At 37.9% G+C, this 133,971-nt stretch overlaps 6 protein-coding genes and 1 non-coding gene across 9 annotated transcripts; 5 read left to right on the forward strand and 2 right to left on the reverse strand.

Moving 5' to 3' along the window:
* Positions 1–225: 225 nt before the first annotated feature.
* LOC145772078 (uncharacterized) lies at positions 226–3,056 on the forward strand. Its single transcript, XM_082583895.1, has 3 exons — positions 226–358; positions 642–843; positions 1,527–3,056. The coding sequence occupies exons 1-3, from the start codon at positions 314–316 to the stop codon at positions 1,742–1,744; spliced, it is 465 nt and encodes a 154-aa protein (XP_082440021.1). The 5' UTR covers positions 226–313; the 3' UTR covers positions 1,745–3,056.
* An 11-nt stretch (positions 3,057–3,067) lies between these two features.
* On the forward strand, positions 3,068–18,175 carry LOC145772077 (thioredoxin domain-containing protein 16-like). Of its 2 annotated transcripts, none has more exons than XM_082583892.1 (20): positions 3,068–3,237; positions 3,800–3,956; positions 4,365–4,439; positions 5,960–6,081; positions 6,765–6,886; positions 7,191–7,313; positions 8,220–8,401; positions 8,503–8,569; positions 9,189–9,348; positions 9,584–9,748; positions 10,476–10,535; positions 10,805–10,979; positions 11,992–12,089; positions 12,836–12,920; positions 13,195–13,339; positions 14,289–14,458; positions 14,715–14,802; positions 16,497–16,593; positions 17,284–17,419; positions 17,876–18,175. In XM_082583892.1, exons 1-20 carry the CDS (start codon positions 3,090–3,092, stop codon positions 17,937–17,939), a joined length of 2,439 nt encoding a protein of 812 aa, XP_082440018.1. In that variant the 5' UTR covers positions 3,068–3,089; the 3' UTR covers positions 17,940–18,175. The 2 variants fall into 2 exon arrangements, with proteins under 2 accessions (XP_082440018.1, XP_082440019.1); XM_082583893.1 differs by having other exon boundaries at positions 8,506–8,569.
* Positions 18,176–24,099: 5,924 nt separating this feature from the next.
* Positions 24,100–59,886, reverse strand: LOC145771608 (V-type proton ATPase 116 kDa subunit a 1-like). Its single transcript, XM_082583319.1, has 22 exons — positions 59,681–59,886; positions 54,692–54,770; positions 54,478–54,575; positions 52,887–53,015; positions 47,135–47,211; positions 41,832–41,958; positions 41,321–41,403; positions 34,057–34,150; positions 33,345–33,422; positions 32,407–32,541; positions 31,939–32,089; positions 31,473–31,609; positions 31,079–31,224; positions 29,424–29,565; positions 28,873–28,991; positions 27,620–27,749; positions 27,330–27,545; positions 26,964–27,020; positions 25,917–26,051; positions 25,592–25,709; positions 25,172–25,265; positions 24,100–24,537 (listed from the first exon to the last, which is right to left on the reverse strand). Exons 1-22 carry the CDS (start codon positions 59,795–59,797, stop codon positions 24,363–24,365), a joined length of 2,637 nt encoding a protein of 878 aa, XP_082439445.1. The 5' UTR covers positions 59,798–59,886; the 3' UTR covers positions 24,100–24,362.
* LOC145773086 (U6 spliceosomal RNA) lies at positions 38,024–38,125 on the forward strand. The gene has a single exon (XR_014289497.1). It is a non-coding gene; the product is annotated as a U6 spliceosomal RNA (small nuclear RNA).
* Positions 59,887–64,409: 4,523 nt separating the features above from the next.
* Positions 64,410–66,251, forward strand: LOC145772588 (zinc finger BED domain-containing protein 5-like). Its single transcript, XM_082584449.1, has one exon. The coding sequence runs from the start codon at positions 64,410–64,412 to the stop codon at positions 66,249–66,251; it is 1,842 nt and encodes a 613-aa protein (XP_082440575.1).
* Positions 66,252–98,831: 32,580 nt separating this feature from the next.
* Positions 98,832–100,535, forward strand: LOC145772207 (RPA-interacting protein B-like). Its single transcript, XM_082584055.1, has one exon. It carries the CDS (start codon positions 98,846–98,848, stop codon positions 99,476–99,478), a length of 633 nt encoding a protein of 210 aa, XP_082440181.1. The 5' UTR covers positions 98,832–98,845; the 3' UTR covers positions 99,479–100,535.
* Positions 100,536–102,516: 1,981 nt separating this feature from the next.
* On the reverse strand, positions 102,517–117,957 carry LOC145771992 (mitochondrial ribosome-associated GTPase 1-like). 2 transcript variants are annotated; one of them, XM_082583789.1, is made up of 7 exons: positions 117,439–117,957; positions 116,566–116,639; positions 112,613–112,767; positions 111,113–111,244; positions 107,895–108,104; positions 104,855–105,033; positions 102,517–103,239 (listed from the first exon to the last, which is right to left on the reverse strand). In XM_082583789.1, exons 2-7 carry the CDS (start codon positions 116,633–116,635, stop codon positions 103,023–103,025), a joined length of 963 nt encoding a protein of 320 aa, XP_082439915.1. In that variant the 5' UTR covers positions 116,636–116,639; positions 117,439–117,957; the 3' UTR covers positions 102,517–103,022. The 2 variants fall into 2 exon arrangements, with proteins under 2 accessions (XP_082439915.1, XP_082439916.1); XM_082583790.1 differs by lacking the exons at positions 116,566–116,639; positions 117,439–117,957 and adding an exon at positions 115,714–115,845.
* Between the last annotated feature and the right edge of the window lie 16,014 nt (positions 117,958–133,971).

Raw genomic sequence — 133,971 nt, forward strand, 5'->3', positions numbered from 1 at the left:
GTGTGTTGCTCTCAGCACTTCACGAAGCAGAGAGTGTTTAGCAATAATATTGATAAATATCCAAAGTTTTTGATTTTTAGTATTGAAGATCTTCAAAACTAAAAAATAAAACAACTCTGTAAATTTGTGGAACTACAAGATTTAGATTTAAAAAGCGATCTTTGCTTAAGTGGCTTTATTCTTTTATCACCTCATTAATTATATACTACATAATTTTTATACAGTCTAGTTTACACTTTCATTGTTTACTTGTAGCCTATAAGTTATTATACCCGATCACAATAAGTTTGTTCTTTTCTAATTAAGCAGCAAAATGCCAAACAATGTGGATTATGTCTTGGCTGTTTCCAAGATTCAGGTAAATGTTTTGCAAATAGTATGATTTGCCGATTGATGTCAGGCATGTTATGAAAAGTTAATAGGTCAAAATGTGATCTGTGGATCTGGTTTTTGTGGCTTTTCTTGTTGAAAGACTCTCATGTTAATTCAAACATATTATTATCACTTATATAAGCCTATTTAATCAGCCCACACACATATTAGTCTTACTAGGAAAAAGAATCACAATTTACAGTTTTTTATCTTACATTTTGAGTGACTTTTTTTGTTACACTGTAAATCTTATTCTGTTGTTGTTGCAGAGTTTCTGGCGTGCTCATAGAACGTGTAAACAGCTTAATGAGGTACACACATGCTATGCTGATGTTATGGAGTCAATTGATGGGCAGCGCCCAACTTATCCTTCTGCTTCCACCATGAAGCTGTCTGTCTTAAAGCGCCCATCTCTGGTGCAGGCTGATAGATGGTGTACGAATCTTGAAGCAACCTCTAGAAATCTTGAAGGTTGTTGTGTAATAATTTATTTCACTTTTCTAATGTTAGTAATATGTACTGGAAATGTATCGTCCATTATTTTAATGCAATCCTCCAAATGAGAATTATTATGATTTTCTTTGTACCGGTACATTGTGGTTTTTAAAGAATAATTTCCAGCTTACAAATTTGTGGGGAGTTGTTAGTTTTGGAAAAGATGTGCATATGCATCAGCGATCAATTGATCGTGCGTGAGAAATAGGCAAATCATGAATATGTACTTACAAAAGCTGGGTATATATATTGATTATTGACTATAATAAAAACTGATGAAGAAAATGTATTGTGCAACATATAATGGTAATAGTCGGATCAATGATTCTAATTTGCCAATAAACATTAACAAGTATTTTGTAAATTTGATTTAAAGCATGCTTCTGGTTTGATAATCGATATTGCCTAACGTTTTTCTTATCTATAGAGCTACGGTCCAGTTCTTTTCTTTAGCAAATTCATCGCAGTGATTTCTGACTTTGTAGAGAATCAATACATTTCCCTAAAAGTGCGTCCATATTAAAAGTGTATTAAGTGGTGTACTATAATTTCTATTTGTGCACATCACAATTATCATAAAATTACAGTCAATTCCAAGTTTAAATTGTATATGTACTAATGTACCCTTTGTACCAGAATGTAACTTTTTTTTTTTGCAGATGATGTTGAAACGGATACTGCAACATCTATTGAAAGTGAAAAATCACACTGTGAATGTACAATTCCTGAAGAAGATCAGGTGGAATCAGCTGAAACGTTGTTAGATGCTAAACAGCATGTTGCAATGGAATTGCTTTGGATACAAATCGCCATTGAAAGTCGTCGAAATTATCTGCAAGTTAAACAAAAGCTTGCTGACAATGATAATAGCAGCTAGGGTTTCTTTTCAATCTAACTGTTACTAATTTTGATAATCCATTTTTCTTTTCTCATATTTCGGCTTCTCTCCAAAAGTTGGAGACTTAGGTTAAGTGGACAAGAAGGAAAGAAAGCCAAGCTTAGTATTCGTCTTCATCTATTCAAATACAGGATGACATAAATTTCTACAGCCAGGACTATCTTATCAGTGTCATAATGTGGTTTGTATTTGCAGTCTTTACAACTTCTGTATTATTTTGCCACATGTTCGCTACCAGACTTATTGTTGTAGCTGTATTCACGATACTCAATACTCATTGTTACCTTGATTTATCGCCACTAAGCATGCACGACAAAAAATTATAATAAATCGGTTAAGTACCAGACTACTGTACTTTCATACCTTTTGATTCTAGTCGCAGCACTCCAGCCGTCCACTACTTTTAGCGTTTTTATATCTTGAAACTTAAAGTAGAAAACGAGTTGTCGTCACCAGAATGAACCTGGCAGATTGTTTGATCAGTCTTATCGCAACTATCGCTATCTATAAACATGTCTTAGATTTCATGCATGTTTTTAAGTACACGCTTTGTTTTTTTTATGTCTTAAAAGTATTCCATCTTAGCTGTTCTGACCTACTTTATTTCTTGGTTCTTTCAAGGTATATTCAAACAGTTCTTTCAAGATTGTGGTTGTATATAATGTTGCATTTAAAACCGCGCCGACCATCGTGGTTGTTTATCTCAACAAATTTATATCCTCGACTGTCACTTCGTGTCTCATATTATTTCTCATAAATTGCTTGGTCTTTTGGTTTCTTTACATTCGCGTCATTGCGCTAAGTGTCATGAAAATAATTGGGAATGCAATATTTGTCACTTTTTAACAGCTTTATCACGTCGTAGAATCTAAAATTGACTTGTGATTTATCGACTAGCATTGTCTTTGTAACAAGTATTAATGTAAATTAGGTCGGAAATTTTGAGAACGTATTTAATATTTTTAGTCTATAAGTTACTCGATTCGAGTGCTTCCTAACCAGTAAACTGCAAACTATTTGAAAACGCTAAATATATTAATTAGGAATTATCTTCTGTTGTTGAGTAAGTACAATCCTGTTACCCCTCTGTCAGATATGAAGTTGTATACGAAGCACTGTGCATAGGCCTAAACGTTAAATCACCAGAAGTGTATGACTTAGCACTTTTAGGATGAATGACCCGTTGTACCACAGTTGGCTGTTCCTTACCATCAACTTGTTTGTTGCTTGTGCTACCATGTATGATTATTGATTATGCTTTGTTTTCATATTTTATTGAGCCTTTATTTTTGCAGAAGTTAAGTAGGTTTTTCACTTTCTGTTCATGGCTTGTCAAATCTATTTTTGGAATGTTGCGCTGTTTCTCAGTTTCGCCACAGCGGCGTCAAGCTTTTCCTTTGTGACTGATGAAACATTAAGTACAGCAATGGATTCTATTGAAAACCTGATCGTTGTCGCTGTCCCTTCTGAAGGTAAGGTTAGAGTCTTGAGACTCTTGATATAAGATTGCTTTTAATGCTTTTTCTCAGGCCTTGCCTCAACCGGATTTCAGTGTTGTTCTCACTACCCCAGATTTCTCTCGACGCCTGGTAAATGTGAACCGTTGGCCATTCTTTTAAACTCCACTAATGTCCTCACTAAGTATTTGAAAGCTGCATATTTTGGAACTATCGGCATTATTGCCACAGCTATTCGTTGAATTTTAATTTGTTTAGTGTATTGTATCGTGTTAGTTTAACGTAAGATGTATACATAATGATATTTTGTTACTTTGTTAGCCCGAAAAGTTTACTGGATTTTCAATTTGGTTAAAATTTTACTCTTCAGAACGGAACCGTATTAATTGTTTTATAATTTTTCCATATTTTATTAGTGCTACTACTATAGACAATGACATGTATGCAGGCTAATAATTACACCCTAATAATCCCCGTCTTTTGGAGCGTCACACTTTATGTAGAAATACGGCTTTGTATCATTATTGTGCACTAAGCTTCAAAATCGTGATTTATTTCATTATCTTTCACTGTGCAGATGTTTCGCCGGATATCAAAACCGCAGTGACATATCTTACGAAGACTACTTCAGATCTAAGTGGAATTGATGTGAAAATCTATATCGTCAATTGTCAGACTTCTCTCTCGGCTGTTTGCAACCAAACAGTGGAGTCAGATAACGTGCGATTTTATCGGTAAACCTACTTATGTTGTTGGTTTTATAGCAATGAGCTACCTAAAACTACGCTACCACCCTGTTCAACATTATTTTAATTAACTAATAACTATCCATCAAAGTTTTTATAAATCGGCTCTCCTGACAGCAAAATCCGTCATTTTTACATTGATTCAATGTCTGCAAACGTTGAATCAGCGTAAAAATGTCCCATCTCTCTTTGTAAATCAAATGAAAGTGATAAAGTTGAACCACGGTTTGGTGGAAAAAGTGGCAATTGAATCTTTCCTATAATATGATCAAGTTTTAGCCATTGCTAAATGTTTTTGCAAAATGGAATACACTTAGGCTACCTCTAGGCTCTGCCTGTAAACATTTGCTACACAGTAACACATGTCGAAATGTAATGAATATTTTGAATTTGCAGAAACGGAGACAAAGTTGCTGGTCTTTCTGCCTCTTCAATCACTTCTTTTCCCAGTATCGAGGATGTAATTTTGAGGTTGTTGACAAAGTTTCTACATTTGTTTGTTATTGTTTCAGTGTATAGTAAGACCATGTCCGTTTGCTTGAACAAGAATTGTAACATCACATTCCGCTAACTAAGCTGTTAGAAGAATTTGAACTTTTTTGGAAAGGCATTCGTGGATGCCTTTCAAAATGGACAAATGAAGACTTCTTCTCACAACTCCTGATAAAACGCACATTTTCTGTGGCCATTTTGAGTGTTGAAAACAATTCCGGCTGGTTTATTGATCTGAGATGATTTTTTGATCAGGTTGCACAAGAATACTTCCAATCGCCTAGTACTTGACATTTTTGGGGTCAACGACCCTGAAATTATATAAAACGATTTGTCATAAGTCGTTTATTCATGAATATACAATAGGCTGTGTACTCTGAAAAATTCGTCATTTTTGGCGCCATTTTGAAAAAAGTCACGGAACTGGGTCAAAAATTTAATTTTGAGTCAATTATTTCATCATATTCGTGCTCAGTGGACAAAGTGGCCATTGAAAACACTCGTTTTGAAAAAATAAATTAATTTGCCCACTTTTAACAATTGGATTGTGCCTAAATATTTTTCCTGCCAGCCCTGTTGAAATCTCGGTCATCAAAATAACACTATTTTGCAAGCTGAACTGTTCGAATATGTGTTTGCTTTGATTGTGACTGCTTGGCCTTCACATGTTCATTACCACCACTAGATGGTGTTGTAACAATAGGGACGCTCCCAAATTCTGTTCTCGTTAATAGGTCCTTTGAAGATGGCTACAATTCTTCCAGCCAGCAGTATTTACAATTTGAAATTTTCCTCGCTCGTACTTAATCTTTTTTCAAATTGGTTTGTAAACTTTTATTCAAACAGAAATAATCTAATTGAAATAGTTGGGTAGAATAACAATATCAACAACTTTATTACCAAGGAAAAGTTTTTACAATGATGTTTAAACGTTTTTAAATATACGTGGCACATCTCAAATTTTGAGGCCCTAGGCTTTAGCCTTTTTAGTCTAATGGTAAATCTGGCACTGCATGGTTGCTCTCGGCGCTTTACAAAGCAGACAATGTCAGTGCAGCATATAGAGGCACAACGAGTGCATTATTATCCTAAATATAATTCCTTTACTAAATGCCAAGCAGAAATAGACTCGGCATCATTTAAAAAAAGAATCAACCGACAACGTGCCTACTGCCTAACTTAGTAACTTATGCTACCAAGCTACCGGGATGCTTCAAATGATAACGGAATAAGATTAAATGTCGAATTATACTTTTCTGATTCATAATCTCGGTCTTCATTGTCCCTTTTCAACCCTGTTAGTTTTTGTTCCGTGCATTGTATGAAGACTTAAACATGCATGTTTACAGTCACAACGCTTGCTTATCACAAAAATACGCAGGCTAGAGTTAAATAATGAAATTAATTTTCAACATCTTGTTGGCCTACAAGTGATAGGCTACTACGATTGTAAAAATATCTATATTCTACTGCTTTAACCACAAACTTTTTTTGAACAGTTCTTTCAAGCCAAAGCACCTCACTGAGATATTGAGTGTTGAGCATTGGAAGGAGGTCATGCGTTCGTGTGCCGGTGTCAGAAACATCGTGTTGTTTTATCCAAAAAAACTTCATTCAAAACGTGCGTTTTGTTACTTTAATTTGTAATTTTTTTACATAATGGATCGTCAACACATAATTGTGTCTCTTACTTTGTAGAAACCTAATTCCTTATTAGTTTATGAGATATTACAATGACGTTGTATGCCAGCTTGATCAACCATGATTTTTCACATAGGTGACGATCCTCGAAATTTATTATGCGGAGACGCAAAGAATGAACAACTTTTATTTTGTCGGTGCAGTAGGCCAAACTAAGTAGCGGGCCATAGCCCTAAGAATGGCCGTAAGCATTTCTTTCTTGAGCAGCTTACTGTTCATAATCTTGAGAGAAATTAAGGGCTATAGTCGAAGAGGCGCCACTTCGCAATCGACGGCATGTTTTGAGTTTCTTGCCAAAGACACAGCCGCATGCTCTTGAGCGGTATCAAACCGGCGCCTTTTCGAACGTCGTTCCACGGCTCTCACCACTCGGCATTGCAGTTGACAAACCTAAGTTAAAGTAGTGTATTCATGAAATGCAATGAGGGAATGTCATTGAGCATTTTTTTTAAGTGAAAACTTTCCATGTCTGCTAGCTCATACCTTGGCCTTGTTAGTTAAAACCTGTAACGTGGAGGAGCCATGTAAGCATTGTAATGGCTCGTCGTTGTTTATATTCTGCCTGAGTTGACCTTGTACAATCTTGGATCTTTGTTCTTCTAGTTTTCCTCTACGCCGTACGAGCATCGATAGGGTACGAAGGTAGGATAGAATTTGCCTTCTCAACCGATCCGGATGTCATATCCCAAATAGCTTTGTCAGATAACGACTGGAATAGTGGAGGGGTGAGCTTCTTATTCTTGCACTTTGTAACTAGTTGATCGCAGACGTACTTCATTGTTCTTTTTATCAATGAGAATTGAAATACTGTACTACTGCTTGCTAGTGTACAATTCTGACCACGTCAGTTTCAAAACTTCAGGAAACCAGAAGACTGCAGTCAAACTAATGTCCGCTTTTAATGGTTAAAGAAAATCCTGAGATAACCAACAAATTGTTTGAGTATTTATATTATGCCCACTATCACTAAGTCTATCATTGCGTTTATCACCTCACTTAGACCCTATCACAATTGTATAAGTGGTTTAGGTTTGGATGTCGCTGTGTGCAGAAGAACCAACGAGTCAAGAATGTCCGACCTTTCCGTATCTTCATCATCTCTTTGAAGAACACCTCAACCGAACCCTACGCTATCTTCTTTCCTCATCACTGGTAGATAGTGGTGTTGCTCAGCATACTTTATTCTTTTTTGACAAGATCTATCGTTTTAATCGCAGTAATTTCCATGTTTGTATCACTAATCCCACTACTACACTCTTGTGCATATATGCCTAAACCCGTGACGACCTTTATACACATGTCATGTTAACGTGCAGCTTGAAATTTGACTAGAGTCTGATCTGTTAGTAACCAAAATCGCTAGTCTAAGTTGATAGTTTGTAGTTAATAAATAAAGTCTTTGTGTATTTTAAGCTACTTTGTGCAATTGTTTTTATATAAGTACTAGATTTTGGCACTTATCCTGGAAATCTAAAATGCGTCTGGCAACGCTTGTAATAGGGAAATATTTTGTCATTTTTTAACGTAAAATTAGGAGTTTTGCAGTGATTTGAGATTCAGTGATATTTTGGCAATCTAGATTTTCAAAACTATCATTTCAAAGAGATATAAATGAAATTTAGCTTAGAGTTCAAAATTGAAATTACATCGACCTCCAGTCAGTCCTTTTGCTCGCACGTTGGCAGGGCCTGTGTATATTGATTGCTATTAGTATTTTACAGCATGTACTACAGGTCATACTTTAATATGCTTTTCTTTTTTGCAATCAGTGGTAAAGGAAACTTTATGACAATAAAAATCAGAGAATTTGCTCAAAAAATGTTTTATATTGTTTGCAATTGTGAACATAATTTAACACGCTTGGTCCGAAAGAATGTACTGTGTTAGGTTTTTTGCGTAAAGTAATTCAATTTGAAAAATTTCCGCTTGTTGTACGTCTTTGGCAGTACTTGTGACATAACACTCGCAATTGTGACATATTTTGATTGTGATAATAATTGTGATACTTTTGACGTGCAAACAACTTTGAACGTGATGTTGTGATTGACGCACACTCAGGTAATCTCATCCACCGATGACCCTGTTGACGCTCTCGCGACTACTTACCAACGCGCCATGGACGAACAATATGACCTCATATTGTTGATCGCCGGCGCAGAAAAGCGCAAGAAAGTTAAAGCTATTGCTCGGACTGCATGTGGTCTCACAATGGGGAAGGCACGATGCTTCGTCGCTCATGAGTTAGTACAACCACAATTCTGTTGCATTTGTGAAGTAATTTATATCAAACATTTCATCAAGATACTTTCTCCATTACCAAACTTATCTCTTGTTTGCTTAGAAGCTCCAAGACAAAAGAAGCAGCCGTCAAACCTAACCGTATTCATTTGACGGTGCTAGCTTTTGAGGTAAGTTGTTTTAAACCAGTCGATAGCTACCGGTTGAATATCGTCTCTATCCACTAATTGATGCCATGTTTTAAATCTGTTTCCAGCTTACGCCCAATGCATGGCAACCCGGTAGTGGTCAAACACATCTGAAAGTAGATCGTATATTTCCATACGTTACGTATTGCAACTCTCGTTTAGTCTAACTTCGTTCTGTAGGTTTTTTTCATCACAACCCTTTGCAACATTTTGTATATACCTTGGTTTGAAAAAATAGATGACATTAACCTAGGTTTTTGCCAAGTTTTGACTTCTACCAACTTCTCGTGTGGTGAGTAGACCATCGCTTCACAATGATGGCGGTTTTAAAGCAAATGTTCTTGATCACTTTGAGAAAACGAAATCGTCTTCTGTTCGAGAACGTTGGTATCTAAACGTCATGTGATCGCAATTACTACATGCATTTGCTATCTCATTGTCAGTGGCCTCAATTCATAAGCGTTATCGTATCATGATTCAAACTAACATCCCAGATAAGAAAATCCGTCATTTTTATATTGATTCAACGTGCGTACGTTCAAAATACGGCTTTTGCTCTCTTGGTACCCATCAGCCAATCACCTGACGCTCTTGTTCGCAGGGTCATGATAAAGACATTGAAGTTGGCAATCTTGCGTCAGAGTCAGGCATTGAAGTTTATCATCACTGGGAGAGGTTAGTCTCGATGAGGGAGAGGAAGCATGGAAGGTACGACTTTGAGAACCTTTCTGAAGATGATGATTATCAAGAAATCATAGATGGTCAGTTCTGGTTTTTGTTCGAACACTGAACTAACCCAAACAACAAAATCCGTCATTTTTACATTGTCTGCAGACGTTGAATCAGTGTAAAAATGACTGGTTTTGCTATCTTGGGAAGTACAACAAGCGCCAGAAATTATCAACGTCTGCAGACGTTGAGCCAATGCAAAAAAACAACTGATTTGCTGTCTGGGGCAGTCCTGCCAAATGTTTAAAATACTCCACTTGTGCGCAGCGAACGACGTTCAAGACGACCCAGTGGCTTTCGCTGTCCATCACAATAAAGCTCTTCGTGATCTCTGCCTTTTCAACCGCAAGGTCATGACCCACCTCACTGACGTCACGTACGATGACGTCATCAAAGGAGGACGTTATGCTGTCGTACTCTTCACGCTGGAATGTGAGTGCGCTACTTTATTACACTCTGTCTTGGTCTAGAAAGTAGCGTGAGAGTAAAAGCGGGTAGTTGTGTTCATGCCATTATACACTGTCAAATGTGTGCTTAGGATGGGACTCTAAAGTAGGCTATTTGAAACATGTCAGTTTACAGTATGTTGTTTCGTGTTGCTATTGTTGCGCCAAAGTCTAGTTCGGAATGCCATACCGGGAGCGTTTACGGTTTATTCGCCTTCAGAGAAAATACAAACTTTTGTAGTTTCGACAAGAAATTATCCCTTTTCATGCAATAGTTGTATCGTTCACCTGATCCACTCTCTGCAAATGTTGCCAATTTTACATTATTTCAACGATTAACAACGTCGCTAGTCGTTGAAATGATGTAAAATTTACTGACTGGGGCTTTTAATTCGCGACATTAAAGTATCTTGGTATAGTTTCTATTTTGTTTTTTTTGATCTACACTTGAAATTTTTTTCATAAGTTCTTGCTTCCACGACCATTTTTCAGTTAGCTATGGCACCTACCCGAGCAAAGCAAAGCGGGCTGGTTTTATTCTGTTTTATGCTGTTTTATTCTGTAAATCACCGGAACTTGACCTTTCCTGGTACCTGCTTGTTATGTTCGGCACAAAATTTGCTAAAAGCGTTACAAGGTTTATCCTTTTCGCTAAGAGACAGCTTGACAAACTCTCTAGAGTTGGTCGCATATCTAACATACAATCCTTGCAGTTAACGCCAAGTCACTTGCCGTCTACTCGACTTTCGTTCAAATTCATCAAAATCTCAAAGGTAAGGTTTTTTTGGACCCTATCTTTAAGGTATCGCTGAAGTAGGTGCAACCGCATGCTAGTCGTATCAACCATATCCTTTGTGTATCTTGACTTGGAGTGAGACTGCCCATCGGGCAGTCTTCATTGGGCAGTGCCCAACGTGGTCCGTGTGTATCTGTTTATTATTTTGTTTTAGTTTCAGATTTCACTTCTCGTAGGTTTTGATCTTAATGTTGTAAATGTTTTCTCTTCAACGCAGCGATAGTATGAACATTTCTTGTGTTTTAGACAGAGGTAACCCTCTTCCATTGTATCGTGTGGAGTGCTTTGACTGGCCCGACGTGTGCGACAAGGCTGGGTTCACAACCTACCCCCAAATGATGATTTGCGGAGGCGGAAGGGAAACTCCCTTACAATACGATGGGGTATGGAGCGAGGAGATGATGCTGAAGACCATTGTGATGTAAGTTCATGTCTTGTTCGGTGTTTGTACAATTCAAAGCTTGCAGTGTTTTTACTAAATGTTTAAGGAAACTGGGTATAACTCGAGATAGAGCTTCATGTTGGCTTCCACTGTTGGATGATAGTTTAGTTTCCGTTATTTGTGGCTCATGCTTTAGTGCAAATACGTCAATGCGTCTTTGCCAGCGACACTGAACTTATACCCAATCATTGATACGTCAATTCGATTCCAGTGTGGCTTGGAAGCTGAATTCTATGTTTAAAGATTGCGCTACCAACGCCCTATGTTTAAAGATTGCGCTACCAACGCCCTATGTTTAAAGATTGCGCTACCAACGCCCTATGGAAAACTAACGCTTGTCGACGATATATGCGACGGAAAGTTTTAAATAAAAGTTAAAGAAAGTTCCTTGTGTTGAGACGCTCTTTGCAATCTGCTTTCCGTTTAAGGAAAACTTTTGTAAAGAGGAAGAAGCTTTCCATTTAATTTCTAACCCGTCGCTTCATTGTTCGGTTGTGGTAATGTAAAGTGACACCGATGGACGTGCGGTGTCAGTTTGCTGCTTTGTGAACGATTTTATTGCAGCGATCTATGCATTGAAACTCGGTTGGAATGTCGCACGGATTTCCTTCCTCATTGGAAGTCGTAGCATGTTTTGTATCTCAGTTACGCTTCAGGATAAAATTTATAAACTTTAGACATCTATAACAAGGAGTTGGCTTGGCTATAGTTGTTCACATGTTACTTGTATTTTTGTGATTTGTAGATACTTGCAAGGGATAAATTTATAGTTCCTAAACCTCAAAAATTGCCGTTAAATAAAACTTTGTGGAAGTTTGTGCGAGAAAATTTGGAAAAGCATAGCTTCTGCTTCTGGAGTTTTCCAAAAACAACATTTATTACATTTCAAGCTCCTTATTCTGCTTACTTTAAGAACGGTATTGGTGTGGCTTCGTATCTGTTCATTGGTTGATTTTTGGTAGTTTTGCGTCATATTGTGATTACACACCAGGCATTCAGTCACGTGGCCTGTTGTCGTCCAATCAGAAGACGAACTGAAAAGTTTCTCTGGTGTAGACGTCATATACGGAATGGCTCTCAGTGAGGAAGGTTGGTATATTCCTTGTATTTAGTGAGACATCCGTGTTGTCAATAATGGTTCGCTTTTCGAGATGTTTCTTAAATGTACTGGGTCAACGCTTTTAAATCAGTCTAGTACCGGCTCCTGGTGAACAACATAGCCAATTTGATGGGCACTTAGACGCTAAAATATTATAAAAAGCAAATATGTATGCAAGTATTAATTTCACATAGTGATTTTACCTTCTAAATGACGCCACAATGACTTAAACATTTTTTCATAAATTACGGCAGCCTACTGATCATGACATAAATCTACACGTAGTTTTCGTTTCAATGTGATTTGTGTATTTAAGCAGCGATTGGTGATAAACTGAGAAAGTTCAAAAAAGCAAGATTTTTTAGCAAATATTTAGTTCAGTTTTGTATAGAATTTGTTTGTAAGGTTACGAAATTAAATGTTGTTTACATAATTCAGTTTAAGTCAAAGCACTGTCAAAATAGGCCCATTGAACATGCAAAATTGTTGCTGTGTATTGATTGAAGCGTCTTACTTTTTGAGACCGCTGTGCTTGTTGTTTATGATCCATGTGTTCCATCAGCCGCATTAGCTTTGATAGTTTCAGCTTTTTCGTGATTCACAAGAATCACAAACATACGCACTGCTTTAGGTGGTCAGTGCTAGTTTTTTTGGCATTTTTATTGAAGTAATAAAGCCCGTTTCAATGTTGCCAGAAACGCACGGTTTGTGTCAAACGATCAAGTTTTATGTTTAGGAGAAGTGATATTTAGAGAAGCTGCCGCAAAGTTGGAAGGAAAGTTTGCTTTCATCATCACACGTGGTGGTGCCTCTGAAGCCTTGTAAGTTTACACTTATGAAGTTTCTTAAAACTATTTCTCATAATCTGATTGAGTAAAAGAAAGTGATTGACGTAAAAGTGATTGGCCACGTCTGTGATCGATGTGATGAACTGATGATGTGCTTTAAGTTGCAATCTAGAAGCGGACAAGGACAATTTACGAAATTCTAAAGGTTGACAATTTATGCATCAAAGGTTTCCGTTATGTTTCGATGTTTGCATGCTTTGATGTGTGTCGCGTTTCCAGCGTTTTCCATGTGTCTCGTTCCCCGCAGATCTTCTTTAGGGAGAATCGATGTCGATGGCAGCAACATTCTCGTCGCTTTCTGCAAGAATAGTTTCCTGTCACCCAGCGGCCGTTTTTTGACGTTTGATGACGTCATTTCCTTTGTCGACTCTTCCTTTGCTGAAAAACCTGTGGTGAGTGTGATGTTATATTATTTCAAGTGACGTTTGCTCACTGGTGTTGGACGCTATGGTGCAGACATGTTGCGCTGGGGCTTGGCAGAGAGTGCTGCTTGTGAGTGTGGTGAAATGCAGACGGCAGCGCACATTATCAAGGATTGCCGGCTATACAGACCACCTCATGGTACGGAAGGCCTAGTTTCCATCGATGACGACACCAGGCAGTGGCTAACCAACGGATGCCCTGACATATAGCGACAACACGAGAGAAGAAGTGACGTTAGTTCCGCTTTCTCTCTTGCACAGCGATTTCAAACGTATGACCCATACCGCTCGAAGTAGATCATACGTGGACGGTGGACAGTGGACACCATAGCACTAAACTTACCAACAAGACATAGTCTTCGTTTTGATGAACCAATACTTTGGCCAAGAAAAGTCGATCATTTAAGTGGGGCACCTACTGTCGTGTCTTGCACCGACTAGAAGTAGGAATTACAGAAATTATTGTTGGGTGGAATTTGCAGTCAATGATTAGTGACGTTTTATGGCAAAACAATTCCGGGTTGTCATCAACATTCATGGTATTGTTGAGTAACTGTGGAAGAAGTTTGAGAGCCAATCCACAAAAGAACAAGTATTATTTGCAAAGGCAACAGTAGTTCACGTTTGGACAGTGAGGTTATCTGTCTTCATGAGACCTCACCGTATGTTCAGTCGGTGTGTACGCTTCTTTTTGAAATTGTGACAATTTAATTTCAAACTAAAAGTTAAACTCACTTAACCTAGCCCTAGCCTCATCTATAAACGTAAAGTGAGACTCGGTCGAACGGATGGCGATGATTATCACTTACATCATAGATCCCATTGTTATGGAAACATTGTACTTTTCAATCTGCTTCGTCTCTCTTGCTTTGTAACAAGTTGCGTTGGACTAAAATTTTAACTTTTGTTTAACCTCCAGAAGGAACTCACCATCTACAACTTCCACGAAGCCGCTTCCTCCAAGCCTCTCTTCTTACAATTTAAAAACGTCACGAACTCGTCACCGCGTTCTGATGAGCATCTCTATGACGTCATGTCGGCCGTGCAGGCGCGGTACAAAGAGAAAGCCAGCTTCATGTGGATGGATGGGTGAGTGGGTGGATAGGGCGATGGCCGTCAAGAGTTTTAAAACTGTGCAGTGCAGGACTTTCGCAACTTATTTGTCCTGAAGTGTATTTAATTCAACTTCAAATGCAACTATATTTGTGTGTCCAAAATGCCCCGAGCTGCTCCATTTAGGCTAAAAACTTTGTCACTTATTTTAGAGTGACAAGTATTCAGAAAACTAGTTTTTGAAAGTCAATGAATATTTATTAACAGATTACTCATGTTCATAACCTTACAGGTCTGCAAATAGTGCAGGGGAGTATGTCCTGTATTTGCACTCCGGAGAGAACCCGACGCATACATCTGTGTCTTACATGAACGTAAATGTAAGTTGCAACTAATTGTACTGCTCTGGCTCCATGTGTTTAGCCAGTTAAGCTCACCAACAAAGTTTTATGTTGGTGTTAGTGGCGCGTTGAGATGTTAAAGTTGTTTTTGATGGTTTATGGCGTTTTTGAAGTGGCATCTACTTTTGCCTTTACTGTGGGTGGAGTCTGTGGTGCTTTTTGCATTCTGAATTTTTGTACGTATATGATTTTTGTTTTCAGCGCATGGCAAAGCAAATTAACGTGCTAAACGACGATAAAAGATTTTGTATCTTGTGTCGTGAAGCTTTCGAAATACAATGGTTTTGTTTTAAACAGACAACTTTTCATGACGAGCAGGAAAAGTTTTTACAACTTTTCCAATTCCTGTTGTATCACTTTTTTGTTGCCACACAAACGATTTCTTGGCTTGTCACAAGACTACGTCTTCGTTATGACGCACGTCAACGTGAATGAAGATTACAGGCGTAGAGTTTTAGAAATTACTGGGGGTGCAGTTATCTCAGAATATCACACGCATAAACATCAAATAACAGGGGTCCCACTCGACATACAATCATAAAAAATCATAAAATTTCGCTTAATTTGGAAAAATTTTTATCTGGCGAAATGTTTTCTAACATTAAGTCACGGTAATGCCAGTCCTGAAAGAGGTTTCTCCATTAATAAACATTTGATTGATTCACATAGAAGTTCTCTAAAAGAAATCACAATTGTTGCACTGAGAATGGTGAAAGATGAACTAAATCGGTATGATGAGGAGGTAAACTTCCCCATTAACAGAACACTAGTTTCAGAAGTGAAGGGTGCTTGTGCAAAGTATATGACTGACTTTGAGCAGAAAAGAGCTCTGGAAGAAAAATTGAGAAAAGAGAAAGTGCTCAGGCTACTGTTGAAGCCAACAATATGGCAGAAAAACAAAAGGGAATCGAAAAAATTGAAGATGAAATTTAAAAAACTGAAGCAAGCATTGAAGCTGCTCATGAAATTATTGGAGATGGGCATGCAAAGCTTCAGGAGGCATTGTCTTCTATGTGAAACAAAGCGTTGGATCGGAAATTTCTTCAAGCAGCTAAAGCAAGAATTGACATCAGCTAAAGCAAGAATCGAAAATCATAAAAAAAGCATAAAATTTTGATGAAAAATCATAAAAAAATTATAAAATAACCAAAAAAAATCATAAATTTTTTGACTTTTTTGGCATAAAATCATAAAAAAAATAGAAAAATCTTGAGTGGGACCCCTGAAAACAGCGAAACAAACTAACATGCAACATTCAACCACAAAACGTATTTTTTTCGAATTGATGTTTTCGAGATAAATTCTGTGATCAGCTTTTCTCATTGAAGATGATTCTCATCCTCATGCGCTACTGCATGTATACTGGCCACTAGTGGTTGCTGATAACCTTGACGTGTTCTGTCACTTCTCGTTAGTCTTCTGGTAGTTTGACCAACCTTACAAGCCGTTGTTTTATTGCCGAATATAATATCAAAAATAGAATGAGCTTGATCCCAAAATGCTGAAGTTAAACTCCTAAACCACGAGGTTGCCTTCCCTGTTTTCAACTTCGTTATAGTCGTTGAACTCGCAATACTGGGAACAAGAGACGTTAAATCGTATAAATAGATAGATGGCCAAGCGCTTCTACTAGTTGTTTCCACAATCCAGTAATTTTTTCCACTTTTACACAGGGAGAGGTTTCCTTCAAGTCTTTCACACCGGAAGTCGACGAAGCGGAAATGGCGCAGTGGATCGACGATTGCTTAACTGAAAAGTCGCCGATATCGTGTAAGTTGAGACTTATGCCTAGTCTATGACTCTGACCGAAACGGTTACGTCGTTTTGACGCCATATAACCAGGGATTTATATAAGTAAGGGATGTTAACTACCAGACTAGCGAACGGTATTGTATGCAAAAGTGTTGCTGAAGGTTTTTCGAAATTTTGGTGGAATTGGTATTTTACGCAAAGCTGTCACAATAATATGAAGCATTTTTATTATCCACTCATCAAACCATCATAATGTTTTGCAAATTTAACCTCTCCTACGCATAAAAAGTAATCTCCTGAAAAATACTACAAGCTTTAACGCTTAAAACATGAAGCTCTGCATTCCTGAGTTGAATTTTAAGTTTCCTAAGTTGTTTTTTGTTCTAAAATGCTTAGTAAAGATATATTCTAAACCTGTATGTTTTATGCGCTAATTCACAATCTTATTGCAAAGTAACATAATTACAAATTGCTTTAAATCATTTTTTGCAGCTTTAAACTTCAGGTTAGTTTTAAACGGGCAAGCTTTGGGCAACCACTACTCTTTAAAAATGCCAAAAAAATAGTTTTTCTAAAAATAAATTTAAAATATCTGGCAGCACTTTAGCCTTTACGTGTCAGAAACCGTAGCCTAGTCGATCAGCCCGTAATTCTATGAATCCCTGCATATAAAGTAATTTTCCGTCACAATACGTTTTCCTTGGACAGTCACAAAGATCGACATGGACTGGTCGCCTCGGTTGCCAGGGCACGACTATCTGCGCTACATGAAAGAGGATGGGATGCTCAAAGATACGGATCTCCCAAGTAAACGAAAAATCCCTTCAAATGATGCAATTCACAGGTTAGAATAAGATCAACACAAAGTTGCTGTTGAACCACCAAGTCATAAGGTTTCGGGAAATGAACAAAAATTTACTTTTTTCGTTTTCCAGCAGTTCTTGCTGGCATTGTGGTTGCTCTCTAATTCATTCTTCTCCATCGATCTCGATTTCTTTTTTTTAATTCCGCTCATCTCCACAACATTTTTCCGCCTCTAGTTTTGACTCGCAGTCAGCGTACTTTAGTCATCCACTTTTTCACTATATTAACATCTTTCTTCCATTTTCTCAAATCTTGTTAATATATTATGGTTAAAGTCCAATGCTTATAAAGTTTTTCAATATTATCGCATAACTTACCCAATGCGAGTTTTTATTTGTCCAGCCGTATGTCTAATAACTCTTTTGTAGATATGTGATTATTATATGTCCGGTGAAAGTAGGCTACTCATCTGAAGTAATTTCACTCTTATTTATAGGATGGGACTCGCTGACAAAGTTCAAGATCCAAATCCGAGTGAAGTAGTTCACACTGAGTTGTGAGGCCTTTTCGTAACTTGGAGCTGGTATACAAGTCCCCCCCCCCTTGTATACCAGCTCCCGTAATTTTGCTATTGAGATTATTGTCAGAACAAACTACACCACTGCTTTATGATGTTTTTATATATTTATACGAGAATCTCTTCACCTGCTATGAGATAATGTTTTACCGCATGTGATTAGGCGGCTTGAAATAAATCACTGTTTCCGAAGAAATTGTTGTGTGGCAGACAGTAGCGTATTTAGGGGGAGGATAAAGGGCGATGGCCCCTCCTAATGATCAGGTAAAAAAATAAAAATTTTGCAAAAAGAAAAAGTTATGATGCAATTATGAATGTTAAAAGTTGCGCAACTGTGTTGCAAGACCAAAGGGGCGATCTTCTTCTTCATCGTGTGTCAAAGCGGTTGAGGCATCGCCAATACTTCCACGGTTTACGCTTTCCGGGAGGAAAACCCTCCATGGGTATTGGGTATGGGCTCCATATTGGCCAATGTCGGTCCGGCTGCCAGGCCCTCCTATCATAGGGGCGATAATAGGCTTTTTCACCAACTTTTTGGCAAGGCTTTGCTCAGTTTTTGGCGAAGAAATCCGAATGCCCCGGAGAGCACCTAAACAACAACATCGACCTAACATCTTGCGCGAAAGAAAAAAAAAATCTGAAACTGCGGAGATCTAATTCAAACGAACAGTTTTTCTTCCTTTTCTTGACAATTGCATGGCACAAATTCACGAGAGATTCAATGAGCACTGCTCGCTAGCTTTTAAAGTCTGCACACTTCTGCCTTCATTGATTCATGAAGATGAGAACTGCCCGATCGACGCGATTTTCAACTTCTGCCATGAAATGCTGGATGTTGAACCAAGCAATTGCTTTGCAGCTACTATTGAATTGCGAAGATGGAGAGCGAATTGGCTTGCAGTTTCTGTGGATAAACGACCTGCGACTCTTGTGGGTGCGTGTCAAGCTGCAGAACAACTCGGCACTTATCCGATTATCCATAAATTACTTCGAATCTTTGCTACGCTTCCAGTTGCAACTGCCTACAATGAGCGATGTTTCAGTTCACTACAGTAGCCTACCTAAAAAATTATTACCGCACGACCATGACCGAGCCACGTTTGGATGGTTTAGCTCAGATGTGTTTAAACAAGGATATTGTACTCGAGTATGATGCAGTCATTGACATATTTGCCAAGCGCAGCCATCGCATTAAACTGTAAATTGTCATTGCGAATCGTCGAGAATATTCAAAAGTACTCGAGGTCGGAAGGACTAACTTACTGTTTATGTTCTGAAGTGTTTGATATGTTTTGTTGGTTCATTGATTGGAGCAGTAACTTACTTCTGCGGATTCACTCTTGATTTTGGACCCCCTTTCTGTCGGTATTCTGACGGTTTCTGTTAACCCCTCCCCCCGTTCTGACGTATCATATGACATTTTTGTATACCCTCACTATTTAAAGGGTTAAACAAGTCTAATTTTAACCCAAGTAGAAAAAATGTGAACCAATTAACAGCCATTTTCACCAAATTTAAGCTTTCTGTGCACTACCGTTGAGACTACCCCGTGTGTACTACCCCCATTGGCCTCCAGCCGACGAGTCAGCTGCTACGCGGCTGACTGACATAATATCTTGCCCCCCCCCCCCTAACAAACTTTTTAAATACGCCACTGGTGGCAGAGTTTCGGGAGGTACCAGTTAGTCTTGCAGGCGATTGCGCGGCTTACAAGTGAACTGCCCGATGTTGGTATTGTCTGTCACAGATTAAATTCATGGCATTGTGACGTTTGGCTTCGATCACCGCATTCTCGCGACAAACTAAATTAGTCTCGCGCTTGCCTCCCGATGATATCACATTCTTTGTAAGTCACATGATTCATTTTTGACCATGTTGTCAGAAGTTCGATTAAAACCACGGACAGAAAAAAATCAGGCAGCGCGCAGCACCGTCATCCGCGTTTCCTTAACGGTTGTTTTTTTATTTTGGTTGCCGTTTATTAAACTCACGCCACTTTGAAGTCCTTTCTTGCTTGCATAGAGTGGGCACCTTCATATGGTGAGTACAACTGATCAGGAGAGAGAAAAGAAAACCAGGCAATGCGCACAGCACTGTCTACATAAATTTAAGTGAAGTTCAGCTGCAGAAGATAAAGTGCTCTATCGGTTAAAAGAGGTTACTAGGAGGAGGTTTAGTTTGTCAACTTGAGCCACCAGAGGTTCATAGATCTTCCTGCTCAGACTTTTAACTAGATGGTGGTAGTTAGTAAACCGGAGCAAAATTTACGAACAAAATTGCTACTGCTAAACGTCAATAGTAGTCTTGAAATTAATATTGAGTTACAAAGTATTTCATACATTTTCGAAATATTTGGATCGTGTGAATTTGAAACTATTTTTTATCTATGCCCCAACTAACATTTGCGGATTTCCATCTCAAAGCAGGCACTAAACCATTTCTATAAAGAGTCTCATTCTATAAACCGAATTTATCTGTGCAGGAATAAGGTGGAACATTAGGCCATCATTGTCAATGAGTGTGTGGTGAAAACTGAGCTTTTTTACTACTGTTGAACACTCACACGTCAAAATTTTTGCCTAAAACGTAGCCCAGTTGCTTAAGAAAACTTTTAGTGAGAACAGCATCTCTCATTGCCCAGTTAATTCGCCGTTGGTGCACTTGGTTATGTGACCAAAAAAAAACTAACCTCGGCCTATAATTTTTCGTTTTGCAAAATATTCTCGTTCAAACGTAGGCTATTGCTAAAGCCTTGAAGGTGGCAAAGGGTTAGGCTTTTCGGGCTCCCTAAACAGGTGTAATCTTTCTAGGGAGCCCGAAAACTGGATGAACCAGCTCCTATTCTTTTGCTTTAATGCCCCTCCTCTGATCGTTTTTAGAGATATTTCGTGCTTTTTAAAACGAAGTTATCTCGTTTCTCGATGGTTTTTATTCTTCTCCCTTCTGACGTAAGTTGGCATGTGCTAGAGCAAAATGCATGTGCAGATTGGCATGTGCTCACTTTCATTGTAGGCTATGGTATTTTTAATAAAAAACGTGGAAATATTTTTAAAATTTATTTTTAGTGCGTAATCTTTTGCTTTGACACAAAGTAAGTTGTCTTGATTCCATTTCCAGACAAGGGCTGCCCATAAAAGACGTCCGCAGTCAAGGGGAAGAGGTTTGTTTGTTTGTTTATTTGTTTGTTTGTTTGTTTATCTTTATCCTGCATTGCGAGAAAGCGGACTTGAGCGCTATGCATCGGTGTACGCCTTCCGACATACACCTGACCCACGCTGCAGCCGACTGCAATGTCTGTTTCCGGTTGTCTACTATACTTATGACTTAAATTTGGTACTGCCCATTACTCGAAATCGATCACTAGGTAGAGGCAATTATCGTTAAGTTTCTTGCCCAGAGAAACAACAGCAAGTGTGGGTGGCTGGAGTCGAACATGCAGGCTCTCGACTGCGAGCCCAACGCGCTAACCACTCGGCCACGGCTGCCGATGATTTGGGGATTTGCCAATTGCGGACTTTTACAGACAAGGAAGGAGGGGGGTACCTGGGATGCGGACATCTTTTTTTATAGTAATAGTAGTAGGCCTACTACGGTACAAACAAATTTTTGGTTTCAAAACCAGTTACGAGTTTGATTGAGAAGCTGGGAGCAGTTCAGGCACACACGAAAATCCACAATATATCAAGGATGTCCATTTCAAAATAACGGATCCCTTCAAACCGGTTCCAAACCGAAACCAGATCCAAATTATGGAACCTGAATAAAATAGGCTACTTGCCAGATGTTTGGATATGCGGAATGAGAGGATATGGGAAGGCGGAGCAAAATATCATAGATTTATTGCGTTTTTTAATTAATATGTCACTTAACAACAACAACAACTGCCTAGAATATGAAACTTATGTGTTTTATTTTTTTATTTATGTACAAAAAATGATTTTTATTCTGGGTGTCGGTTTTACCTACCCCGGGCGTGGGGCAAAACCGACATAGTAGCCTATATGACGCTTTGCCTCGAAGTTCATTTTGTTAATTATCAAAATCAAGCAATTTTTGTGAACTTGATGGAATGAATATCCATAAATAAACCAGTCCGGTTTAGAAATAGAATCAAGTTCAACCAGGTCTCCAAAACAGACTAGCTGTCTGTTTTCACAGCCATTTTCAGAACAATTTTTACGCTAAAAAAATAATTAATCATTCTTTTAGGCTGTGTTGCAAGTGATATCGATGTGTTCGTTTTTCCCCAATCATCCATTGTACGTTTTTAACCAAACAAACTACATAAAAAAGTCTATAATTATGAGCAAAACTAAAATATGTAGAAAGCTCATTTCTTGGAGGATAGGCCTAGTGATTTATTGTCCACAAATGTTTAAAACTAAAAGTGAAGCAGAAATTTTCAAAAAACACCTAAATGTTATCATATTTTAGCAGACAACTTTTTATAACAAAGTACAGTAGTTAATGAGAAAGCTATTTCGACCTCTTGGCTGCCGGGTGTGGTACGAAAGTTTCAAATTTTTTGGTGTGAAATCTTCATTCAAGTAGGCCTAGCTTTAGAACATGGAGAAAAAAGTGTTGTTTTATCTGTAGTTTTTTTCAAATAAGAAATGTCCGTTTTACTCCGTGTTCCCCCTAATACGGCGTATGAAGGTCACCGAAGCTATAAAATGCGAAGGTCGCATGAGGAAGATCTTTCTTTTTAGCACTCAATGATTCGATCACACGTCGAAAATGTTTCTTACTACAGCCGTATTAAGTTACTATTTGGCAAGAAGAAGAAGTTCCATATGACTTGCTGTTACACTTCACAGATGGACATTAAACACAATTATAAGGAAGAGAGTGAAGTTAAATTGATGAGTAGACCATGATGATATACAAAAACAGTTTGATGCCTTGCAGTGTCCTTAGAGCAAAAATGACCAGATCAGGCCTACGTATTTTGCATGAAGTCGAAAGAGTTTTGTGTGCAGTGCGTAATTGAAAAGTGTGGTATTACAACGCAATTTAGTATGAAGTATTTTAAGCTTTAATAGAACTTCGTAAATACAGTAAAAGCAAGCCTAGTCTATTTGCAGTCTCGCGCAAGCAATAGCTTACAAGAGAACTGCCATGGCCACTTACACTTCAGAGATATCGGTGATGTTGTCTGCACGGACAAAGGGGTGTCATTTTTTTTGCAATTTTATGAGGACGTCTGTTATGGACCGTGCGCGGACATTTTGCCGAAAGGACTGATCTGTTTGTGAATGATATTTAGGTGTTAATGATAATACATTTGTATAATTTCGGCAAAATGTCCGGGTACCGTTATGGACAGCCCATAATCTTCTTGGTAAAGAATTTATTTTCGACCAAAAAAGCTTGTTTGAAACAAACTAAGACTATTTGTTTTTTGACGAGCAGTGAAGTTTTGAATTGACTTCGAGTGGCCCCACCCCATCCTGTTCAATTCATATCTCTACTGCCTCCGAAGTATGTCGATCCGAGGGTTTTAGAAAACTAACTTTTTCCGCCATGTTACTTCAAACCCCTTCGTTATATTTCCTACTGAAAAGGCGCCAACTATCGCGAATAAAGCAAGCAAAAAGTTTTCTAAGTCAGTAAAACCTTTTTTTACTCGGCTCTAAGGGCACTCGTTTCCCTTTATCCAAGTTATCACCACTTTCCTGATTTCAAAACACCCAAACGGACAATTAACTCCAATCACTAAGGTTGAACAATTTCCTTGGGGTAAGTCTATCAGTGCATTTGTTGGTTGCGTGGAGAGAACGCGACACCATTCCAGAGCGGTGCTTTACAAACAGGCATCCAGAAGAAGCACAAACAAACTCAAATTAAAATCAATTGTCTACTAAAACGCGCTAGTTCTTGACTCCCCATCCCCTAGTCTGCTCCCACATCAGTAAGAGGAAATTTGAGACAGGCTTGAGGCAGCCAATAACCATCATTTAAAAAAAATGTTCAGAGCACGCGGCACTTAATGACATGCTAAAATAATAAGAGCAGCTTGCTCGATGACTGTAATCGCGGCGTACTGCACGTTGTTGCAAAGGGCACAAAATAAAACATGATCACTATCATACCTCACCACTCCTACAAGTTACGACTTTGTATGGTCTAATAACAACAGAAAATACATGACTGAAAGATTTATTGCCAATAACCAAGCGCCGAAAGAAAACTACAACATAATTTTCAAGAATTTTTGATACACATATGAAGTGATTCAAACAATAATATTGACCAACTTGTTCGAATAATGGACAAAAATCAATAAAATATCTTACAAACCTATAAACATGGAATTTAACATGAAATTTGACAACAATTAGGCTACACTAATTTAAATTAAATTTGTTTATCTTAAATTTAACAATTGGAATGATAAACAAGGTCATCACTCCTCAGTCTTTCCTTCTACTATAAGCTGGAATGAGAATGGGGCGAAGATGTGACCTTGTCCTCCGTAGAACTTGCTCTGGAACTCCACCCAGTGGAGACGAAGAGCATGCAGGAAAGCAGAGAGTCCTTCCATCATCAACAAGATGCTAACAGTGAGAGTTGAAAATCCCCTGAAAGCAACAACACGATCAACTTAAACAAAGAATCCAAAGTGCCGCAATCTTCTCAAGAATTCATATTTCCCACCAACTTTCAAAGACAATTAATCGCGGCAGACCAACTACAAAACCGAGGATACCTAGCCCATCAAATGTATTTTTCGCACATTGCAATGTGAAATATGTAGCGGCACTATTTAAAGATGGACCACCCATATACAGCTGCAGTAGTGCAACGACATCCCGAGTGCTGCAGTAGTGGGGATAAACAGAGAACGGCGTCTATATTCTTCGTAGTAGTTTATTGCGATTGCACAAGCCAACTTGACACATTGGAACAAAAGAGAGTAAGACCGGTCTGACGAAATTAAGCCTTGATTATAAATAGAATAGAGTACCGGTACAACGATTGGAGACGGTAAATTGATGCAAAAAAAACTGATTTCCTTATAAAAAAAAAAGGGATATTCAGAAAACTGCAGGGGTTAAAGTTAGGTTCGCTTTATAATTGAGTTTTGCTAGGGCTGAGATAGTGATCCAGTTAACACTCTGCAATGATGGCATAGCAATCTTCAGAATTACAAGTGATGTTGATTTCATATAAAAATTGGTGCGAGATTATTTCACTAAGTTAGGATTGGCTAACCAGAATATGATGAAAGCCATGAAAGCTCCCGGAACGCCAGTGAACATGGTCAACCCGCTGTGCATAACCATCGTCCATAGAACTTCTGACAACTCTGCAAGAAAATATTGACTCGGTAAATGTCAAGTTTGAAAATAACATAAATATTTCTGTTGAAATCTGCAATTGTACGTAAGGGACAGTATCAACTAGTTGATTACATGATGAACATTTATAGAAAAAAAACATCAGAAAACATATCAGTAGATCAAATTAAACTCTGACATACTATGCTTTTGAAAACATACAAAATGAATCAAATTGAAAATATTATGCGTGGTTGAAAATCAGACACAACTTTGTTACTTTCACACTGAAACTAAAAACATATAAAGATGACAAGGCAATAGCGAAGAAAAATTTTTCATTGGGCATTCATACCAGAATGAGCAAGGCTGAGAGCCCAGAGACGCAGGTAAGAAGCGGTGTGAGAGATGCAGTTGAGGCAAAACTCGATGGTGTGGATGATTTGATGGATCATGATCTCGCTCAGTAAGAACTAAAATAAAGCAAAAATTCAGTAGTAAAATAAACATGATTATGTGTAGGCTACCTCCTTGCAAATGCACATACGTATCTTTCTCTCTGCAACTTGCAGAAGAAAATCATGTTTTTATGTTATAGAAGACTTAATTCTAGAGCATAAAAAGAAGTCAATTCCGAAAAAAGGCATTTATCTGAGATGCAACAAATGGAAAGGTTTTACCTCCTCTTCCTTTACATCGAGAAGTTCCACATCGTCAGTGGAAGTTGCAGCTTCCAGATGGTCATGGTGAATGATTGCTGAATCATCCGAAACCTCATCCATGGTTGAGTTGATGCCGGCGTATCTTCGCGATCCCTGCAACATCCGGATCATCAGGTCCCAGAAACTGGGCGGTTTTGCGACACAAAAGCTTGACTCAAAGGAAATGCAGTATGGAGTAGATTCATTTGAATCAATCATTTTATTTTTCGTCATTAACGCGTCCGGACGAAAAAGATACTAACTACAAAAATCGATATAGGACTACCCGCATCCTTAATGAACGGGAAACGATGGAAAAACCTTGAAAGGTTTAAAATGTGCCTGAATAATAAATTATGTAGTAGGCTATATTGAGGCTATTTGAGTGTATTTACTTTTTTTAGATCGTTCACCTCGCATCTACGATTGCGAAAAGCAATACAAAGTTACGTAACAAAAACGAAACAGAACCAACAGAGGAATGCATCTGTTTCGGTGACTGTGACGTAACTATGTACTTCGTAGCACAAACACTGGAAGTATCGTGAAGGCTGAACCTACCACTCCATACGCGACGTGGTCACTAAGATAAACACTACATTTTTTGTCTAAGTTTTAAGAAATCTCATATAGCACCTATAGCGTGACGCAACCAAATGCCACGCAAGTTTCAAATGAAGTTCGTGCTGCGCGTCAGTGTTCAAACCACCACCGTGGTAGCCGCCATTCAAAGATGTTTGCTCTGACCATTCTTTGTTGGGTCTCCAAATTCTTTGTTAATGTTATATCGATGTGCAATATATCATTCACCAACTTTAAACTTAATTATAATTGAAACATCAGAAGTAGAGAAAAAACTCAACATTGAATCTTTGGCCCACACAAGTAAACAGTGGAAGAAAAACGTAAATGACTTTCCAATAAAAGATGTTGTAAGTTGCAGACATCCAAGCATGATCAACAAAAATAGGATGGGGATTGGGGATGCAATGATTGCTACACACAATGACTGACGTAGTGACGTACCATGAGAAGCGTCACGGTTGACTGCCCAGGGTTAGAGAGATCAACAAGCAGAATTAACTGGACAAGATGCATGCGACATTACTGCTAAGATTCGACAGTCAACGCGTGCACACTCCCAGATAGCAAATCAGTTCTTTTTTACATTGATTCATCGTATGCAGACGCTGGCTGAGTTACATCACTTGAGCTGTTTCAAAGTATTTTCAACATTGCAAGGATGCTGTCATGTTCGCTAACTGCCGTGCTTCTTGCCGTGAAAAAAACACCACGCAATGGACGATTCGAGAAACTATTGTTACGTCACTTTATCACAGTGTTACGTAACATAGGAATTATTTATCAAGCAGCAACTGAAGAGCATTATACCTGTCGGCTCTTCATCTTGTGTCGCCGGTTCAGAATGTAGGGCTTGGAGAAAAGCATCCATGGAATGCAAATGACGGCAAGCATGACAATGAAGATCTGGACATAAAACTGTGTCTTGGAATATGGCGAACCGTAAAGAGGATAGTTTCCATCGTCTGGGTCCGGAGCAGTGAACATAAACATATTGATGAGGCCGATCAGAAGACTCGGAGCATTCTGAAAATGTTGAACACCATAACGTTTGAGTTGAAGAACATAATTAAGATCTCATTTAAAAAAGATGAACCTACATGGGCGTCATAGACAGTCCAAGTGGACCATTTGAAAATGATGAGGATGCAGAGATATCCGATCACAGCCAGCAGGAACAGAAGTTGAGGAACCCATTCACAGAATAATGCCAAATAATTCCTGAAGTATCTGTAACAATAAATTGATCACTGAATTAATTGCGTTACTGGCGGTACCACAAGCTAGAGAGGTGTTAATAGCAACCGTCCTACCCCTGAATGAAGTGATTGTACAATGCAAAAGTAGAAAAGATTTGACAAGATTTTCTAACAGACTACTATCAACACTTCTTCAAGTTACCATCTAAAAGTCGAATATGGCCACTTTAAATTGGAGTTAGAATTTTGTAACTAAATTCAAAATTTTTGTTTTCTGGGATTTTCGACCTAAAAAAATGTACTCAACTACACATATAAACAGCCATGTCGATTTTGGATTTATAGGCAATATCGCAGATTTGAGAAAGCACGTTCTATCTTTGCTGACTCAGCTTGGATAGTTTGTAATTTCTTGAAGGTTTTAAGTCCAAGTGATTCCGCGTCTCCGTTTTTCCTACCCTAACCCATTGTGGCTTACAAAACTAGATTTAGTGTGCAGGTGAATTGAACTCAAGTTAAAACTTGCAGTTTGCAGAATAACATATCATGACGTCACTGAAAGGCGAATCCTATCTTTAAATTGGGATGACGAAATTTCTTCGTCAAGTGAAAGGTTGTCTAGTGCGGTGTTCAGTAACTTATCGATTAGTAGTGCACTTTAACTCACACAACTGTTTACACATTATATAATTAAAATGACCACTTTTCCGTGCTTTACAACGATTCAAGACCAGAAAAACTGTTTTCGGCTGTCTTGCAACATTATCAAGGTGTTTTGGTAAAGTAGCAAATAATATTTGAACTTTAAATGTCATAAACAAAGTGACGTCAATGCAATACAAGGCAATTTGACGAGAAAAATAATTTTCAGGGTAGGGGGTTCTTGGACGAAAATTTTAATTTTTTTCCAGCGGTCTTAGAATGTCCTGTTGTATCTTAAAATCAGGGCTGAGGTTGAAATTAAAATTACCCCACCACCCCCCCACTATTAATAAAGCATATTGATGAAAATGAGTTCCTGAAAGAAAAAAAAAACTAAAACATATTTCAGCTGCGCTTCCTCTGCAATCAAGCATCGCCTCACAGCGCTGGCATGATCTTTGATACCGATTAACTCAGTGACATGCGCACTGCACAGATTGTCTGCTACTCACATGTGGTTCTGCAAAGCTAGAATAAGCCCGAATACCATCTGACAGAAGCCAATGATGACAGCAGTCTTCATCTTGTAGCTGTTCTGAAAGGTGATCTTGTTCAATGCCGACTGCCAAATCTGCAAGAAACAATGTCAGAAACCTGACAAACTTAACTCGAAATAAAGTCGACTGATTTAGCGTTGAAACAAACTATTTAACTTCAAACCTGACTAAATGTCAAGAGTTCGATTCAGTCACATAAATCCAAGAAGTGTATTTTCAATCATCACGATCTGTTTTCCGATAAAAGACTTATTTTGCTTTCAGTCAGTCAGTAAAAGACAGTCATTTTCAGTAATTTTTCATACTACTGAAAATTTACGACTCTTCCTTAGCCTCTTATGATAGAACCCAACTCATATTTCATGTGACAAAAGAAGTGGGTCGCACCTTCAGCGAGCTGGAGAGGTCAATGGTGACATAAAAGATTATCCAACAGTTAAATGGTTGTGAGGCCGAATAATCAATATTGAAAAAACTAAAAGTGAAACAATATGGGTTCAACCTACCGGGTCCATCCCATAAGGGTAAGGGTTTCCGATATCCCGTGGGTCAAAACTATGGTCAGAGGAATCTTGTGGGTAGCGCCTGTAGACGCCGGAAATGTTGGGATCGATTTGAAGATCAACAGCTTCCCTCAACCTTTCATTACTGCAGGAGGAAAAGAAAATTCAACATGTTGACGAAAGAATTAAGTTGGGAAACAGATTGTGTGTTTCTTGATGCGTTTTTGTTATTAACCAACACTTCATATCGTCAGTGGTGCGAACTCTGTCGCGATGCTTGAAAGAGCAATCGTTTGACACCGCTCTAAAGCATGCGGCTGCGTTTTTCACAGGACACGAAAATTGACTTCAGGTTTACTTTATTTCAATCACAGCGCGTATGCCTGCATACGACAGAAACAAAATTGTATGTTAAACAACGTTGCAATTGGCAGTCAGGGCAAAACACCGCGCTATCTCAATAAACATTCAGCCCTTGAAAAGAGATTTTATTTACCATTATGCCTATTTTTGCGTCGTATTCAACACCTACGGGCAGGGTTGATCTCTAAGTGGTCAAAACTGGGTTTTGACCACTAAGCGGTTTAAACCTGGTTTTAACCGGTCAAAACTAGGTTTAAACCGGTCAAAACCCTGTAATGAGTTGCTTGATCGTGTTCGCCAGAAAATCACTGAAAATGTGAGGGAGATGGTAGAAGGTGACGGAGGAGGGAGAAGGTGAGGGAGAAGGAAAAGATGAAATTGACTGGTAAATGAAGCATTTGAATATACTGAAGAGACTTGTTAATTCCAATTGTTCAATTGAGGTGTTCTAACTTACATAAAGTAGATAGGCATAGGTAGGCTTCAAAGAACGAATCATAAACTATCCTGTCTTTAATTTTTAAAGCATCTTAGAATATGCATTCGCATTGTTTTATTTTAACTGGATAAAATTTGATGGCAAATGTTTTTCATAAAAAAAATTGTTGGAATAAATTCTTGTACTTCAGTTGGCTGTGCAAATTGTTCATCGTTCTACCAAGCATTTTTTGGTTCATCAGAAACTTATTTTTAGAATTTGAATTTTCTCAATAATTAAAATAACCAACTGATTGAAATATCAAAAACAAACAGAGAAGTTGAATATTTTTTGTTCCAAATCCAGCATTTAGGTTATGTTGATCAAAACAAAATATAGTTGAACATCATTACTAAACATGGAGGGTAATATTTTTAATTCAATTGAAAATCAACTTGATTCATACACTAAAGGGGTTTTGACCAGCAATAGGTGGTCAAAACTGCCCGGTTTAAACCAGGTTTTAACCGGGCGGTTTAAACCGCCCCGGTTTAAACCGATCAACCCTGCCTACGGGCAAGCAAAAAAACAGAACTCCACTTCCAAACACTCACTTTCAAGCATATGATACTTATTACTTACATATACAATATAATGTCTTACATATATACATCTCTTTTCTCGTATATATATCTCTCATCATCTTACTTATATATAGTATCTTACATATACAATACACAATACATATAATATCGTATAATATATAATGTCATATCATACTTAGTCTTTTTATGACACAGCCGCATACTCTTGGAAGAGTAGTATCTTCTTGCCACTAACAAAAATTAGAAAATAAATTGAAATTCGCCAAAGATACCTGTAATTCATGGCACTAACATCCCAGGCACTACCAAATATATTGATGGATCGTGAGAAACATTCGTTGTACAAGAAGCCGGTGTACATGGAAAAGAAGCCCATCATTAGAATGAGATACCGACCCCCATATATCATCTCCCATATCTGTGGCAATATTTATAACGGTTATTGAGATAAATTAAAACTGTTGTGAACGAAAAACAAAACCATTTGCAGCAGCTGCATTAGAAAGTAAATTAGGAATTTTTTTTAGAATGACATATTTTTCATAAATTTCCTTCCTTGATGCTATTGCTAAGACAAAAGAAGTTTTGAATAAAAATCTGCCCAACCCAGCGACATGTTTGACGATGCAACTAATTATTAGCAACTCAACACGGCTCCATACACACCTCATTGTCCGATTTCTGGTTAAACTTCTTCTCGTTGAGAACACAATACAAGCCAAAAAGGAACATGATCAAACCGTGACCCAGATCGCCGAACATCACCGCGAAAAGGAACGGGAAAGTGATGATGGTGAAGGGAGCTGAAGATGTACGAGACTGATGGTAACTCTCTATAATACTATGGTAATACAGAGCATGTCTACTACGTTCAAACATGCGCAATGACGCCATTTCTGAACATGCACCTTCGTCTTAAAATCGACATTATTACGTTGGCGTGCTTAAACCATTCTTATTTTGTCCACTGTGCCTACAAGATGCCAATTGCTTTGACGTCACTTGTTCATTAATATAAATTATTAGAACTTAACTACTGAGGCTGATGCAGAGAGAAAAACTATATTGCCGGTTGTGGGATTTAAACTTTCAACGGGTTTCAAGTTTGAAAATTCCAAAGGCGATGGCATACCTGGGTTGATTTCGCGGTAATTGGCGACGCCAAAAGAATCGATGAGAGCTTGGAACCCAGAAGTGAACTTGTCTGTTTTATTGTAGGTCGGGGGTGACTTGTCCGTCTTCATCTGCTGCAAGATGGATGCCACAGACGAGCCGCTCATTTCCTGTCAACCAATCACAGCCACGTCAACCAATCACTATGTGGATCAAACACAGAAGCAGACGGGCTGCGAGACATCGCAGAAGACGTGTAGTTGTGTACTTCCTTTTCAAAATATCTTGTAACATTTCTTTCAAGCTTATACGCTTGAAAAAATGTCCCAAAAGTTTGTCCCATACATTGTCCAAAAAGTAGAATTTCAAACTTTAGTGAATTATCATTGATTGCACCACCCGTGATGAGGTAATCCAATACATGCATTCGCATTATTCGAAAATTCACATAACATTGAAATACATTTCCTGAAAAGTGGCTACTGACCGTGCCGCGTCGTAGAGCGAGTTGTATCTTGTCGAGGTCAGCTACCGGGCACCAGCACTCCCCGATCAAACACTTCTCCGCAATGTTAACATTGAACATGTTGAGAGTGTGATAGATCGCCTTAATCTTCCGAACCTGGCAGACAACATCACAACATCTAACCATGACGTAAGCAAGATTAGTCCTAACTGACAAGAGGCTAGCTTGCCATCCTCACAAAACCTCAAGGAATTTAACCTCAAGTCAAAACTGCAGCAAAAACATGATACAAAAGTATGTTTTTTCAATGAGTCACTAGGTGTTGCACCAAACACCACAGGGGGGACGACTTCAAGAAGTTAGGCCGGCGCACAACAAAATTGAAGATTTTTGACTCTGTGGAATAATGGTGCAACGCAAGGTGGAAGAGGAATACCGCTGCATGACGATATTTAGTTGTTAGATAATCGTGTTTACCAATTTTCCATTAGGACGAACGTATGTCGTACAAGGAAGGCTTTTCTTTTAGGATGCTAATAGTTACTGGATGTTTGCATTAAACATGCCTTGTAGTTAGAATAGGTCAAAGTAAATATGGTGATTATGTTAGTTTGAAACCTTTTCAGACGATAAATTTCAACCCATCATAATCAAAGCAGACCCAACATACTGCAGATTTCACTGAAGCTACCACATGCGGCTGCTCAAACACTCTTGTAATAATAAGTTAAACAACCGATTTCCTGATTACGGAAGGAAGACTTTAAAAGTCTGCAGCATTTCCTTCAGTAACTGAGGTCTTACTTTTCACACGAAGAAGATAAGCAGCCTCACATTGCCCCTTTCTTCGATTTCTCCCGACTTAAATGCGGGCATGCTTTAAGCCTTTAACTATCATCGAAACACCAAAGAACAGTGACCGTCGCAACATCACGCTATAAATAATGCCAAACTCTCACCTTTATGAGCCAAACACGGATATTTTTGGCCACTTGCGAAAGTACCAGACGCCGATGATCCTCGGTTTGATTGAGAACCTGAAGGTTTCGTAAGTTAAATAAGAAGATTGTGTAATGTGTAGGAACGGAAACAATCTAATAGTTGAACAAATTTCAAAATTTGATTAGCACAAAAAAGTCAACAATGCATGCAAAATTATCAATTCAGTACCACAGAGTTTTTATTGTAGAAGAACGAATTTTACAAAACTTAACAAAGGTATATTGAAGAACAGGCTATCATTCCACAGCCACCAGAACAGTGGAAATGAAAAAATATTTTAGCGTTAGGGTGTTGTGAACGACAAGTTCAAAGATTTTTTGTATAAGCAATGACAATTGAAGCATGCAAGTAGAAACATGCAACGACTGAGTAATATTACAAGATGGAGATGATGTTACTCGTTATTTGCCAGTGGTGGTTGCACAAGTTGAATGCTACAAAACCAGTCAGGGAACCAAAAATCATACAACAAATGCATTTCATTGATTTGTCAGCACTTTGTCCACAAGATGAACAGTGAAATTGCAGTGATATTGAAAGGACAAAAGCTAACACCGTTTACGACAACAATGTTTTGGATCTTAAGTGATCACAAAACCAAAAAATGAAACTAAAAATGTTTAGGTCCTCAAAGACGCTCATAGCATGCAAATACTTATGAGTAATTACAGTTTGCAGATCTTCGATTCGAGTCATGACTCCGAAGGCTATTTCACGACGTTCCGCGGGGGTTTCGGGGCATGGGTACAAAGTGGCACGAAACCTGGCAATAAGACAAACCCTGATGAAGTTTTAAGAAATTGCAGTTTTTGACTGAAACCCCAGCTGCCATGAATTGGAGGGATGATATTTATTCAGCCCTACGCCAATAAACCCAACAACATCTCAAACGCGACAAGCGCATACAACACAACCGGGTGATACAAAAAGATACACTTTCCTATTTTTTTTATTTATGTGTTTATTTGTATTTGCATCAGACTCAAGATGGTCTAATCACACATAAAAAGTAATGACATTATCGGCCTGCTCTGACAAAGTGACAAGTAACTGCAGTGGAAGGCGGTTCTACAAACGTAAATTGAAAAACATAACGCTTCCAGACAAAGCAGGACGCTGTGGAGTTATGAACAAACGTCTAAACTAATTTCACAACACGTAAGTTAAATAACACTGTGTCTGAACAATGAACATCGTTCATTCATTACACAAGGGAACACAATTTTTGTTGACTTCGAGATAACAATTGTTTTTGACTAACTTTTGGGCGCTGAATCCAAAAATGACATCAGTTTTTTTCTATCACGTCAAGTTTTTGAGCTAGGCACCAACCACTTTTTCTCATAACCCACAAAAGTACAACATTTAAGATATCTGCGTTTATTGTATAAAACGTTTTAAGAACTACAAGCAACCGAAAGTAAACTCCATGGTTTTCAAATAAACATTTATACAGCAATATTTTGTTTCTTAAAACGGATATTGCTTCTGCAGGACAAATAAAGTGCGAGTTTTAGGGCAAAAATTTACACTTGTAGCTTTTCCTGACATGTTCAAGCTACGTGCAGTCTCGCTTAATACTCAAGCAATAGTCAGCGAGCATATGTAAGTCCCATCGTCCCTGATATCTTTCCTCCCTCACCTTCAGATTTTGGTGGAATCTTTCTCCTTGCTCATCGCTGACCGCACCAAGGTTTTCCGGGAAATTAGCAAGATGGCTATGCAAAAAATGCATCTGGATGCTCATGTTGCAGCCAAGTTATTTGTAGCTTTCCAATGGCTTCTGAACAATTTCGATGTAATTCTGTGTCCGTGTAGGCTATTCCCAAGAAATTCCTTGACAAAGTTTTTAAATGATAACCACGCATTTTCTTCCAATTCTGACATTGAACCACTGAAACGTTCATCTTTGATCAGTTGCCGAATTTGTGGACAATCAAATACTTCAGCCTTAATTTTTTGAATTGACAGGCCAGGAAAAGCCAAAACGAGGTACGGTAATTGAAACAGTGCGTTTAGTTGACAATGCTTTAACGAATTGCTTTATTAGGCCGAGCTTTATATGCAGAAGTGGGAAAATAATTTTCTCTCTGTCAACAAGTGGCTCATGTAGAATATTGGGATCACCAGGTTTAAGGTCAGATCTCGGTCACAAAGCTACTGTCACTTCGAAAGTACGGTAAAAACACACTTTCTTTCGATCGAAAGTATAATAACTTCGCTCCTTTTCCAAGTAAATTTTTCTCATCTAGTCTGGATGCTAAGAGTTCCGAAGCTTTTTTCCTAGTCCCATATCTCGTGCCAAATCATTCAACTCATGTTGATGGAATACTACTCCATGTTCTGAATCATCTTCAATTGCAACATCTTCATCATTAGGCCTACCATCACTAAAACATTCATCATGATCCAAATCTTCAAGTGTAGGTGTTTGAACAAAAACTGGAACTGGGATTTCAGCTGAATGAGGCACTGGACATATAGCTGATGGAAGACTTGGATACTTAACTTTACCTTTGTTTTTCTTTTTATACCCTGAAGTTTGCACCAAGCAAAAGTAATGGTTTGTGTAATGATCTTTAGGCTCTCGCCAAACCATGGGTATACCGAATGCCAATTTGTCACGTGTTCCCTTGGTCTAAATCCGCAAACTCTCGATACACTACATCAATACCTTGTGGGGTGCCCAAGACTTATCTTGATCACCAAGTTTTATTTTAAAATGTACAAAGTAGGCTTGTTTGACAAATGCACTAAAGTCCTTTCTTTGGCCAGCAATAGTAAAATTGCCGCAAATATAATAAAAAACATCCGGGTTATTTAGACACTGACGACGAGCACAGCAGACGCAGACAAGATAGTATTCTAACAAACAAAACATATATAACATATATGGTTGAAAGTGGAAAGCAACTAACTTCAATTTTACCATTCTAATCTAGTTTCGTTGGATGATTACATCCTCCTACCGGTACCAAAAATGGGGGAAGTAGTGTAGCATCGACCTAAATCGATGCCTGTGCCTTTTTTGCTTAATAATTCAGTTGACCCTTCTTGTATATTACTTACTGTATGATTAGCTTGTGTATTCCTATTACGTCTGGAAAAGCAATACGGCTAAAGTCGTGAAAATTTGCATATTTTGGATGTATGCTGTAAAGAAAAAACTTGACGTGATAGAAGAAAACTGGCGGCATTTTTGAAATCAGCACACCGGAATTAGCCTAAATCAAGTGAAAAATCAAAGTCAACAAAAATTTTTGTCGAAATTGTTCCCCAGTGTTATGCATTATGTTCATTAAACCGTGTCATTGTTTTCTATCAGCTCCAACACAGCATTACATGGTGGTAAGTTTACTGACCAGTTATAAACAAGTGAAGACAACTAAGACTTTTTACAGCTTCTTGCGGTTTCAAAAAGGTAGAAAAGTGAACTGATCAAAAGATTGAGTTCGAAAGCCACAAAGCAACCAATAATAATAGAACTAAGCATACAATGCCACATTTTAAACGATAGGATAGATCAGGGGTCACCAACCTTTTTTGCATGCGGGCCACTTTGGCACTAAGGAGAGCTGTGGCGGGCCGCACTAATAAAATTTTAGGTAGGTTGACTCTTATGCTAGAAAATAACGCATTTCGTACCCAGTATGCAGCGTTACATGTTGTTCATATTTATGTTAGAATACCGTAGCAACAAAATTAATCGAACAACGCTACTGCCAGGCCAAGCTCCTTTTACAACACTTTTGACTTTTTTAACAATGCCTAATAAACGAGGCCACTTGTTTTGTGCACTTATAGCGAGGAGAGCGGTTTCATCAGAATATTCATCGCCAAGCAAGAGTGGTGTTGTTACTTCGCTTCGCAAAAGATATCTTGCAATTAACAGTTTCAGTAAACAAGGAAATGTTTGACACATCGCAATACAGGCAACAAATAGTGACCTGCAAACATATCAGCGAAAAATATGCTCCAATAACAGCGAAAAAGAAACCAGGTACCATCTTCTCTCGTGTTGTCGCTATGTCAGGGCATCCGTTGGTTAACCACTGCCTGGTGTCGTCATCGATGGAAACTAGGCCTTCTATACCATGAGGAGGTCTGTATAGCCGGCAATCCTTGATAATGTGTGCTGCCGTCTGCATTTCACCACACTCACAAGCAGCACTCTCTGCCGACGAAAGCAAGTACCTCCACGTGGCCGCCCCCGCAAGTACCGACTTTGGGAAACTAAACTTGCTACAACTGTCGCTATAAAGTTATGCGGAAGAACAATCATCAGAATGGCACCCCCAGACCAAGCACAGCGCCCTTGTCAGGGCGAACAGCACCAGCTGTTGTAGGTCAAGGAGTGACCATTCTGCAACTAAATGTTGAAGGCACCACCAACGCTAAACTAGACATCATCACACCAGGTACAATGAAACAAACGCTTGCGGCCGTGTGACACACGATGAAGAAGAAGACCAAAAAAATCGTAATTTATGAACAGTCTTCCCTCTAAAAAAGCAATGAGTTGGTTTTTCATCCTTTTTGTGAGAATCTATAAAACTGTCTTTCTGTTATTATAGACAACTGTCACTTGCGGTGCTCATCAGCGTGGTAAGAATTTGTTGATTAACAACATTTTGCAGTACTTGCTTCGGCAGTACATATACTATAATTGGAACGATACAGATTAGCATGGCTCCTGCGCAAGGATGACACGCAAAATCGTGAAGCGTTCCATATTTCTTAAAAAAAAAAAAACGTTTTGCAGTAGGCCTACAAAGCTAAATTTTTTCATAATACAATCAAAAAAAGTCTCTAAATTTATATGTAATATATTGCCAATTTATTATAAATTGAGTTGGCACACCGACCCATTTTGCCAACAAAAACTTGCATAAAGAGAACACTGCTCGTGAAACACAATAACGGTGAAACTCGCACTAGTGTTTACATGACATTTGCAAACTTAAAATAAGCAACCCTATGCTCACAGACATTTTCAAAATTCGAAAACAGTTGTTTTAATCAACCACTGGGACAGTGTGGCTGGACATCGCATTGGAATAACTTTAAGCAACCCCCACCTAGAACTATAATCTGATTGGTCGGTCGGTGGAATCGTATGCAATGTAAAAATATGCTTCCAGGAAAGTATTCTTTGCCTTTGTGCTCTTTAACTCCCTCAAGAAAAGTATTTTTGGTTATACTTGTACGCTGATACCTTCCGCGGGCCGCAGCGATACAGCGTGGCGGGCCGCATGCGGCCCGCGGGCCGCCATTTGGTGACCCCTGGGATAGATAGTACAATTTATCTTTCAAAGGACTTGAAAGCAACGACTGAAGAAGCGTTTAGCTTCCAATAAATCTTAATTATGTTTAAAGACTCGGATCAATAAGCGACAAGAAATTCTATCACGCAAACATGAAACCAAACTTTTTCGGCCAACACGGAGCCTAGAATAGGAAGCCTAAATTTGGAACAGAATTTAAAATCAGAGTTTTTTCACGGTTTACAAGAACTTCTAAAGAACACTTCTGAAATTGTAACAGAAATAACAGACGGTAAACCAGACCTTTGGAAATGCATCACGCGAGCTGTAAATAACAGGCAACAGATACAAACAAAACGTAACAATCAGAAAAGTTACAAGAACCGTCAAATTACAATTGCTCATGTTAGTTTAATTTTTAAAGCTTACTGGAGCAATGCATTAGAAATTAAACGTAACAGTTTCTCTTTCTAAGCGATACGCAATGTTTTTTTCGGTTAGTTTTCCAACTTTTGAGTTATATACACCTTGCGTGAACTGATCCATTTCCAAGTTAATATTGTCAAGATGTGATATTTCTATTGTCAGACGTCCATTTGTCCTGATAAGTTTCGGAAGTGTTGTTTACGATTCATCACGGATTTAAAAACAATTTCCAATAGCAACTTTTTCTGCATCTTTTGAATTTCTTGATGTGAGCTCCATGGAAACCAAGAACGTTTGATTCATTTCTGAGTTAAAACTAAAACATTGCTAAAGCCTGAGGTCTGGTTTTGTAGATTTGTGGTACACAAAAAAAAACACTTTGTGAAAGTCCCAATGACATGGTTTCACGACACTTTTTATTTTAAGAAATAAAAATGTCAAAAAAGGCATTACTAACAGCAAACAGAGGTTAACCATTTCGAACTAAAGGTTCTCATAAGCGCAGTGACCTTATAGAGTAAGAATTAGATTTAGATTGCCTCAACGCTTCATTCTTCGGATAAAATGGTTGTTTTAGTAGGGGATCGAAACGTAATTTTATTATAACCGCCAATAAGATAGAATTATTTCTGAAAAGTTATGCAAGAAAATGATTGCAATATGTTGCAAACAAAATTTGAAGAGAAAGCAAGAGCTTGTCACTAAGCTAAGAGAAAACAGTCATCCAAGATGGATTCCAAATACAAGAAACTGGACGCTACAGGCACAAACACTGAAAAAAAATGTATAAAAATGAGAGGTGTAAGCTACGACACGTACATGCACGCGTCTGTCGGATTTGTACATGATGTAAGAAAAGGATCCACAAAGGATACAAGCTGCCTTTTATTAGCCAACAAGTGAAAGTAGCAAAGTAATTTTTGATATACAAACACTAGCGAAACGTAGTTTTATCCACCAATAATAAGGTAAAATCTTTGGAGAAAAGTTGTGCTAAGAAATTACTGAAATATGATGAAAATAAAAATAAAAAAAACTAAAGAAAAGGCATGTCATTTAAAACGATGATTGACCCATGGCTATGTGTCGAGCTACATGTGTTTGAGAGGTTGCTGATTTCTTTTTTGTTCATACTTGTTGACATGTATGTCAGCTTGTATCCTTTGTAGAATTGTAGATCCTTATCTTGAATAAAGGGCCAATACGACAAATGTTTGCATGTGCACTGCGACTTCTTTCTATAACTCTATCACAGCTAATTCAGAATCTTAAAATAAGCGATCACAACAAGAAGCTTCAAACGACGCGAAAGAGATGCCATTTGCTCCATACGTTAATGCTTGATCTGCAAAACCACCACCGACAAATCAACGATAAATCGTACATGCACGGGCGAATGTTGCCCAGACAAGATTGATCATAAACGAATCAAACAACGTCTACAGCACAACCAATGCTATCGGCTGTGGAGGGTCTTGATCACAGTGAATTACTGAAAGCCACTTCATTGAGTTGTATTTACAAAATTGGTTTGATGATAACGTATCTTTCTTTACAAGAACAACGTTGCAATGATAATAAGCTCCACCAATATTAGTCGTGGCTAAATAAAAAAAAAAGTGGCAAGCAGTTGGGGTTTCAGCCAATCGGTTACCGAGGTCATGTCTTCGATGCGGACATTGACTATCCCTATAGATGCTTCACGTTCTTGGCTGGTTTCTGGGCAATCATACAACTTCGCTTGAAATCTACAACAACTCTTCTGGTTTAAAAAATTTCACAAGCAAAGAACTTGCACTAGGTATTGACAATGACTTATAAGCAGCTACATGCATAAATTTACAATAATATGTAATATACTGTACATGAGAAAAATATCCTATATACAAAATCAAAAAAATGTCAACCACTAAAATGCGTCACTGGTATTGGTAAGTTGGTGTTTTTAGAGACACTTTGTAGGAAGAGATATTTGGCTGAGATTTCATGAACACTTAAAAAGAATGAAACATTCCTACATCAGCATGGTACAATTGGTACATTAGTGGATGATTATCACCAGCTGAGCATTATTTTTACTGTTTGTTGATGCCAGTGCCGAGAAAATGCCTTGTTCTTAAACGATTGGCACTTTGAGTAGTTTTCTTTTCCAGTTTATTGCATATATAATTATATATCTGATATGGCTGTCAAAATATGTTATGTAGTAGTAGTAGTAGTACGGTAGTAGTAGTAGTAATTACCCTTCGCAAATCTTCTTCACTCTCAGCTTTAATTGATCCCCTTGAAAGAAGATCACAAAAACGCATTTATTGACACGATCCCCCTGTAATATTGGACATAGTTATTTTGCTTTCATGGGCTTGTGTTCTGAAATATATTTGCACAAATTGAGCACCAACAATTCACTGATGAACTCTTGGATACCACTTAGATTTGCTTTTACATTCGAGGTAACGTCAAATGTTCATTCTTGTTGACTCAATAAAACAACTCGGCTGCATAGCCGAGTGGTGAAAGCCCTGGAACGGCAATCGAAAGGGCGCCGGTTTGACACCGCTCATGAGCACACAGCTGTGTCTTTGGCAGGACACTTAAAGGCATGCCTGAAGGTGGACACGAAGATTGGCTTCCTTGCCTTCCCGTCCACTTAATCTAACTCTTCAACCACCGGGTGTAAGCCTGGATACGACAAACAAACAAATAAAACAAAATGCAAACACAAAAACAGGAAAATTTTCTCTCGATACGTACCGTATGCGGATCTTCAAATGCGACTTCAATCTCAGCATATCGAAGAAAAACATTGCCCCGGCATGCCCTCCACAAAACCCTCTCGAAAGCTGGCACCTTCTCCCGCAAAATCACGCCAGCAACAAATCTGTGATAGACAGACCTTCCTCTGAACACTTGAACAGTTTCATGATTTCACAAAAGCCGAGAGCTTTTAACACACCAAACAATTAGAAGTCTGATTCAGTGATCATTTGTTGAGCAATTAATTGCTTGTGGTTGCGTGTCTGAATGGTGAAAAGTGTATATATAACACTGAAGCAAGGATGTCGTTTTTAACCTCATCGAAACCATGTGTCAGTATCTCTGCAAAACACTTAAGGATGTGTTTAAAGGTGGACAAAGCAATTGGTTCTCTTGTTTCTCGTCCACTAGGTTGAAATCATTCATCACCAACGATTAAGTTCATCAATGCTGTTCACACAACAAATATTTGATTAACAAACATAAAATACAGTGAAACATCTATCGCTGTCAACTTTTAACGCACTTGGCTGACAAGATATATTTTATTGACTGGATGACTAGGGCGAAGGCTACACTGATATGATGAGCGAAATGCAATGGTTGCTGTGCTGGTGACAACATAACCTAGCTAACAGCCGCACAGAACTTTCTCTACTAGGCTACAGCTGGTTGACTGTTTTCTTTTCAAAAAGATGTTTAACTAGTATATGATGGTGGTCACAATGTCAATGTAATGTTGCCAGATAGGGAGTTCTGTCTCCAATTTGCGAAAACTTTCAAAGCGTTCAGACAAAAGGCACATGAGGAATCTTCAGATTTCGGAAACAAAGAAAGGTCGACTGAAAACCTGTTTGGAAAGAACGGAGACATCTTCAGCAGAGATCATCTCAAAGTTGACAGCATCACAATCAAGGATGGTTTAAAATGAAAAACCTCTTGTGAAATGAAATTCCAATCAGAACATTTTTGAAACGGCTCAGGGAAAATTCGTTCGGCCATGTCTGGCAATACCGCTTTGGTGGCATGAATTATTTGGTAAAAAAAGTTATACCAGTCTAATGGCTAAACCTCTAATGTCAATTTCTGCTGCACTCTGCTGCCAAAAAAACAACAGAAACTTATAGCTGGCATAAGTTTTGCACACAGCTTGCTGAACATTTTTAAATATACATTGTTGGTTTGTCGAGAATTTGTAAGAATTAAGCCTGGTCTACACTACAAAATATTTTGAGCTGAGCGTGGCGCATTCTTTGTTTATTCAAGACAAAGCTTCTCTCGGCAACAGCACCGCCGTCGGCCTGAAAATGTCTGGTCATCGCGAGCTTTTTTTACGCTCTGGAGAGATTCGCTTGACCAAGGTTCTGGCTCAAAAATTTAGTTTAAGCTCAGGTCTTGGCATTTTGTGGGACTTTGGTGGAAAGGCAGTTTCAGTTTTCTGGAAAGATGGTACTCTGTTTCAGTTAATAGGTTAGTTGGTGTGTGTAGATAAAAATTAAAAGGTTAGGTTTAAAAAAGTCTTACATTGGCCTACTTAGCTGTTAGTTTGGTTAAGGTGGCACTTCACTAGGCTTTTGGTATGATTAAAGTTGGCCTTCCAGCTAGTATGGTGGTCCTACCTCTTAGACGGATTCAAACTATCTTTAGCTGTTGGTCAGGTTCAGGTAGCACTTCACCAGGCTTTTGGTCAAACTTGGGTTGGCCTACCTGCTAGCCTTGCACTGATTGCAGTGTTCAACTGTACAAGTTAAAGGATAGCTCTAGGTTTACAATACTATTCTAGATTATTTTCAGTTGACCTATTACACTGTGTCAGTACAGCGATGGATGCGTTTGATTGATAAGTAGGGCAACCAAAAGTCAACAAAGTCAAAATTTTTCTGCTCTGTTAAAAGTTTATAAAACGTCCACAAACTAAATTTCAGGCTGACACGAAGAGAGGTTTCAAAGTTATTAAGTAAAAAAAAAGTCAAAATTCATGGTTAGGTCAAAATTTTCTTTTAACGTAGTTTTTCTTCTCTCTATTGATATTTTATTAAAGCTACGCAGATACTGATTTTTTGTTGTTGCAGTTTCTGCTGCTGTTCTGACGTAATAATCCATCTGTTGCAATTTCTGAAGTAATAATCTTGTTGGGGCCACTACTGACGATTGAATATTAGCCAACTACCCTGCTGTTGATGAGTTGGTTGCCAGGGTTAAAGCAGTGACCATTAAAAACAGGTCAAGAAGAGCTAGTTTTACTTCCATTGGCCAACTTCCACAGCCAAATGTAACTAGATGGGCCTTTGGTTGAAAGCTGCTTTCTATTATTCAAGAAGTCTACTAAAAGTAAGAAATATTGTGGAAGGCTTCCATGATGGTGGTGTCTTGCTGCGGCGTGCTCAAGATGCTGTAAAAGCTCCCAATTTAGCTACTCACCTTGTAGAATAGAGGAGCAGTACAGTGCACCGTTTGATTTAATTCAGAAGATGGAAGACAGCCGATGCACCATTCAAGAAGCTTACCAGAAAATGAGGTCCCTTAACTTTGGTGTTGATGGCTGCCTAATTGGAAAATATATTCAAGCAAGAATCTCAAGAAATGACATCAAGTGCATTGTGAAAATGGGACGAGATGATATTTCACCGCATTTTTATAGCTTGTTGAGGAACTCCCTGGCAACTTCTGTATCAGTAGAGAGAAGCTTCTCTATTTTATGAAAAATTTTGGCGAGAGACAGGAACTTCAAAGGCGATAATGTGAAACATTACTTGACGTCGAAGTATAATACTGCAGAACCCTCTCAGCAGGCGCGAATCTAACAGTTTTTTTCGGGGGGGGCCAGAAAATTTGAAAATCAATTAAAAAGAAAGAAAAAGCTAAACAGATATGAACAATATGATACTACGACATATACGATATGCTAGAAAATAGACATTAAAACAACCATTTTCATCAATTGTGATGCCGAGGGACTAATATCAGCTGTTTAGAAGCATATCAAACCATTTGATGCGGAAACATACAATTTTTCACAAAATTTTGGGGGGGGCCCGGGCCCCCTGGGCCCCCCCCATAAATCCGCGCCTGCCTCTCAGTCATTGCGGGATATTTAAAGACACTCCATATTTAGTTTTTGCAGTTGTTCGAGTGACTTTCATTACCTGTTCGTTGGCTGTGGTGTCGTTGAGTCTTCCACATTTTTATTTCATTAGAAAAAGAAGATATCCTTACCTAACGGTTCGATTTCTTGTATGCTTTGTATTTCGCATTCGGGTTGCAAACGCAGAAAGTTATTGGTCAAAATTTGTAAATTATAAAGTCAAAATTTCAAGTTTTTAGGTCAAAAAATTGGTTGCCCTATTGATAAGTATAAATCAATTGAAGGCGAATTTCCAGCCAGTTGACTTAACCAAGCAGAAAGTGACGTTGTTAGCGCTTGAATGCACACGGTCGCAAGATCATAATTGCCAGTGTAGACAGTTTTTATTCAGTGAGGCTTGACAAGGCAGGCGTTTGCGCTTTTCGGGCTTGTAGTGTAGACCAGTGGTCTCCAACCTTTTTAAGAAGCGACCCCAATTTAAGCGAAAACGAAATCAGCATTTACATGAGACCCCATTTTGTTTTCCAATACAGAGAAAAATATTTTAAGTAATGCTGAAACTAAATAGGCCTAATACGAGTAAGTATGCACAATTACAGAGAAATGTGGCTACACAAAAGTATTCCAAATGATTGTTTTTAAGAAGTTTCACATAACACATGAACGTGATTTCACGAACACAAAATTATCAATTTGTTTCAACATTTAATTTGCACTGTACGATGGTTTCAATTTGGTCAAAAACGTCATTGGATATATCTTCAATCCTACGTTATACTGATAGTGAAATTGAATTCAAGAGATTGCAATTTACGTTCAAAAAACTCAGATGGTTTATCCATGCAAGCAACCTGGATGATTTTTTTTTTTCAAAATGACGTTTAAGTTTATTTTTCTTCGTCGATTCTTCTGCGAGAACTTTATGACACTTTGGTTTGCGATTTGAATCAGTAAAACCAAGTTTTAAAAAAGCCTCGGCTCGTCATATGATCTTTTTCTGGTATTTTATGCTGCCATTTTTATATAATATTTAGCTTTTCTTACTAGCTACAAATTAACATTACCGTACTAACTGCAAAGAAAACCAAAAACAGCCGATGAAATGTCTGCACACTACACCTGCATAAATAACTATTCGTTCGTTCTAGAGTCACCATGAATACAAAAAGTTAATCTAAACTAGCATCGTAGTCTTTTTTTTTCGGTAATAAATTGAATATGGTGAGTTTTGGCGACCCCAGAAAAAGTTAAGGCGACCCCACATGGGGTCGCGACCCACAGGTTGGAGACCACTGGTGTAGACTGTAGACCAGGCTTAAAGGAAATTAAACTTATAGCTATCCAGGCAAAAGTGACAGTGCGTCTCCACCACATTAACTGCTGCAATTCTGAATTCTCTGAAATGCCTTATATTGTATGTGAAACGCTATGGAGTAATCAATGCGTGGGTGAGAAACTGAGCAATCATGGAGTGAATTTTTTTCGTGATTGCATGAATTGTTGAATACTAAGAAGAGCGCAAGCTCAAAAGAAATGACAGAATAACATACAGTCATACTTTATTATGAAAGTTATCAAAACTGCATTCAAAGGTTGATGAGATATTATAAAGTCATTCGTAGATGTTGCATGCCAGACTATTATTTAGCTTTCTATATTACAAATGGTGTGACCTTAAAAATTACAAGGTTTAGTTTAAAATTTTTTTACACATGATTTGTTTAATGAATTTGCAAAGCAACAATAATTTAATCTCCACAATATTTTTATTCTATTTAATATTAATATTTTGATTTTAATATTTAATATTATTAATTATTATTGATATCTAATTATTAATATTTATTATTATTAATGCTATTATTATTAATATTATTAATATTTAATATTTTGATTCTATTTGAATAAGAACTTCTGATGATCAGTATAGGTGAAACAGGCTGTTAAGAATTCAGATATAATAACTATATTTAACTTAATTCATTCTGCTTTGCTTTTTTGCTCAGCATTGAGCACTTTTTGTAGTATTAATAGTTTTCATTGTTTTAATCTCCACAATAGATGTATATAGAAATTCATTTTTCGTTTATGAAAAACTCTAGTTTTGTTAACACATACAAATATATCACACGTTCTTGTTAGGAACAATTTCATTTTATTTGGACAACTACGCAGCCCACAGATGCGGCCACAAAACACATTGGCAGCATCTTACCCAAGTTTAAGGGACAAGCGCTGTTGCCTTTCAGTTGGGTCCAGTGCTTCTTCTTCATAAGCGTCGTAATTTTCCATCTGCAGTGACATGGTGTTGTCAACATACAATCTGCATACGATCCCTCTTGGATGATTGTTTTCAACTCATAAACACAGAAACATTCAAGTGCGGTTTGAATCATGACGTGAAGAGAGAATGGTGCTTCACCAAGGTCCCCATGCACACAAGACAGTATGGTTGGTGTTAGTGACAAACTAAACAGCATTGCACAACCATGTGGAGAACATTCAAGACAGTTTTGGAATCAAGGTGATAGCTAAAGCCAACAATCATTCCTTTAACCCTGCAAGCTAAGTAGCTCAAGTGCCCTGTCCTCAACTATATTTTTACTAATTTCTGCAACTGCCTTATATTTTATAAACGCTGGAGGGAGGTGACTGACACCGGATTGTGGGATGACTAACCTTTTGACTTTTGTTTCATAAGCTTAGTTATATGGACTCACCCCAGTTTAGTAAATGGCCCCCGATCACCAGAGAGTAGAGACTGGGCACTTTCCTCTCCTCCTATGGCAAATTCTTGTTGCTGGTCATGGTGCATTGCAGCCTGCGATCATGCAACACACATTATCTACACAACATATTTGCAACAAGTACAATGGAAAGTATGATCTTGATTGCAAATCATGCTGAAACAAAAAGCTACAGTTAGAAAAAGTAACATGAAGAAGATCCAGCTACTTATTAGACATTTGAAGAACGAGGATGTTGAGTAAACAATATTATTACAAACAAGATGTCGCTATTTATGAAAACGCAGCAAGCCAAAGCATTGACAGCAAAACTGGCATCAAGAAAATTACAACAAACTACAATGTGATCGCCAAAATCAATCAATTTAAGTATCTTCACAACAAGTCTGCTCAGAATGCTAGCACGGGACCTTTTGCATTTATTTTTATGTATAAAATGTTTCTCTTAAACAAAATCCATGTTTCTACCATGTTGATTGTTTTCTCTCACTACCGCTAGGACTAGCCATACAGAGTGATTGGCCACAGCATCTGCAATACGGTATTCAGTACCCACCAGCCTCCACAAACATTACATTGTTACAGGAATGCGTATTTGCGCGTACTTGTTGGTATTTTATGCTGTTAATTTGTTTCATTTTTTAGAAGGATCATTATGTTGTCGTAATTATGTATGTATAATGTTTTCTTGTACTTATTTGATGGAGCTTCTGGAGTAGAGGGTCTAGTGTGTTACCACCAAAGCTTTGTTTCTTGAGCGACACTGAAAGGGTACTAGTGAGCACCGAGCAGCTGGTCTTCACTCATTATCAAAAACACCCCTTCATTACGTGCGTGGCTTCCTTGCAACGAACCTCAGCAGGTTGTCTGCTAGAGAGAATGGAAAAATCACACAATGGTGTGGGATGTATGGTATGCATTCTGTCACTGTTCCCAAGAGACTGTAAGTAGTAGTCTCAATATTGTGACCATGAGCATTGTGGCAGCAAACAGGTGCCTATGTGAAAGCACATACAGAACAAGCACCCAAAATGATAGCAACTCAAGAGAACCGGAAGAGCAAGCTATTGACATGACAGTAACGAAGTATAGTACAATTAACAATGTTTAGTTCGAACAAGGTTACGCTTGGAATCCTCACCCATATTTTGCAAATGAGTGTTTAATGTGAGTATTTCGCAATTCTAAATCAATTTGTTGAGCATGCAGCAAGAAAAATGGAAAATGTTGCTAAAGTGTTAAGCATTTTTCATCGTTTGGCAAACAGTTCTGTTAGAATGTTAATAAATCAGGACACAATGATTTTGTGAAAATTCATGCATACTTTGAGTTTGAGTTATAAACGACGGAGTTCTGTAATTTGAAGTCTCGCAATAGGACTCGAATTAATTTACTTTATGCTATGTTTTTGCAGTTTTCAAACCAAATACGCAGAAGCTTTCTTTATATAAGATGAACTCTAAAAGAAAAATATGATACCGATAATAGCAATAATGACAGTGCAATGGCAGGTAGGCAGATTTCTGTGCTCAAAATTATTACATGCTCAAATCTCCACAAAATATTTAGTTTTGTGTGTTTTGGTTTACAGATGTTGTAACTTATATAACTCCATCAACGCAGATTTTTGAGGCACGGTAAAGTCAGTAAGTCACTTTCTAAAACTTTTGACTTTTATCTGATTGTATTTGAATCTTTTGACAAAAAATTATTTTGAGATATCAAAATGTGTGCAGAAAATAAAAATTTAATTTAAAAGTAATCCTAATTTGTCCCAAAATGCTATAATCTTCTGCAAGTCTATTGCTTTCTATGAATTAAGAATCTTGGAGCAGTTTAGCAGAAATTGGATCTCCAAAACTACTTACTGGTACGTCTGTCAATTGCCTTCATAGGGTTATTTTATCAGTTTTATTTTCTACACATATTTTAATATCTCGAAGTAATTTTTTCATGTTAAAAAGTTTTGTTTCATTTTGGCAGAAAAATTTTTCCTTTTTCTTCCATTTAGAAATCGTAGCAATCTGGTGTTGTTGTGCGTTTGAAAAAATAGGAAAATGCAGGAGAATGTTATAACTCAGAAAAAGTTATGAAGCGCAAATTGAGAAGCTTGCATTTTATTTTGTTCAGTGCAAAAAGTAATTTTTACATTTTTACTTGTAAAAAAAAACAAAAATTAAAATTTCCATGACAAAGGAGACTATTACCCTATTCAATTAATTTTAGTACGAAATAATCAAATCTCATTTATGTTTTGCGGCATTCAGGTCTTGCATCATTCGTGCCTTGCAGAATTTGGTCTTGCGTCATTTGGGTCTTGCATCATTTGTGCTACGGGCCGCGGCATAAAGTCGTAGACCCAGTGACCAGTAGTTCATGTATGTCACAACCAGTAATGCTGAACTCAAGAGTAGGTAATACAACTAAACATGATTGCTCTTGCAGCAAGCACAGGTTGTAGTCAATATTTAATTTTTATTATAATTAACAGTATTTTTCACTGTTTTTCTTGCTGGTAATTTTGCAATCAAGCATGCAGATTGCAGAGTAGTACAGTAAAGAGTTGAGCTAGACAAAAGGAATGAGCATGCAATATATTTCATGCAATCAGCAAACAAATCAGTTTCAGAAAAAATTGCCACTTTTGAAAATCAACTTGAGCCAGCAAAAAGTTCATGTAAGTTTTTGAGTCCTTGCGTCTGCTGTACACTACTAGTATTTCTCGCCTCTCCTGGGATGAATTGCTATACTGTATCATCTGACTCGAATAAAACAACAAATATGCCCTAACTACAATATCCCAACAAATTTAAAATATATACTTGATACAATATTGTAATATTCTTGCATGAAAGCACTAACATTGAGTCCACAGATTTTCAATTATGCAACCGGTTCGGTAAGTTACCGGTAATGTGAATTTTTGAAGTTTAAACTTCAGAAACTGAACAGTTTCCATTTCATCAGTGTAAGACTAGTGAATATACCTTGTACACAGTTAGTACGGTAATAAAACAAATCCAGGCTATAAACGTCTCGAAATACTGCACTAAGTAGCTGCAACTTGTATATAATATGTGTTTTCTACTTTTTTAATTCGACCATGAAAGAACAACTCCCTGTAACTGTGCCATGCTGAATTTTTCACCTATCAAAATAGCAGAGGCGAGAAATACTTTCTGATCAGAATCAGAAATTACGATTTGTTGTTACACAAAGAATTACCTCAACTTCAAAAGCTAAATCTATATTCTACTGTGTCCTTCATTAAAACTTATAATAGCAAGATAAAATAAATTATTACCAGGGCAATGATGAATACACTCATTTGTAAGACACTATCCGTAGTGAGCTACAAAACAACTTGGATAGCAAAGCCGCTAACTTCAATTGTTGCGAATTAAACCTATGAGTAATTGAATATATATGATATATATAGTACACAGCAGAAAAACTAACAAACCTGGCTCTCATGTTGACTCTAACCAGAAAATGACCTCTAATTTTAAACTGTTCTATCCATCAAAGCTATTCTTTATTCTAATACAAAACTGAAGGACACAATGACACAAATCTGTTATTAAAGATTGGTAGAAAAATACACCCCCGCACCCGCATACACTTCTTGATTTAAACTCACAACATAGCACAGCCACACCACCACCACTCCACGTTATAATAATTTGCTGATTGTCAATAACATGCAAAAACAAAGCAAGCCACCACAACCAAAAGAAAAATCAACATTCACCAAGCAAAAATAAAAAAAATCCGTTTCAAAGGTACCGTACTAATGCTTTACTGTTATGCAATTCTATTACAGCACACACACAAAAAGTCTGAAACTATGAAATTGTTGATCATTACTTAAACTTAGATGTCATCATGTCACAACCGCATGAAAACAACTATTTGTGTTTATTATTGTATAGATAAATGTGAAATGGAAGTCATGTAGATTAAGTCATTTAGGTGCTGACAGTTTGGTGCCTGCCAAATAGGTGCGGCTGGTGCGCATACTGTGGCATCAGGATATTTAGGTGCAGCGCAGTCATTTAGGTGTTTTCCTAAAATGTCCATTTTGTTAGGTGCTTGATGGTAATCCTGCAAACAGTGGCGTACGCAGGATTTTCTCACGGGGGAGGGCATTTCAAATGCTTTTCAACCAATTTAAAAAAACACCCATCTGCTAATTATAACCAGCGAGTTATATTGTGTAAGATTACCGTAGCGTACCACACTGAGCTTGCATTGAAGATATTTTAATAGTTTCTAAAAGCTAGGTTACTCATTTGGATAGATTTTGTATTTGAAACAAACAATATGATACAATACTTTTGATGTCTCGCATTTAACGATTTATATGTGTAGACGACGTAATTGGCTTACTCAAATCAGTGAACCACGCATATTGAGGGTACGTTAGGTGGCGTACACAGAATTTTGTTACTGGATTCGATTAAATTGGACATTTTTGATCAAGTGTAGCCAAATGTTACTTTACATAGTTTGACCAAAGTTTGAGGTACCGTACCGTACTACGGTACTACCGTAGTCTAAGCTATCTGTTAGTGAAATATGTACTCACGCGCGTTTTTCACTGCATTTACCGTACGCATTGAATTATTAGATACGGTATGTGAATATGAAAAGCATGATAGGGCAATGTCATCAGCTTAATTAAAGCATTAGCACATAAATGACTGGGTGCCACAGTGTGCAGCACGAAATAACCTGACGTCACAGTGCGCACACCTATTTAGAAGGCACCTAACGAACGTGGACTCTGAAAAATTGATCATCCACCATCATCAATTAATGATTTTTATAAAAAAGTGTTTGAAAACAATTTAGCATGATTCACATTTAAGAAAACAAAATGTAAATATTTTAATTATTATGGTATTCCAAGAGATTTAGTAATCCCATAGTTCCTCCAAACAAAAATAACCTTAAGCCAGATGTATATTTGAAACACAATCCAGATATCGCCAAACCCACTTAATTCAGCCAAAGTGTAACTAAACTAAATTGATCTAGGTTAGGAGAAGCTGTCCATCAAACAAGAAAAATCAACTTGAGACCAATGAATAAGGGTTAGTGTTTAAGCAGGTTGTACTGTGGAAATAATTAGCTTGACAAACATACAATGCTGAAGCCAGCGTTTAAAAAAATCATATATACATGTAAAATTGTACAAGATCACTGTTTGCATCTGACCTCTTCAAAAAAGCTTTGAGTTTTGCGCAAGATATGCTTGAGTTCATTCAGTTCAAGAAAGTTCCGCTTGAGTGCTTCTTGGTTGGTGTTAACTTCCTTCATATCATTCTCAAGCTTTTCAAACCTTGCCTGAAAAAATTTGCCATAAAAAAGATGAAAAATAAAGTGAGGAATTTTTGTACCAAGATTAGATGTTTTAAAGATGTGAAATGTATGAGATGTACAAGATAAAACTTTATCAGTATAAAATATTAACTATAAATATTTCACAAATTTAATTTCATGTGCAGTCTTCGAAATTAGCCTCGGCAATTGCCGAGGTGATTGCCGACGTAGATGCATGAATGGCGCATTAGCGTCGGCAATAAAAATGCTGAGGCCACACGAACGCTTGTAAGGTTAGGGTTAGACATTCCTTCCAGTCGTTATGCCACAGCCATAGATTTGTGCCTTAGTCAACACGCTGATATAGTTGAGCTCTGCGACAGAGGCGTGTGGATGGGTATCAAAGCACAAAAGCCGCAAATCGTGGACGCTTCATTGCGAATGGCGAAGACTGTGTAGATTTACAGCCAAGCGATGAGCCTCTTGATGTGTCTGATTCCTGTGATGACGCGACAACCTCATCCTCCGATACAGCATCTGATGATTCTGACAACTCCGTTCTTTATCAAACAGACTTCGTTTTGCTCGCAGTATCCCAATTGTGCCAAAATTATGTTAGTGTGTACGTATATCGAAACAATCTTCTCGCAGAGAACTATTAATTTGTTACTGGTACCTGGTTGAGCAATGAACGTTATTTTATGATAGTTCAATGTCACTAGATGTCGAATTAATGTAAAACAAACGTAAATTTCTTATTGGGCATTGTTATTACGCAAAATAACCCGCCGGGAAAATTAAATCGATTTGTACTGACTCGAACGTTGAATCACCCCAAAATTAACTTTTCCCCTACTGAGTTATTTAAAGTGAATTACCATATCAGGTGCGTATCGCGTTGCTCGCTTTATCACTACTTTTGGTATTATTACAATATTACATCACAACAAATCAAACAGTGTGGCCGTGATAGACTACTCTAGTTACATGTTTTAGTACAATTTTTTCGTATTAAATGTTCAAAGGAGCTTGAAAATGTTTAAGATATGACGTAGTTGATAAATGCTTTCATTAAAAATGCTTTAAAATTTTTTAAAATGCTTAAAAATCTTTTAAATTCATTAAAAATGCTACCCATCAATTAATAAAAAATTCATTAAAAATGCTACCCATCAATTAATAAAAAATTCCTTGTGATCACAGGTGTGCTTGCAGTGATGCAAAATCTGTGATATCACAAAGGACAAAGAGTTAGCCAAACTCAGTTTGAACTAGATTATGTTTACAGGAGGTTGCGGTTTGCCAGTAGGTATATTATTCTTATAAAAAATATGCATGTGTTGTATACTTAGAGTAGGGTACCGTAGAAGTTTAGTAACAAGAAGTAACGAACTTGCTCATCATTTATTTTGATGGGAGTTGAAACTATGTAAAACTTTGGGCATCATATTATTCAGTCATAGTGAACACTTTCTTGAGTTCTTACTTCAAGATCAATCATTTCTCTTGGTAACGGAGCCAATGGGACCTCACCATCATCGTCCATTGGAGTGTTATCTTTTTTTAGCTCTCTCTCCAAAAATCCTGAAAAAATGTAGCTGTTATAATGTTAAATGTTGTGGAGTTGCTAAGCATTGTTTATGGTAAACAAAGCAACCTCTTTACCCAAAATACTTATAAATATTCAAAATTTGACTCACGCAGCTTTCTTTCCATTTCATCACATCTTCTGACTTCATTCACAAACTTCCGTTGGAAAGCATTAACTGTTGGATTCAGCTGTAAATCAGTTACAAACAGAATTAATTTATTATTAACTAATGCCATAACTCTAGAAAAGAACATTCACTACATGTTGTAGCACATTATAATCCAAGCTTATGTATGTAAGTTGCCCAGTTTGTAAGCCGTACCATACATGCAACAGTATTACATGTAAACCACAATTATCAGGGGTCCCACTCAAGATGTTCCTATTTTTTTATGATTTTATGCCAAAAAAGTCAAAAATTTTATGATTTTTTATGAATTTTTTTGGTTATTTTATGATTTTTTTATGATTTTTCATCAAAATTTTATGATTTTTTTATGATTTTACATCAGAGCTCGATGTTTTGTTACATTTAATTTTTTTAAAGTATTTATTTTCACAGTTTAAGGATAAGAAGCGATTACGGAAAAACAATCAATGCAAGTCATTACGTAAAAGCAAACATAGGCTACGGTACAGCTTTTGAGTGGAAGTAGAAAACAGATGTAATATAGCCTACTGTAAGCTTGTTATACTTTACATTATTTAAATGTGGTTAAATTGTTTAGCTCAGTTCAGAGCAAGCTGCACTTTAAAAATCAAATCAACGCAACAACAGACTTGCAAAGACATTGGGAATAACCAGTACTTCTAGGTTCTGCGGAAATCCAATTTATCATAATTCCTTTGGAACAGACCTGTTAATCAGTATTTGTTGTGGCTTGATCTTTCTTGCATGGCTCATATAAACCAACTTTTTAGTAACATTACTCAAATGATGTGAAAGGTAACTTGTAGCAACCACAAAAAAGTTTAGACAGTCTGATTTAAATTTCTTCTTGTCAACTTCACTGAGGACCGCAACATCACTGAGTAAAACTTTTGCTCATGTTCCAGCATCAATCAAGTTCAACGACTTCTGAAGTTCTTTGTTTGTGACATCAACCAAAAGATGTTCTGACTCTGTGGATGATATGTTTTTTGTTTTTTTTTGATGAATTTACTAAGCAAAGCCGTGATCAGATGGCAACTTTCATGTAAACCAACTTTCTAGTAACATTACTCAAACGGTTAATGGGAAAGTTTACCTCATCATCATACCGATTTAGTTCATCTTTCACCATCCTCAGTGAAACAATTGTGATTCCTTTAAGAGAACTTCTATGTGAATCAATCAAATGTGTATTAATGGAGAAACCTCTTTCAGGACTGGCATTACCGTGACTTAATGTTAGAAAACATTTTGCCAGACTAAATAGTTGCGGATATTTTTTATCCCAGCATCATCAAACAGGCCTCCAATTTTTGTCTAATAATAGTCAATTCTCTTGTAGGAAGACACTTTTGGTAGGGGTGTTACTGTTAAACCATACTTGATTTGTGCTTGAGTCCAGTAAGAAGATTGGGAATTGGTGTATACTGTATTTGTTACTTTCAAGATCAGCCTTTTTGTAAAACTCATCTAGAATATCCTTAGATTGATACCGCAACCACTGCAGTCTTGCCTTATCATAAAGTTCTTCTCTTGAAACAGATACATCAATTGCAAAAGCACTTGCACGACACTTTTTAATGCAATTGGAAACTGTCCAATGGATTGACAGTAGAAGTTGTAGTTCCAACATCATTTCTTTTTTCTGGGTGCAAAAATTGTGCCTGCTTAAGAACAGATGAATGCAATGGCAAATGATGTAAAAGGTAACTTGTAGCAACCACAAAAAAGTTTAGACAGTCTTATTTAATTCTTTTCTTGTCGGCTTCAGTAAGGACTGCAATATCACTGAGTAAAATTTTTGCTCATGTTCCAGCATCAATCAAGTTCAAGGGCTTCTGAAGTTCTTAGTTTGTGACATCAAGCACAAGATTTTCTGACTCTGTGGATGATATGTTTTTTTTTTTGATAAATTTACTAAGCAAAGCTGTGATCAGATAGCACATTGCTGAGTAAAAAATGTGAATCAGTGGCTCTTCATATTGGAATAGGACTAAAAACCGTTCAAAGTCACCAGAAGCAAATGATACAAATGAAATATAAGCTTCAATCAAAGGATCCTTTAATGCTTCTTAAATCCTTTTGTATCTTTGGGTAGATGCAATTTTTGACTTGAAGTTTTTTGCTAAGGCAAAAACTACAGGAAGTAATGTCAGAGGTCCCACTCAAGGCTTAAGGCCATGAATTTCGCCTGAGTAACACATTGCTTGCAAATGGCCTCAATAGTTTCCTTGCCTAGCCCTACGCTTTTTCCCAAAACATTGCTGTCAAATTATCCTTTCACCATTCTCCCACAATAACTGCAATGTCTTGAAATCTTGTCAGCGTCTACTTGTCTATGTCTAATGCAAGCCTTAAAGCAGCCGGCGGTCATGGCCTCTAACTAGTGCTTGAATGACCGCCTGTGCTACCTCCTCCGTCGGCCAAATTTGGCCGCCGGTTTCTTCTAGCCAATTATTTAATTTCGCAATAGAATGATCGTGGATTAAATGTCGAAAATATGTAGTATCAAACAGTGACGCAGAATTAGGTGAGCGCATCATAGTCACTACTGTTGTATTGAATATATCCAGCTGCGATCACTAGCCTTGTAAGTCTTGTTTGCAATTCCCGATGTTTATTTTAACGAAGTGTTAATCCGAAGTGCTAATTTACATCGGCTGGCAATATTGTCGTTTTTATATCGATTCAATGTTGTCGGATATTGAATCGTTGTTAAAAAGGAGAACTAGGTTAGTTGACATCCGGGTAAAACACGTGTGGTCATAGTTGAGAACGCTGTGGGTTAGTGACTTCACACCCTCAATGGTGACATCATAACGGAATAAATGGTCAGGTTTTATGAAAGGCGGTACGCAGTTGAAACAATTTACTGAGCTGCGAGCAGTTAAAACAATTTAGGGTCGTTTGATGGTACCGCAATACCAGATTACAATCCCGACGAAGCATTTAATGCGTGGTACAACGATTCTATTGCAGGACGTCGCCCAAACTTCAACAACGCTAAGTGATCATTTTAACATTGTTGCAAGTTTAATGCTATTTACTTGTGCTATTGTTATTGTATTTTGGCCTCCAAGCACGCAGATTTGGCCGCCGAGAAGGAGCTCTCGGTAGGCCACGATGGCTGCCGGAAAAAAAACACGAGTTTTAAGGCCTGCTAATGACGTTTAAAACATGCACTGAAAGTATCTAGTTACGCTCCTTTTCTCATTCCAGCTCCACAGGCAACACTGGACTTGATTACGCATTTACGCAACCACATGTTATCCTAAATCAATGCATTCAACACAATCGTTACACAAATAATTATGCTGTTATCATGGTTGGAATTGTTACACATTACACTATATTAATTTTTTTGATTTTTACATGCTCAGTTCTCCATTACAACTAAATTTTATGATTTTTTATGATTGTGTCTATATTTTATGCTATTTTATGATTTTTTCCAAATCAAGCAAAATTTTATGATTTTTTATGATTTTATGCCGAGTGGGACCCCTGAAATATGAAGTTATGTACATTGTACAAATGTGCAATCAGTATGATATCACTAAAAGGAACTGATTGCGGTATCTGTTGTGTAGTTTATTTTATTCTAGACTTTAAGTATTCCATGATCCTGCATTTAAGTATTCCATAAAGTCACATTTAAATACAAACACAAGCATGTTTCAGGGCCTTGTTTGCGTTGTTCTTATCTGAGTGAATGCAAAACGACAATATTTATTGCCGTAATGGATTTTTAAAATCACAAGTTTTTTTATTTTAGTTGTTTGAAAGAAGCTCTGGTAGGCCATGCTTGATAGCTGAAAATTATAAGAGAGCTTAGAGCCTTGCTGTGGCTGGTATGGCCAGTTTTGGAGAAATCCCAAATCAAACAGAGCCTTTTTCAGAGAAAATTAATTCGGTGATTTCTTCAATCCAGTGACAGCTTCTGTTTATTTAGAGAATTTGTAGGGATCATTTGAGTAAACAGTTTTTGTGTTTACCTTCACATGCCCAAGAAAATGAGAAAGTTATTATTTCATTGAGACAGATGGTAAATTAGCTGATATCTTGTGGGTATAGGCTATAGCGATATCTAGCAACTTTAGTTAAAACATTTTCACTGAGACTTCATTTGATTAACCACTACTGTTAATGACAAAATGCCGCTTTCCATTGAATGAAGAGATGCCACTGTTAGCCTTTAAAAATCTTTGAAAGAGGCTTTCTCCGAAAAAAGCTGTCTCTGAATTGGATTCTCCAAAGAGTGGCAAACCGTGTTGTGGCCATGGTTCTGGAATTGCTTCATCAAGTTTGTGCTCTATACAATTTTGTGTTCAATTTAAAAATGTGCAATCACTTGAGCATATAGTATATTACACGAATTCATTTTTATTGAAGGTTTACAAAAATGTTTTATCAAACCATGGGCGTATTCATATTTAAAATTACAAGCCTTGGCCGCAGCCGGCAGCCGTGGCCGAGTGGTTAGCACGTTGGGCTCGCAGTCGAGAGCCTGCATGTTCGACTCCAGCCACACGCACTTGCTGTTGTTTCTCTGGGCAAGAAACTTTACGATAATTGCCTCTACCTAGTGATCGATTTCGAGTAATGGGTAGTACCAAATTTAAGTCTTAAGTTAAGTAGACAACCGGAAACAGACATTGCTGTCGGCTGCAGCGTGGGTCAGGTGTATGTCGGAAGGCGTACACCGATGCATAGCGCTCAAGTCCGCTTTCCCGCAATGCAGGATAAAGATAAACAAACAAACAAAAACAAAGCCTATGTTCAGTTTTAAATTCAAAGCTGAATAAACCATAAGTAGACTTACGAATTACGTAATCTACAATTTGATGATTCTTCTTGAAACAATTCATATTTAAAAAAACAATCAAGATTATCACCAGAATGTATATATTCATTTAGTTTCAATAAATAAAATAAACAAAGTCTTACATCTCGAAACTGGGCCATTCCAAGTTCTCCCAATTCACTGACACATGCAAATGCTGCTTCACTTTGCAAGTACAACTGTGCTAAGCACATTGCCTCACTCCTGTATAAACTCCCCATCGCGTCAAACAGTTATTATCAAATTTAGCTTTAATTCTTATATATGCAATTGTTCTTGTGGTGCACTAATAAAATAAATTTAAGTGTAAAACCAACTTTTAAGCCTGCTAACCTAAACAAGACTTTATATCAGGAAAATGTGAGACACAAATTTCTACACAACCCAAAGAGCTTTGTGGGCCTGTCTCATCGATGTTATAAATATGTAGTATGTATGTACTGTATAAAAAACTGCTTATAGTGAACTAAAAAGGCAGTGGCTATTTGACCGGCGCCGGTCTTTGAATCTGAAACACTATTTAACCAGTCATGACGTCACTGTATACTGTATAGGCACTTTTTTTCTTTTTCTCTTTCAAAGCAAAAGACGAGAAGCGCCTATATAAGTTCTAAATTCGACAACTTTATTCAACTCAATCCGTGGCGCGTATGATATTTCTCCGGTTGCTATTCCAGAGGGAATGAGTTTGATACTACCCGGAAGCGTTCCATTTTTTTATTTTATTTTTTTAACTAAATTTTGACCCAAAGTGCATTTTTTTAGTCAATTTTTAATTTGAGTTGCCTACAGCCCTATTTTTTATGTCTTTTCAAATGTGAGTAATAAAGTTAGAGTTTTTTTAATTTGCTGGAATTTGAGATTTTCTCTGAGTACGGTAATTTTCTGTTTGTCATAAGAAGATGTGACCGTGTTTGCCGAACGATTGCGGTATTTGTAACTCCACACTCATTTGGGTGCAACCTAGTTCGTACCTTGAACCATTCGTACAGTCAGTTCGTACCCTGAAAAGATCAGGTAAAAATTTAAAAAAAGCCGAATTCGCTGATTGTAGTTTAATAGCACAAAGCCGAAGTTGCTGATCGGAGTTTCCCCAAACAATTTGAAACAAACTCGAGGGTTAACGGGAACTGCGGAAAAATGTATGCAGAAACTGCGAAAGCGAGGGTTAGAGCATACATTAGTCTATGGTTAGAATTAGGGTAAGGGTTAACGGAAACTAAAGAAAAATCTTGCGGAAACTGCGATCAGCAAGGGTAAGGGCATAGATTACTCTAAGGTTAGAGTTAGCGGAAACTGCAGAAAAATGTTTGCGGAAACTGCGATCAGCGGAATTCGGTTTTGAGCTATTTTTTCTCTCGATCTTTTCAAAGGGAAAATTCTAAAATGATTGTGGAAACTGCGATCAGCGACTTCGGCTTTTTTAATTTTTTTTCTCGATCTTTTCAAGGTACGAACTGACGGTCCGAACTGTTCATGGTACGAACTAGGTTGCATTCCACTCATTTAAGGCAGTGGCTATTTGACCAGCGCCGGTCTTTGAATCTGAAACACTATTTGACCGGTCATGACGTCACTATATAGGCATTTCTTTCTTTTACTCTTTCAAAGCAAAAGACGAGAAGAGTGCCTATATAAGTTCTAAATTCAACACCTAAATTCAACTGATTCTGTGGCGCGTAGGATACGTATCGGGCTGGTGCTCCAGAGGGAATGAGTTCGATACTACGCGGAAGCGTTTTTTTTTTTAATTTTTAACTAAATTTTGACCCGCAGTGACTCAATCGTTAGGCTTCTGCATTTTTGTGGTCAATTTTTAATTTGAGTAGCCTACAGCCCAATTTTTTATGTCTTTTCAAATATGAGTAGGCCTAATAAAGTTAGAATTTTTTAATTTTCTTGAATTTAAAAATTTCTCCGGATAATTTTCCGTTTGTCATAAGAGGATGTGACCGCCGTCTTTGCTGAACGACGCAAAAATGTAATGACGAACGGAAAATTATGACAAATGGAAAACTACCCAGAGAAATTCTAAAATTTTAGAAAATTAAAAACTCTAACTTTATTAATTAATTTAATTTTTTAATTTTCTTGAATTTAAGAATTTCTCTGGATAATTTTCCGTTCGTCATAAGAGGATGTAACCGTGTTTGCCGTCTGGTGTGGGATTGTAGCATCGCAACTCGTTCTAGTGATTATTTATCGCGAAGCTGTTGCGGTTTGCATTCAAAAAGTGTTTCCTGCTGCCGATCGCTAGTTCATCTATTGTTTTATGTATCAATACAGCATAAAAAGTTGCGTCCACACAGAAATATGCACAAGCCCGTAGCCAACCGGGGGCCAGGCAGGGCCTCGCCCCCCCCCTTGGCAAAATCTCAACATTCTCGGGCAACAGCTACAATTATAATGATTTTGCCCATTTAAATTTTTTCGGCCCCCCCTAAAAAAAGTTGCCCTCCCTTGCTCTGCGGTCTGGCTACCCCTTGCTCTGCGGTCTGGCTACGGCCCTGACCCACGACTTAGGCGCCTATGGATTCGGTAAAAATGGATAAAACTGCGACAAAGCTCAGCCTACACTTTCTGCTATTGCACAACCTAGCTATCTTCATTCTTGAGAAAAATTTGTGAAATTTGGCATTAAAAAAGCCAACCTGGCATCCCTGGTGCAGGACTGGCCGTTGGACCAGCGAGAGCGTGTGATAGTCACGTGATCGATGATGCGCAATCGTCGAAGTCTTTTTTCGCCTGCAAAATGCGAAAAGACAGATTTCGCGCCACTCGCGTTACTTTCAATTGCGTTCAGCCGAAAGGGCGGCTATAATTTTGAATATGTCCAATAAGAAAAACGAATTTTGAATATCACCTTAATCGAAATCGAATTGAAAATCGAAATTGAACACCCTTAGCTGTAGGCTACTCAAATTAAAAATTAACCGCAAAAATGCAGCAGCCTGACGATTGAGTCAATTTGGGTCAAAATTGAGTTAAAAATTAAACATAAAAGAACGCTTCCGCGTAGTATCGAAATCATTCCCTCTGGAGCACCAGCCGGAGACTTATCCTAAGCGCCACCGAATCAGTTGATCATAACTACCGAATTTAGAACTTATATAGGTACTCTTCTCGTCTTTTGCTTTGAAAGAGAAAAAGAAAAAAATGCCTATATAGTCACGTCATGACCGGTCAAATACCGGTAGTGTTTCAGATTCAAAGACCGGCGCCGGTCAAATAGCCACTGCCCTCATTTAATGTAAGGCAGTGGCTATTTGACCGGCTCCGGTCTTTAAATCTGAAACACTATTTGACCGGTCATGACGTCACTATTTTTTCTTTTTCTCTTTCAGGGCAAAAGACGAGAAGCGCCTATATAAGTTCTAAATTTGACAGATTTATTCAACACGTTCTGTGGCGCGTGCGCTACGTCTGCGGCTCCCACTCTAGAGGGATTGAGTTCGATACTACCCGGAAGCATTCTTTTAACTAAATTTTGACTGGAAGTGCATTTTTGTAGTCAATTTTTAATTTGAGTTGCCTACAGCGCAATTTTTTATGTCTTTTCAAATGTGAGTAATAAAGTTAGAGTTTTTTTAATTTTCTTGAATTTGAGAATTTCTCTGGGTAATTTTCCGTTCGTCATAAGAGGATGTTAATAATGGTAATGGTATGTGGGTGGCGCCGATATCGTCCCTTGCCGATATCGTCCCACCGATATCGTCCCCTCATTTATCGGTATGCGCAATTATTTACGCGGCCAGAAAAAAGCGTCAAATGCGGCAGCTGTTGGATTTCAACTCGAGCGTTAATGCCGATATTGTCTCAACGAGATTTGCAAGTATTTACACCGCCAGATAAAGCTTAATATGCGGCGGGCTGTTGGATTTCAGCTGGAGCGTTAATGCTCATGTGTAAACATGAGTACATTCATTAGTTTTACAAACACAAAACAATCAATACCGCACCATTTTCAAAGTCTCTGATTTTATTCGACTACATTTCCAAAATAAAAGTTGATCACTTAGGCTATTATGATTTTTTTCAGATGCTTGCGAGGCTGGGTTAACCATTTTGTTTGTGATGAGAGCACAGTATAGGCTTACTGAATTTACTGCACCACCAACTATATAAATTTGTTCACTTTCGTTTAATTGTGTGTCTGAAAATACGCTATCGTGTAATAGGTAAGCCAAATACAAAAAAGTATGATTTGAATGATGATCAAGACATAAAAATAGCTCAGCCTAGTCTAAGCCAGTGCTCCGCAACCGGTGTGCCGCGGCACACCGGTGTGCCGCGAGGCGATGCTAGGTGTGCCGCGGGATAACTATCATCAGAACATACTTTTTGAAAAGAAAGGAGTTTTGTGTTTTAAAAATTCGCGCTTTACCACTGCAAGACAACTCAAACTCCAGCTAGACTTCCCACTGTGTATTTATGATGTTTTTATGACTCACAATTAAAGTTTTCGCAATGGGAAGGCTGCCTTAGTTCTGAAAAAGGCTGGTTAACGTGGTTAGTGTGTTTTTAGAAGTCAGGCTAGGTCATTTCGAATTGTCAGTCAGCAGTGTTCAATAAAAATTTTCGTATTTGTTTCCTTGTATTTACAATTAAAGTTTTCGCAATGGGAAGGCAGCCCTAGTTTTAAAAAAAGGCTAGTTAACGTGGTTAGTCTGTTTTTAGAAGTCAGGATAGGTCATTTCGAATTGTCAGTCAGCAGTGTTTAATAAAAATTTTCGTATTTGTTTCCTTGTATTTTTCTAGCTTCGCTTTATTGTGAGCTAATTCATTTGCAGTCCTTAAGAAAATCCTTGAAAACTAAAATTAACTAAAAATCTAATGGATAAGTTCTTGAAAAGATCAATAGAACCAGATAGCATGCCTAGTACAAGCCATGTTGCAAAAAGACCGAAGGTTTTAAAGAGGAAATACAAAGCAGATTACCTTCGGTTTGGATTTACTTGGTGTGGTAACGAAGAAGCTCCGAAACCACAATGTGTAATTTGTGGAGAGCAACTTGCAAATCAAGCAATGGTTCCAAGTAAACTTATCCGCCACTTACAAACAAAACATGTCAATTATGCCAACAAGGATAAGAAATTCTTTCAGCGGATTTTAAGTCAAAATAGAAAGCAAAAACACTTTATGAAATCGTCTTTCACAATTTCGGAAAAAGCATTAGAAGCTAGTTATCACGTAGCAAAACTGATTGCACAACAGAAAAAACCGCATAGTATTGGGGAAAAACTCTTAAAACCAGCATGCCTAGAAATTGTTCGATTGATGCTTGGACCAAAGGAAGTTGAAGAGGTACGGAAAGTGTCATTGTCTGCAGAAACTATTAAAAGACGAATTGATGATATGTCTGGTGATATACTTGAAACTCTAATTAATAAACTAAAAACGTCTGGGAAGTTTTCTCTTCAGATTGATGAAACAACAGATATTAACAAAAAAGCACAGCTGTTAAGTGTAGTACGTTTTGTCAATGGCGACTCCATAACAAACGAGTATTTATTTTGCAAAGAACTTCCAGAACGAACGACTGGCCAGGAAATTTTTAGAGTGACCAACGAGTTTTTCATAGCCCATGGTATCCATTGGAATAACTGCATCAATGTTTGCACAGATGGTGCATCAGCAATGGTGGGCGAAGGAAGAGGTTTTGCTGCATGGGTAAAACGTCAAAATCCAGCCATTCAACTTACGCATTGCTGCTTACACAGGGAAGCCTTGATGATCAAACATTTGCCAACGGAGCTGACAGAAACAATGAACGACTGTATCCAAATTGTTAACTTTATTAAAGCAAGAGCTTTGAATTCAAGAATTTTTTCATTGCTATGCGAAGAAATGGGATCAGAACATCAATCACTGCTATTTTACACTTCTGTGCGTTGGCTTTCCCGGGGAAAAGTTCTCGCAAGACTTTTCGAACTACGGCATGAAATAAGTCAATTCTTATTAAATCAGAACAACCATGATTTGTATAAACATCTTAAAGATGATCATTGGATTGCCAAACTTGCATACATGGCCGACATATTTGAACACTTGAATGAACTCAATATCAAAATGCAAGGCAAAGGTGAAAACATACTGACATGTTCTGACAAGATAAGAGGATTTAAAGAGAAAATAGTACTCTGGAAAAACGAGTTAAAAAGGGGATCACTGAAAATGTTTCCCAGAAGCAACCTAAATAGTATTGATAAAGAATTGGTGTTTGATTTGGCCAAAGAGCACTTATCTTTGTTGCATGAGAAATATGACCATTACTTTTTCACAATTAACACGGAACAATACGATTGGATCCGAAATCCTTTTGCGGCTAATGCTGAAATATCAATGCAAGACTTGACTTTGCCTGTTAGAGAAAACTTTCTTGAACTACGAAATGATAGAACTTTGAGATTAAAATTCAGCGATGTTCCACTTGATGAGTTTTGGATTTCAATTGAAGAAGAATATAAGCAAATTTCGCAGGCTGCTATTAAAATTCTGCTCCAGTTTTGCACCACTTATTTGTGTGAACAAAGTTTTTCTACTTTGGTATTGATCAAAAACGATAAAAGATCCTGCTTAAAAGAAATTGATGGTGAACTTCGAGTTGCTCTTTCAAATATTGAGCCAAACATACAGCGACTGTGCTCATTGAAACAAGCGCAAATATCTCATTAATAAATTAAGCTATAGTTTTTTTTTACATTTTGAGTATGTGTCGGCCAAATTGTGCCGCAGAACTTTAAAGAGTTTTTAAGTGTGCCGTGAGTAAATAAAGGTTGCGGAGCACTGGTCTAAGCTACTAAGCCTAAGGCTGGGCTATATCCCTGATAGCGGGTACAAACAATCTTTTCTGTAAAGCCACACCAAATTAACAAATCAAACATTCAAATACACTAAATTTCTCTCTTCAAATTATAACAAAACCAGTTTTATATAAAATTAAAAATAAAATCCTAAACTCCAGGCCTAGGTCTACAGAAAAATCAAGCTAATTACTTCTGCTTGGTGTTGGTCTACATTTAGGTAAGATAAAACGCAGATTAGTTTTGGCATGGACGATTATTGTTGTTTAAATGTGCAAATTGGTGCCAATGAAATGGCCCTTCAGGTATTAAGTGCTTCTCCAAATAAAAACATTGTCACGCAGTTGGTGGTTTGGCTTTTTGATAGTCACACTACGTTGCCCAGACAAATTCAAAAGGTCACCCATAGCGCAGTGAAATTCGGAAACCACAGTTTGAAGCAGCGGCGTAGCTACCCAATGGATCTTGTGGATAAATCCAGGGGCGGCATGTTGCTGAAGGGCTGCAAAATGTGAGAATGTTTTAAACGAACAAAGACAGTCACATTAACTTATTTTCAAAGAGACTCAGACTTAAACGACCTAAGTTAACACTGATCCAAGTGAAGCCAAAAAATTACACAAGTTATGCCTCTAAACTACTTTGCAACTTTTTTAGATTGTGACTCATTATGTGGTATTTGTGACTGTATAATGATACTCATGCTGTTGAAGTCATAATAGAATGTCGGCTGTTACTTGTGCGCTATAACAATGCTCTGTCAATTTAGCTTCGGTATAGTTAAGTTTAGATAAGTTTTCATTTTATTTCACTTTTGCGTGGAGACAAGAAGAGACCGTGAGGTCATCGAGTAACTGTCACCTTTACCACCTGTCTGTGGTAGATAGACTGGATTCCTTCATCTTCATGTGTGACCTCACCGTTGCCTTTTATATCGCAAGCTGTGAAAGAAGTTTTTTAAAACCTAAGTTGGTGAAATCTTGCTTAAGATCGACTATGGGAGGAGCAGGCTATCTGCGCTAGCAATACTGTTCATTGAAAGTGATTTAGTCGAGACCTTACCTTTTGACGATATAATTTATGGATTTACATCAATGAAAGCTAGACGTATTGAATTTCGAACTGTAAATAAAATTTAACAAACACTGCTTTAATTCTTCTGTGTGTTGAGGAGCAACGCATTCTGCGATGGATACAGCGCTATATAAATACAAACATTATTATTTTTATGTGGACATAGTAGGCTACACATTGTGATGTAGGTGAATTAATCGAGTTTTTAAAGACTTCGCTGCTCAAGCGATAGAGTGACACTTTAATCTTGATTGTTTTATTGCATTTTACTTGCATGAAGTTGATAAGAGCGCAGTTTCCTTTCTTTTGCTAAAAAACACTGCTGGACAAAGTAAAATTTTTAGCAAAACCGGAGATTAGATTAAAACTAGAACTAGAGTAAACAAGTTTTTATCAGATTAAATTGGAATTAGCATCACCAACATTTTGCTCTTTCATTCATCGAATTAGACAACTAGAATTATCTAGTTGTCCAAGTCTGACTTATTCCAGTAAAATGTTGAGCAATGCCGCCCCGTCCACTTGAAACTACAGCTATTTTAAAGGTTTAATTATGAATATAGCTATTCTATATATATAATTATGCCGCCGTTAACACGTAATTTCATAAGCATGTATAGGCGACCATGCCCTGTTGTTGAAATGAAAAAATTATTTTATTAAAAAAATGAAATGTATTTTAAATATAGGCTACAGGGATATCTAGAACCACTGGATACCCTTGTAATTATAGGCCTATATAATATTTCAAATTTTAGAGTTTGGGAACGTTCAAATATTACGTAACGCCTTTTTTCCGAATTTTTGACCCCCCCCTCCCCCATGTAACGCCAACGTAACGCATTTTTCAATCCCCCCTCCCCCATGTAACGCTTTTTCACTACGAATTCAGCACAAAAAACTACCATTCCGTACTCGAAAGCGTTACGTAACGTTTTGCTTGAACCCCCTCCCCCCCGATGTGACGCTAACGTAACGCTTTGCATAAACCCCCCCCCTCCCCCTCGAAGGCGTTACGTAATATTTTAACGTTCCCTTTGAAAAACATTTTCATCATAAGTTTTTGCAGGCTAGGCTGTATGTATTGTTAAAATCGTTTAGAGACAAAACTTTTCCTCAACACAATTTCTTTGTAACATTAGCCTACATTGCATTAAGTCTTTAAAAAGAAAAAGAACACTAGCAGAGGAGAAAAGGGTATTCAATTCCAAATGGAAGTTGGATTATTTCATGATCGAGCCGGCAGCGCATGCTATGATGTGTCTAATATGCAGTCAAGTACTGTAGTTAAAACTGTTTAAGGAGATAATGCAAAGCAGCATTTTCGTCGTCATATGTCACACAATTACGCAAAATTAGACGAGTCAAGGAAAATCTGTGTCGAAAATGTGAAAAGTGCACTTGATTATCCAATGTTGCGAGAATTGGCAAGAGAAACTCTTGTTCTTTTCGGAAGCACTTAGTCTTAGGCTATGTGTGCGAGTCTGCCTTTTCACAAGTAGTACCTGAAAAAGGAGTACCGTAGCCTACCGAACGCGATTGTTGGACGGAAACCTGGAGTCTCAAGTACGACTGTATCTCGCGAGGATCCCAACTTAGCAATTTTATCTTCTCATATGCAAAATCAAGGGAGTCACTAGTTGCAATGTCGCAGACGGAATAAATTCATTTCAAAAGTGTTTGATATTTCATAGCACTATTAGGTATAAGTATGATAAGTTTAGTAGCCTAAATATTAACGAATAAATTCTTCTCTTAAATAACGCAAATTAAAAAATCCCGTTTAAAACTCTCTAGCAGCCGTGTTTTGCAGAATTAATTTGAATGCGGCCGGCAATAGCAAAAAGGTTGCGCACCCCTGGTCCTACTATCGAAAAAGAAACATAGTAGTCCTGTTTATGAATTGTTCAACAAAGCAACCTCTTTTCCAAGCTAAAACAAAGAATTAGGTGCCAAATCATAGAGAAAAATGTGTAGTTGCAGGCAAACTAAGCAGAATAATCCCTGGTGAGATCGCAATGCTTTTGTGTGGATCTATTTTAATTACATCTGGTTGTCTGGCACCTAGTGTGAAAAAAGACACGAAGCTGTGTTAATTATTTTAGCTTGAAAAAAACGGGCAAGACATCCTTATAAAAAGCTGTGGATCTACCTACTACACTTTATTAAAATCGGTTTCAATCGTTCGACAACTACTCGCCGAAATGTCAGATATTTGCCCTGTCTGTTCTAACTCTGTTCGTCCTCGACAAGAAGCACTCCAATGCGACTCATGTCAGAAATGGCAGCATCGTATCTGTAAAACAGGAATATCACGGAATATGTACCGCAGTTTAGTGAAAGAAACAACGAAGTTGGAGTATTGGTATTGCATCATATGTTCTAATAAAAAGGTACGTAAGTTGATATATGACGAAAATTAGGCAATTTTGACATGTGGGGGAACTGACGGATTTTTTTTAAGATATTTTTTTGGATTTTTACCTACATTGACTGCATTGTTAAATAGGCAAAAGTTGAGGTTCTGGCAACACTGTTCTCAAGGGACGATATCGACATGGGGACGATATCGACCTGGGACGATATCGGTGGGACAATGTGTTCAGGGGACGATATCGGTGGCATTCATGGTATGTGAATGTAATGCGTCGTTCGGCAAACACAGTCACATCCTCTTATGACGAACGGAAAATTACCCAGAGAAATTCTCAAATTTCAGCAAATTAAAAAAACTCTAACTTTATTACTCACATTTGAAAAGACATAAAAAATTGCGCTGTAGGCAACTCAAATTAAAAATTGACTAAAAAAATGCAATTTGGGTCAAAATTTAGTTAAAAGAAAAAAAAAGAAAAAGAACGCTTCCGCGTAGTATCGAACTCATTCCCTCTAGAGTGGGAGCAGGAGACGTATCGCACGCGCCAGAGAACGTGTTGTATAAAACTGTCAAATTTAGAACTTATATAGGCGCTTCTCGTCTTTTGCTCTGAAAGAAAAAAAGAAAAAATAGTGACGTATAGTGACGTCATGACCGGTCAAATAGTGTTTCAGATTCAAAGACCGGAGTCGGTCGAATAGCCACTGCCTTAATGTAAGCCGACGAAATGTAAGCCTCCGATACCATATGGCAGGCTATGCTACCAAGCCTACTTTGAACACTTTTCACAGTCATTTACGTGTATTTTTTAAAGTATTTATGCTAAACATCTCAAATTTGGTCATCGTTGGGTGTAACTAAACAAAAATTCATGTCCACTTTGAAAAGCACTACAAACACATTGATGCAGCCAAACAAAAATAGGTGGGGCTACCTTCAACACTGTCCAAACTTATGCACACCAATCTAAAAAGACACAAAAATCTAAAAAAACACTAGATAGCAAAAAAAAAACACTAGAACACTAGATGCAACCCAAAAACACTAGATCTAATGGAAAAACACTAGAAGTGGCACCACTGGATCTGAGTAATCTGATTCTGACTCTATCTTATGAATTTATGATCATTTCGATTAGCGTTGCCAGATCTATTTCAAATTTTTCTTTCTAAAATTATACCAACCTTGGGGTGTCAACACTACTTTAAAATGTAAAAAATCACAAACTACACTAAAGTAACTAATTTTTAATTCATCGATATAATGAGATAACATAGGCTACTTTTAATCTCAATTATCTGAAATTTCTATGTTAATATATATTGCTTTTTGCTGTGAAAATCTGAAATAGAAATAATTGCATCATATAGTTCCGACGTAAAACCACGGTACTGGCAACTTTACTGGCAACTGGCAACTTTGGCTGATAATCTTGGGCGTTTGTTCTTTTTGTTGACGTCATATCATGTGAGGTCAGGTCAGGGGTTATGATTTGGCTTAATTAATCTCAAATCAGCAGTGAACATTATTTTTGAAAAACAATCAAGGTCTGAAAAAAAATAATGTGTGTTTTTAGCACAACTTCACACAGCAAAGCAAAAGTAGAATCAAATTTATATACAATTTTTGTAGAAGGTGATTTTTTTTAACCATAGACAAATAAAACCTTTCAACCAGACGGCATTTAAGATTTAACATGATAACATGAAAAAAATCTAAAAATTACAAACGTTTCATGTTAGCCTCTTTCAAATAACCAACTGACTGATATTCTTCATAAATTGAAATTACAGATCGAATCTACATACACAAATATCGAAAAGTGAAACCCATAAAAATGAAACGGCAAGGCAGAGGAGAAGCAAAATCACATGACGCTTAATAATAATTAATAATATTTATTTGCATCAGACAAAGCTGCCCATATCCAAAACAACGAAATAATACACAAACTGCAAATGCACAAATAACGAACACCAACAACGAAATAACAATGAAAAACAACGAAATGATACACAAACTGCAAATGCACAAAATCTCACCAAATAGGCTATCTACTGTTACAAGTTTACAGACAATGGTACGGTAGTGTTACAAGTTAGAAGAACTGAAAGTATTCAGAACGATAAAAACAATCAGATGACATGGCAGCCATCAAAACTAGATAACAGCATACATAGAATTATTATAATGAAGACGGTAATTTGATATATGATGGCAATCAGACCTCATCAGTGAGGCAACTATAGAGTTAGACGATACTTCGCATCTTCCAACAAAAGAAAAAACATATTTCCGAAGTAATGCATCAAATGTTATGATGTTGCACAAGACTTGATGTTCACGTACGCTATAGTGCTTAGGCAAATTGTGTATAATTCTAAATGCATTATCGAAGGCAACACGCAGGCGATTAATGTCACGTTGATGATAATTTTCCCACAGATGACATGCATACATTGGAGTACAATATGAACGGAATAGAACATTTTTAATTTCACTGGAGCACTTGTAAAATTTTGATTTTAGTTTGTTGGCAGAACAGTAGATTTATCGCACTTGTCGATTTATATCCTTGTCGTCAGTCGTCACACATTGCCGTGTCAAGAAAAACACCCAAATATTTGACACTGTCTACGAATTTGATCTCACTTCCATTGAGCCGTACAATTGGATTCAAATTTAACTTTAAGTGATTGGTTTGGAAGTACACAGCAAATGACTTTTTGCAGTTAAAAATAACATCGTTAAAAAGCGCATAATCTTCACACACATTCAAGATACTCTGCAGATCATGAACACTTGGAGAGATACAACAAATATCATCAGCAAACATGAGATGATTGACAAGTGTATTAGCCTACCTATGTAACAGCCTGCCTTGGTTTTGCTTAATACAGTCGATGGATCATCCATATACACGGCAAATAAGTAAGGAAGGAAAAAAATGAAAGGAAAAAAACACAAATCAATGACGCAAAATTACGTGAAGACATATTGCAGATAGGAGGCGCCTGCGGCAAACAGCTGCCTGTTGAGGCGAGGATTGCAAGATTTTATGAGCAAAGTCTCGTGGATTTTAGTATCTGTCACGATTTCTTTCTATCTCTTACCAGGAAAAAGACTTGGAAAGGTTCAATGACGTAGTTTAATGGGTTAAACCGAAAAGCATTCAAATAAATCTACGGATAGTTCTACTAGTGAAATGATATATATGAAAACGCTTGAAGGACTCCAACGAATGGTGCACCACTTCCAGCAATTAATCAAAGTAACAGTAAACAGCAATAGATTCCAACGCTTGCGGCTTTTGATCGAGTTTAACGTGATCCACTCACAGCTTCTCATACGATTCTAATTTCAATCAGAAATTATATTAGCATCAACTTTGCTTTACTCGTATTCAATACTTCAACTCTCGATCAACAATAATCTTTGCGTCTATTAACAACTGCTACTATTACAGCAATCATCTCTCATAACCAACTCATCATAATAATCAACTCATCATAATACAACTCCCATAATCATCATTACGCAAATTACACCACTATTTATAGAAGGTTGTTTCGGTCTAGTAACATCGAGAAGGTTACGTAATGTCACATTGTTCTGTCAAGTTGCAATAAATGTCAACAAGCAGAAGCTTAAAGAAGTCTAAAGAAGGTCACGTAGGGTAGAAGACTCTTACATAATAACGATTTCGCAATCAGAGATCCATTGGTAAACATCCTTGTGACATCATGACAAACGATATTTGGAGATTGAGAAAACAACAGAATGTTCGAGGTTCGCATCAAAGGTTATTTCAGGTCATAACCGATAATAACACATCGCACCAGAATTTTACAATCAAAACAACAACGCTCGTTGAAGACACAAAGCAACCCATCGCGAGGCAATACACATTGATTGTGACAGTATCAAATTCGGTGAAGCAATTGCGTACAATTCTGAAAGACTCCAGGCAGGGCCGTAGCAACAAAGAACGTGGCCCCCTCCGAACATAAGTCCGGGGCCCCTTCCAACGCAGAAACTGGAATGTGGTATTTATTTTACACAGCATGCATGGTTCATATTATGTATATTACACAGTAGATGGCACAGTTCCGCTAACCGTTAATTAGCGAAGCTAACGTTTTGATTAGCGGTTTAGCATTTTCGCTAATATTTAGAAATTTTAGCGGACTCGTTAGCGAAAGTAAATTTATTGGAAGTCCGCTGATTTCTTTGTTGAAAGCTAGCTTTTACATTAGCTGCGCCCACCACTCTATGTCTACAGTGAAAGTGTGGACATATATTCCATAATTAAGCAAAGCGCTTCTTTCGAGCCTTGTTCTGCGCAAATTTTAATTGGTCATAGCCCAGGAATTTGGCAAGCTTGTTTTCGATGGTAATTGCAAGAGCAGAAAGCCTGTCATCTACCACGGTTAAGCGCAGGATATTCTGGATCTGTTTCATTCTACTGATGGTCCTTTTAGCACTGGCGATAGTAACTGGTGTGGTCGGTCAGACGAATTCTGGTGCAAATGCAAAAATTCGGATATATCTCCTGAAGGCTGTTCTTGTACGTTAAAAAAAATGCTTGCTGTGACAAGTCCTCTTTGTTTCTCGATGACATCAATAAAAGTAGCCTAAAACGATTCAATTCCATTATTAGTTTGTTGGCATCAATGTCTCCCATTTTTCTTTTATTTTTTTTTGCAGTGATTGTTCAGTTCCATTGTCTGCCCCATTAGCTTAGTGGTTACATGCCCGGCTCAAGACCACGCGGCGCAAGTTCGACTTTCGGGGTGTGCGCTTGAGCAACGCATTTTAGGACTACTCTCCATTCAGCGGCACTTAGTGAATGGAATAATTTCCTGGCAACAACACTTCAACAATCGGAAAACTTCACTCTGCCAATCTCGGTAACCGGCCCTGTGTCAAGAGCCTCTACAAGTAGCCTATGCGAAATTACCAGGAATAACCAATCTAGGCTTTGTCAGTCCGAGGATAAAGACTCAAAACCAACCAACCCAACCATTTTCTCTGAGACACTTTTTCAGGCTGCTAGCGTTGTACAGAAATTCAAACAACTTGCACCACTCCACGAGTTGGTCAAAGCGCAAAGAAACAGAAGACATGGCCTGATCAGTGAGAACAAGAAAAAGTTACGATTTGAATTTTTCTTCAGCAGAAAGACGACTCGAATCACCAGCACATTTGTAACCAAACATTCTTTTCCTGTTTCGGCGGAGGGGCCCTCATTCCTTACGGGGCCCCTCCGATCGGAGGGTTCGCGGTTGCTACGCCTCTGACTACAGGGATGGTTTATAGTTTGAACAAGTTTGACAATCTAGTATATGATCTTTAATGAGTTTTTTTGTTGAGAACAGTTAAATCCAAATGCTCCCTCACTCTTGTGGCCAAATGTCACGTGGACATACGTCACATAACAATGTATTCCTACAGTCAAATTCAGCAAAATTAAAAGTCTTGATAATTTCAAAACGGCATCCCCATTTGTTCCAGTAGCTAAAGCACCAAAGAAAACTTTGGGTTTTTAATATTTTCCAACAAACTCTGTATAAATCAAAATTCTTTGAACACTACAATGACATGCTTTACGTTTCATCCATACAATTTTTTTCTTTGTGCTTTCATTCTTTAATAAGAAGAGTCTGTCAAGTTTGCTGAGCCAACCGTGTAGTTCATTGTATAGCTACCAGTGATTGTGTTAAATAGTCTTCTGGTTGCTTTTGCGCCCTTGCTGTGTAGGCTATGCCTATGTGCAACTATGCCATTAATTAGTTGTGTATTTCTTTGTTTGTTTATGCGAATATGGCCATTCTTGTCTGACGCAAATAAATAATAATAACAAGTCAAGGTTTCATGCTATAAGGACAACCAAATGAATAGCTTGGACCATGGAAAATTACAAAGCGGAATTTTTACGTTTTCTCTCAAATTCCGATTTGTCTTAACTCTTTCATATCTGGGCTTTTTGAGACGATGTTTTTCTGGGCAGGGGCACAAAGTGCCTTAAAGTTTAACCGCTTATAACTTCTTTCAGTTATGAACTAGAATCTTTTACCGCTGGAAAAACAATCGCAAGGCCTTTGAGCGTTGAATGATATTAACATGTTTGTAATACATATTATTAAAGTTTGTTAATAAACGTGTTTATGAACGCGGGTCAAATTTGAAAGCTGCCTGATTTTTATAATAAAGAAACAAACCTTTCGTTTTTCCCAATCTCGTGTCATTTGCCTTTTTCTAGACCTCTTTTTCGCTGTGATGGTCAGAAATAAAAACAAAACTCAACTGAACTGTGTAGACGTATTGTCGCCTGATTAGTTACGCTTGGCCGGCCAACAAACAAACTATGACAATTCGATGATTACGACGATCTTGTGTGTGTTCGAACAATGCCCTTAGAATTGCGACTGCTTTCCACATTTCGCTGCTTTCCAGATAGAATAAACAAGTTTTATTCCGGTACAGAAAGTCTGTCCCTGATGTTTCGTCGATGCATTTCTACGTTGAATCAACGTAAAATGCTTGATCATTATTGTAACAATATGTTGCTTACTTTGATTGTAGCCTATCGCACAAACTACAAATCAAACATTACGATTTTTTCTTTTTATGTGCTCTACCCTTGTTCGACGACATTGCCGAAGTCGTAAATACGCTTGTTTCTTAGAAGATGCTGAAGCCCAAATTTAATTATTTTTGAATTGATTCTTTTTGATGCATGTTGTATTCCCATAATCATAACAAAATTGCTCGATTATTGATTTCACAACGCCTTATCGTACCCTAGATTCTTGCAAGTATATTCACTTGTATTTATCTCGTAGAGCGTCGATACAATATAATATAACACCTGTCATGCTACATACATAACGTGTTTTGTCAGCACCACGGTGTAATGAATTCTAGGTCATTGATTTTCGTGATGAGTTCATAGCGTCCCTACAATGAAGAATGAGAGGTACTTCAAGCGGTCCCATCATTGCTAAAAATCATTATACGTTTCACATATTTGTGTAATCGGTTGTAACAGTCAAATTATGCTAATTTACTGTCATTCAACCTATTTAGACAAATATAGATGAGTTTATATCGGACAGAAAACAAAGTATCCTGGCTCATTTTAATTTCTTTGCGCAAAACTTATAAACTTTACAGCTATTCTACGTCATTTTGATGTCTCATAGCACTTTGTTATTTATGAGATGAAGAATACTTTGAATAAGACACAAAGCATTCCTGATTATTGCGGCAAACTCTTGAATTATGTAAAATCGTACTGATGAATTCCTCTAAAGGTGCGATATAGATTATCTGCAACAGGTTTGCAGTATATTTAGCTCTGGGAGTACTATGAGCAACTGTCCAAATAAAACGACGTCTACGATATGTTAGTATGCTAAAGACCAACGTTGCGTACAGGAGTAATGTAGAAATGCACATAATACCATGGCGATATTACAAGTCAGGTTACATCATTAGGCTATATGAAAAAAATATGTTTTATGGCCCAATTAATTTGATATTGAAAAGGCCAGAAGTAAAGTAATAAACTTCGGAGCATAACCGCAGGATTTAGAGGAAATTCGGACTATGAATATCAAAGCTAACACATTAGCGAACATATTATTCAAACGTTTCGATAACTGCTGTTTCCATCGTCAGTCAAAAGTAAGAATGAAGCTATGTTTTTACAATGGCAAAATCGAGCGAAAAATGCGATACAGTAGTTGAGTCACTTCGGCTATCAAAATCAGTCACTCAACAACGATTCAACATCTGCCAACGTTGAATCAATGCAAATGGCTGACTCTGCCAGCAAGGGATAGTATAGCGTCTGAATAATAATTGTAACGAATGTCTGCTCTTTCCTCCAATTATTGTATTATTAAATTTAACTTCTCAATTGCTCAAAACACGAACAATTGAAGAAAAAAATCTTCTCACACCCTATATTGGATTTATTTTTCTTGCAAAATGAAGTCATTTTGTTTCAGCAAGTGGCCCGTGTGTACCTTATACCACAGTTCAAAATTATGGTTTCGAATGTGTATTATGATGCAAAGCAAACGGCAAATTTATTAGCAACCGAAGATGAAAGAGATGCAAATTTTTCGGATAGTGATGTTGATTTGCCTTTATCTGATGGTGAAGGTGGTCCGCTAACATCTGACAAGAGTAACGAAGATGAGGTCGTGACCGTCAGACATAGGCAGTCCCAACGTCGTAGGAGCCATGACGTCAAATCATTAGATAGCGCCTTGGATGAGGAAAATTACCATACATTGCCTGACCAGGAAGAGGAGCGAATGTCGGTGGTTGTTGACTAAAGAAGTAGAGTGCAAGTTGTTTGGAGTACCAAGTAACCATCAATAAGAGGAAGACAAAACTCTGCTAATGTGGTGCACAGTTTACCAGGAGTAAAGCGCGATTATCAATATGCAATAGGGTGGAGTGAAAAAAACTTTTTCTGTCATATTAATGAAGAGGGGTGCTAAAAGGGTGTCATAAGGTCTAATATTGACTTTAAAATTATTTTTTTGATGTGGCACCCAAAATCGAGCGTGCCACCCAGCCCCATGGGTCACGCAAAGGTCAAAATCCATGAAAACAGCGTAACTTTTTTTATAATGCTCCTAGAAACCTGGGAGTAGGCTTAAAAGTTGCAGAACAGCTATATTCCTATATGCTCTAAAAGAACATTTTGTTCTAAATGCATCTATTGGGCAGATATTCCAAAAAAACATATTTTTTCCATTTTCGAGGGCAAATTTAGATGAAATTGCATTTATTTGATGCTTAAATACATTTTTTTACTACACTTTGTTCATTTGTTTTGGGTGTTATTATGGAGTCTACATATTTGGACAGATGGGAACCTTGGCTATTTTAATTGAATGGTTATGGTTGGTTACCTACGGTAGTTTGTTGGTAGGTAGGCCTACTATACCATAACGTCCTTAGCATTAGCATATTGTAGCGGACTTAATGAAGCAAGCGAATACTATCTTTTAATTTGATATTGTTATACATTCATCAATATTATAGATAGTTACTTACACATTGAACAGGATATTTAGAACAGCACATATCTAGGTATTTAAATTAAAATAGAAAATGCACAATCAAACCATAGCTAAGCCACAATTCGACTGACCTGCCACCATCCCCAGTCTACAATCGAACAATTGTTCAATCTGCAGGACGCTTTTGAAATTTAAAGCAACAGTAGCCAGCTTCGAGGAAATACATGGATATAAAACAATTGTACAGTTAAACCATAAAAAAATGTTACAAGAATAGTAGGTATTTAAATCATCATAATATTAGTCCATTAGGAAGCAAAATGTTTCTTGGTGTCAAAGCGTTTCAGTAAACACTAAGAGTTAATTTTTTGCCTGATCAATCCATCACGTTTTTCATAGCCAGCAACTGAAGACGATGCTCAGTAACAAGTTTAATGTGCCTTTCAACAGCTTGACCATGACATGGATGACACAATGGGGTGAATCTTACTTCTTCAAGCTGAACATTATTCAAGTGTGTGATTGCCGGATGTTCAGAGATGTCAGCCACGTTTAAATTGACCATTTTAAAATATTCTTTTGCTTTAAAGTTTAGCTTTGGCACCAAGAATCGTCGCACATCAACATTATCGTTGCTTGATTCGTCTTCGCCATCTGATTGATCAACAAATCCACCTTCAAAATCACCCATATCCATATTTCCAATTGTGTAATTCGATAAACAACCTCTAATTGATAGAATCTTGTTAATAGCCATTCTCCTCACATCTTCATTTCCATCTGCTAGCAATAACATGCTTAACAGTATGTTTTCTGAATGAGCAGAGAATGCATTTCTTTGCACAACATTTAGTGAAATGTCCCTGACTCTCTTATTTGGAAATTTAATGATCCTTTAAACGAGGCCAAACAGATCTGTTGCACCACTTCTAATTCGATTCTCTCGCTTAATTTGAAACCATTTTGGGAAATATACTTTTATGCAAAATTCAGTCAATAATTGAAGCATTGCAGATGGCTTTTCGACTGAGACATAATACCGCATTATTCTGCAAGCGAGAGTCAACCGCCGGGAGTGAAATATTGGCCCAATTTCTAGAAGTTCCAAATCATAGTCCACATGCCCGAGAATAACCGTCCAACATATTTTGTAGGCATAATGCTGATCGGTGTTGAGATTATCCACAATTTCATTTGTAAGCAACGGAAAATTTTGGTCTAAAATGGGCTTAAACTTAATAACTGGCCAATCAAATACACTTCTATTTTACTCCTTTCCAATTCTTCCAGAAAAGGTATTCGGGCTTTTTGTCGTTCCATCCAAAGCCATAAAAACATGACGTAGTGGCAACTCAAAATGTGGATATAGGTGATTTTGAAGGTGGATTTGTTGATCAATCAGATGGGGAAGTGAATTAAGCAACATTAATGTTGATGTGCGACGATTCTTGGTACCAAAGCTAAACTTTAAAGCAAAAGAATATTTTAAAATGGTCAATTTAAACGTGGCTGACATCTCTGAACATCCGGCAATCACACACTTGAATAATGTTCAGCTTGAAGAAGTAAGATCCACCCCATTGTGTCATCCATGTCATAGTCAAGCTGTTGAAAGGCACATTAAACTTGTTACCGAGGCATCGTCTTCAGTTGCTGGCTATGAAAAACGTGACAGATTGATCAGGCAAAAAATTAACTCTTAAAAACTAACTAACTCTTAAATTAACTATTCAATTAAAATAGCCAAGGTTCCCATCTGTCCAAATTTGTAGACTCCATAATAACACCCAAAATATATGAACAAAGTGTTGTAAAAAAATGTATTTAAGCACCAAATAAATGCAATTTCATCTAAATTTGCCCCCAAAAATGGAAAAATACGTTTTTTTGGAATATCTGCCCAATAGATGCATTTAGAACAAAATATTCTTTTAGAGCATATAGGAACATAGCTGTTCTGCAACTTTTAAGCCTACTCCCAGGTTTCTAGGAGCATTATAAAAAAAGTTACGCTGTTTTCATGGATTTTGACCTTTGCGTGACCCATGGGGCTGGGTGGCACGCTCGATTTTGGGTGCCACATCAAAAAAATAATTTTAAAGTCAATATTAGACCTTATGACACCCTTTTAGCACCCCTCTTTATTAATATGACAGAAAAAGTTTTTTTCACTCCACCCTAATATGCAACGACGTCGTATGATGCATGGCGTTTCTTATTTACAGCAGAGATGATCTACATCATTGTTTCAAGCACCAGCACATGTATACGAGAGAGGCTATCGCGAATATCGGAGGCTCAACGAACATCTTGGCATGCTTCACATTTTCAGCAAACTGATGCCATGGAACTAGAAGCATTCATTGGATTGTGGTGTATTAGAGGACTACTCAAGCGAACATTTCACCGAATTAAGATTGCTTTTCCCATTTATATGGACATCCTATATTTAGTGCGACAATGTCGTTGAACCGATTCAAATTTCTGTCTGCAAATATTCGTTTTGATGATAAAAGCACTAGGGCCAATCGCTGGCAAAGTGACCGATTTACAGCAATCAGAGAACTTTTCCAATATTTTACTGGAAATTGTGAAAAGATTTTAATACCAGAAGACTTCCTTTCACTGGATGAGACTTTGTTTCCATCCCGCGTTGGTGTGTCCTTCAGGCAATAAGCTTCAGGCAAAAAATAAGCCTGCTAAATATGATTTTTTGCTAAGAAGCATAAATAGTGCGCGTATGTCATTCACCTATGTCATACCTATGTCACCTATGTCACCGTATGTCATACCGCCATAGCTTATGCGGGTAAGCCAGTAGGTGTACCAGGACCACACTATCTGACTTCCACTATGGAATATGTGGAAACGTTGGTACACAATTTGGACAGAGTTTCTTCGCTTCAAGGACGAAACATATCCCTTGATCGCTTTTACACTTCACTTGATTAGGCAGAATGGCTTTGGAACAAAAACATAACTTTAGTTGGAAAATGGCAAAGCAATAGAAAAGGGGTTAGCGAGTTAAAATCTCTCACTGATTGGGAAGCCTTCAGTACCAAAATTTACTGGGAGGAGTCGAGAAACCACATTACCGTTACGTCGTACGCAGTCAAACCAAAATCTACCGGTAAACGCAATGTTCTGGTCTTATCAACTATGCAGCCAATCCTTGGAGTAACCAAAGATGACGGAAAGGAGAAACCTGCAATAATCAAGCTCTACGATTTTACCAAGGGTGGGACTGATGTCGTCGACCAGAAGATGGCATATTATAGCGTCAAGCCGAAATCAGCAAAATGGACTGTGTCTGCATTTTCTTACATTTTAGACGTTGCGCGGGTCAATGCGATGACCATTAGTTACTTGAACCGCGAGTTGTCCTTTTCACAAGCCAAGAGAGACGAAAGTTTTGTAGAGGGGTGGCAGCTAGCCATGTCATTAGTCAAACCACACATGTCTAGACGATCGGATGATGTACCTATTCTACGTGGGTCACTCCGCCATGCAATGTCAACATTTTTGGGACGAAACCATGGATTAACAGCAAACTCAAATTTGCTATTACCAGTGGTTTTCATAATGAAATAGCGGGCTATCATAAGATTTGTTCTTATCATGTTATCGTTGATTATGAGATTAGATATTTTAATCACAGTATTTGGTCATTTCTGCTATATGGCTGTGAATCCTGGACTGTATGCCCGAAGATAGTAAAGAAGATCAACAGTGCTGAAATTTGGTTCATTCGTAGAATGATGGGAATTAACTGGATGGATAAAATCACTAACGAAGAAGTGTGGAGACGCTCTGGGTGCACCCCTGGCGTCCTCATCACAACTATCAACAAAAGGCAAATGACATTTATCGGGCATGTCTACCGCAAACGCGGAATTGAACACTCGGCAATGATGGGGCGATTTCCTGGTCAGAGACACCAGGGGCGTCCACGTTTGGAAATCTTCAAAAATCTTTCAACGTGGACAAACCAAAATTTTGAAAATCTAATTAGAAGTATGGACAATCGATCGTTGTGGAGACTCACGGTAGCCGACGCCTTATTCAGGCATGGCCGGTGATGATGATGATTTGGTCATCACCGTTTTATTCAAAAGCGGGGTATTTTTCTATCTATTAATTGATCGAAATATTACTTATAAAGCTGTGCGGTTCAATTTCATTACCATTATACTTGACGATGCTAATTTACTACACTTGCAATACGGTCTGTTTTGTACAATATTTCGCACAAGTCATATTTTTTTTGTGACTGGAATTTCTTGTCTTCGAAAAATCTTGATAAGTCAGTTTTTCTCAATGCAATGACGAGCTGCATGTCTTCATTTTCAATAAACAGTGCCTGGATGACATTATGTGTTTCCATTTTCGCTGATAGGCATTACTTTCACAGATCAAATGTTTGTACTGTTTCAACGTCTGACGATGGTGAACCGCTGTAAAGCGGCCGATATTTCCTGCGAAAGTTTTGCGTAACAAAAAAGCATTCATTCAAGAGGAATGCAATTTGAAACAAACTCATGATTTTCTTAGGTTGTATCGCAACACCGCTGAACGTTGTATCGACATAAGCAAAGTATCTATAAGCTGTTAGCACTCGCAATGACACGATAGGACATATCAAGCTGTGCTTATTTCTCTACGATGAGAATTAGGTCAGGGCAAGAACGGAAAACCAGAGTTGACCTTTCGCTGCTTGATATTTGAGCAAACAAATTATATGGTAGATTATATTATGGTAGAGTAGATTACTTACATACGTTTGACGTCTGTTGATGTTGTGTATGTCTTGTAAAAGCAGCGCGATCATTTCGGTTACAGCTGCACAAGCTAACGCAAGGCGAGGCACGAAAGTAGATGCTCATAATAATTTGACGTCTACTGGCGTTGAATCAATGCAAATAGGGTGATGTTTCTATAAAAGATTCAATTTTGCAAGTTGGGCACGTGCTATGCGCCGGCGCGTATCACCAGTGAATAAAGAAACAACAGGAGAAAATTTCTGCTCCTAAAAAGAGCAAACTGCAAAATTGTTTGTGACAAGGTGTCATAAACCACGTTGTATTTCAAAAAGTATTTGAGATACAAATTTTTGAGTAGCAACTCCAATATGCGTATGAAGTTTGTGACAAAGTCATGAAATTTCAGCTTTTTAGAATAGTTTTATCGTATGGTTTTCAGCGTTTAAAAATTCGTAAGGCATGAGATGCCCTAGCCCAGGCATGAAAGTGTTAAAATCAAGGTAAGTTTTGATAAAAGTTGCGGCACAATGAACTCACTAACAGATCTTATCCGCCGCTCTGTGTAATGAAGCGTGACGTGGAAAACAATCACTCTGGTTGCTTCATTGACAAGCACCAAATCGCTTGTGGTTGGTTTTGAATCTGTATCCTCGGACTGACAAAGCCTTGATAGTTTTTTCCTGGTAGTAATTCGTATAAGCTTACTTGTAGAAGCTCTTGACGCAGGGCCGGTTACCAAGATTGGCAGAGTGAAGTTTCCGATAGTTGAAATGTTGTTGCCGGGGAATTATTCCATTCATTAGGTGCCGCTGAATCTTGAAAATGCGCTTGAGCAACGCATTTCAGGAGAGCAGTCCTGAAATGCGTTGCTCAAGGGCACATCCTGAAAGTGAACGTGAAAACAACGTTAAGAACCAAGGAACTGCCTGTTGTAGGCCTATATTATTCAAGTTACTTTTATAAGAAAAACAGGCCAAGTGATACAACGATAAGTCATTTATTAATGGGCTCTGGTTGGTCACAGCGGTAAACCATAATCTCTTTGTGGGAAAATTGTAACATAAGATTCCCGAATTCGTTCGTCTGAATGTAATGACCGAACAAGAAACACTCCTTTGAAACGTCTATTCAAACTTGTATTTCTGTAAAATTAGCCCGCGGCTATCGAAATCGAGATGCAACGCCGTACACCTCTAAAAAACTGTCACTACAGAACAAACTACTTAGATAAAAGACGGAAAATTTGTCCAGCTAGCAAGCACCAAGCAAACAGTTAAACTTGCGACTGACTTCCAACAAACAATTTATGAATGACTAGAATAATTTGCGATATCTCAAATGCACGTAGACAGTAACTGTGACGCAATAATGCAAGACATTGTCACGCAATTCAAACCCGTGTTCAAAGCGGCTGATGCAATATTTCATCAGGTCTTACGACCGATGGTGCAATATTTGGACATTTTCTAGCAATTTCCATGACGTAAGATGCCAGCTAGGTTAAGTAGACCATAACGGTTTTTATATGACGTTTGATTTGGTGAAAATTGTCGGGAACACTGGTAAATGCCCATAAGTTACCCAATGAATGCCCAATGAATGCATAAATGCCCAATGCCCATAACTCTTAGAAGAACTGCTAGTGGTGTGTTACTGTGTTGGTGTAAAAGCAAAATGCTGTTGGTCTACAAATCTGATAAACTTGAAACTCCTTCCTGCGTTATTGTGTCTTTATAGGCTAATAATAAGTGAGAAGTATTGTCTTATTTGCTGCAATAAGTACGGTAGCCTACCTTAGGCTAAGTAAATTGCCGTTTGTAGCCTTTTTTGTTTCTTTACTAACTTGTGAAAACAAAGTAGGCTATCACTCATGCCCTACTTGCACTGAATATGAATCAACTGCAGTAGGCTAATAAGAATTGTTAAAGGGATATATCTTTTAAGAATGCTTTTCACCAAGCTCGTTTATTTAGCCAAAGTAAGCAAACTTAATTGAAACAACAATATAAATAATTGCCACAAAATTACAGTTGAGATAGGCTATCACTGCTGTAAAGGAAGCGTTTTCCATGGTTTTATTGAGCTGGATTGCCATTTAATCAAAGCCGTAGCCTAACTTGGTCAGTTGGGGCCCCGATGCAATTATGGAGCCTCCGTTTATTTCTGTGTAATATTGTAGGCCTATAACGTAGAAATTACGTATATGGAACCAAAGCTCGTAGGTGCTACAGACTACAAAACACTGGTAGGCCTATCTATCGCTGTCAATTCTTGCTACAATCGGCTGCCGACAAACATTTATTGTTACCGCATACGATGTTGAAGACGTATGGGCATAGGCTACACTTCGCATTTGCCCAAAGTTCTCAAATAAAAATTGGATTTCCGTTGAACTTTGGTGATTTTGTAGGGACCCGAATGAATTTCCATTGTTTTTAGCTCTCTACAAAACGTAATTCTCACATAACATTTACGTTTCTTAAAAACTCACTGAACCCAACAGTGAGAATAAATAGGCTAGTTGCGTTTCTTAAGAAAACTCACTTGTTGTGCACTGGGATAATTTTGATGGATCATTTTTACTCAAATAACCTACCGTACCACCCGCAGCTTTCTCAAGTGAGTCTGTTAAAATGGCCATTTATTGCTTATTCAGTATATCCGCGATTCACCTCTGCAATGGAATCTCACTAGCAGGAGTTCAACCTAGTTTGTAAACATTGTTGGAATTTGCCAATTTTAAATTACGAAACTGTTTCTTTTTCCTTTTTCTGAAAGTGCTTTATATACAGATAACATGAAACCAAGGAACTTTCAGAAATCATTAGTTAAACTACCATTCAACGTTTTATAGGCAGAGAAAACTTTTTCTCGAACCGTAGAAAATTTCATTGTCAGATCACCGCTTCAATGCGTGATGGAAATCCACAGATAAATCTGCATCAGGCATTGCAGAGTGCAAAAAACAGTGTTGCAGAACGCGTTTTCGATTTTCTGATGTGATTTTCTGATGTCTCTGGATTTATTAATATTCAATTGAACACTGAGAATATGTCCTTATAATGTTTGTAATGTATTGTATTGAGTTTAAATTTAACCGTTGTTATTGCGTTCAAAAACGTAGTTGCACTGATGAGAATTTAATATTCGAAAACGCGTTCTGCAACACTGTTTTTTGCACTCTGCAATGCCTGATGCAGATTTATCTGTGGATTTCCATCACGCATTGAAGCGGTGATCTGACAATGAAATTTTCTACGGTTCGAGAAAAAGTTTTCTCTGCCTATAAAACGTTGAATGGTAGTTTAACTAATGCTTTATATACCTCTGCACAAAACAATTTTGACATATAATATAAGATTTACTCATAAAATTCAATTTTAACAGAGACTCTTAATATTACTGGAAATTAACTGAGACTCATAGTATAAGACTCAGACAGAGACTCACAATCTTAACAGAGACTCAGAGAGAGACTCATAATATTACTGAAAATTAACCCAGACTCAGAAGATAACTTTTCAAATTCAAAATCTAAATTCAATTCAACAAAAAACCGAGAACCCCTGCATTGGTGCCTTCCGAGTGTTGCCTTGGCAAGAAAGAAGTAAGAAGAGAACAGGAAAATTCAACCAAAAAGGAGTATTAGTTTATGGTCAACTTCAAGCCGAAAAAGATCGAAAATCAAAGACTTTCTGCTACCGAACTGAAGAAATCAACTAACGGCAAGTGCTTATTTTAATTTTGTTTTTAATTTAACAATTGCCTTCCATCCAAAGCCCAATTTTCAAATGGAAGCGATAATGTTTTATCTCGTATTGCTAAATATTTTCTCAGTTACAACGCTATTAGACGTTGTAGAAAGTATGTTGATAATTAACTTGTATGCTTGTCTCGCACACTGTCCTTCATATTGCATTGTAACGTTAAAGCAAAAAGCGCCTTTGCCTATTTCGCAAAAACAACGTAATTCCGCGTCGATCGTCGATAGAGACAAATGCCTGTAATTCAAAAGGAACGCATAATTTTTGTTGACGACTTTAGCTTTCGAATCACAATGCGCTAGCAAAATGGCTTTTTGGAATGAATGAATGAATGAACACGTAGTATTTTTGTTGACAGCCTTTTGGAAAGTATAATGAATTGGTACGCGTTAAACTCTGTCGTATTTTCTCTCATTTATCTTTATTCTCTGTTCTACATAATTTCGGTATAGTTCTTACTATAAATAAATTGCTATTTTTTCTAAATATATACAAACTTGCGCTGGCGCATTTTGTTGACGTGGGACAAAATTTCTGACGTAATAACGCTTTTTTGATAGCACTGATTTTTACAAGCTATTGTATGCTTGAACATTTTTTTGTTTATTGTCTGAGCAGCGTGGCTAATGGAGCAATCAAGCCCCCACGCAATCTTGTCTGAGCAGCGTGGCTAATGGAGCAATCAAGCCCCCACGCAATCTTGTCTGAGCAACGTGGCTAATGGAGTCCAAACTTGGCCCCCACGTACCCTTTCAAAGCATGTGGCTAATGGTACCTAAATACGGTCCCCACATAGCATTGTTTTACTTTTTATCGAGGTCAACCTGGCATGTTGAAGGGCATGTTTTGACATTGCCTGAGAAATAGCACAGTCTATTCTCATTTATAAAACAACATTGTTTAGGTCCTCAAATGCATTTTACAATCGCATCGCGATACACTGCAACTATAGCAGGTTTTTTTGCAGCTCAAGCTAAATCGCTGGCTGTATTTTTTGCCGAAGCCTTTTGCAACTTCATAAACGAAGTTCAACTTCAGCACAGTGCCATCCTTCAGTTGTGGTCAGACATTTTGGTTCTCGTCAATCGATCGCGTTAGCCAAATGCGTGTGTGTTTTTTTCTCTCTTTGTTTCAATACTCTACCTCTACATTCTTTCAACGTTATCTTGCGACCTTTTTATGTTTCTTTACCTTTTTCTACCTTCCAGATGGTACGTCTAAATCATCTCTAATTCTCTACCAATAATTAGACTGTTTGCTTTTTTTCGGAATAAGAAGTCCTGTAGTGAGTGCTGCTTTATGTTAATTGCTCTTGCGTGAATTAATTCGCTTTGCATTGTTTTGATGTCGTTTTTATATACTGTTTTAGCTACAACACATTATTTCTGCACCTTGTATTTTTATTACTTTCAGGAGAAATCACCAGAGCATATTTACTGGCAGTGACGCACAAAGCCTGGTTCGATTCGGAAAGCTCGAAACGCAACAAAACACTCTGATGAAGTGAGAAACGAGAAGCCTAATCATATCGAACTCTGAAGTATAAAGACATTATCCGAATCAAGCCAGAGACTTAAAGACGAACACACGCCACGCTCGCATGATTTCTCTTTAAAAAAAAAAAAAATATATACATAAAAAAATAAAAATTAAACATGGCAAGTCAAGGCTTGCTTGCGCCAGACTTTCATCCGATGAAACTTGCGATTATTTTTAACACGCTTCTATATTTTTGTGCCCTTGTTTGCTCATCATTTAACGCCAATTCTTCATGCTTTTTAAAAGGATTTTTCAATCCGATTTTTATGACTGGCATAACCACATTATTGCATCAATTATCGTGTTTATTTTTTAGTTTTACTTTCACCTTTTTGTTAATTTTAAGACGTGTGATCTTCGATCCCACGGTCTTAAAATTTGCAGGGAGTGATTGTAGGGACCCGAATGAATTTCCATTGTTTTTAGCTCTCTACAAAACGTAATTCTCACATAACATTTACGTTTCTTAAAAACTCACTGAACCCAACAGTGAGAATAAATAGGCTAGTTGCGTTTCTTAAGAAAACTCACTTGTTGTGCACTGGGATAATTTTGATGGATCATTTTTACTCAAATAACCTACCACCCGCAGCTTTCTCAAGTGAGTCTGTTAAAATGGCCATTTATTGCTTATTCAGTATATCCGCGATTCACCTCTGCAATGGAATCTCACTAGCAGGAGTTCAACCTAGTTTGTAAACATTGTTGGAATTTGCCAATTTTAAATTATGAAACTGTTTCTTTTTCCTTTTTCTGAAAGTGCTTTATATACCTCTGCACAAAACAATTTTGACATATAATATAAGATTTTCTCATAAAATTCAATTTTAACAGAGACTCTTAATATTACTGGAAATTAACTGAGACTCATAGTATAAGACTCAGACAGAGACTCACAATCTTAACAGAGACTCAGAGAGAGACTCATAATATTACTGAAAATTAACCCAGACTCAGAAGATAACTTTTCAAATTCAAAATCTAAATTCAACTCGAACTCACGAATAAAAGAACTTGAGACTCATTGTGTTATCTCTACGCCATCGAAGCTTTGTTACGCCAGCAGCGGTTCTGCTGTCATCAGAGGGGTTATAAACATTTAATATAAATAAAACCGAGAACCCCTGCAATTTCTTTAATTTTGGAATCGAAACTACGTTTTAATTTTTTTTAGACCATAAAAGGATTTCAATAATGTGTTTGTTTAATCTACCCAGTTTCATATACGCTACCCAGTAACGTTGACATGGGGGCTACCCAGTAACGTAATAGGCCATCCTAATCACGTTTGTTTTTCCCATTGCAACAACGTATAGAGGAGTCTACACTGCGATCACAAATGCAACGTACCAGGAAGCAGCAAAGAGATATAGGCCTATAGCTTATTGTCTTCGAGTCAGCTTCTACCCTTATTTTAGCATGCCATTAAGTGTCTTTTCCGAGACACAGCCGCAAAGTAAGGAGCGGTGTCGAATAGATGTCACGTCCTTTGTGAACATCGCGTAAACGTTCTCACCATTCAACCATGCAGCCACTACATGACGACAAATTGTAGTTAATTAGAGTTTTATAGTGTTTAAAAGTTTACTAAAAATTTAAACAACAGTTAGGCTAGTAGGCCAGAGCTACTATACATAGTGGCTCTGAGTAGGCTAATATAATTTAATAAAATTTAGTTTAGTTTTATGTTCTGAATTATGATTTTGATTCGATCAGTTCATTTCATTCTGTTTGTAATCAAGTTAGGCATTAGCCTATTTGGCTGCAACGTTTTCGATCTGGAAGTTTGTTTTTTCTTTGCAATAAACTCATAGGCTACTCGCAGAAAACCAAGGTATCATTCTCAGATCATCTCCAGTTCTCCACTACCATGCTGGTAGGCAGGGCCGGATTATGGGTTTATGGGGCCTTGGGCTGAGCTGAAAGTGTGGGCCCTTATCAAGTGACATTTTTTGCTAAAATTAATAGTGGAGTGGGGCTACGACACGGGCCCAGATGCATGTATCTGTGGCACCGAGTCCCAAAGAGCGGACCAGTGGCGCATCCAGAAAAAAATGTTGGGGGAGCCAAATATTTGATGAATTGAAGAGAACAACAAAGAGTTTGATTTAAAGCCATCGCCACTTGATGTGCAGTGGCGTATCCTGGTGGGTTGAAGCAATAAAAGTAGTAAAGGGGTTAGAGCGTGCCGAAGGAACGCGTATTTTAGGGGGGTCCGGGGGCATGCTTCCCCGGAAAATTTTTGAAAAAATACACTCAAATAATGGATTATAGCGCTTTCTGAAAACACTTTTAGGGTAATATTTGTATGAAATTTATTAGCAGATAAACAGCTATTAACTTATTAAAGATAGCTCTTACACACGAACGGGCAAAAACTGCGGCTAAATTAGAAAACACTAAAAACTCAGCTACACAAAAACTCAATAACTACACAAAAAACCCAACAGAGTAAGCCATTCTGAAATTGCTTCTACAAATTAGTTCAAAGAAAAGTCGCGTAAATTTTGCGCGATTTACGATTTGCAAAATTTATTGGTGTCTTTCTGTGTTTCTAAAACAAGTCCTTGGGGGTGTTAATAGCCAGATGTCTTGGAAAACGATATAAATTTCTACAAACTTTATTATATTTTTAACAAAGGGCTCAACTTCGGAATCCAAACTTGAAAAATTTGGGTGGGCATGGCCCCTTTCGCCCCCCCCTGGCTACGCCTATGTAGCGGATCACCTTCTTGTTTGCCCTCGGCTTGCCACCCGGTGCAGTAGGTGGGACCTGTCAGTGTAGGCCTATAACTCCGTTGCGAAGAATGTGTCAGTCTGTTGTGTATCAACGAACTTTAGAAGACTCGATAGAAGAAGAAGAACTGCATCATATCTAACTGACCATCTTGTATCAGATAATGTCTTCAAAACAGGCAAACCATCTAGGAATTTTCGATGGACTTGCCAACGATGAGTAGACGAGACGAGCCATGAATAAAGGCTTTGCAACAATTCAAAAAGCTCAGCGGCAGAACGGCGTGTTTCTACAGGAAATTTAGGCTACCGATTAAATTAAGTGAATGTGCTGTGAAAAACGAAGAAAAATTGAATAACTGGGGCTGGGCAGGGGTGCTGCAGCACCGCAGCACATATGGGTGAGCCGCCCTTGCTTGTTTGAGATACGAATTAAAGCAGTAATCTCCAGCTGTGCAACTAAAAAAATTAGTAGATTTTTTCTTTGAGGTGGGGGCCCCCAAAAGTAGGGGCCCTGGGCTTCAGCCCAGTCCGCCCCCCCCCTTAATCCGGCACTGCTGGTAGGCTACTCGCTACTCTGGAATCGGGATGTTGCTGTAGCTCTTACAGCTAGGTAGGCTATGGGCAGATGCTCCAGACAATTCGACGTCCGTTACAAACCAAAAGTAGCCTGTGTATTAAGATGTGACTACCTTGCCAATGTTTACTGTCCTATAGCCTACTGACCTGTTTCAAAGTCTTGTTAGCTTTTCGCTTTGCTATTCGATCCAAACGCCCGCTCGTACTCACAGATGTAGGCTCAGGTCGATTAGGTTTTGTGGGTACTGCGTTGAAAGTGGCTTTCACATATTTTAAAAATTTAAGACAGAAGAGACAGCTTCAGGGATGAGCAGGTAGCCTATTTTTAATTCATATTTTATCATCTAGCAACATTATTGTTTCTACTATTTTTATGTTTTATCTGGCAACGCTTTTATTTCTGTTGACCAATCGCCAGACAGCAAACATCAAAACATGACCATCCACAAAGGTGCTTGTCCTGTTCTGTTGGCCAGAACAACTTTAGTAAAAGGTTAAGGTTGTGCTGTGTGTTTTATGGTTTAAAGTTGTTATATATGGCAAGGCTTCATTTCTTATAACAGCTGTTGACTTCTTTTTAGCTTATCTTATTGAGCATACAGTACTTTAAAGTTCAGTTTGTTTTTATTTCTGACCATCACAACGAAAAAACAATATATGACAAACATAGCAAAGGTATAAAAAAGGTAGAAGCGACAAAACGCGGACGTTATAACGTGCATGATACCAAAGCAGGACAATCAGTTTAAAATATGGCTCGGTTGCAACACCTCAGTAAAGATATGCAACTATGAAGCCTATGCTAATAAAGTTATTTCTCTCTTTTTAATAAAAACTTGCAAGCAATTCTTAAGAGAAATACTGGTATACACTACCCAAAACAATTTCGTGCTCGCTTCGCTTTCCTGGTGTGCCACAGGGGCGTATCCTCAATGGAAGCAAGGGAAGCATTGCTTCCCTGTCAAAATTGAAAAAAGAGAAAATTATATTTTTCAGTAAAACGGTTTCGTAATTTCTTTACCTGAATACAAATTAGAACGGTTTCTAACTCATGTCACCGTGTGATTTCAGCTCGGTTTTAATTTTAAAAAAGTTGGAAGCTTACGGAAGCGAAGATTCGTATCGCTTTCCTTGCTCTCGTTTTTGCTACACTAAGAAACAAGTGAGAGACTAAGGAAAAAAAGCAGAGCAAAGTTTGCGCGAGTTACGTTTCTTTTAACTAATCCACGGAAGCAACTTTTCAATCGCTTCCCTGTCGCAGGGTTACCAGATTGGCTAAATTCCTCAAATTAGGCTTTTTTTAAATTAATTCTTCAAAATGCATAATAATCAATACTTCTCAAATATTACAACCCTACCAGATGAAACCATGTTCTCCATTGTTCAATATATGTTCTATACTTGTTTAATACTCGTAATGTGGCGGATTAAAACTCATCCACTACAGTCCTTTTATACTTACTATTTTTCGTGCTATACTTGCAGAATTATTTTTGCTACAATTTATTGAAATCCGCTACAAGTCATAAAATGTATGTATTATACATTTTATTATTTTTAATAGAAACAGGTAAATATATCCATTTGGCCCTTTTGTCTAATATTTTCCTTGTTTTGGCCTATTTTTGTATTATTTTAGCTTTTAGACCTTATCATAGTCTGGCAACTTTGCTCTGTTGGATTTTGCGTTGCGGGCTAAAAATGAAAAAATTTAAAGCGCTGTTATGGTTATAATATCGGCCTAGTAAGCAAAAGTTTGAGCCAAATGTTGGCTTTACACTGCTATCCTGGCTGGATAAACTTTGGCATAAGACAGGATATGTGAGGTGGAGGCTAAACGTGACTAAAATGAATTCTGGCTTAAGCTACTACAGCAGTAGGTACCGTAACTGTAGCTGAGTTTTTGGTGTTTTCCAATTTTAGCCGTATTTTTTGCCCGTTCGTGCGTAAGAGCAACCATTAATAAGTTAATAGCTGTTTATCTGCTTATAAAGTTTATACAAATATTACCCTAAAAGTGTTTCCAGAAAGCACTATAATCCATTATTTGAGTGTAATTTTGCAAAAAAATGTCCGGGGGGGCATGCCCCCGAACCCCCTAGAAACCACGTGCCTTCGGCACGCTCTGATCCCCCCACGAGTTTTATTGCTTCCCTTGCTCAACCAACCAGGATACGCCACTGGTGTGCCACCATTTTTTCAGAAGTCTGCAAAGTGTACCCTGAAGTAAAAAAAAGTTAAACACTGCCACTAGGCCTTTGGCATTAATTAACGAGATTACGGATATTAAATACTCCCTTTAAAACCGAATTTATAAGTTGTAACATTAAAAAAAAGAACTCATTTTTTGATAAGTTTGTACATAGAAATGTTGAAAGCACAAGAAAAATGTGTAGTTCTCTAGAGGTGATTTTGATAGCTATGCCCAGGCCAAGATATAGTAAAGGTGTTCATGAAGGGTTTCATTATGGCATCAGAAATGATACTGGAGAAAGGTTGTCAAAGTATGCTGATAGCTTTGGATTAATTAAAGATTTTCAACACAAAAGGATGGAACCTATTTTGTCCCCTCAACACTTCGTCCCCCGATTTTGTCCCTTGAAAAGATCGTGAGAAAAAATAGAAGAAAGCCAAAGTCGCTGATCAGAGTTTCCGCAAACATATTCAAAATTTTCCTCTTGAATTAATCATTGAATTTTTATCGGCAGCCACTCTTAGATAAGTGGATGAGAAACATTTAATACCGGTATACCTTATACTAAGATATCTTCACTAGCAACAAAAAACAAACTTGCATTCATATTGTGTCAAAAAAGTTCTAATGTTAAGTGCTGGTAATCAACGATAAAAAAGCTCAAAGAGTGTAAGTCCACATTAGCAAATTATACTGCAACCAACTCTAATAATTAGAATTAATAATTATATTAAACATTATCAACTTTAATAATTAAATATACCTGCATTTTGGCATTGAGAGGAAGAAAGTGAGGTTTGGTTTATCAACTACTATTTCAAGATACGTAGTGTGACGATCAACTGTTTTGGCCACTCCAGCAATGGCAACTCCAAATAGTGACATGAGCGCTTCTGTATTTTTTCTTTTGATTATTTTTCGATAGCTCAGTTGGTTAACACGTGATTTTGTGAACGAAGAAGCTTCAAGATCAAGCTGCGCTGGTTCGACTCTTGGGACATGTGCTTGAACAATGCACGTTAAGGACTGCTCTCCATTCAGCAGCATCTATTGGATGGAATAATTCTCCGCAACAAGACATCAACAATCGGAAACTTCACTCTGTCAATCTCGGTGACCGGCCTGCGCCAGTGATTCAAAGCCTCTACAAGTATGCCAAACTGCCAGGATTAAGCTCAGCAAGAAGCTTTTCCAGTCCGAGGATAAAGATCCAATCAATCAAAGGGAAAAAAATTTGAAATGTTTGCAGCAACTCCAAGCTCTGTTTTATTTTTTTTCCGATCTTTTTAGGGGACAAAATAAGTTGCCCCCCAAGAAAGGTGTGGAAAGTTGGTCACATATGAATGTGGTGGCCACATGACAATGATTGATTATATTGTGGTCAGAAAAGCGGACAAGGTCAAAGACATAAACACAATTTCAGGGGAAGAGGTAATGATGCAACGTCGTCTGATAGTAATGGATTGGATATTCTAGATGAAAATAACTGTCGACAGCAAAAAGGATTGATGAAGAGGATCAAAACTTGGAGGTTAAAAGAGTTGAATATTCAAAAGAATTGTAAAGATAAGGCAAAAATTCTGTTCACTGATGATTTGGAATGGGATCAGATGAAAAGAAGAGTGACAGGAATCATGAAAGAGGTTTGTGGAGTATCAAAAGGTTTTTGTAAAAAAGAAACTTGTAGAACTGGTTATGGATTCATGCACAACATGTGGCAAGAGAGTAATGAGCAATTCTATTCAGTGTATTAAATGCAAGGATTGTGTGCACAAGAGATGTTCAGGCATTCATGGAAGATTGGCCAGTGGGATGCGTTTTAAATATAGAAGATGTGAGGGTATTGTAGCTGATGAAGCATACGAGAAGCATGTGACATTGGGATGCGATGAGATAGAAGTTGTTACGGAGTTCCGCTATCTTGTTGGAGATGTGTTAGATGTAGAATTATGGATAATTGCACTTGTAAGCAGAGCTGTGACGGCAAGGATACGTGTTAGTTGGAAAAAGTTGATGAGTTGTCAACTACACTTTGTGGCAGAATGCTTTTGCAGATTGAAAGGAAGGTTGTACACAGCTTGTGTAAGAAGTAGGGATGGGCAAAATAGAATAATTAGCTATTCTAGAATACTGAAACTGAATATAGAATACTGGTCACAGCGGTAAACCATAATCTCTTCGTGGGAAAATTGTAACATAAGATTCCCGAATCCGTTCGTCTGTATGTATCGACCGAAAAAGAAACACTCCTTGAAACGTCTATTCAATAAGTGTATTCCTGTAAAATTAGCCCGCGGCTATCGAAATCGAGATGCAACGCCGTACACCTCTAAAAACTGTCACTACGATACAGATTACTTGGATAAAAGACGGAACTTTGTCCAGTTAGCAAGCACTAAGCAAACAGTTAAATGTGCGGCCAACTTTCAAACAATCATTTTACGAATGACCAGAATACTGTAGATAGCAATATCTCAAACTCACATATGCAGTATACTGTGACGCAATAATGAAAGACAATTATGAAGTCATTCAAACAGGTGTTTAAAGCTGATATAATATTTCCTGTTTAAACAGGTTTCAAACTGAAACAGGCCCAAACAGGTCCAAACAGGTTTGACACAAGTCTTATGAACGATGGTGCAATTTTGGCACATTTTCTAGCAACTTCCATGACGTAATATTCAGTAGACTTGAACGGTTTTTTATATGACGTTTGATTAGGTGAACCATTGTCTGGAACAAATACTGATATCTATTCTAGAATATTTGACAGTTTTTACCATCGACACATTGTAATGATTTTGATGAGTTGCAAAAACAATGAACATCACAAAAATTGCTTATTGCACTATTGCAGTGTGACAAAGTTAGGTTTTTTAAATGTTCACCAGTCAAACGGGATCTCAACTTGGTGGCAGTTAACCTGCACTTGGCAAACATCTCTCTGAAGAAGCAGCTATGTGGCAGCGGCAATCAATCTTCAAAAGATTGATTGTCGTCTTTCATCAACTTTAAAATTCTGTGTAATATATTTTTTACATACTCCCAGTATATATAATATTGTTGCAATACTTCATTTCGATTTTACAATGCTTGCAACAAAAAGATTTTCTCTTTGGTTGCAAAAAGTGTTCCCAAACAATTGAAGTCTTTTGTTTCCCCAGCATAGTAAAGCTAAGACAAAGCCAACTGCCCGTACGACGTCCGTACTTCTGCAAGACTGTGACGACTGCATAGCGCTTGACAAGGAAGATCTCTTTCATGCCCATAACGAAACTCGTGCGTTTTTTCTACACCGGATTGCTCTAAATTGATAAACAATTTTACTTTCGCTGCAGCGAATTTATTGCGACCAGACGGAGTGGTGCGAACTCGATCGTTAAAGCGGTTTCAATTATCCGATTTCATACGCATTTTGAAACCGGTTAGGCTTCACAACCGGTTATTCTATTTTGCCCATCCCTAGTAAGAAGCGTGATGTGGACAAGAACAATTTGACAAAGCCGAGTCTGGAATAAGAAAGTAACATGAAAAATTAGAAAAGGAAGGCTAAAGAAATGTGGGATGACATCATGAAATATGACATGAACAAAAAAACCTAAAAAGTGAAGATGCCAACAATAGAGAGAGATGGAGGAGCCGCTGCAGACAACTGGTTGACTCTGGTTTTCTGGAAAATGATTGGGCAATTGAAGTAATCTTTGTGGCCTAGGCTAACATCTTACTACAATAGAGATCAGTTTTCATGCACAACTTTGTAAAAGCATCTCTCTTTACAATCATGTGCAGTCGTGCGTCCTACAAGAAAATCTCTTTACTAGTTAATCAATGTGTGAAGTGTCTTCATGTAGAAATCCATCAGTGCATGTGCATTGTACGGGTCTGCTACTATTCGATGATTCCGATTCGGTGAGTTCTTAACTTCTAACCCCTAACACGGCAATGATAATTAGGCTACGGTACCCAATAATTTAAAAAAAATGAAAAAATCCCCCATTATGGGACCGGACTCACCGAAACGGGCTCAACGAGACCGGCCATTCCGACATTGTACAACCCTACATCATGCATACAACTAACCAGATGTAATTGTAATTTGTACCAAAAATTGTCCAAATTACCTTTACTCAACAGCAAAAAGTTTCAATTACCGGTACCTGAAAATATGTGATTGATTACATACAATTGCAAATGTAATAATTGATTTAACCCTTGTCTCTAGTGTCACAGCCTCACAGGTCATTGAGAAAACTGGTTCAAAACTGCTTGACACCAACATAATAGTCTTATTGTTTTCTCCAAACATACATGCTTCATGTTTATTGTTTAGCAATGTCAAACCTTTAATGTGTACCGTGTGTTAAATTTCAGCTTTAGTAAGGTAATACTTTTAGCCATGGACTACCCTATGACACCAGACTCTGCTAGCAAACACCAATCTTTGTATAAGCTTGCTTCACCTGTTTCATGGAAGGAAAACTATAAGAGACGGTGTGCTGACCGTTTGAAACAAAGTCGAGCTAAGCTGCTTGATCGTTATCGGAAACTCCCTGATGCCATATCAGCTGTTGAAGATGTAATGAGCGATGAACTGGTGAAGATACAACAAGGTGTTAGTTTCATTCCAAACAGTGCTGTAGACTTTGATGACGTTTTAAAGTGCATGGATGAAATAAAAACTGAATTGCTTGAATGGGAAAGTGAAGTCATATTAAATCACGAGCATGAGACAATACATGCAGACATCAACAACGATCCTTTTGTAAGTGATGCAGTTATTTGCCCAATTTGTAAAATGAACTACTTGGAGGTACAATATGGTTTTGTTCAGTGCAAATGCGGTGTAAACATTCCGACTGATCAAGATGGTATTGGACTAAAGAATGTTAAAATGTGGTTGGAAGACGGAGTTGCGACTCATGCCAAGCAGTGCTTAGCCCCATCTGTGTTTAGTGTTGTAACTAATTTTGGATCAAAAAATCTTTTAATAACTTGTTCTGCTTGTGATTTCATGTTTATTGTTGTGTAGGCATATAGATTTATGTTTTTGCCAGGATTTTTAACAGGTGTTTCTTCCATAATAACTGCCTGGTTGGTATTTGAATGATTTGGTTTCATATGACAACTCTAGGTATTTATAGCACATAGTTATATGTTGTATTTACAAATCAGCATGAAAAAAAACAAGCGTTCTGTAAGAATAATGATGGATAATATTATGAAAGACAATTGTTTGCAAATATGTTTTATCCTTTAAAAAAGAAAGAAATGCACATTTGGCACAACAAAGTGTCTTGTTCAAGAATATTGTTTAACTGTAGTCAGACAAGGTATTGAACACTGGACCGTTGGATTGGGGTACCAAACTACCAATGCATCGTCACTGGTGTGATCAATGCTAAATGAAAGTCAGTTAGACATGTGATTTGTCAATACACATGCGAAAGTCTATGTCCTGCTTCCACTTTTAGTCGCTTGTGAACGTGACGACTTCATGTTTAAGTTTAAGTTCAATGCTTTGGCGCAAAATACTTTACGTTGATGATTTACTTTTATTTGTTGTTGTTTTCACTTATCAAACCCATTGTTAGAGGCTGATCAAATACTATGTGACGTCATATTCTGCTTTTATTCACCCTCGCATGACTTGGGCATGTCGACGTGTATCGCACAATATGATGGTTTCGATCTCCCACCCTCAGGTCGTTATATTACATTTGAACATCTCGATATTGTATTTTTATCTTTTTTCTAACTGCAGTGACATGACTGCCGACTGGTGCCGGGTTACAATATACCATTTTGTAAAACTTCTGTTTCGACCACCAACTAATTTCTTTTGACATCTTTTTATTTAAGGTTCTCGTGATATCTTACTGATGACAGTAGTTTATAACCTTATAAACCGTGATATATGTGATGCAAGTATCCAACGTGTGAGCGGCTGTTCCGATATCATGTGATTCTTTTTTTGTTGCTTTTCATTATCGCTATCTAGTTGAGCTGTTTAAAGATAATATCAAGATAAAGAATTATTTGGTGAAATCGATTATTTTAATATACAGTAGTTTTTATTTCCTCCACTTTGTTTTATTTGGAAGAATTTGCGTTCCCAGCCTCATGTATCCTTACCCCGTTTTTGAACAGACTCATGCTTTGAGAAACTAGGTACAACAAATGTGAGGCGCCATCAGTATGAAATAGAGGCCCACCAGTGGATTTCAGGGGGGAGGGGGCAAGATGTCCTCACACTGCAAACAGTATACCGTATTGGAAAGTTCTTCGAAAGTACAACAGGCCTATAGACGAAGCTTCGATTGTACGCAAACAGTTCAAGCAATGGTATAACTTGGAATTCCAAGTGGATGCAAACAAAAACTCAGGTGTACCAGCAACTTGCAACGCAATTGGTTTGCATAGCGAGATGGGGATGATGTAAACTAAGACGCGAGTGACGAAAGCCTTGTTGGAAGCTTACTCCTAGCACTTAATATTGTGAAGTCATACACTTAACGTTTTCAAGTTCACAAACCTCTCTGGCTACGCCACTGAGCGTAAGACATCATTCAGCGCAATATTGTCGTACCAAATCGTGCAACCTTAAACTCTTACAGTGTCTGGTTTGGTTTTGAATGGTTATCATCAGACTGAGAAGGCCAAGTTATTCCGGGCAGTTTCGCATACTTGTAGAGGCTTTGAAATACTGAAGCAGTCCCGGTTACCGAAATTGCCGTAGTGAAGTTTTCCCATTGTCGAATTGTTGTCGTCTGTGAGCTATTCCACCACTAGGTGCCGCTGAATCGAGAGCAGTCCTGAAATGAGTTGCTCAAGCGTAAACCCCGAGAGCCGAACCACCGCCGCTTGATATTGAAGTTTCTTTGTCCACAAAGTCCGGCGCTCACTGAGCTATCTGACATGTCTTCCATGCTTTGGCCTACGTCAAAGCAGTCGTGAAAACATTTGTGAGTAGCCAATATTAGGCAGCCTAATAGTGAAAAACTTAGAATACACATCCGGGCTTTAATAGTTATAAGCTAACCTGATTGATTGAATCTTTATCCTCGGACTGGGAAAGCTTCTTGCAGAGCTTAATCCTGCCACTTTCGCATACTTGTAAAGACTTTGAATCACTAACGCAGGCCCGGTCGCAACTTTCCACAAGGTACCATTAAAAAATCCCCCTTTTGAACTCTGGTAATTAGGCTACAGAAGAAAAAACAGCAGTGGTGAGAATCAAACCCACATCATTGACATGACTACAATCGCCCTAACCCTCTGCGCCGATGACTTAATTCAGCCAAGATTTGCGTTTTTCCTGTGTTGCTCAAAGGGGATTTTTTAATGGTACCTTTTGGAAAGTTACGGCCCAGTCACCGAGATTGACAGAGAGAAGTTTCCGATTGTTGCCGGGGAATTACTCCATTCACTAGGTGCCGCTGAATGGAGAGCAGTCCAACGTGCGTTGCTCAAGCGCACACCCCGAGGCGAGGGTCGAACCAGCGCCGCTTGATCTTGAAGATATCGGGACGGAACCTCCATCCTCTCCTTGAATTTTTGCTTTGACATACCTCTAGTGCGTTTCAATTTTACTGTATTTTCAAAATGCGTTAGGCTAGCCTACTGCTTCTTTGCAAACACTCAGGCACCACCATTTTTGGTTTTACGACAGTTTTATTCCGTGTCAGCCAGTGATTCACTGATTCAGAGCTTCTTGCAATGATTCAAAATCGTCAAGCTATGAATCATCATTGTTGTTGAATTTTGGTGACACTTCTCGATTGTCGTCGCCTTTTCTGAAACAATGATCTACGATAGGTTTTGGCAACATTCAATCATGGACCGGACTCCACTTGACGACACTGGGCGAGTTGGCTCAAAATCGCCACTCTTGGAAACAAATAAGCCATGTTGATGCGCAATCTGCCGCAGGCGGAGATAACGACTGATGATGAGGTTTTGTCAGCGTTTGGAGATCTGTCAATGTCAATAAACTGTCCAAAGATGGAAATTGTGCTCAATGTAATCAACACTAGTTGCTCAAATTTGTCGTGTCCAGCACTACCAATACCATTGTCAAGTTCCATATTTTACTTAGCCTGCGTATCCGAGACAAAAAAAAACAGGAATTCCTCAAGCAAGGATTTTTATTATATTGCAGTGGATAACTTTGGCCTGCAAAACGCTGATTGATTGAAATTTCCCTTTCAATTTTTTTTTCTAACTTACTTTCATTCACTAGTTAGTAGTCATACATCTCTGATATCGCCAAACGATAGTGTTTCAAGTACCGGGTATGAATGTTATTAAAAAAAACATTATTGCTTTGTACTAGAAGTTGTAGCAGGTAAACTACAGCCGACTAACACGAAAACTTGTCCTAATCAGTATTGCAATGTTGTTTGAAAAGACTAAGCATCACATGAATCATAAGGTAAGCTGTGTAGAAAAGCCTTGCCGAATGAAAACGACATCACACATTCTGTCCATCTCCCCCAAGTGCGACCAACTGACCACACTGGTCAAAGCGCATCATCTACCGCTGCCCGGAGTGATTATATTTTTTCCATATGGGATCACACTTTGTCAATAATAAATTTCCCCAACTTTCCATTCCTGTATGCCGATAGGAACTTGACAGCCGCGTCATCATAATTAGGAAGCGAGATTGCCTTCAACCCGGTCCCGGTAAACACATTATACCGCCACAACTTTCCACAAGTGCTAGAAATCTGCCTAAGCACAGTCCGTATGCAATCCGTTGGCTCATCCAGGCCGAAGAAATCTACGTATCTAAAAAGCAAAACACAATTGGATTTTACAATTGGAGGTGAATTTCACAATTTCCTCTACTGTGTGTGTAGGCTATAGCATTCCTACTGTGTAGGCTATAGCTATGACAAGTTGACCACACATATAAATTATATTGTGCATTGATACTTTTTGATCAAAGACATGAAAAATGGACTGAAAGATGTGTAAATTGTTTTACTAGTGTCATAATTTTGTAGTTTAGATTAGCCTACATTAAATACGGTACTTATTTTGAAATTTAAACTATTCTTGCTACCTTGATACTTGCTACTTGATAGGCTACCTTTTCATCTTGTTGGGTTTGTTTCTGCATTTTGTTTTTATATTGCGTTTGTATTTACAAACCAGCAGTAAAAAGTAGCCTGTATTGAAATTGGCCATAATTTTTTCCGCAACTAGCATACTAGCATAGGGGAAGGTGGGGCAAAACGGACATTTGCTTTTTTGAAAAAACTACAAACACAAATAGAATTTTTTTTCTCTATCTTCTAATAGCCTACTACTTGAATCATTGGCGTATGAGCAGATCTTTCCAAGCTAGATTGGAGGGCAGGAAATCATCAGCCACTCAGCAGTCCAGTAACTTACTACTTGAAGGAATATTCCACACAACAAAAATTGAAACTTTTGTGCCACACTCGGCGGCAAAGAGGTCAAAATCGCTTTCTCAGTACTTTGTTATAAAAACTTGTCTATTAAAATGTGGATGCTTAGATGTTTTTTGAAACTTCATGCTTCTCTTTTAGTTTGGAACATTAGTAGATAATGGATCATCATCCTCCAAAACCTCCAACGATCATCATCCTCCAAATCCTCCAATGTGCCACATTCGGCGGCAAAGAGGTCAAAATAGCTTTCTCAGTACTTTGTCTCAACACTTGTCTACTAAAATGTGATGATATTTTGGTGGTTTTTGAAAATGTATGCTTCTCCTTTAGTTTTGAACAATGGATCACTATCCTAAATGGCCAGATGGAAAGCAGATTTGGAAATGGCATGAAAAGTTCGAACAAGAAGGTTGCTTGTGCATATTAAAAGGATCTGGCCCCCTTTCTTCCAAATCGTTGCGCAAATGCACGATGCACAGTCTTATTCGACTGTGTTCTAGCTAGCATACTCCAGTGCACAAAATGCTTTTTCTACGCTATTGTTTTGCATTTGTACATCTAAAAAGAAAAACGCCTGAAAATTAAAAGATAAAATTTTATGTTGTATCTGTACAATACTGTTAAAATTTGAGATCGTATAAATGATAATTGGCAAAGTTAGAAGACTGTACAATGATGTCAAATTTTTTGAAACACTCTGTACTATGTCCGTTTGCCCCATGCCCGGAGCAAAATGAACACCCAAAATAAAAATAACTTTTTGTAAATAAACTAAAAAATACAAACACATTAAGTTGCATACTCTGGGAAGTTGTTGTTAAGTGACATGTTAATGAAAAAACGCACTAGGGCCATGGTATCTGATTTGTTTGTTCAAATAGAGCACTTTGAAGTTAGCAACGTCCGTTTTGCCTCGCCTTCCCCTACCATCCTGCAAGTGCATAATCAGTTAATCACATAGCCTAGGACTTATACATCCCACTCACCTATGCTGCGCGTGATCGTTGAGCATGCATAGGAGATATTCTGCCACCATGGGCGCTCCCATGATGTGGTCATGTACGGTGTTGCACACAGCTAACTTCATTCCCTCATCAAGATTTTCTATTTTAGCTTTAAATATCCCAGGAGTATCAAGCAGGAACACCGAAGGTTTGTCGCAGACCTGCATGTATGCATAAAACAAGCTATTTTTGTAGCGGCACGTAACCATGCGCTATTGGTCGGGTAAGAGGTGGGAACAGCGTAAAAGTGACGAAACGATTTATAATAACATTGCTTGAAACTTTTCATCATAGACTACTATTGCGTCGACATTTTTTTAAAGACAAATTACGGTTTTAATCGTTACTGCCAATATCGGAACAATTCTTCTCTTCTATGCGCCTGGTGTTGAAATAGGTTGAATAAATACCCAGTCCATTTTAAAACAATAAGTGCAGCTACACCAAGTATCGGTCTGCTATTATTCAGAAAATCCGATTCAGAGAAATTCCAGTTCGGAGAAAGCCTTTTCGGAGAATTCTAAAACCACAGCGGCATCTGTTTATTTTAAGGAGTATGCGCAATAGAAGTTAACCAAGTAAAGCGTCAGCGAAAAATCAGTGGTCAAGCAGTAAGTAAGTAAAATGTCAGCGAAAAAGTCTCAACTAAAGTCTCAACAAGAAAAAAATAAAGAGTTATCAAACGTTAAATAACCTTCGAAACTACCGTGCCGATAGGCCATGTTAGGTCGGCTTCCACAAGCCGACATTTCTCAATTCTGTTGGTATTCGAAATTTTTTTCTCTCCACTGACATTCGCAATATTTTCACCAACAAAACAAAGTATGAGCGTCGCTGAGGGAAACCGTGTATTTAAATACAGTACAACTGCAAATATGTTTCAAATCCTTGCTTGCGTTGTTCTTCTCTGAGTGAACATAAATACACGATATAACGGATTTCTATAAACACAATTTTTTAACGGATTTTTTGTTTTGGCTCCCGGGAAGCAGCTCTGGTAGGCCATGCTTGGTCTCCGGAAAAAACAAACGCGCTTAGAGGCCTGCTAGAGTAGCCTAGTTAGGCCTACATCAAATCCGATTCGGTATATTTCCGCCAAAGGAAATGAAGCAAACGCAAAATAACGTCAATGTTTTGTTTGCAACAACAGGTTATTGCCTCCCCATTAAAACGTACATTTTTTGCAGTTGTACACCGTGTATATTTATTTCTCTTTGTCGCGTTACTGTGAAAACAAACTACAGTGACATAACCAACAAAAGAAAAAGGTGGCAAAGCTGCAATGGTTTAAGACATGTATGCAAAGATCCAATTCCAAATTGCCCAACCATACTTATTATGCATGAATCATTACCGGTGTCCGACAAATTATTCGTAAGCAATTGTTCGTAAAACAATTCTTCGTAAGCAATTGTTCGTAAAACAATTCTTCGTAAGCAATTGTTCGTAAAACAATTCTTCGTAAAGCAATTGTTCGTAAAGCAATTGTTCGTAAGCAATTGTTCGTAAAACAATTGTTCGTAAAATTAATTCTTCGTAAAACAATTCTTCCTAAAGCATTTTTTCGTGCATGCAGTTAAAATTTGATGTATACGAAGAAATGCTTTACGAAGAATTGTTTTACAGATTTCATTTTACGAAAAACAGTTTACGAACAATTGCTTTACGAACAATTGCTTACGAAAAATTTGCCTACAACCATCATTACCACAGTCGACATATCAGTGGCGAATCTGGCAATTGCTTCCTTAAAACGTAATAAATTAACTTTATTAGCCCAGGCAAGCTTATGTCTGGTGGACAGCTTTACAGAATCAGAAGGTAAATGTGTGCCAGTACCTACTCTCCGCATATGAATCAAAATTTTGTTTCGATGTTCAATCAAACTTGTCTTGCGCTACTTGGTATAGCACTCATACTTGTTGCAGTGGCTCTTGGCAGCTATGCTAATAACAAAATACAGTAACTTAAAGGGCGGGGAAACCCAAATTAACTTTTTGCGAGTTTTTTTGTTTCAACGTGATGTCATTATGTACAACATGCGTTTTACCAAAAAAAAAATCCAAATTTTGTTGCCCTCGTCTGGCTAAGGCCGCTTTTGTTTGATACCTGTTTGCGAGGCCTCACGCGCATCCAGCCATGACGCCGTACGCTGTGACGTCACAAGGTACATACAGCCGTAGCCAAAAGTTTAAGACCAGATTTGATTTATAACGATTTTTGCATTACTTCAAAATACTGCATCAGATATTGTTTCAGTTGCATCATCTTGATGCATCATATTATATCTGATGCAATATTTTGAAGTGATGCAAAAATCGTCATAAATCAAGTCTGATCTTAAACTTTTGGTCACGACTATATGTACCTTGTGACGTCACAGCGTACAGTGTCACTGCTGGATGCGCGCGAGACCTCGCAAACGGGTATCAAAACAAAAGCGGCCTTAGCGAGACGAGGGCAACAAAACTTAGATTATTTTTTTGCTAAAACTCATGTTGTACACAATGACATCACGCTGAAACAAAAAACTCGTAAAGTTAATTTGGGTTTCCCCGCCCTTTAAAAGCTACTTTATACAGTTTAAGCTTCCAAAACAATACTAGTTTCGACCAAGCATAGCATTGGCAGCGTATTAGTATTGAATTACTTAGGTGGGCACCAGAATTACTTGGAAATGATTGTTAGTTTGTCTTGTAAAATTTTCTTGTTGATCAGTGTTATAGGTTAAGTTAATTGCCTAACCTTTTACATGGGTGTGGAAAGGTAACCACAAAAACCGCCTACCTAAATAATTACTACAAATTCTCGAAAATTCTCCGAATCGGTTTTCTCCGAAAAAGGCTGTCTTCGAAATGAAGTTTCTCCGAATCGGCTTTGGATTCGCCGAAACAGGCCATTCCAACCAAGCATGGTATGATGGTCATGTGAAAGCCACATGCTTCAAAAGTTTACTTTTAAAGTCTAAAATTTTAAAAGTTTGCGTTTAAAGCATTCACAAAGTGCACATCAACGAACTCACTTGAGCTTTAAAAGAGATGCTACGAGTGTGGCCAGGTAACTTTCCAACACCAGCAACTGGTTTCAAGCCAAGATAATGCCTTCGAATGTCGTTGATCAGTGACGATTTACCCACATTAGGAACTCCTACTATCATGAGGTTGATGTCATTTTCCCCTTCACGATCAAACCTGTATGAGTTTGATATCACATCCAAACATGCTGGAATAACCTGTATAGACGAGGAAAAGAGTGCATTCCATTAACATACGCCATCTGCCTTCGATCAAGAACTGCCGTCTTCGTTCTCATAGTCAGCTCATTCTTTGTTAACAAATAGTCTACATTTTAATTATCTATCAATAAATGATAGATTTTCAATGACATTGTATTTTAATGGTGAGGTCGATTCTGTTAAATTCTAAAATGTGCAAAAGGCTGTGCATAAAATTACAATATCTAAGTAAAATTTTTACATTGTTAATAACTGAAAGTTATTCTCACTTTTGTTAATAACTGTTAACAATAAATCCACGCTGAATAGGTTAAATCAAAAGGAGTAGACTATGTGTCCACGGAATGGCCCGTTTCGGCGAGTCCGATTCGGCTAATCCGATTCGGCTAGTCCGATTCGGCGAGTTCCCTATTCGGCGAGAGCTTTTTTCGGCGAGTGCCCTATTCGGCGAGTTTTTGAAATTTTATTTTTGAAAGGGAATTATCGGGTACCGTAGCCTAACTGTTTTCACATCGTTTTAACGTCGCTGAACGTGCAGAAAAGAATAAAAATAAAATGTTTGAACTATTAAATTAAAATTCGTCATGTCAGTTCAGTTGTTTTTATTTCTGACCATCATATCAAAAACAATACATGTCAACATAGCAAAGGTAGAAGCGACAAAACGCGAACGCTAAAACGTGCTTGAATTCGTCATGTCAGTTCAGTTTTTTTTGAAGGTAGAAGCGACAAAACACGAATGTTAAATCGTGCTTGTGACCGAAGTAAGTTGTTGAGTTGAAAAAAATTTGGCACGGTCGCAACACCTTCAGAAAAATTTAAGATGTGAAGGGAAAATAAAAAAATAAAATGTTACAAAAAAAAATCATGTTTATATCTATAAGTTAGTACTTTTGAATAGTTAAAATGATTAGTTTGGATCAACAAATGTGTGGCCTACAGCTTGGATTGAAAGGAAATTATCGGGTACCGTAGCCTAGTTATCCCTACCAGCAAAAATTTGTTCAAAGAACCCAGTTAGCCTAACAGTTCATTTTTACATTGTAGTAACAGAATGAAAAGGCTAACCAAATGTGTGGCCTATCGTTTTAACGTCGCTAAACTTTGAAATCGTGTAGAAAAGAGAACTTTGATGACTAGGATACGTTGCAAGCCTTAAAGCAGCCGGCGGCCATCGCGGCCATGGCTGCTAAGTAGTGCTTGAATGACCACCAGTGCTACCTCCTCCGTCGGCCAAATTTGGCCGCCGGTTTCTTCTAGCCAATTATTTAATTTCGCAATAGAATGATCGTGGATTAAATGTCGAAAACATGTAGTATCAAAAGAGTGACGCAGAATTAGGTCAGCGCATCATAGTCACTACCCTTGTATTGAATATATCCAGCTGCGATCACCAGCGCTGTAAGTCTTGTTTGCAATTCCCGATGTTTATTTTAACGAAGTGTTAATCCGAAGTGCTAATTTACATCGGCTCATGGCAATATTGTCGTTTTTATATCGATTCAATGTTGTCGGACATTGAATCGTTGTTAAAAAGGAGAACTAGGTTAGTTGACATCCGTGGGTAAAACACGTGTCTTCATAGTTGAGAACGCTGTGGGTTAGTGACTTCACACCCTCACTGGTGACATCATAACGGAATAAATTGTCAGGTTTTATGAAAGGCGGTATGCAGTTGAAACAATTTACTGAGCTGCGAGCAGTGAAAACAATTTAGGGTCGTTAGATGGTCTCGCAATACCGGATTACAATCCCGATAAAGCATTTAATGCGTGGTACAACGATTCTATTGCAGGACGTCGCCCAAACTTCAACAACGCTAAGTGATCATTTTAACATTGTTGCAAGTTTAATGCTATTTACTTGTGCTATCGTTATTGTATTTTGGCCTCCAAGCACGCAGATTTGGCCGCCGAGAAGGAGCTCTCAATTGGCCACGATGGCTGCCGGAAAAAAACACGAGTTTTAAGGCCTGTGTTGAAACTGAGAAACATTCACAGTAAGCCCTTCGATACGTTGCATTTTTAAGATTATGCATTTTTAAGATAATGTATTCAGACGTTGAATCAATGTACAAATGAACTGTTAGGCTAAATGGGTTCTTGGAACAAATCGAAGGGCTTCTGTGAATGTTTCCCAGTTTCAACGTATCCTAGTCAGCATAGTTATCTTTTCTACACGATTTCAACGTTTAGCGACGTTAAAACGATGTAAAAACGGCAATTTCTGCTGGTCGGGATAACTAGGCTACGGTACCCGATAATTTCCTTTCAATCCAAGCTGTAGGCCACACATTTGTTGATCCAAACTAATCATTTTAACTATTCAAAAGTGCTAACTTATAGACATTAAACATGATTTTTTTTTTGTAACATTTTCTTTTTTTTATTTTCCCTTCATTTCTTAAATTTTTCTGAAGGTGTTGCGACCGTGCCAAATTTCTTTCAACTCAATAACTTACTTCGGTCACAAGCACGTTTTAACGCTCGCGTTTTGTCGCTTCTACCTTTGCTATGTTGCTGTGTATTGTTTTTGATATGATGGTCAGAAATAAAAACAACTCAACTGAACTGACATAACGAATTTTAATTTAATAGTTCAAACATTTTATTTTTATTCCTTTTTGCACGATTTCAACATTTAACAATGTAAAAACGGCAATTATAATTAGGCTACGGACTACGGTACCCGATAATCCTCTTTCAAAAATAAAATTTCAAAAACTCGCCGAATAGGACACTCGCCGAAAAAGGCTCTCGCCGAATAGGGAACTCGCCGAATCGGACTCGCCGAATAGTAGCAGACCCATGTGTCCAACATACTACTGTACAATTTGCCATGCTCTTTATTTTGTTCAAAGCACGCATTATCGGTGCCACTGTATTCATCAATAAGTAGTTAAACAGTAGATATGTAACTATCTTAGAACAAACAGCCCAACATTATATATATTATTATTATATTAACAACACAACATTATATTAACATTAGATATGCTATCTTACCTTTTTAACAGAACCATGAATTCGTGTGACTTTCCTAAGTCTTGTAGATTGCGAGCACTTTGTAAAGAGCACCTTCTGAACGCCTTCTTCTTTGTAGTGGTCGTATATGCTCTGCACTTGATCATTCGATGCCTATAAATATGCATTATATTACATTTAATATTGGTTTCACGCTTTATATCAATTTAGCGTTTGTTACATTGAAACAACCGATAGTCAGGCTTTGTAGAAAACTTGTGATAATGTGTTTATAAGACTCTCAACCATTGTAAAATACACTTAAAATTGTAACACCATCAAATTAAAAACATGGTGATCCTACCATGTATAGTTGCTATGAATTTGGTGATCAAATGCCACAATGCTTTGCCTGTTAGCTGTCATGTTCAATCTAGCAAATTCATCACCATATTTAAATAAAACCAAAACAAGTACCTATATATATCACTTTTTAGTGTGTATATCGGCAGTACACAATGCAAAAACGAAGCAGCATATAACTTTATCTTTCAACCTGTTAAATCAGTATCCATTTTGTAAAAAAACAACAATGCTGTCATAACCACGATTGCATATAGTAGCCCAGTGGTCTCCAACCTTTTTAAGAAGCGACCCCAATTTAAATGAAAATGTTTTTCAACATTTACATGCGACCCCATTTTGTTTTTTCCAAAATTGTAAGATAAATTTGACTTTGCACTGTCTGTAACTGTAACAACACTCTGGACTGAAAAGATGCTTTTCAGTCCAGAATGTCGTTACAGTTGTAGTGCAAAGTCAAGTTTATCTTACAATTTTTCATTTATGTATATTATTGCAGATTGAATCCCTGATGAGGACACACGTACGTGTCGAAAACGTTTGAGTTATTATGTTATATATTTTGTTTTGTGTTTAATACATTATGTTAAACCCGCTAAACTTTAAGACAGATTACACACTTTGGTTTGCCATTAAATTCAGTGAAACTACGTTTTAAAAAAGCCTCGTCATAAGATCTTTTTCTGGTATTTTTTGCTGCCATTTTTGTATAATATTTAGCTATACTTACTAGCTACAAATTACTATTACTAGCTGCAAAGCAGACCGTAAACAACCGATGAAATGTCTGCACACTGCACGTGCATAAATACCTATTGGCTCGTTTTGGAGTCACCTTGAATCATGCCTTGAATAATAAAAAGTTAGTCTAAACTAGCATCGCGAATGCTTTTGCTCTGTCCTACTTGTCGCAAGTATTCTGGTTTTGATTATTACACCACAATGGTTTATTTGTGACATGAGAAGGCAAGCTGTACTCCAAAACACAGGCAAAGGATGCAAACTACAACAAAAAAGTATCGGTCTTTTTTTCGGTAATGAATTGAAACGGTAACAAATTGAATATGGTGAGTTGTGGCGACCCCAGGAAAAGTTAAGGCGACTCCACTTGGGGTCACGACCCACAGGTTGGAGACCACTGTAGTAGCCTACTCATAAAATCATGACATAAACTCTTACTTTTATCAAATCAACTTTATTTAAAACCACTACATGTGGTTTTGAAGCAAGTAGATTAAGTAAGGCAGGATTTCTACCAGACACAGGAATCCTTGCATCGTGAACTTCGATGACACAATCAACCCTTCTTATATTTTCTTTCATCTTGATCATACCTAAATATTTCATAAGATTTAATTTTATAGTTAATTTTAATCATTTAAAAATGCAATCATGGATAAAATGTAGCAAATATTCTATCAAGTAAGTTAATGTAAAAAACAAAACAAGGTTTATAATAAGATTTAATGTGTAATAAGTTAGATGGTTTGAACAAAATACATCTAGATAAGCACAGTTTGCAACTATGGCATGAAAATTTAAGTCTGAATAAATTCATTTATTTATTTTACAACAAACTGTCATACCTTCTAACGATTTGATAGTAAACAATAAATGCAAATGAACTTTTTTCATCATATTCATAATGTGACAATAATTGTTTCCATCTCTTACAGATAAGGAGGCTTTGGAAAGATTTAATCATGACATAGTTTATTGGGATATTAAACGACAGTCAATTAAATGGTTGAATAGTTTTACTTGTGAAATGATAGATGAAATCTTTGAAGGACTAAACAAATGGTTTACCACTTCCAGCACGTGAAGAAATCAAATTATGAAGAGCAAACATCTTTATCAATTTAAAAATAAATGTACACTACTACTACTTTCATCAGCTACTTTTACAAAATTGGCAATAACTTCCACTTTCACAATCTATTTAACATCGGCTAGAACTCTACAATCGTCTTCAATATAGCCTACTTTTATTTACAACTTCCAATCTCCATAATACACAACTCTAAATCATACTCAAATCATGCGACTATTTATAATAGGTTTGCTTTGACCAGAAGCTTCCAGAGACTAGGGTAATATTACACCACAAAAACCCATTCTTTTGGTCAACAAGTCAAAAGGTATTTTGAGAATTGCACAAAATGTAGAATCTTCTAAGAGTAGGTTTTACAATAGAAGATTGCGTAATTAAAGGTTACTATAGGTCAGTAGTAGACGAAACACAATAGAATTACACAATAAAGTAGTTTACCTATTCTAGAACAAAAATGTAGTTTGCCACCTGACCTCGCCGGAATGGCCCGTTTCGGTGAGTCCGATTCGGTGAGTCCGATCCCTTAACGGGGGATTTTTTTAATTTTTTTTTTTAAATTATCGGGTACCGTAGCCTAATTATCATTGCCGTTTTAGGGTTAGGGTTTAGGGCTTAAGGTTAGGGGTTAGAAGTTAGGAACTCACCGAATCGGACTCACCGAATCGGACTCACCGAATAGTAGCAGACCCATTATATATGTAGTTATGTGCTAACTGCCAATGAGAGATTCAGTAAATGGTGGAAATGTAATTTGCAACTTCATCAAGTTATCAACTTTCGACTGATGTTTCATCACATTGTCTTCTAATAAAAAATTTTCTTGAATAATATTCTGTCTGTTACTGTCACAATCCATAATATTATTCAAGAAAATTTTTTATTAGAAGACAATGTGATGAAACATCAGTCGAAAGTTGATAACTTGATGAAGTTGCAAATTACATTTCCACCATTTACTGAATCTCTCATTGGCAGTTAGCACATAACTACATATATAATAAGCAAGATTAAAATTTAGAGCTATCACAAAAATAATTGTTTTGGCACATGTTTTTTCGCTGCCTCCATGGTATAGCTTCCATATCAATAAAAGTATATATATACAATTATACATATACAGTAGAACTCGTCTAATTCATTATTGCTTAATTCATCAGTATGCCTTATTTGTCATACTTTCGTTGATCCCGTTTCGGTGTACAGTAGTTTTGACCTGCTTGCATAATTTGTCAGTTTGTCTAATTTGCCACTTTTTTCTAATCCCCTTGAGGTGACGAATTAAACAAATTCTACTGTAGCATATTGTTTGCTATTTGCTAAGGATGTGCCGATTAATCGGAATCGGCAGATATCGGCAATTTTTGGAGAACCGGCATCGAAAAAAATTGCAGATTCTTTCCCGATTCTTTATCAAAGTTATCAAGTTGACCTAATCAAAAGTAGCGCGAGCGCGTTGAAATTACCGATCAAAGAACGGCTTCTTTGAACAACTGCATCAGCGTCAACGAGCATTCGGAGAGCGGTAGTCTAAATTATGACGATTGTCTGCCATTTTGTAAACTCTTGTTTTGGAAGGTACCACATCAAAATACTTTCTTTCTTTGAAATGACGAAAAACGTTCAAGGAGAAAATCAGACCAGATAAAATATAAACTATAAAATGTAAATATAAAATATATTCACGTGTTTGCTAAGCAACAAGATTGGCTGCAACTCTGCATTCGAAAACAATACTAATTTCTTCACAAGATGTTTTTCTTTTTTCGCCTATTGATGCACTTTGAATGCAAGGCTGGTGTGTTACTTTTTTAAAGGTTTTTGTATATTCAATACCGCTGCGTTCATTTTCTTTTACACTCTAGTCTTTTTCTCTTCTTGTTTCTGGCACCTTCTTGAATTCTGCGAGAAAAATACTGCAAACCGCACAAGATAATATTTTGCACACTGCATTAAGCTACGTTGATTTGATGGTGATTTTTCTCTTTGAACTGATTTCCGCGACAAATAAAACGCGTGTCTATCACCACTTTGTAGCGCACAAGAAGTGAAGAACTACCGTAAAAAATCATGCAGTCTAGAGCAGGCGACAAAGTGAATGCTTTTAGACATTTTAAAGGCAGCAACTTGTGACAAAATCGCAACCACTTGTAGAGCGCCAACTAAAAGTACCGGTAGCTTTAATCATTTAACCAAAGAATCGAAATTAGCAAATATTTAAGAATCGGCATCGGCAAAAATTTTGTAAGCGGCACATCCCTACTATTTGCACATTGAAATAAATGTGGATCTATGCCGAAAAAACTTGATCAATTGCTGTAACCAGGATTCGGCTTCATTAAACATAAAACGCAAATCCACAAAATAAGTACGGTACCACAATCACACTACAGTACAACTTAAGGTTAACAGCAAACCAGCAAAACCAACACTTTTCACTCCAACTTACACAAACAGAAACTCAATTTCACCAACAATGAATCAACATGTCAGCTTCAGATGCTGGAGCATCAGTTCAATTACAGCTCATACACTAAATGTCAATTCCTCACATAAATGACCAAACAGCACACATTAACCCAGACCAGCAAAATAGTCTTAAAAGTTTTCATCAAAATGAAAACTTATTGATGATATAATAATACCGCATTGTTCCAGAACAATGCAGTAATATAAAATCAAATGCCACAATGGTACAGGTATGATATGCAACTTTGCAAAGATGAGCAATTGAGCATGTTTTGGAACTTCCAAACAAACACATAATTGTCTAATTGATTGTGCAAATCTTTATGCCTTGACTGAGAAAGCCTTCTGAAAGCTTAAACTCAACATACTTGCAGAGGCTTTGAAACAAGTCTGGTTGCCTAAATGGACAGGCTGCATTATTTATAGTAATAAGGCTCTCAGGTCTAGTGTACGTTTATTGCACTGATGAGACCTTAAGATTGAAGCAGTGACGCCATGTCTGCAGATATGTCATTCACATACATACAGTCATGAGGTGGCAGCTGACTCGATGACCAACTGGTCTTTTTGCTGTTTCCCAGACACATGACAGTTTTGGCATCTCTTATTATTCTTACGTTTGTGTTATATGATAGATAAAATGATTCTGATTCATGCGATACCACAGAATGAAGAGTTGTTTTTGGATTGCCTTGAAGAAAATCACATCTCAAGAGTTGAACCAGAGTTGCTTAATCTTGATATTTCATGCAGACATATTGATGAAATGATCGCCAACAACTAGATGCCAAAGGAAGTGATAAAATCAAAACCATCATTGCTAACATCTTACCTCTGCTCATATGCTTTGGAAACCATCTTTTGAAATTTACATCTTTGGCAAGTGAAAGTGCTTTTGACATTTTGCTTCAAAGTAAATACAGTGTAAATATTTATATACCGGTACCGTACCTATATTATCTTAACTTACGATAATATTTTACAACACAGCTTGGGTCATGTATGTTGTTGTCTCCAACACTGAGCTTTTTTTAACCTGCGGTTTCCTACAATTTTACCCATTTAACTCTATTTTGGATATACGGTATTGTCAGAAATTGCGAGTACCGTAGCACGCTACTTTATTGGTAGTGATAGCCACACTACATTTTTCTCAATGTAACAGAGAGGCAATATTATTGCTTCAAGCCATGCTTCTGCAATTTTCCACTTTGAAATGGAAGAAAATGAACTGTTTTTAGAGATTTTTGATAAAAACACTTCAATGAAAAATTGGCTTAAAACTTGTTTCTATTAACGACGTAGAAATGGCAGTAGAAATTAATGAGGTACCGCATTGGCAGGTGATATCATTTGTTTTTAAGGTTATTTTGACTTTACAAGGTACATGAATAGAGCTTTCCAGGGTCAGTTTAAGACAATTAATGTAGTAAATAGAAATAGCACAATACTTTTGGTTAAGGTAGTGATAGCATGATACTTTACATCAACTGGTAACGAGTGGCGCTGCTCTTTTGGCATGTTGTAGCGATAACACGCTGCTTTCAAAGTAGCGGATGATCACCTCTAACGGCACTTTACCTCAGTTTCCCTACCTCTGTCTAAGGATTCAAGCTTACTACTTAGTAGGTGTATAGTGCTTACACTGCTTAGCTTACTACGGTACTGTACCGATAGCCTACAGCATGCATTACTGGCTGATCACCTCTTATAGCACTTTTTTTCTTACAAGCATCCTGACTTGAAATGTGTTATCTTTCTTCCTTCAAATGCATAATATTATACTACATGACCAGTTTCTGAAATAACCATTCAGTGCATAGCAAAGCAATACCTAAAAGATGTTGGCTGTAAAAGCTTATTTAATGGAATAATGTCTATCCTCATTTGTCAATTTAATGGATGCCTAGTACATTTTCTTCAACACATATTGCAGTGAACAAAAAGGCTGGGTAAATATAGCCTCAATAGCGTTGCATGATAAGGAATTCTGCCCTAATTTGAGAAAAGTTTAAAGCTGTTGAAAACAAAAAGTTGTATTTTAGATATATTTTTTAGTCCTGGGCAACGATCAAAACCCTTACCTTAACCCTTCCTAACTTTAATCCTAATTCTGGCAACACCTGATTGTAACCATGGCAAAAAATAGCCACTTCGAAACAACAAACATGCAACAAGTAAAAGCAGACTAGAATTTGTAAAAACTACAGTACCAACATCAACTTGCTTTGACGGTAACAACTAGAACATCACACAACTCAGGCGAAAGAAAAAATTAAAAAAAAAAACTAATCGGGAAAAATGATGGTTTGCGAAAATGAGAGAATTGAAAGTAGTTACTTTTAGCGCCAAAAAACTCGAGAGTGCGATGTTTTAACTATTTCCCGATTAGTTTTGATTTTTCAATTTTCACTTTCGCCTTAGTTGTGTGATGTTCCAGTTGTTACCTGCTTTGACCTGACCTGACTAAAATTTTAGTGTTGCCAGAAGCACAATGGTTCAAAACTTTTTCGGGTTTGAAAATGTTGCCAGGAGCTCATGAAAAAATTTGTATTATTGTGCAAAAAAATTATGAAAATTTAGGATCTGGATACTGTTTCTTTTCAAAACACAAGATCCAGATACAATTTAGATCCGGTGATAAACAGTGAGATTCGGGTAAGGAATAAGGATCCGGTTTTTGTACACATCTGCTGTTTTTTTTTAATATTAAAAGTCAACTTAGGGGGATTCCCTAAACAAAAACGAGAAAAATGTCCTAACTCATCTGGTATCCTGGCAGTGTTGTACGTTGACGCAGTCAATTTGACGGCGTCAACTTTTTGTTGACGCTGACGCTAGCGCCGTCAGATTATTTTTTATTTGACGGAAGTGATAGCGCCGTCAACTATTTTGCCGATTTTAAGCGTCAAGCGCTATGCGTCATTTTTTGTTTTCTTGGAAAATCGAGAACGAGGGATCAGAGAGAGAAAGCGAAAAATCAATGAATGTCATCGCGGAGGTTGAAGATACTTTATTTCAAGAGCTTTATGCCCCTGAAAAGAGTGATGTTGATGCAGTGGACCTGTTAAAAATTTATATATGCTAAGGCTTGTTTTTGAAATACAACAAACCAATACCATCCAGCGCTGCTGTGGAACGCATGTTTTCACTTGGAAAGGACATTATGCGTCCCAAACGCAGCAGATTGTCAGACAAACGTTTTGAAATGCTTGTGTTTCCACGAGGAAATAACTAATGAGCTAAGCAGCTAATTACAATACAGTCTCAAAACATATTACCTGCTCTTTATTTATAGCTATTGTTAGCCTAAACTTGGTTGAAATGCTTCCGTTACGTGAGATCTTGGCTAAAATAGCGCTAGAAATTAGCGCTGACGCCATCAATTTCTTCAAGAGCTGACGGCGCAGTACTTTACGCCGCAAAGTTTTTAGGCAATTCGCGCTGACGCTGACGCCGTCATCAATTTATTTTATTGACGCTTACCGTACAACACTGTATCATGGACTAGACCATTCATGATGATTCGTCATTCATTCCTTCATTCATCCACATTCATTATTCTGTCGTAAACTTCGAAACTGCAAGATTGTGGCGTTCCCCTTTACAATTCTGCCTGCGTCTGAATAGTTCTGTCCGCTAGAGGTCGCCAAGGCTGGAACGTGGCCGCGGATGAATACTAAACTTGACTTTTGAAAACAACAACTCAGCGATCGGACGTGAAGTGAAGCGATACACAAAAGACAATAAAGAAATGATATTCGGAAATCGGAACATGGCTACAAGGTTGAACCTGGACTATTGATTAAGGACATTTATTCTATTAAGTAATATTGCTGTGTGTATAACCTGGCCTACCCTGGTGACCTTAATTTGTATTAGCTTCTACCATTGTCAATTAATGTTAAATTGTGTGTACTTTGAATTATTATACTACTTCTACAATGCTTGCTTTTGTGTGGTATTAATAGACAGTGCACTCTAGAAGAGATAAGGTTAGAACATCGCCCCTTCTGAGCTAGGAGTCGCATGTCGGTAGTGCTTAGCGTACACTATCCGACCACCACACCTACAACCCATACGCCAAACTGGTGACCCCCGACAAAGCCTTCTTCTAGCAGTGCATTGCCTGTTAGTGTTTTGTGTAAATTTATATACCATAATGTGTGTAGACTAACTTAATCTTTTTTTCTAATCATTTTTTGTTATCATTGTGGCTACACACACCTACAATACACGCCACCAATCACGCATCACACAAAATAACTCTTATATCTCACCAAACATTAGTAACAGCGTGATGACAGAGCACAACCCAACAACTTCCATTTTAAAACCGGGTAAACGAGTCACCCAAGAATTTTGCAAATCTGCCCCTAAGGCATGGTTTGCTAATTTCAATAGAATGTGCCAGAAGTGGAGCATAGTTGAGGATTCAGACAAGATTGAAGCTTTAATGTCTTGTCTGGATTCATCAACTATGATTGCAGTGCAACCACTTTTGGCAAGACAAAAACAATTCCCGGACATTCAAAGCTTTCTGATAAGCAAGTTCACAGAACCTTTATATGACCAAATTCAGAAGTTAGTTTCTGTCAAGCAGTTAGGTGATGTAAAACCTTCGGAGTTTGTGGCAAACATGAGAATAAATATCTCGGAGTCTGACATGTCTGACTCTGTGGTTAAGTCCATGTTGGTCGACAAACTTCCTCAAGAAGTTAAATTGCATTGGCACCACTTCATGAGGCTTCACTGGAGGAGTATGCAATAGCAGCAGACCATGCTATGAAGCATACTGCCCCTTTATTTTTTGTGGGTGCTGTAAACAAAGAGCCCCAGCAGTCTGAAATGGTTAGGGTAAATTTACAGCTGGAGTCATTGACTAAGTCAGTGCAAGAATTAATGAGGATTATTCCAAGCCAAGTTTCTTCCCAGAGAGCCGGTCCTCCACCTGCTCACTATGCACCAAAACCACAAGCTTCACACTCAAATTATTCTCGCGTGGCTAGAACACACAATATGATGTGTTTCTATCACCAACGGTTTGGTGCAAATGCTCGCAAATGTAACCCTCCTTGCTCTTTCCAGGGAAACTGGTAGGTTGCGCTGCGAGATCGACTGTGCCCAGTGCAACAAAACTTCCATTTCATAAAAGTCACAGTCCACTTCTTCACATTAGGGATCACAAGTCAGGTTTATGCTTCATGATAGACAGTGGTGCTGAAATAAGCTTGGTTAGGCCGTATAAGTCTGAAAAACATTTAAAAACACATAGTCATTCTTTAGTGGGGGTGAATGGAACTTCCATTGCCACTTTTGGACATCGAACCATGAACTTGCAGTTTGGTGATAAAACTTCAAGGTTTCGGTGGATTTTTGTAGTGGCCGAAGTGTCTCAAAATATTCTTGGTGCTGATTTTCTCAAACATTTTAATTTGTGCGTCGACTTCAGTCAATGTTGTCTGAGAAGTGTCAACCAGTCGATTGCATGGCCACTTTACCCAAAAATGGTAGCACATGTAGGTGCACCCAAAGCATTTGTAGCCACCAATTCCTTCTTACAAATTTTAGAAAAATATCCTGATTTAACGCGTCCACCAAACAAAGACAAACCAATCAAGCACAATATCACCCACACTATTGAAACCACTGGCTATCCTTGTTCCGCACGCGTTCGCCCTTTGTCACCTGAAAAATTAAAAGCGGCCAAAGAAGAAATTGACATGCTCCTTGAAGCAGGCATAATTAGTAGGTCCAACTCTAACTTTTCCTCAGCCCTGCATATGGTACCTAAAGGAAACTCTGGTGTTTTTCGTCTATGTGGAGACTATCGTTCCTTAAACGTCCAAACAGTGCCTGATATGTATCCTACACCTTCGATCAATCAGTTGTTGCACAGATTGCAAGGTTCTTCTATCTTCAGTAAAATAGACTTAGTTCGAGCTTACCACCAAATCCCTTTGTCGTCCGAGTCAAGACATAAGACTGCCATCACATGTCCTTTAGGTCTGTTTGAATATAATTTTATGCCTTTCGGATTAAGAAATGCTTCCAGCACCTTTCAACGCTTCATTGATCATGTCTGTCATGGTTTAACCAACGTAATGGCATATGTAGATGACATAATTATATTTTCTGAAAATGAGGAAGACCACAAAATGCATTTACATAAGTTATTCCGCAGGCTGGATGAGTATGGAATAATCATCAATCCTACAAAATCTGAATTTGGTAAGAGTGAATTACTGTTTTTAGGGCATCTGGTGTCTAAGGATGGTGTGCGACCCACCCCTGACAAGGTCAAGGCAATTTCTGAATTTCCCTTGCCTGAAACAACAAAACAATTAAGACGTTATCTGGGCATGGTAAACTACTACCACAGATTCATACCACATGCAGCTCAATGCTTAGCACCCCTCAATGACTTGATTTCTGGTAAAACACGTGCGGATAAAAAGATTGTTTGGACTAAATGTGCAGAAAAAGCTTTTTTCGACAGCAAAGTAGTTTTGGCTGAAGCATCAATTTTGGTGTATCCACTGGAAAATGCTCCTTTAAGTATGATGGTTGATGCCAGTGACACAGCAATAGGTGGTGTGTTGCAAGTGAAAATTGATGGTTGTTTGTTTGTTTGTTTTTCATATCTTTACCCTGCATTGCGGGAAAGCGGACTTGAGCGCTATGCATCGGTGTACGCCCTCCGACGTACACCTGACCCACGTTGCAGCCGACGGCAATGTCTGTTTCCGGTTGTCTACTCTACTTATTACTGAAATTTGGTACTACCCATTACTCGAAGTCGATCACTGTATGGTTCCTGGTCTCCTGTAGCTTTCTTTTCGAGACGACTGGATAAGACACAGAAATCTTATTCTGCCTTTGATAGGGAGTTATTAGCGGCCTACAGTACTCTTAAACATTTCCATCATTATGTAGAAGGAAAGGATTTTACTCTTTTCACTGATCACAAACCTTTAGTAAGTGCATTCCTTTCCAAATCTAATCAATCTATCTTGAGGCGAGTCAGGCAGATGAGCTACATCACAGAATTTACTTCAAACATCAAACACATTCAAGGGTCTGCAAATTTTACTGCTGATGCTCTTTCTCGAATTGAAATTAATGGTGTGCTACATGTGCAAAGTGGCATTAATTTCTCCGAAGTGGCTGCAACCCAAGAGTGTGATGAAGCTGTTCAGAGCATGCTCAACAATCCACAGGCATCTGGGCTGTTCTTAGACCAGTATGCTATTCCAGGTGTTCAAGATAAACTCATATGGTGTGACACTTCAACTGCTGTGGTTCGACCGGTAATTCCACTAAAATATAGAAAGATGGTTTTTGACCAGTTGCATTCATTAAGTCACCCTGGAGTAAGGGCTACTCATGATCTTATTTCGCGGCGTTTTGTGTGGCCAGGCATGCGAAAAGAGATTGCCAGCTGGGTAAAAGAGTGTCAGTCTTGTCAACGAAGCAAAGTCATTCAATTCAATTCAATTCAATTTCAATTCAATTTATTTTTCTTTGTCGGAAAACAACAGCAATGATAAAGTTACAAATAATGAACGGGAACAAAACCAACAAAAGGAAAAGGTGGCAAAACCACAAAGTTTAAAACGTGCATGCGATGCAAATTTAAAGGTTACGTACACGAAAGTAAATTAAGCACGGCCACCAAACCTAACAGTTTAAAGTAGATGAATTAGTTGGAAGAACCAGTTGGCTCCACATACCTAAAGCAACTGGAGGTGTGCCAGTTGATGAAACCATGCGGGGACGACTGAACCTTACAACCAATATAAAAAAGAAAAATCAACAACACGAGCATTCAAGAATAAACAATGAACATACGGCATATTATTACATATTAAACATATTATTTACATATTAAACATATTACATATACAAAATACTATGTACAGTACATCGTTTTAAGTAAAATGGAGTGTTCGCAGCAACGACAGTGGTGTGATATTGAATAGGAATTGATAACTGATGGGTACAGGAATTTAGATTAATTAACTTATTATTTGAGCATGATATTACACTGATGATCATGAATGATGAAAAATGTAGTGAAGATGATAATTATGAAAATGGTCTAGATGGCATGCGGGTGACTTCGGTATCGGAGCGGGATGGAGTTTCTTGAAATGAATTTCCAACCAAACTTCTGGAGAGTGATAGGCCTACAGCTTCATTGTTGAAGTACTCTTGCCAAATAAATCTACACAACAAAGTAACAGAAAGTTATAAGGTTCTGTGAACAAGTATATTATACGTGGTTCGGCTAATTAAAGGCATATTGCATTGGTAACATATTAGCATCTAATTGCAGCCTATTGAAACTGAACAGTTTAAGGTGGTGATGGCAGATGTACGACATTGACAGTAGTACTTGAAAGATTAAATGTACAAAAGTGGTATCTATTACACAATGGACGTATGCTAATCGGTTTGAGTTTTTGTTTGCAGATGGGTTTTCAGCTTGCTGCTGAATAATGAAAAGGTTTCGATTTCAGTAATGTGTTTAGGGAGATCGTTCCAGACTTTAACTCCACTAAATTGGATGGATTGTTGGGTTAACTTTTTCGAGTAATAGGGGAGAAAAAATCGATTGCTACTTCTAGTTGATATGTGATGCAAGTTGCTATTAAGTTGAAATAGTGAGTTAAAGTTTTTAGGCAGTTGATTATGTTTTAGTTTAAACATGAATTTGCCAGTTTCGATGGTATAAAGGTTATCAATTGTGAAAAAACTGTCGACATTGTATTGTGGTCCATGCTTAGTGATCATTTTTATGAATTTGTTGCAAATTTTTTGCAGTTTGTTTACAATGGTAACATGACCATGCTTCCAAGCACTAATGCAATATCTTAGATTGCTTTCAATGAGAGAATGATAGAGAGAAATCAAATTCGCAGTGTTTAAGTAAGGTTTAATCTTGCAGATTATTCCGAAATTTCGTCGCAGTTTTTGTAGCAAGTGAATCATATGAGATTTCCATGACAAATTTTCATTCAGTAAAATGCCTAGGAAACTAACAGTGTTAAGACGTTCAATGGGTTGATTGTACACAGATAATGTATGGGTGAAGTTAAAACACTTTGTATTATTATTATTGTTGAATAAAATGTGCTTAGTTTTATTTACATTTAACGACAGCCTATTTGCTGCTAGCCAGTCTGTTACATTTAACATTTCCATATTGGCCAGTTCATAAAGCTCGGGGATACTGTTACCACATAAAAACAAATTGGAGTCATCAGCAAACATTACAGATTCAGAGTGTTGTAAGCTGTTACAGAAATCATTTATATATATCAAAAACAGTAAAGGTCCTAGAATTGAACCCTGGGGGACCCCGAAACATATTTTGCGTTTAGTAGACATTGATTGAGATATTTCTACTACTTGAAATCGGTTTAGTAGGTAACTACTGAGCCAGTCATGGGCTGCCCCCCTGATACCATAATAGTAAAGCTTGTTTAACAAAATTTTGTGATCAATTGTGTCAAATGCTTTAGACAGGTCTAAAAATATACCAAGGGTGGTTTCTTTTTTTTCAAATGCATTTGAAATTTTACTGACAAGATGCAAAACTGCGAGGTTAGTTGAATGATTTTGTCTGAACCCAAATTGTTGGGGGTAGAAAAAGTTATGGTTTTCAAGAAAATTATACACTCTGTTGTACATTATTTTTTCAAGTATTTTAGAAAAGGAAGATAATAGACTGATGGGGCGGTAATTACTACAGTCTTCAGTTTTGCCTTTTTTGAATATGGGTATTATTTTAGATGTTTTAAATGCTGTTATAAATTCACCGTTAGTTAAGGATAAATTGAAGATGTGGGTCAGTGCTATAATTATGTTTTGTGGTACAACTTTTAATATCTTTGTTGGTATTTCATCTATTCCACAACTAAGTTTGGATTGAAAAGAAGAAAGAATTTGTTTGACTTCATCAACAGAAGTGGGGCGCAAAAAAATGGATTCACTGATAGGATTTGAAAGATAATCTGAAAATTTGGTACTTGTATTAGGAATTTTATCCACCAGATTTGATGCTATTGAAGAGAAATATTCATTGAAGTAGTTAGCCTTATCAATATTCTGTATAAGTACTTCATCACCTTTAACAAGATGCGACTGTTCATTGCATCTGGTTTTACCTAATAATTGATTTAAAATATTCCAGGTTTTTTTCAGGTTATTTTTGTGCTTTAACAGTAAAGTTTTAAAATAGTTTTGTTTTTTCAGCTTTAGTGACCTAGTATAAAAGTTTCTTAGAGCATTGTAGTTAGATTTGTTTTTTTCAGAAGATTTTCTAAGATATTTTTTGTATGCCAGTTGTTTCATTCTGTGAAGATCACTGCCACAACATTGCTCCATTAAAGGATTTCAAAATGCCTCAGTCACGGTTTGAACACATTCACATTGACTTGGTAGGTCCCTTACCGGAATCAAGCGGCTATAAATACCTATTTACAGCAGTAGATCGTTTTACTCGTTGGCCAGTGGCAGTACCCTTGAAGAACATTTCTACAGAATCCGTAATAGATGCCTTTATGTATGGTTTTGTTTCACAGATGGGAGTGCCCAAAACTGTCACTTCTGACAGAGGAGCTCAGTTTGAATCAAATTTGTGGGGTCAGCTCATGAATTTCCTTGGTTGTCGTCGAAATAGAACTACTAGCTACCATCCGCAATGCAATGGCCTAGTAGAGAACATGCATAGACGACTGAAAGATGCTCTACGTAGTTGTAACAACCCAGGTGATTGGTACCATAATCTACCCCTTGTGCTACTCTCTATGCGCAATACAGTCAAACAAGAGTTGAAATGTTCTCCAGCAGAGCTTCTTTATGGTGCCTCCGTGGCCATGCCAGGAGATTTTCAGGTTGAAGGGACTGCTGCTGTTCCTCAGCATGAGTTTGTAAAGACGCTGAAAAATCATTTTAAAGACATTCAGCCTTCACCAACTCGACCCCACCCACAACACAAAAGCCATATTGACCCAGAGCTTATGTTATGTGAGTATGTATGGATTAGAAGAGATGCAACTGCATTTCCTCTGCAGTCACGTTACACAGGTCCTTACCGGGTGATCTCTAGAAATGAAAAATATTTTACTTTAGACATTAAAGACAATAGGAAAACTGTATCCATTGATCGCTTAAAAGCTGCACATATGCCAGAGCTGAACAATCAGCCTACACCTAAATCTTCACCACCTCTGACTTCAGTGACACCGACCGCAACTACTGTTCGTCGCACGAGGTGTGGTCGTAATGTAAGTCTTCCTGCACACCTCAATGATTATGTGCAAGTGTAAAGTCTGTCCTCTCACTGTATGTTCTTACATACCATAGTTTCTTTGCTTGTAGTAGGAACTAGATTAGGACCAGTGCGAGGAAATATATCAGCTCTTTTCTTTTCAGGCAGTTGTAGATTCTCTTTCAGCAGGTATTTATTCTGGATGACCAATTCTCTAAAGACTCAACATGTGTTGTATATAACAGGACTGCATACACAGTTCACTTGTTTTATATACACTTTGTGTCTGATAGCTGCATGTTATTTCTAGTTTTCTTTGCAGAGGATTGTGGCCAACCCAGCCATGACATCTGTCTGTGGGCTAAGTCAAGCATGTAACTTTCCTAAACCCTTTAACGGTGCACACAATGCATTCAACCATTCGTAGTGATGATATCATTATGTCCTCTGTTGTACTCACTCATGTACTTGAGCATAATTGTACCACTCTGCATGTCTGTGGTGTTGTTTGGTACATCCGGAGTACCATTCGACGTTTGGAGAGTACTAAGATCTGCAATAGGCATCAAGTTCTCCCTTCCACATTGTTTTCTTCCATTTTTTTTTTCGTATACAAGCCATACTCCATTTTGACGATTGTTTGAGAACCGTTCATCCAGAAGTATCTTGACTGAGTAACCTCATCTTGACAGAATCTTGCCTTGTTTTTCTTTTGTCTATTCGCACGTACAATTACCTAATCATTGTACACATACTACATTTCATTGACATGGAACACACACTGTCACGCATCATGTTGTAGCAGTTGATTCGTTTATTTTTTTGTATGTTCGCAATTGTTAGCAACATTTCTGTGTTGGAGTAGTTTTCACTCTAAGCAACCGCAATTATTGTTAACCCAGCAGCCGTCATGCTGTTATGTTTTGAGTAAGTTTGTGAGCATCATTTTTATTATTGTATGATAAGTCATTGTTTTATGTTTGAACCATTCGAAGTTAACTACTACGTCATTACCAGGGTAGACTTGGGCAGCAACCCCGTCGATAATTGCATTTGTTTACCTATCTTGTGCACGTTTAATGATCAACCGACAACACATAGTCTTGGCCGCATATCCAGAGTCGCATAATTTGAAAGAAAACTAGTGCTGCAAACAAGACTGTTATAAAGATTCCTGCAAACGCATCAGTCCGAGCCACCAGCATCTTCATCGAGAAGTCACGCCAAGAAGCATGTCGATGTTTGATCATTTCATCAACTCATGATCTAATCATCTGGCGCCAAGTGATGTGGCGTTCCCCTTTACAATTCTGCCTGCGTCTGAATAGTTCTGTCCGCTAGAGGTCGCCAAGGCTGGAACGTGGCCGCGGATGAATACTAAACTTGACTTTTGAAAACAACAACTCAGCGATCGGACGTGAAGTGAAGCGATACACAAAAGACAATAAAGAAATGATATTCGGAAATCGGAACATGGCTACAAGGTTGAACCTGGACTATTGATTAAGGACATTTATTCTATTAAGTAATATTGCTGTGTGTATAACCTGGCCTACCCTGGTGACCTTAATTTGTATTAGCTTCTACCATTGTCAATTAATGTTAAATTGTGTGTACTTTGAATTATTATACTACTTCTACAATGCTTGCTTTTATGTGGTATTAATAGACAGTGCACTCTAGAAGAGATAAGGTTAGAACATCGCCCCTTCTGAGCTAGGAGTCGCATGTCGGTAGTGCTTAGCGTACACTATCCGACCACCACACCTACAACCCATACGCCAAAGATCTTTTGATTAGGATGAAGTCAAACAGTGAAGAATATGGCTTGCAATTAGGCCTACATAGGCTACCACAAAAACAGAAGTGATGGCCATAAGTATAAAAGATGAAACATGTCCAAGATTATACATTGGTGGAAATGCATTTAAAGATCTGAGAAGTTTCTGCTATCTGGGCAGTGTCACAACAAACACTTAGAACTGTAGCATCACTTACACAGGAGCGCGGAACGATTTTTGACTGGGGGGCATGAATATGAAAAAAGGCACTTTTTTTAATAATAATAAAAAGAATTGTGTTTTTATTTGCGCCCATTTCGATAACATACAGTACGGTACATTGCGATCACAGATGCGATACAACAGACGACAGGAAGCAACGAAAGTGACATATAGTCTTCGAGTCAGCTGCTCCCCTTATTTTGGCTTTTGTTGTTGAAAGGCAACAATGTTTGTTGTTGAAGTTTTACGATAAGGTGTAGCGATTGTGCTGGGAAGTTCGTTAATGGTTCTCCGCTATTAGCCAATAGCCATACAGTGTTGTATGTTGTTGTACAGTGTCAAATGACGGCGTCAACTTTTTGTTGACGCTGAGGCTAGCGCCGTCAGTTTATTTTTTAGTTGACGGAAGTGATAGCGCCGTCAACTATTTTACCGATTTTGAGCGTCACGCGCTATGCGTCATTTTTCGTTTGCATGAAAAATCTCGTTTTACAATGAAAGTTTTTTTTTTTGACGTTTTGACTTTCAGACTGATAGCAATGAACAATTTTTTTCTGCGGCAGCTGTTCGTCCATCAAAGTATGCAGTTTCAAGTTTGTTTATCGTATCCTGGGTTAATCTGAGTCGAGAAAAAACGAAATCGTCTTTCGCAGCTCGAAACAGTCTCAAAAACCAAGCTCGTTAGAAGTCGAACACTTTCGTTTTGTGAGACCCTCTGAGTCGAGAAAAGACGAAATCGTCTTTTGCAGCTCGAAACAGTCTCAAAAACCAAACTCGTTAGAAGTCGAACACTTCCGTTTTGTGAAACCCTGGCTAAAATAGCGCTGACGCCGTCAGTTTCTTTAAGAGCTTACGCAGTACTTTACGCCGTAAAGCTTTTAGGCAATTTGCGCTAACGCTGACGCCGTCAATTTATTTCATTGACGCGTAGCCTACAACACTGTAGCCATATAAATCGAAATGTGAGACAGATGAAGATAAATGAATGAAATACATTGAAATAGCTTAAAAAAGAAGAAACGAAAGATAAATTTCATGTTCATAGCGTCACAATCTACGGCAAAGAAGTTATAAAATGTGTCCACGGGATAATTTGTATACCGTAACCCATATAGACAAGTATCAAACCAATCCGAAGTACATTTTACGCGCGTCAGTTGCTTGAGTGAACTCGATTGCAACAGCTTCGAAGTCAATGGTGTCCATCACCTGTTTGTGCATAGTCGCAAACATTTGGTTGTTTAAACAAGGGCTTCCCAAACTTTTTTTCCCGCGACCCCTTTTAATCTTCTAAAATTGTCCGCGACCCTTTACAGTTGACATGATAAACAGTGCAAAATATACATTTGTGATGTTCTTCTTCTTCTTCGTTTGAACCTTCTTCGCCACTCCAAGGGTCGAGGGGCTCTGCCTTTTACCACCCTTGGGCAGTGGCGGCGACGCGGTCTAGATGTTTGGGCAGGTGTCGAGCAGCCATTCAATTGATTTGTCATCCAGTTCACGCAGACCACGCACACCATTTGGCGCATGGTAGATGGCGCAATTACAAATGGTGTGGTCTACGGTTTGTTCCTCCTTGCCACACTCACAAATCGCGGATGGAGCCATCCCCCATTTGTGCATGTTCGAGCGGAATAGTCCGACGCCAGTACGCAGGCGGTTGAGCCGCACCCAGGCCTTCCTTGGCAAATGGATTCCGGTTGGGTGGTTGCTGGTGTCGGAGATGAAACTTTGGAGTCTTGAGGAGTTCTTCTTCCACTCCGAGCTCCATTGGTGGTCCGCCCAGGTAGCCGCACTGATGGATTGGTCTTCAGCAGTTTTCATCAGGAGTTGTGCGGCACGTACAAATGGGTGTCTCGATTTCAGTCGCTGAGGTTTCTCGTTCACAGACTCATAGAGACTTGAGTAGAGCAAGTGGTTGGGGTTCGTAGCGCGACGAGAAAGAGACAGGATAGCTTCTTCGCGACGAAGCTCAGCTGGTTGGATGCCTGCAAGGACAGGGAGATTTTCCGATGGTGTAGGTCGCAGGCATCCTGTCACGATACGCAAGGCGTCATTTATGGCAGTGTCAATTTGATGGCAGTGGGCACTGCGGCTCCAGACAGGTGCACAGTATTCTGCTGGAGCGTGAACTAGCGCGATGGTGGCAATGCGCAGGGTATCGACTCCGGCTCCCCAGCCTGAGCCGGCCAGACGCCTTAGCAAAGCTGTGCGTGTTGAGATCTTTTTGCGTAGTGACTCCAAATGTTGGTGGTAAGTGAGCGACCTGTCCAGGACTACCCCTAGATATTTAGGGTTTGGGCAGAAGGGCAGGGTTTTTCCATCGGTGTTGATCTTGAGCTCACGCTTCGCTTCCCGGTTGTTTAAGTGGAAGGCTGTCGTCACTGTTTTGGTTTCGCTGAGCTTCAGTCTCCATCTCTGGAGGTATGCCGAAAGTGTCGACATGTCCTGGTTTAGAGTCTCTTCTAATGTATCCCATTGATTCGACAAGTGTAAAATGGCCAAATCATCGGCGTAGGCGTATTTTGCGGATACCGTGATTGGCAAGTCGTGGATGTAGATGTTAAACAGAAGGGGGGCCAGGACAGATCCCTGAGGGACGCCATTCTTAAGGCGTCGTAACCTGCTTGGTTTACCACTTCCGGTGGTGAGGGTAAAGCTTCTGTTGTAAACGAGCTCCATGATCATGCGGACCATGTGCCTGTCCGGGAGCAGGCGGAGGAGTTTGCAGGTGAGGCCTTGGTGCCATACGGTGTCGTATGCGGCTGTGAGGTCAAGGAACACAGCACCAGCCTTCTTCTTTGCCTCAAAGCAGTCTTCGATGTCTTGAGTCATGAGAGTGACTTGGTCTACAGTAAATCTTCCACGTCGAAAACCAGCTTGTTCCCGGGGCAAGAGTGGGTCTATAATTGGTTCGACTCTAGTGTAGATAAGACGTTCGAAGATTTTAAAAGGGATACAGAGAAGAGATATAGGTCGATAGCTCTTCGGATCCTCTTGTGGCTTATGAAGCTTAGGGATCGCGACTACTTTGGCTCGTCTCCAAATTTTAGGGACTGAGTTGGCATAAGCAGGAAGACAGAAATTTGCGCAGCCAAGACTTCATGGTGGTGCCAGCATGGAGTACAAGTTCGGGGCAGATGTTATCGGGACCAGGGGCCTTACGGGTCTTAGTTGATTGTAGGGCAGCGGTGAACTCATCGGACGTAAATTCACCAGAAATGCTTTCCTCATCTGGTGTTGGGATTTTTCAGAGATCAGACGTTTCCCTCTTTACAAGTTTGGAGAACTTGCGGTCGCCTATTTTGTACGTCCCGTTTTTCACAAGTTCTGATGCGATGTTATTGGAAGTAACGGGGCATTGGCGGGAAGGGCGTGCTGAACGGCCCGTAAGGTTGTTGACAGTACTCCATGCTATTCGGCTAGAGTGTGTAAAGTCGATAGTGTTGACGGTGTTTTTCCATCGCTCTAGCCTCCGTGAGTCCAGCCGATCAAGCAGTCTTGTTGCGGCTGAGATAGAGGCAGCACCTGGTGAGGCAAGTATATATAGGTATATATAGACAAGTATCAAACCAATCCGAAGTACATTTTACGCGCGTCAGTTGCTTGAGTGAACTCGATTGCAACAGCTTCGAAGTCAATGGTGTCCATCACCTGTTTGTGCATAGTCGCAAACATTTGGTTGTTTAAACAAGGGCTTCCCAAACTTTTTTTCTCGCGACCCCTTTTAATCTTCTAAAATTGTCCGCGACCCTTTACAGTTGACATGATAAACAGTGCAAAATATACATTTGTGATGTTTATTAAAAGGCTTAATTCGAACGAAACTAGAGTAGCATCAACCTACCGATACTCGAAACCTGCTACTTTACATGTAGCCTATTGGAAACAAAACAACCGAAAACACATTTATTCAGTGCGATGAGTGCGACTGCTCTCTGTTGCAAAGCAAATCCAGTCCTTGCTCAATGTTTGTTACTGCTGGTCTCAAGGCGGTTTCAATCTTGCTTAGCTGGAACGGTATTTTATTGCGATTGTCGTCAACTTTGATAACGTTGACTCGCACAGACGCGTGAACACAAACGGCGGAGTGCACTCACTTCTGAGTGAGATAATTAGGCCTATCATAGATATTCCGCTTTAACAAGCCAAAAAGTGTGAAAATTTTTCCAGAAAATTCAAGCCGCAACGTAGAGTCAGAAAATAGATCAATATGTTATTCCTGAGATTTGGAAGAGAGGTGCTCGGTGCTTGGTATTTTGTTTTTGTATTGCAAATAGGTTTTGGATCCAATCTAATTTGACATTGTTTAATTCTGGAAGAAAATACTTTTATAACTGTTTCAACAGATTTGACAAGTGGTCGATAACCACAGGCTTAAACATTTGGTACCACATCACTGTTAAGTTAGTAAAAAACTCTACAGTAGATGAAAACATTTCAAATGAATCATTTTCAACTTCTTCTTTCTAGATGTTTAAATTTTTAACGAACGCTTCAAGTTTTTGATTTCTTGATTTCAATGTAAAAACATTGGTGTTTTTTCCTTAAATGGATAAATTAAGTTCTTTCCATTTTTCAAGCAAATCTCACAAATAACATAATTGTGAAAGTCAGAAGTCATTGCAGAAATGATGGACCAAGTTTGATTTTTTTCACGACTTCATTTTTCAACGGTATTAGGCTATAGCATTTTTAAAGTTTTGTTTTTGAGAGCCATCTTACTTCACAATGCAGTAAAAGTTTTTAAATACATCTGACAATCAGTTTGGATTTAAGCCAAAACATGGCACAGATTTATGTGTTTATCTTTATAAACAAACAGTATCTCATTACATAGCCTACACAGCAATAGTCCTGTGTTTAGTGTATTTCTGGATGCATCCAAAGCATTTGATAGAGTTAATCACAATATCTTATTTAACAAGTTAGTTTCACGGAATGTTCCTATGTGCTT

This window comes from Aplidium turbinatum, chromosome 6, assembly GCF_918807975.1.
Source record: "Aplidium turbinatum chromosome 6, kaAplTurb1.1, whole genome shotgun sequence".
NCBI classification, from domain to species: Eukaryota; Metazoa; Chordata; class Ascidiacea; order Aplousobranchia; family Polyclinidae; genus Aplidium; species Aplidium turbinatum.

Bases quoted from the DNA above. Each gene is read 5' to 3' on its own strand.
- LOC145772207 (XM_082584055.1), top strand. From the start codon at position 98,846: ATGGACTACCCTATGACACCAGACTCTGCTAGCAAACACCAATCTTTG.
- LOC145772077 (XM_082583892.1), top strand. From the start codon at position 3,090: ATGGCTTGTCAAATCTATTTTTGGAATGTTGCGCTGTTTCTCAGTTTC. The intron at 3,957-4,364 runs GTAAACCTACTT...TTGAATTTGCAG, and splicing joins GATAACGTGCGATTTTATCG to AAACGGAGACAAAGTTGCTG. The intron at 6,082-6,764 runs GTGCGTTTTGTT...TTGTTCTTCTAG, and splicing joins AAAAAAACTTCATTCAAAAC to TTTTCCTCTACGCCGTACGA.
- LOC145772078 (XM_082583895.1), top strand. From the start codon at position 314: ATGCCAAACAATGTGGATTATGTCTTGGCTGTTTCCAAGATTCAG. The intron at 359-641 runs GTAAATGTTTTG...TTGTTGTTGCAG, and splicing joins TGGCTGTTTCCAAGATTCAG to AGTTTCTGGCGTGCTCATAG. The intron at 844-1,526 runs GTTGTTGTGTAA...TTTTTTTTGCAG, and splicing joins AACCTCTAGAAATCTTGAAG to ATGATGTTGAAACGGATACT.
- LOC145771992 (XM_082583789.1), bottom strand. From the start codon at position 116,635: ATGTCAAAAGCACTTTCACTTGCCAAAGATGTAAATTTCAAAAGATGG. The intron at 112,768-116,565 runs GTAAGATGTTAG...TGAAATATTTAG, and splicing joins TCCAAAGCATATGAGCAGAG to GTATGATCAAGATGAAAGAA. The intron at 103,240-104,854 runs GTGAGTGGGATG...TTTGCTTTTTAG, and splicing joins AACGATCACGCGCAGCATAG to ATACGTAGATTTCTTCGGCC.
- LOC145772588 (XM_082584449.1), top strand. From the start codon at position 64,410: ATGGATAAGTTCTTGAAAAGATCAATAGAACCAGATAGCATGCCTAGT.
- LOC145771608 (XM_082583319.1), bottom strand. From the start codon at position 59,797: ATGGGGAGTTTATACAGGAGTGAGGCAATGTGCTTAGCACAGTTGTAC. The intron at 54,576-54,691 runs GTGAGTCAAATT...ACATTTTTTCAG, and splicing joins TGAAATGGAAAGAAAGCTGC to GATTTTTGGAGAGAGAGCTA. The intron at 31,225-31,472 runs GTGTGTATGGAG...ATATTGCCACAG, and splicing joins ACCAGAAATCGGACAATGAG to ATATGGGAGATGATATATGG.